The sequence below is a fragment of the Notolepis coatsorum genome, assembly GCF_963971535.1.
Source record: "Notolepis coatsorum genome assembly, chromosome: 1".
Lineage (NCBI taxonomy): Eukaryota > Metazoa > Chordata > Actinopteri > Aulopiformes > Paralepididae > Notolepis > Notolepis coatsorum.
The window spans coordinates 209,622,803-209,766,981 of NC_140165.1; the positions used below are offsets into that span (position 1 = coordinate 209,622,803).

Below are 144,179 nucleotides of genomic sequence, written 5' to 3' on the forward strand. Positions count from 1 at the left end.
TAGTCGTGTTATTCTGCTCTCTCTCTCTCTCTTATTGTTCTCTAGTCCATTGTTATTCGACCATGTCTAACCCTTGTTGTCCTCCTTTACTTCCCTGCTGTCCTACCTGGCTCTTCACCCTGTTCTCTGGCTCTCGATAAGACGTGCTCTGACCCCTGCCTGCGTGACAAACTCTCCTTGCCTTTCCCGGAACGTATGAGGACCTGCACCCGTCTTGATCCCTGCCTGGCTGACTATCCTGTACCCGTGTATCGACTCCTGCCTGAATACCTGACTATTCTCTTATTGTTAAATATACCCAAACCCTGAGGGTTTAAAGGCCCACTTGCAGGTTAAACCCTACTCTTCAATTATGGGTAGTTTACATCATTGGTATCTAATTTCATTATTTTTTCCATTTGACGCCGGAAATTCCACTCAGAAAGGGTTAAAAATGTCCATGCACGAATAACATGTATGGAGCCAATCAAAAAGCTTATCAGACGCTATCAGTGCCGTGACGTCACTGCCGGTAACTTTCCCCTACTTCTGATCCACTACAATGGAGTTTGACGAGTGCAGAAAGCTATTTCCTTGATCCAAATGGACGCCTTACAAGATGCAAATGGGTTTAATCGTCTGAGAGACTTTGATGGACCAGCTACAACTGCATTTTTGGTTGAAACAAGGTAGTTATAAGGTTTTTAATGTCGTAAAAAAAGAACTACATGTACCACTAGGCAGCCTGTATTTCAGTACAGCAGCGCTATTGGTCTGTTAGGCTGTTAGTCGCCTTATCCCCCGACATGGGTCATACCAAGCTGGCTATATGGCTCTGGCTAACGTTAACCCGCTAACGTTAGCATTATGTCTACTGTCGTGAACCATTTTAAATCGGGGCATGTAGAAGAGTTTCGGGAACGTATAAAATGTGCAGGTCCTCTTCTCAGACCTGTGGGGCAAAGCACTGCACGCATCATGCCGGCTAGCAAGCTACACGTCACGGCATGTTGATACGATAGTAGCCCCTTTCATGACTGTGATGCACTCGGTCCCGAAAGGGGCTACCACGATAGCTAACTAACGTTAACGTTACAAGCTCAAACACCTTATAACTACTACTACTGTCGTGTCCATAAGTTCCCTGGCAGAATACTTTGTTTGTGAGGACAAAGGTATACAAAGAGGAGAGAACCATTTTAAATCGGGGCATGTTAGGAGTTTTGAGAATGCTGGCTAGCAAGCTATCTAACTTAGCTACTAACGTTATATACACAATATGTACAACGACACAATGATTTACATTAGTATTTAAAAATATGTTAACGTGGTTGTGGCTTTTACAAATAGGGGTTAGCTTTAGAGATAAATGGCTATGATCACGGAGCACTAGTGTTAGGTGAAACAGATACTAGATTCCTCGGCTAGTAGTAACAAGAAGGCTCCTTGCTTCCTGCCACTACCTGCCTGTGATTCTCAGGCCCCCTGCTGCCCTGTACCTTGCGTGACGTCATCATTAAGATGACACGCTCACGTTATGAACCATGGATTAAAATATGCACGTGCGTGGTGGTTGTGGTTCGGCGGACAAAATGTTTGATAAAAACGCTAAAACTGGGTCAATTTCGATAATTCTTTTTCCCTCTTCATGAAAGTCACTGTTGGTCAAGTCACATTGTTTATTGAACAAAGGAGATCTCCAACCTTCCCGAGCAGTGCCTTGGGGGCCACAACCATGAGCTCTGTCTTTTTGCTGTTGAGTTTCAGTAATTCAAGTCCATCTTTTCAAAAACCACCTGCTTCAAGGACAGCTTCTTCCCTACCGCCATTCGGACCCTGAACTCCCTTGGCCCCCCTATCCCCATTCCGCCCCCACACTAACCAAGCTCCTGACCTGATGGACTAGATTCTTCTGTTTCTTATATTGTGCTGTGTCATGCTGTGCTGTATTTATGTATTTATTGTGTCATGTTGTACTGTATTATGTATCCATTTGTATCTATGTTCCAGTTTCATGTATTGTAGAGCTATTACACTCTGTACCGATCAAGAATACCACCAACCTGGTTGTGTGGCAATAAAGGAATCTTGTATCTTGTACCTTTTGGAAAATTGGCTTATTTGCGTCTTCCCCAGAGTCAGACAAGAAGATAGGTTCCCTTCTCATCTCATCGTATTTGTGCAATACCCGCAGCAAAATAGCTAGCTTACACAATGACTGGAAGTGGATATGGACCATTAGCCTACTGTCAAAAGTTACACCATATGTAAAAATAACAATGTTTTCTTGATGAACAACCGCCGGCTGGGCGCAGTGATAAGCCGCAGCATCCTTAAAGCCCTGTTGTAACTTCTGTCAGCAAAACCAATGTGACCAGAGACCGACAAATCAAATCAAATGTATGTGTAAGGCCCGACAACACACGTTAATGTCCCCGTGGGCCGGACCAGTCATGAAGAAACATCACAATAAATCAAGAACAACACCAAAACACCATAAAGTCAATTTTTTTTTTAATAAATGCAACACTCCCAGACATAACCCATGCGAAGGTAAGGAAAAACTCACTAAAACCTAGCAATAGGAAAAAATGCACCACAGGCAATGTGGAGGAGAGAAACCTTAGAAGGGCCATTCAAGGGGGGGATCTCCCTTCTTAGATGTCGGTGATAGTAGTGTTGCAATAAAACAGGCAGAACAGTTGGTAAGCATGCACTCATATGCGTAATGAAACACAGATAAGTGCATGCAATAGCAACTGAACATTTTGAAAGATAAAAAATAGAGCTGATCTATTTGAGGCAAGGGGGCGGCGCAGAGAGGGTCGCATGCTCCCGGTCATCATCACGGGACGTCCAACACTCCGGTCATCACTACGAGACAGCCGGAATGAATGAATGAATGAAAACTTTATTCAACAGATTGCAGAATGGGTACAATACAGTACGGCTCAATACACACAATTGTTAAGGGGATGCAGACCAGAGAAAGACGTTTGTCTTGTTTACATCAGGGTCCCCCATTTTCATTTCATATTGACATTTAAGACATACTCAACATACATAACATTTATGGCATAGGGACATACAGGTATTTAGTACTGATACATTTGTAACATATACGGTATTCAAATATACAGTACTGTTACTCATAGATCCTGACAGAGTATATACATATTGTTCCTGTTTGCGGACGACTCAGCCCTGCTGGTCTCTGACAAGAACAAATTGCAGGTTGAAAAAACCCTCAGCACGGAACTAGGCAAAATCTGCATATGGCTCGCTGATAACAAACTATCATTACACATGGGCAAAACAGAGTCCATTCTCTTCGGTTCAAATAACAAACTCAGCAAGACCGACGGATTCTCAGTTACAGTGGGTGACAATATTGTCACAAGGAAAGACGAAATTACCTACCTGGGTTCCATCCTAGAGGCAAATCTTTCCTGTGACAAAATGGCATCCAATGTAATAAAAAAAGTCAACCAACGAACTAGATTCTTGTACCGGATCTCCTCTCTGGTAAACAAGAATACCCTGAAGACTCTGGCAGGAGCACTCATTCAAGGGTACTATGACTATTGAAGCATTTTGTATGAAAGTATTCTGTACTTCTGTATGACAACTATTAAAGAACTTGAACTATGCGTGCACCTCATGGTACCAAAGCACCTCAAAGGCGCTTAAAACAAAATTACAAACATCACAAAACAAACTGGTCAGACTACTACTTGACCTGAACCCCAGAACCCACCTCACCCCTGCCCACTTTGCCAACCTAGGATGGCTTAGAGTAGACGACAGAGTACAGCAACTTGCAATGGGCCTGGTCTACAAGATACACTATACGACCGGGGTGCCCATGTACATGTCAAAATACTTCCCAAAGGTCAGTGAATACCACAACCACTACACCAGAGGAAGCTCAACAAATCATGTTAAACCCAGATTCGGCTCAAACAAGGGACTAAACACGTTTCGCAATTATGCCACAACAATGTGGAACGCCCTACCCAAAGCTGTAAAGGAATGTGAATCCCTGCCCACATTCAAAACCGCTCTTAAAGAGCACCTACGGGAGGCTGCAATTCGAAACTGGCCACCGTAAATGCCCAAAACCCCCACCACCTCCTAATAGACAGTCTCCTCCCCACCGCATGTATATATTCCCTCCCCGCCGTATGTATATTTCCCTCCCACCCACCCACCCCCTCCTAATGTACAGTCCCCTCCCCATCATATGTATATACTCTGTCAGGATCTAGGGGTAACAGTACTGTATATTTGAATACCGCTTATGTCACAAATGTATCAGTACTAAATACCTATATGTCCCAATGCCATAAATGTCATGTATGTTGTGTATGTCATAAATGTCTATATGAATTGAAAATGGGGGACCCTGATGGAAACAAGACAAACGTCTTTCTCAGGTCTGCATCCCCTTAACAATTGTATGTATTGAGCCGTACTGTATTGTACCCATTCTGCAATCTGTTAAATAAAGTTTTCATTCATTCATTCATTCATATGATGGGGAGGGGACTGTACATTAGGAGGGGGTGGGTGGGTGGGAGAGAATTGCGAAACGTGTTTAGTCTTTTGTTTGAGCCGAATCTGGGTTTAACATGATTTGTTGAGCTTCCTCTGGTGTTGTGGTCATGGTATTCACTGACCTTTGGGAAGTATTTTGACATGTACATGGGTACCTTAGTCGTATAGTGTATCTTGACCAAGCCCATTGCAAGTTGCTGTACTCTGTCGTCTACTCTAAGCCATCCTAGGTTGTCAAAGTGTGCAGAGGTGGGGTGGGTTCTAGGGGTAAGGTCAAGTAGTAGTCTGACTAGTTTGTTTTGTGATGTTTGTAATCTTGTTTTTAGCGCCTTTGAGGTGCTTTGGTACCATGAGGTGCAAGCATAGTCGTAGTACCCTTGAATGAGTGCTCCTGCCAGAGTCTTCAGGGTATTCTTGTTTACCAGAGAGGAGATCCGGTACAAGAATCTAGTTCGTTGGTTGACTTTTTTTTATTACATTGGATGCCATTTTGTCACAGGAAAGATTAGCCCCTAGGATGGAACCCAGGTAGGTAATTTCATCTTTCCCACTGTAACTGAGAAGCCGTCGGTCTTGCTGAGTTTGTTATTTGAACCGAAGAGAATGGACTCTGTTTTGCCCATGTGTAATGATAGTTTGTTATCAGCGAGCCATATGCAAATTTTGCCTAGTTCCAAGCTGAGGGTTTTTTCAACCTGCAGGGCTGAGTCGTCCGCAAACAGGAACAAGTTGCAGTCACAAGCTGACGACATGTCATTTGCATAAATTAGGAACAGGGAGACAGGGAGACGGGACAGGCGTTAGAGAGTTTACGTGATTGTGATGGGCGGACACAGTCTTCACCTCCCGCTGCCTACGTCGTGTGAAAAACATCCTACAGGATCAGTTCCACCCAGCACACCATATTTTCCAACTGCTGCCCTCTGGTCGAAAGTACAGATCCATCCAGTCCGGTACTAGCAGACTGACCAACAGCCTCTATCCACTGGCTGTCAGGCTGCGCAACGATCAACTTGCCCCCCCCCCCCTCGCACCCCCCATCCCCAACCCCCTTCTGCTCCGATGCTGCTTTTCAAAAGACATCCACTCGCTCCTGTGGATAGCGCTGAATAGACCCTGTACCTGGCTGTACCCCCTCCCCTCGTGGATCCGGTCTTCTTCACATCTCTCTACCGACTACCAGACCGACGCCAACCAGCTCGGCTCCCCCTAGTGTTAGTCCTCCAACGATGCTTTGCACAAAAGTAATGAATGAAACCAATAGTATATCTGCAGAGCCGCAGAGCCCGGAACACTATTCTACAAACGTGTCTAATGTGAAATATATAAGCATGTAAGCAAAACTAGATTTTAGGTCTGTGATGAAAAAGGGCCTCGCGGGAAGGGATTTTTTTTTTTTTGCGAGGCCCCCCTTCCCGCGAGGCCCTGTGCGACCGCACTGCTCGCACACCCCCTGAGGCGGCCCTGCGTAGAACAGTCACTGCAATCTTGGCCAAGACCCCGAGACATCCACCACCTTGGTCAACACTATGAGACAACCATGTTGGTAGTGGGCGGAGATGGAGCAATAAATACATGTAGTGAGCATATGCATACATGGTGACAGTAGAACCCCAGCATATAAGAAAATTGTGAAATTGAGCAATAGATAGAACCACTGCAAACGTATGTATACAGGATGAGATAAAAGACAATAGCTCAGGGCTGCACGCCCCGGGGGGCAGGAGAAACCACACAGAACCGGTCAGGGCAGAGCAGGTAAGGCTCAGCACTACAGGCCAGACAGAAGCAGGCCAGACAGAAGACAGAAAAACAACTGCTAATCATGGATGATTTTGTAAGAGAGGAAGGTAATGATGAATTCTGGACAAACCAAGATCTAGAACCTGATCTATTTGAACCAGAAATGATGGAGGGGGGGTTTCTGGAAGCGGAGCAGGGAGGCTGAGCCAGTTGAACAGGCTGAGGCTGTTATTTCTACATGTGGTAAATGTTACAACATGTAAATAAGTTCGTTTTGGAGTTGTTGGAAAGTGTATTTCGTTACTGTTGATGGTAGGCTAATAGACCTCCATATCCACTTCCAGTCATTGTGTAAGCTAGCTAGCCCTCACCCAACCCACCCAACCCCACCCCACCAACCTCCTCCAATGTACAGTTTCTATGCCAAATGTATATACACTCCTTTTCTGGACACTTTTGTATCACAAACAGTACTGTATTTGCAAATCTGATATGTCATAAATGTATAGATGTAGCAGTACTGTCTATCTGTATGTCATGTATGTCATATATGTTATGATGAATTGAAAATGGGGGACCCTGATGTAAACAAGACGAAAGTCTTTCTCTGGTCTGCATCCCCTTAACAATTGTATGTATTGAGATGTACTGTACTGTACCCATTCTGCAATCTGTTAATAAACTTTTCAATCAATCAATCAAAGCGTGCTGCAGGATCCTCTCTGTACTGCACGCGCAGAGATGAGAGGGGTATCTATCTTTTTATGTGACTCTCTGGAAGACGGCAAATAAGTTTCCCAAAACCCTTAACTCCTTCCCCTTGCCGATCTCCAACCATCCTCTTTTTGGACAGGGTGTTCGGACATTGCAATAGGCTGCACTGTTTCATCATTTTCTTGTTCGGATTCAGACAAAACAGTTTATGAATTGATAGCTTTTCAAGACAGATATTCTTCATTATTTTCACAGTCCCCCTGAACAAAGTCAATGTGCCTCTGATCTGGGACTTTTTGTCGGTGAATGGAAAATCAGGGCTATCATAACCTGAACTCTGCATTATCGTCAGTTTGGTGGCTGGTGCAGAGCCTGTATGACATAATAGTCATCAAGTATAACTGTAGTTATATGAATGTGGGGAAAGCATCATGCTTTTATTCCCTGTCGTGTCATCCCAGGTTTCTGAAGTGAACACACGTCAGTTTATAGCTGAGGGGGCGGAGCCCTGGTCAGTGACAGGTGCATTGGTAAAATTATTTCAGCTGGTGCGCTATTGGCGCATGGAGCAGTCCAATAGGTGAAGCGAGATGCTTTGCCTGTCTTTATATAACTACTTCATAATTTTTCTCAGATACAATCCCGCTTTGTTTCCAAAGCAGGTCAGTTCACCTGGGACCTGCTACTCTGGCAGTATGGACTCTGGCAGTATGGGCTTTTCTGAGAAAAAAAAGAAAAGAAAGTGCTATCTGTATTATGTTACTGCATTAACATTATGGTTACAAAGCTGTTGGCAAAATGATTGATGCTGCTGATGATAATGATATTCAAGTGAATAGTAAAAGCTGAATGGCTTCAGGTGACAGACAGAGAAGTCAGTACCACTCACGCAAAAAATAACTTGAGATGTGGCCTGTGGGAGGTCTTTACACGTAACAATGGGGTCAGGGGAACCTATTATTCTACTATTGTACTATTGTAAGTGCTGGCTTTTCATTCCATAAATTTTTACAACATGCCACACAGCGTTGTTAATTCTCTCACAATCACAGCGGCTCCCGTTGAATCAGTCCGTGTGAGGCTGAAACTCAAAGCCTGAATGGATTTGGATGTGAATTTGCCTCATTCATGTTTGCCGCCATCTCCAAAAGAAAGAAGACTGTGGTGGGAAACCACATTGACTCCCATTTTATGACCACAAGGCTTTTCATTCAAAAACACACTGAGTACTACACTGACACACAAGCATTCTTAATTACTCCCCCCCTCCCCCCACAATCTGAAATGGCAATGTCCTTGGAGATTAAATATGCCCCAGCATAAGCTTTGGCTTGTTTTGATGAGGTGATATATTTCATTGACTTTCAATTTCATTGAAGGTTGGTTGATCAGAGATAATTTAATGAATTAAAAATGATTTAGCTTAATCAATGTCAGAGAGAGAGAGAGAGAGAGAGAGATAAAGCTTTCGGGACCTTCGGAAGGACCCGCTGTTTTACACGGATGCGGGAGTGGGGGACGGAGCGAGCGCTTCCTTCAGGCAGTGCTGCTCTCCCTCGGCCTGCTGTGAGAGAGAGAGAGAGAGAGAGAGAGAGAGAGAGAGAGAGAGAGAGAGAGAGAGAGAGAGAGAGAGAGAGAGAGAGAGACCTATAACAGACAAATATAGCTAAAGAACTAAAATTGTATTAGGATCATCATCAACTATATCCAGTTAATTTGTATAGTGTACAGTGTGGCTACTTAAAAATTATGTATAATGGTTATTAGGAATATATATATATAGAGAGGGAGAGAGAGAGAGAGAGAGAGAGAGAGAGAGAGAGAGAGAGCGAGAGAGAGAGAGAGAGAGAGAGAGAGAGAGAGATAGTGTGTGTATGCAGGAGGGGGCATGTATTGTGGGTGTATGTGTGCATGCGTGTGTGTGTTGGTGCGTGTGTGTGTGTCAGCCCCTCCCACTAAAGTAAAGTCGCTCTGACTTGATGTGAACTGAACGTTTAACTGAGTTAAACAGTTTTGTTCCAGCTAGTTTAGTTTTTATCTTTTGGTGCGTTTTTGGTGGATATAAGGCTGGTATGTATCAACTAGGGTTTCAGGTAACAAACCACACACTGAGTACTACTATGTACTATACACTATACACACTGAGTACTACTATGTACTATATACTATACACACTGAGTACTACTATGTACTATACACACTGAGTACTACTATGTACCTTACACAATAAGTACTACTATGTGATACACACACTGAGTACTATATATGTACTACACTATTGGGTGGAATAAACCTTTAAAACTTCAAGGTCATTGACTCCTCCTAGTTTACGACAAACGATTCATGAAATATTTCAATGGACAATGATGGAAATTAATGAATCAGTTTTTAATGCATAGGTATATCAACGACAATAGGATCATAATGGCATGTTGTAAACAGGTGCCAAAGACCTGTGTAGCATCACCCTCTTGTGGTAAAAATGTGTAACTTCCTACTGAATAATGTATTTCAATGGACAATGATAAAAGGTATTAAAATAAAATACTTGTCGTTGACGGATCGGACAAATATTCCAGAATCCAGCTCCCTGGCCTGCCATCAGCCTATGAGCAACGTTCCAATGTGGTCTGTAGTCTGTACCATGCTTTCTCCACAAACCCAATCCCATTCAGCTCCATTGTATTGGAGTGATCAGGGGCGTCATTTTAGTATGGCAAGGTATGGCACTCGCCATACCTTGGCAAATATTTTTTTTTTTTTTTTTTTTACAATTTTTTTTATGTTGATTTAGAATTCGAATGTCAACATTATGAACGAAGCTTCGAACTATTCGGTACAGCCCTAGCATGTTTTTTTTTTTTTTTTTGGTCTTTTTCCCCCTCCATTTTCCTCAGATTTTCTCCCATCCCAATGTTAGTCGTATGCCAATTCCCAGTCCCTTCCTGGTCGCTGCGCTTTACCCCCCACAGTCAGATCATTTGGGAGAGTGGAGGCTACCACGTGCTTCCTCCGACACACGTCCAGCCAATCACCGCTTCTTTTCACCTGGCAGCGCGGATTCTCATTGAGAGGGCGTAGCGTGTGGGAGGACCACACTATCCCCCTCACGTCCAATCCGCGCTTAGCAGGCGCCCCGACCGAACTGTAGGAGTCGCTGTTTACAACGACCCGGACCCACCCCGCCAGCTTCTCCCACCCTCTGATACAGCCAATTGTATCAGTGCAGACGGCCAGCCAAGCTGGTGACAACCCTGGAGCTGTGAGCTGGATTCGAACAGGCGAACCAAGCTCACAGCTCCGGGGCTGGTGACGAACGCAATCTCCGCTCGACCACCTAACCGCCAGCCCTAGCATGTTTTGATATTGTCAATTATCTCACTTTTACTAGGTGACTTGTACTATGCCACACAAAAAAAGGAAAATGGACATACAGACGTTTTTTAATCAAAGGGCAGCAGAGACAAGTGATACAGGGACACAGTTAAGGTCTTACAATGGCTTAGTGATTATAACAGTGCAGTTCAGCATTCAGTAACCCATAGTTTTTGTGAATGTGTTTTTGATACTACATTCTGTTGAACACCCACCTCAAAATAATAGACAGTTATGATATTACATTTTGCATAATTTGTATGCAAAATATTGTGGTTCCCTGCTTTAGTCTGTTGACACATTTCTATACAAAAAATGCTTGTGTAGTCCTGTGTCATACCTAAATGTCATATAAGTGAATTGTATAGAAACAACTCACCAAAAGTGACTATTGTGCAACTGATTTGACAAAAAAATCTACCAAGGGGGTTTCACCCCCCCTACCCTCCCTAATTGCCATACCTTGGCTTTTACTGAAACGACGCCACTGGGAGTGATGACAGACATCTCTAGCAGATATCTCCAAATTTCAGCTAATTACACCAAAACAATGTGGATGGATAGCACATAGAAGAAAATATGTAGTTTTTTGAGGGGGTGAAAGTTATGAAGTTATGAATCTTTCGTTCTCCACACTCCTACTTTGTACCCTGTGGACAGGCCTCATGTCGACTGCATGACTCTGAGAGAGTGAGTGAGTGGTGTGAGAGAGAGAGTGGTGTGAGAGAGAGACAGAGAGAGAGAGTGTTGTAGAATAATATATTGATTCCCCAACTCTCATGTAAAGACACCCCCTCCCCTTTGTCCCCTATCCTGTGTCCCCCCACCCCCCACCCATTTGACCTATCAAATGGGACCACCTCCCCCCTTTTAACTATATAGGGCTCCTCCCGACAGCATTCCTGGTCTCTACCTGGGTCATTCAGCTGATCACCTGGGGCGAGCCCCTCAGCCATTCTCTCTAACTACTATGTATATTTCTATCTGTCTGGTTAATAAACCTTGTTATTAACTGAACCTCGGTTGACTGAGAACATTCTTCAGGATATCCACAATATCCCACAGTGTGCATGTATGTATGTGTGTGTGTGTGTGTGTGTGTGTGCAACTGCTTGTGTATGCGCGCACACATGTATGTAGATTGTAGAAGACTCAGCTGTGAAAAGTCTTTAATTAGGATTGGATCACTCCTCATATGCAGAGTGTCTGCAGCTACTACCCAGACAGACAGACCTCCTGAGGGACTAGCCAAGCTAAATTAGCGACTGAGAAGCGTTTTTCAAGATGTACCCAACCGCTTGGTTGATTAATCAAAAGGAAAAGGCCTCACATATCTATATTTTAGAGGCTCATATAGCCCAGCTCATCTAGGAACATCTTGTGGGGCGTTCAACTGGAACGTTTTCACATTTGTCAATACGTTAGACTTAAATTGGGTCGGCCTCTGCATTTCATCCGTGAAGAGTTTCATCGAGGTGACGAGTCAACGCAGGCATCGCTAACTTAATGTTTGCAATGAGTCGGTACACTTTATGTTCCGTCTGACGAATGCATCTTGACGCCTCACGCGTATGTCACACACATCCCGCAGGGTAGCTATTTTATAGGCCAGAGCGTCAAAAGCCATCTGCAAAATGACAGGATCATGGGGAACGTGGCGTGTCACAAAGATGTAATGAAGTAGAAAACACAGAGTGACACTGTAATTACAATACTTCTTCCCCGTAAGGAAGCAATATAAGGCATCACAGTCCCAATTTCAGCCATCAACATTACAGCTACTAATCTGTAAAATGGTTCCTTAGTTAGTGTTGCAGATTTTGTTGTAATCTGTGTAAAATGAATAGTGTGATAATTAGGGATGCTCGATATTGGCTTTTTTACCGATACCGATATACCGATATTGTCCAACTCTTAATTTCCGATACCGATATCAACCTATATCAACCGATACCGATATATGCAGGGTTTCCCCACCCAAAAAACGGAATAATTTCAGGTAATTAACATTACATATCTCTTGTCGTGTAATTAACACAACATATGCATACTTTGACAATAAATAAAATAATAATTTGTTCTTACTTGCTTGGCTGGGTAAATAAAGGTTAAATAAATGTAAAAAAATAAAAATATATATATATTATTTTTTAAAAACGATACAGATATTTTCCGATATCACATTTTTATGCCAATATCGGCCGATAAAATCGGACATCCCTAGTGATATTTTAACAGGCATAATGGTGCGTATGGGTTAAGAAAGCCCCTAGCCTAGGTCTTGCTTCCTGTGTGCTGTGACACTTGTGAAGGTTAAAGGTCACTGACGAAGAAAGAAGAGGAGAGGAGACACAGTTGACTGCTTCGCCCCGGAGACTTTAAGATGTTGCTGTTGACTTAAATTAAAGGGGCACTTCACCAAAAAACAATGCTGATTAATTTAGCACATAATCTCACACGCATCCAAAAACTCTGAACAGTTTTGCACACATTAAATTTGTTTGAATATGGCCACCAGTGATGTCATCGGGGACGTTGGATCCTTGTGTTAATTACAGCTCCATGAAATGTTGTGTTAACACAACACAAGGATTCAATGTCCATATTCCATGAATATGCCATATTAACCCTTTCACTACCACACGACAGTAGTAGTGTGGTAGTGAAATGGTTCACCCTTTGTCGTGTGGCAGTGAAAGGGTTAACCTTCTGTATTGTCGCAGTGAAAGGGTTAACCATTTGGTAGTGTGGTAGTGAAAGGGTTCAAAAAAGAAAAAAAGGTCAAAGACAGAATAGCACCATCTCGAGTCCTTGGGGCTACTGACTAAAAAGTGGCTGCTCTCTAACCCCACTACTGACTAACAAGTGGCAGCTCTCTAACCCCACTACTGACTAACAAGTGGCTGCTCTTTAACCCCACTACTGACTAACAAGTGGCTGCTCTCTAACCCCAAAGAGCAACAGGCAAAGCCTCCACATCCCAGCCCACTGAGCTAGAATGCATAGCAGAGGTTTTTTAACACTTTGGCGACCACACTCTTGCGGCGATTTATGCCTCAGAGGACAGAGGTTTGTTTACAAACCGATGTACTTTCTAAGAGCTATATATATAGTGACTTCATAATGGCTTAAAGAAAATAAAAATCCATCGGTTGGTTGTCATTTTATAGCGGCGTGAATATAAGGTTTATCGCGCTTTTCGTCTCGTCTTTTTTCCAGGAAGCTAGATAATAGGCTAAACGTAGGCGCCGTTATATCAAACGCCATTTCTGCTGTATATATACGAATGAAATAAAACAAACTGCGTAGCATCCGGACTATTACAGAGCATCTATGGATGAAATGGGGGCGGCGGGGAATGCCGATTAGTATTATTTATTAGCAATATAGTGTGCGTTCAATCAGCCATGTTCACTGATCGATCACGTTAGGTTTTAAAACAATGTCCAATCCAGCTGTAATTTGGGGGAATAGTATCCTACCGTCAGGCCATGTGATCGCCGGCAGCATTTCTTCATTAAGGCCTCTGCATGCTACAGAAACTTCAAAGCAACTGCAACACAACATCGACAAAGCAACGGTGTTTTAGACACACTGCCTTTATGCTTCTGCAACATCGACGCGCAAAGTTAGTTTAACTAAAGTTAGTTTAGGTTCGTGTTAACTTTAGATAATGTACAAAATAAACGTATTTCCGGTGATTTTAGACATCGCTCTTTTATTTTGAAAACCCCCGACCGGAAGTGTTATAGTGTCTGTTGCTAGCAGCTTAACTTTCTGTGCTTTTCGAGCTAACGTTACCGTAACATCATTAGTTTCCAATGGAGAGGACCTCGGCTCACATGCAGCTCAAACTACCTATTGGAATAAATTAATTGATTGATGTTTAACTTGTCCCTGTGTGTGTCCAGTCATTTCGACTAGCAAACGTTGTATTTAACGTTACCTCAGGACGGATACCATTGTATTTACTTGGTTAGCTATGTAGCTAATGTGGATAGCATTTTGAATAGACCCAATGCTAGCTGGCTGGCTACAGCTTTATTTACTAAATTATGGAGGCTTTTTAATCGTCAAGGTAAGAGAGGATTTGTCATGATCAACTGAAGGCGTATGCTATGGAACAATATGTGCTTGGGTTTTCAGAAAAAGGCGAGCTATGTGACGCTGGCTTCAACAATGGAGGATATTATTCTCTGCGGGACTAATATTATTCTATGACAGCCCCGCCCCCATTCGCTAACCAACCAATCACTGCTACGCAATATCAACGCAACGGTTGTTCAGATTAGATTCTGGGGACATGTACGCAACGTCCAAGCAACACAGTCTACAAGACCCTCTAAAACCGCGCTGAAATCGCGCCGATGTTGTGTTGCAGTTGCTCTGAAGTTTCTGTAGCATGCAGAGGCCTTTAGTCATCGGATTCTGGTAGATCGATATGTCCATTGGCTAATCATAAATCCCATTATTCCAGGCTGAAATATGCGTTCGGTAACGTGATCAAAGATGGAGGGTCTTCGTTTGGAATCGAGGCTCATATGATCCGCCCACAGACTGTATTTTTTTTATTTTTTTTAATCCCCTCAATGATACTGCAGTGGAGCGATGGCGCCCCTAAGCGGATCTGGCCGGTATTGCATGTTTCGAAAATCAAATATGTGGGTAGGTCATGGATCTCGATCACGGACGTTAATAGCGTTATAAATATGGAATAAAACAATAACAACTTGCCACGGCTATATACGTGGCTCTGGTCCACAACGCATGGCACCGAAACCCGTATATATACGTGGACGGTCCACATAGTGTTAAGGTGTAACGCAAAAGTAACCGAATGTGCCACCCATTTCAATAATGGAAGTCAGTGTTTGTGAACATGCACCACTCTCCTAAAACTAGAGGTCAAAAATAAAAATAGAACCATAGAATGTGATGTCAATGGATGCAAATCTGGGGCTGTTCCATAGGGAATTTGTGAGCCCCAATATATTATATTCTTTTATGTGAGCTCGTACACCCAAATGTGGTTGAGAGAGACATAGATAGGGAGAGAAAGGGAGGGAAGGACAGAGAGATAGATAGAGAGAGAGCTCATACTGAGTGCATTCCTCCCTCTTGCTCCATCCTAGAGTTCAATTCTCGTTCCTATCCAGGATGTTCCGTTCTGGCTACATGATTGTTAATGGCCAATGTGCTTCCCTCTTTGTCATGAGCATGCATTATTCAGAGGAGAGAATCTGTATTAACCAGCCACAGAAAAGAACAATAGCCAGTTACTTAGTGGCTGAAGAGCCGTTCATCTGTCTTGTGTTCTCCTGCCTGCTCCTCTGTGCTATACTTATTGTATTTCTTCACAGTGAAGAAAGACTGTGTTTTTAACACGGCGTGATGTTACTATGCATTTGTGTGCTGCGATAGGTAGCCAGTCCATGTGGAAATGGTTTTTGGTTCCTTAAATGTCCATGAAACATTATTGAAGCTCTGAAAATATTTGAAACGTATGTAGTAGGGATGCTCGATATTGGCTTTTTTACCGATACCGATATTCCGATATTGTCCAACTCTTAATTTCCGATACCGATATCAACCGATACCGATATATGCAGGGTTTCCCCCCCCCAAAAAACTAAATAATTTCAGGTAACTAATAATTTCACTGGATATATATATAACAAATATTGTTATTGTTGTTATTTTTTTTAAACCGATACCGATATTTTCCGATATCACATTTTACTGCCGATATCGGCCGATAATATCGGTCGGCCGATAATATCGGACATCCCTAGTATGTAGTTCAATTGGTTGATTCAAATAAAGCATTTAAAATGTGTGAAGACTGATGAACTTACCTTTCTCTGTCTCTCTCACACATGTACACACGGACACACACACCTGTCTTAAGCACCTATTTCAATGCACCATTCAATACATCTATTATATCCGTCATCTTACATTATTCAAATCTGAATCAGCTGTGTGACAGTCAAGGTTCTAAATTTAATGGACCGTGACTAGAATAGCCTTGACGGCAAACGAGCCGTGATTCGGTGGGTTTCTGTGGAACGCCGGCTTCCAAATGAAACACAGTGTTCCAATTTCTGACTCGAGTCTTTTTTACTTTGTGTGGCATAAAATAAATGTGATTACCCTGCGACTTCTGCTGCTGTTCCTGTCGCTGCTTAATGACAGTAACAGTAACAGTCGCCTAATCAGTCCACCGGCTGGAGTGTGTGTGTGTGTGTTTGCATGTGTGTTCAAGACATGTGTGTATGTTTGTTTGTGTGTGCGTGCATGTTTTTCTTGTTTATCTGTGTGTGTGTGTGTGTGTGTGTGTGTGTGTGTGTGTGTGTGTGTGTTGGAACAGAACATGAATCTCATTGCAATCTCCTAATCTACCAAAGATGCTGAGTCAGGCTGTTTATCTCCTGGGTGGTGAGGGACTACTCCTTCTCACCATTGTTAATTCATATGAATTCATTGGGATGTAAAACTGAACAACCCCGGACAGTGGTTTTAGTTACATTTGGGGGTTTAAATGCTGAGACACATGTCCAGCAAATTCAGACATGCAGATTTTTGTCAATCAGGAGTTGAAAGGGGAGCTTTTTTTCTATGACTGTAGTAGATGACTAGCTGGTATAATACATGTAAATGTCAAATGTATGGTATAAGCTGAGGCAGAAAGTCGGCTTCTTGCACAGAAACAAAACTCCTGATTAGCAGGACGATTGTTGAAGCAGTTTTAGATTATGGTAATGTGATTCATAGGAATGCTGTAGCTTCAACCATCAACCCTCTGGACTCGGTCCATCACTCTGTCCTCAGATGTATCACTGGGGACAGATACCACTGTGTCCTTTATGATAAGGTAGGTTGGCCTTCTCTTTCTGACAGGCACAAAAATCATTGGAAATGTTTATTTTTAAAGCTCTTATTGGTAATCTACCTCCTTGTCTCTCAATGTTGAGATACAAGAACTGGCTGGTTCTTAGAGTTCCTGGAGCATGAGTTCTGAACTTGGATGATCAGCCTTTTCAATTGATGCACCCTTGGAATGACCCCTAACTCACCCTAATGTTGGATGTTTTTCCAACGTTTGCTGATCGTTTCCGATCACCGTGTCAACTTGTGACTGTTTTAACGGACTTTGTTGTTTATCAAAGTTTTTATTGTGTTATGAGACTTTGTTTGTTTATTGGTCTTTTCTTGATTGTAAAATTGCAATGAAAGAATTAAATGAAAATAAAAGGTGCTGAGATGGTCTCTAAGTATAGGACACATACATTTCCAGCCTACGCCAAGCCTACCAGTGTTCACTTCATGCCGAGCCATATTTTGTATTGACACACCAGTAAGCTAGCAGAGGGACACTTGTCATGCTAGGTACTGTACATGCAGGCGGATATGGTGTGCAGACAAGACCAAGGAAACTATAAAAGAAGGAAGGGTCATCACATCAGAATACCAGTGTATGCTCTGCTTGGTGCCAGACTTTGGTGCCAGTTCTATTGAAGACTGCATTAAAATTCTAAATATACCAGCTGTGTGAGGAAATATACATCAACCAATAATATCAAACGTTAGCTAGTTAACAATGCAACAAAGTGCAGATGATTCTGATATTCGAGGCAATAACCTGTTTAAATGACTAATCCCATTCAACTCAATTTCAACCAAACTGAAAGTTTGCACACTTGGCACCAATGTTACACAGTGACATAATGACCCTTCCTTATTTTATAGTTTCCTTGGACAAGACATGCATACTGGTGTGCCTATTTTAGTCTGTGCGGATCCTAGCGGACGCCGGTCTGCGCGTGCCATGGCTGGACAACGTAACAGTCAGAAGACTATAATGCCTCCCTCAGACAGGGGCGGTTCTCTCTTTGGTTTAGACTTCGGTTTGAATCCAGCTATGTTTCAGTATGATTTCAAATCGAGGGTCGGAAACGTCTTGCTTTTATCGCCCAGATTTGTTTCCTTTGCTGGCTGTTCCGAACAGAGTTTTTGCCCTGAGCTTTTGTAAGAGACTAGATTCCACAGTAATTGCAGAGAGTAGCTCAGCTCCCCTGTTCATCATGTGCTGCACCGCTAATCTAGTTGTCAGGTAGCATGTGTATAAAGAACATTGTTTTACCTAAAGCCTGGGGTTGAACCAGGGCTTTTGTCACGCTCTAGCTCATGTGCACACACTGCTACTACTTACACTATATACTTTACAACACTGGCTGGCTCTGAATTACACTTCTGTGGACACGCACAGACGCACATGCACGTATACACACACACACACACACACACAAACACACACACACACAAACCGACACACACTCTGCCCAGTATATACCTCAAAAGCCTGTGCCTGCAGAGGGAAATGACTGAGCCATGTGGTAGGCGCAAACACACACACATGCATGCTCTATACACATGCACATGTTCACACATATATACACTATGCACACACACATTTAAATGGTCTATTTACATGTATGTCCATAGAAATACAAGTAAATGCAAGCAAGGGACATACATATTATGCCAGATAACCAAAGACTTTTCAGCTAACTACTGTATGTGCAAGCCCCGCAGTCAAGTTGGTACTGTACAAACACACACACACACGCACACACACACACACGCACACACACACACACACACACACACACACACACACACACAGACTATCCAACAGGAACGTCATGTTATTTTGGCCATATTAGGTTTATTCCCATGAGAACACACAGAATCAGATGACATTCCAGTGAGGGGAGATGATTTTTCTCTAATGACAAAGGTATCATTATGCAAAATGGCATAAATATGATGCTACAATGTCACAGTGAAAATAAACACATTGATCGGACAAGCGTCTGTAGAAATGCAATTTAACATTAAATTAGAGGAAGGTGGGGGGGGGGGGGGGGTGGGGGGGTTGGGTTGAAGTATAAGAAATCTCATTTTTCTATCATTTCAATGAATGAGATTTGCCTTATCAACACATCTTCTGATAATACATCTGTAGAAATCTCTCATTATAATTTGCATGCCTAAAAAAGACCCTGTATTTAGTAGTACTGTATTAAACTTGCTATGACGAAGGGTGGGTGGGGCTGGTTGTATACATGCAAGCTCTAACACCACGTGTCCTCCGAACCAAGAGGGCAAAATAACTGCATCGGCCGCGTCCCTCGAGGGGACAAAGTGTGGGAGTTTAACACAGTGGTGAGACAGACAGGCCTCACACTGGACACTGCAGCAAGCGGGAAGGGCAGCCGGGGCAGTGACATCATACAGGGCTGAGGTGCAGAGCAAACCAAACGTTGTCGGAACGCAGGAGACTTATAATGAGAAAAAGAGAAAGGGGTGAAATAAGGGAATAATTACAAAGACAAATGTCACAGAAAGCTGGGGGTAGATGGTAGATTGTGGAGATAGTGGACATCATATAACCCTGCCATTCTCATTAATTGTTTTAATTTTTATCTGCCGTGATGTTCAGTTGACTAGCACACGTCATCGTTTCACTGATCGCTTTAGTGTTGAGAGACTTAGCGCTGCGCTGCATCCTCTCACCAGGCTCCAATACACTCCAATGGGGCCAGTAATTTAGCCTTCACAAACCATGATAAAAATGGGAAGCTCCCAGTATAATCAGATGTGTCCATATGCTCTACTGAGGACACGGTTGCAAACAGTACCGTGCATTATATCAAACATTATAATGAGTTGCATAGGCTTGGTTCCACGTTACCCAATTACTGTACATGCGTAATTGGCCTGTGAAAGTCATACGCTTTGATACGATGTACAGTTTGTAACCGTTTCCTCAGTAGGACATATGAAGACACATCTGATTATACTGGGAGCCTCCTGTCTTAGACATGTACTTGTGTCATGGCTTCTGAAGGATAAAACAGCGGCACGGTGGTGTAGTGGTTAACACTGTCGCCTCACAGCTAGAAGGTCCAGGGTTCGATTCCCGCTTGGGGATCAGGTTGCCGTGTTGCCAGTTACCCAGGTGGGGTATCTCCCGGGCCTTTCTGTGTGGAGTTTGTATGTTCTCTCCGTGCTCGCAAGGGTTTCCCCTCCTGATAAGATAAACCCAATGGAAAAACATGCAGAACAGGTCGCTGTTGCGTCCCTGACGAAGACGGACAGGAGCACTTGGATTGGTCGCCGGGCGCAGCCCCACACCGCAGCCCGTGTCTGCTCCCGGCTGCCCTTGGGGGGAAGGATGACGGGATGGGTCAAGCGCAGAGAGTAAAATGTCATTGGCGACCAAAAAATTCAATTGCATGTGTGTGTATCTGTGTGTGCCGCCCATCGCATGTGTGTGTCACTGCATGACAATATTGTATGTGTGCAATGAATAAAGACTTCTTCTTCTTCAAAGTCCAGTTTAGTCTTAATCTTAATCTTTTTGGGTGAGGTTGTGCCCCACTGGAGTGCATTGGAGCCCAGTGAGAGGAAGCAGCACAGTGCTAGGTTTCTGAATACAAAAGCAATCGGTGAAATGATGACCTGTGCTAGTCAATGTCATGCCAGACGATGTTTAAATAGTGCCTGGGTCCAGAAAAAGAGACCTTTAAATAGCCTTTTCTTCTATGGACAAAAACATATATCAATGTGGACAAAATTGTCATTGAAAGTGATTTGAATGCTTGGAACAAGAACAAAAATAATCCAACAAAACAAAACAAAAGCACTTGATTAAACTTAAGGAGCAATTGAATTATTCCTTGTAAGCCTTGTAAGTAAAATCAAGTACATCTCCAGTAGTAATAAGAAATATCTGAAACCATCTTGAGCGATCCTTTTGTCCAGGTCTGAAATACATCAACCAATAGCAGTAGGTATAGGTGGCAATAATAAAGTATCTTGTATCTTGTAGCAGTGGGGGTTCGCTCCGGAGTCACCTCTTGCAGGAATTTTGCATCAGTATCAAAAATGAGGTACTGTCTGTTTCCTTTTCGGTCTGCACTCTCTCTCTCTCTCTCTCTCTCTCTCTCTCTCTCTCTCTCTCCATGTGCTAGGAAACAATAACATGCACACAGTAAGATCAAGTGTGACAGTATAACCAAGACAATGATTCTGATGATGAAATAAAAGAAGACAACAAAAGAAACGGATGATGCTACCTGAAAAAAAATAAATAGAAGAAGCGTGGTTTAGAACGCGTCCCTGCCTCTCATCCCGTCTATGTGAAGAAAGAACTAGAGCTTGCCTTCCATGTTGCCTCCAGGAATGGGGGGCTTCCTGCCGCAGAGCAATAACAGCGCTGATAGAGCGATTGGAAATAATAATCCCTAACACATCTTTCACTCGTCGTCATTAATGAAATTAGAGAGCCAGGCAGAAGCTAGCGTGGGGGACATTAGCTGGGAGATGAGGTCGATGCAACACACTCTAAAATGAGGATATTGGAGTATCCGTAATAGGCCTCTGGTCCTCTCTCCTGGCTGCCTGCTTCAGCTCAAGTTTGGTGTATATAACTTGAGCCATTATTAGCAATATGCGGTCGTTTTTCGATTATAAAAAGACAATCCGACCCACCAAGGACCTTTATGTGTACATAATAGTTATATGTGTGTGTACTGTATGTGAACCTGTGTCTACAAAACCAATCTATACTATAGATTGACACTCTAGTAGAGAAGCATTGCATGGGGGGAGAGTAGGGGAAGGGGTTATCTTGGATCTCCAAGCAATGCAATGGAGCAAGCTGGCCACTGACTAAGGTTATGTCCACTATAGTCCAGTCTCTCCTGGCGGGGGGTGAGGGGGGGCTTATAGTCCAGTCTCTCCTGGCTGGGGGGGGGGCGGGGGCGCTTATAGTCCAGTCTCTCCAAGCGGGGGGTGAGGGGGGGCTTATAGTCCAGTCTCTCCTGGCTGGGGGGGGGGGGCGGGGGCGCTTATAGTCCAGTCTCTCCAAGCGGGGGGGGGGGGGGGGGGGGGGGGGGGTGGCTTATCTGGTCAATCAGTCAGTCCATCAGTCAGGGGTTGCTTCTCCAGGTCGGCAGCCGACCCGTGGGTCTCCCCCCTGTCTCCTCCGGTCTCCCCCTCCTCGTCCCGGGTAAGCGGGTCCCGGTCGGAGAGGAAGTCCGGGGGGTCCAGGGTGTACGCTTTTGGTTCGGGAGTGAGCAGGGAGAGCTGTGGCAACAGCGGGCCATCTCGGAGCTTGGCGGCCATGTCCTTGGCGCTGCAGGAGGGCGTGTTGGTCTCGTAGATGTCATGGAAGCTGTTATAGTCCACCTCGTAGAAGCCCTTCTCCAGGGAGAGCACCGGGGTGAAGCGGTACCCCCACAACACCTCCTTGTCCAGGTAGGAGCTCCGCGCCTGGCAGGTCATCCCTGTCAGAGGCATGGGTACAAACCGTCACACACACACACACACACACACACACACACACACACACACACACACATATGTATAGCATGCACACACATACACGTACAAACCACGAACGTCACATACACACACACACACACACATACAACATGCACACACATACACACAAATGTACAAACACACATTAGCAGCATGGACGGACAGGTAAACACACACGCACACACTCACACACACACACACACACACACACACGCACACACACACACACACACACACACACACACACACACACACACACACACACACACACACACACACACACACACACAAAAGAGACAGATGGGAAAGGGTGTAGGGAGAGAGAGAGAGAAATAGTAAATTATTCACAAACAAGGCTGAACTCTTGAGTCAATAACAGCCTGAGGTCCCAGGGTCAGCAAACAGAGACAGACATCTGTGAGAATAAGCTATGAGCAACAAGCCCCGTAGGTCCACATTGTTGCTGCACCAGAGACCCTCTCGCTGTCTCCCAGCGTGACGCACACACCTGCTGTGAATCCCTCTAGGTTAGCTCCGCTGAACTCCAAGGGTAGAGGCTCCTGGCCGCATTATATTCTAGTGTAGTGTTATTGGAGTCTTTTTTTCTATTCTATTTAATTCTTAAATGTGTCTAATCTATTTACAGTTTATTGTCGATTGTGTTTTCAATGGTGTCACTTTGCTGCAAACGTATTGCCCTACTGGGGGGGAATAGAATTGAAATGTCCGCTGCGCCACCCAGCCACATAACTCAAATGTATTTTGACGACGTATGACGATGTATCAGCGCTAAGGGGGCATCATGTCATTCTATCTATTTCCACACAAACCGCTGTGCGCCGGATGGTTTCCTTGGGAACATCCCGCCAGACACCACGTGTCTATTGTGCCGTTATCAATCTGTGATAAGAGGGTTGCCTACATTTATCAATATATATTATTATTTTAATTCCTTGGAATTAGGGCTGCAACGATTCGTCGACCACGTCGACATCATCAACCATGACATTTTGTCGATTTGCATATTCATGATGGACGTATCGTATTGTTACTTGTATGTGCCTTTTGGCAGACGTTCAAAGTCATAACATGCGCAACGTGTGATCTAACTAGTGCGTTAATCACGTTCAAAATATAAATAACTTCTTAAACCACTATTCGTGATTCCGCCTAGAGCCAGGACTCGACAGTGCGTGTTTCGCTCGCATTTGATAACTTCCGTGTTCCGCGTCAACTCCAGCTGGAAGGGAGGGGCTGAGCCCGATACCCCCCCACCTTACATTTGAGAAGCTATGACGGCTCTTCAGCACTGCGTTCTACAGCCCATTCTCTACGTTGAATGATTATGCTCAATGAAGTAGCCAAAAGTTACACTATAAAAACGAACTGGATAGTTGATAATCCATATATATAATTTTTGGCCGGTAATAAATCTCTCTGGTTGGTAGGTTGGTAATCTAAAGCTAAAAAGTTCATTTTGCTCCCTGTTTTTCAGCATTTAGCTCCAGGCATGGATACATTGTATGTAATGATAAACAATGTCATAGTAACGGGAGGGTGTTATATTATTTCAAGATAATAAAGTAGCTATAATGAGTCAATAGATAAAAAGCAGTAATGGCATGTAGATTACTCCCCCTACTCATGTACAGTAGGCATCCACACTACACACCATTTATAGACATAAATAAACTTCATGGCTCATCTCCTACTCTGGGTATTCAGTAGGTGGTGTCAACGAGACAACTACCAATGTGACCTGAGGATAGGGTGTAAAGGTACACGTATCCGTACCGTACCGTACCGAACCGTTTCAGTTTGTACCGTACCGTACCAAACGGCTGTGTAGTGTACCGAACAAATACAACAGTATTGTTAACCACTAACGACCGCCCACCGGGGGCTGTTTTTTTCACAATCTAATATAATTATTATTCTTTAAAAAAAATTTACAAGTCGATTATTAATTTCAATATAGAATATTCGTTGACAGCCCTACAATTACAATTAGTTACACCCAAACTCAAGCCAAACTTTCCCCCACTGTACCGAAAACCGTACCGAACCTTGACTTCAAAACCGAGGTACGTACTGTACCGTGGTTTTTGTGTACCGTTACACCCCTTGAGGATACTAGTAAAACATTTTGAAATATTAAATTGCAAATAGAATCAATTGTTGTTGATTTTTCTGGTAAATGAATCGTTTAAATGAATCGTCTCGACTAATCAATAAAATAATCAACAGATTAATCGATAACAAAATAATCGTTCCCTACTTGGAATCAAGATGCTTGAAGCAAGATTGGAAGCAGCATCTCATTATTGACCAACAAATCATTGTTATCATTCTTCAGATGTTCCTATGGATGCAGCTAGTGCCCTCAAGGTCATATTGATCGGAAATATTCTGTTGACAGAAGTGCACACCGGATGATGCTCACGTTAACAGATGATAAAGACACTGATACCAAATCAATGGATAAATTAAAAAACCCTGGTGTTGCTAGCAATCGACCCTTTTTCCATGTGAGTGAATGCTTGAATAAACACATGTACACGTCTAGGCTACAGCGAGGGGGGACGTATCTGTTGTGATCTACTGCAGAATACAAACAGTTGCTGGAGAACACAGCTCACTTGGTGCGATTGCAATCAGGATTAGATCAGGGTTAGTCATTCATTTGGATGGAAGCCATATGCTATCAATTCCATAGGAAGACAAACGAATAGCTGTAAGCATTTATTTGCCAGTGCAGAATCTGAGAGAACAAACCATGGATGTTCATTAACGATAAGGTAGTGAAGGGTTCTCTAGTGTGAATGCCAGCCAGTACCATTGTTTCCAACGTGTGAAGTTTTAGTAACCTGAATTGTATCATCAAATATATATAACGATCACTTTACAAAACACCATATCTATCACATTCATTAGTCTAGAACAAATTATATTTTCAAGCCCAAAGTCAGGACATAAGTGATTAGTATATAGAAGGTGTATAACAGAAACAAATCAATTATTTCAATATACCTATAATGCAGACAAATAAATTAATCATTGATTAGATTACTTATTGAGAACCTCTACAAATATTCTAGTAGCTTCCTCAAGATGGAGCAATATAGACAGTTTAACCTTGACAATATACACCTTCTGGACCCAAGTTTAGTATCTGTTACAATAACTGGCATGGCTCCAAACTGTTCCCTAGTAGCAACACAATTCTAGTGAAATGGTCTATAAACAATGCAAGCCTGGGTGTGGTTGCAGTGTAGTGTGTGTAGTGTGTATGTCAGTGTACACTGTAAGAAAAAAAGCTGCAAGAAAACGGTAAATGTCTGGCATCAATGGTTGCCAAATACTTACTGTCAAATTACAGTAAAATCAAATTCATACATTTTTTTGATAATCTTTTTTTCCCCTTCTTTTTTTCCCGATTTTTCTCCCATCCCACTGTTAGTCGTTATGCCAATTCCCAACCCCCTTCCTGGTTGTTGCGCACTTTCCCCTACTGTTGGTCTGAGAGGCCGGAGACTGTCACATGCTTTCCTCCGACGCATGTGCAGCCAGCCTGGCCGCGCAGATTCTCACTGGGAGAGTGTAACGTGTGGGAGGCCGCACTACCTCTCTCCAGATCCTACCCTCGCTGAGCAGGCGCCCCGACCGAACTGTAGGGGTCGCTGTCCACAACGCCCAGGACCCACCCGCCAGCTTTCCCCACCCCCTAATACTGCCAATTGTATTAGTGTGAACGGCCAGCCAAGCTGGTGACAACGCCGGGAGCTGGATTCGAACACGCGAACCCAGCGTTGGTGACGAACGCAATCTCCGCTACGCCACCTGACCGCCCCTACAACATTTATTTAATGGTTAATAGTTTGCACCGGGCCAAGCTTAACCAAGCCTGCTAGGTTTTATACCGTGGGCATTTGGAACGGTGTGAATGATGAATTTGGCGTCACAACTTGGCCAACTGCGACTGTGAAGAAGCGATGGAGTGAATGCACAATGCGCACGTACACGTGAAGAACCAACCGACCAACTGACAGAGGACAGCAGTTAGAGAAGATAAAATGAATCTTTATTAATCCCCTCAGGGGTCATGGCAGCACAGGGGAGGGGGGGGAGGGGGGGGGACAGGCAGGGTAATAGAAACAAGGATACTGTATAAATATACCAATACAAGATTAAAAGGTGCGGTAGATAATAAGGAACAAGATAAAATATGATAAAGATAAGATTAAATTGTAATTGTAATATAGATTAAAGATGGGCTCTGTCTGAGACTCTGAGAACCTACTGCAATAACACTATGTTAACTCATTGACTGCCACACTGTTTTCCCATCTTTACTCCCTGGCGCCAGCGTTATTGACCATTTTCACGATGTTTGCGGAATGCGGACCCATCGTATATTCTATATTATAGCTATGGAGACAATAGTATGGCTCATTTAACAGGCACTATTTATAGTCCAACACTGACAAACCAGTTCATTTCTACATACTTTCGTTTGTGCGCTATTCCACGCAAACATCGCCCCGTTTCAAAACAGTCCAGTCTTGTTTTCTAGATCGCGAGATATGACGTGTTATATGCATATGCGTAAATCGTTCGGGTTGCTCGCCTGAAACCTATATTATTTCCAAATCAAAGGTATATACCATATAGATGTGTCTTCACAAAGTCATCAAGGGGGGGAGGGGTCGTTTTACAAAGCTGTGATCGTTACCAAAAGCATGTTTTAGGTTCGGTAAAATAGACCTAAAATAGACCTTAGGTACTCCAAAATGAATAATCCCAGTAGTTCCATCGCGATCGTCATTACCGGTGTGCATTGGGCCTGGTAGAATACAGAAAACAATAGCTTTCAGGCGAGCAAATCCACGACAGATGGCTGTGTACTGCTTCACTTTGAGGGGGAGGGGATTCCTACAGCCAGAGGCACTGAAAGACACCTTAGAGACCTTGTTCAAAAGTAGGCGATACTGTCGGGATTCGATCGTCATTGCAATTTTAACGTAGGCAGCAGTGCCAGGGAGACACAGGCAGGTCCACGTGAGTGTTTAGAATGGGAAAATCAAAAAAAAAGAAAAAGGATCGTTTTTGGCACTCAGCGGTTGGATTTGAAGCACGAGAATTCTCGTGTTTGGCACAGAAAGAGTAAAACATGGGCCTTTTCCAAAAAGGTTTTGCATATCGAGGAATGACAATAACAACTTGAGAGATCGGATATGTAGACACCAACACTGCATAAACTATAGAAGGCCTATACTATACTATACTATACTATACTATACTATACTACTATATTAAATCAGAAATGTAGTAATTTAGTATTTAGTCATTTATTTGTCACATTACAAAATAAAAGCAAGTGCATTTGAGGCATAGTTCTGATTTTAGATTTTAGATTCTGATTTGTAGAGTCCTTTCTCAGCACAATCCATGATGCTCCTCATACTAGCTCCAGATATAGTTAGCCACAAACGAATGCAAAGTCAATGAGATCTCAGTGAGCTTCAGTCAGCTGGAACAGAGTAGAGCTTTTCCCCATTGATTTTGCATTGATTTGTCGCTGACGAACCAGAGTATAATATCACTACTGTACCTGATCTCACCCTCTCGAATACCATATGGTATCCCTTTCTAGTCCATTCAATCTCACCATTGTTCTGTATCGCCCTCCAGGTCCCCTCGAAGACTTTCTAGACGAGCTGGTCGTAATGGGTGACTTACCTGACCCTTCTCAGTCTGCCACAGTGGTCTCTCTCCTACAATGCTGTCATACCTCCCACCGACAAGGCCAGCAGCAACCTGGACCTCGCCTTCTGTGAGTGACTCCAGCATAATTAACACCACGGTAACTCCCCTCCGTGGAGCAGAGTCAGACTACTTCTTTGTATTAATTTCACTAACTGTGAAACTAAACCCCAAACCACCCACTCCAACTCAAACTGTCTCATTCAGATGCAACCTACGCTCCCTGTCCCCTCCACCCTCTCCTCTGAGATCCTGTCACCTCTACCCCTTAGTGAGACCTTCTCTGCTCTCCCTTCAGATACGGCAACCTCCACCCTCCTCTCAGCCCTCTCAACCTCCACCCTCCTCTCAGCCCTCTCAACCTCCACCCTCCTCTCAGCCCTCTCAACCTCCACCCTCCTTTCAGCCCTCTCAACCTCCACCCTCCTCTCAGCCCTCTCAACCTCCACCCTCCTTTCAGCCCTCTCAACCTCCACCCTCCTCTCAGCCCTCTCAACCTCCACCCTCCTTTCAGCCCTCTCAACCTCCACCCTCCTCTCAGCCCTCTCAACCTCCACCCTCCTCTCAGCCCTCTCAACCTCCACCCTCCTCTCAGCCCTCTCAACCTCCACCCTCCTCTCAGCCCTCTCAACCTCCACCCTCCTCTCAGCCCTCTCAACCTCCACCCTCCTCTCAGCCCTCTCAACCTCCACCCTCCTCTCAGCCCTCTCAACCTCCACCCTCCTCTCAGCCCTCTCAACCTCCACCCTCCTCTCAGCCCTCTCAACCTCCACCCTCCTCTCAGCCCTCTCAACCTCCACCCTCCTCTCAGCCCTCTCAACCTCCTTTGACAAGCTCTGTCCTCTCGCGCCAAGCAGCCTGCCAGCCGCTCCACACCCAGACCATGGCTGACAGATGCAGTGAGAGAAGAAAGACAGAGCCTGAGAGCTGCAGAGAGAGGACGTGCAAAAATACCTGTCTCACCGGTAACTAACTATCACTATTTGATGTCATGACCTTTTGTCCGCTTTCTGCAAAAACATTACTACTGCCAAAGCCTCTTTCTTTCACCATAAGATTGCGGCCTTGGCTAAGAAGAACCTCCACCAACTGCATGCTACCATGTCCTCCCTCCTCCTCCCCCCCCTACTATCTCTGCATAGGACTTTCCCACCTTCTTTGAGAAAAAGGTAGACAACATCTGTAAACCCACTCCAAGTTCTGCAGTGCTCATCTTTTCTCCCATTACACAGACGCTGAAGCAGACATGTCAGCTGGACCCGATACCCTCCCCACTCCTCCAGACCATCGTACCAGACATCCTCCCATTCCTGACTGCAACCATTAACTCCTCTCTCAACATCGGGTGTGGTTCCCACCTCTCTAAAACAGGCCAGAGTCACACTGCAAAAAAAACACTGAACCCCACTGTCATAGACAACTATCACCCTGTCTCTCTGGTACCAAACACAACTATTAAGTGGCCTAAGCTACTTGACAAACACAGAACAGGCAATACAAGAGGTTAGTTTCACCCAATATGTCCTGGTCTGGTCTAAGTTCTAAGTTCTGTCTCAGCTTTAAGTTTTATAAACAGGCTGTTCATCTTGACCCTCCTACTGCAACTCACTATAGAAGGTTATGTGACCAGAGACCCCAATGTCTCCCAACACCCCCACCAGCTGTTTATCCCATCGTGCGGCCTGTCTAACCTCCAGAATTAAAGGTTAAGAACATCTGTGACCACCCCAGTATTCAACATGTTCATCATCTCATGCTGTTATCTCTGAAATACAACTAATTTATTGCCCTTTCCATAAACCTCCTTTTCCCCCTCTAGGTCACACATCCCACCCTTCTCGTCAGCGGTTTCTCAACTCACTATATAGATTGGAAGAGAGTAAATTCCCCTAATAAAATTTGGCAGATTTTATATTATTAGATTATATAATATGGATATATAATTTTGGTACACCTCATCCACCACAAAGCAACATTAAAGGTGCTATAGATAACATTCAGCCACTAGGTGTTGCACTAGACCAGGGGTTCCCAAACTTTTCAGGCCGGGGCCCAGAAAATAAGGCGTCAGAGAGCCGCGGCCCAATGCACATCGTCTGGCCTTTTTTTATTTTTTTTTTGTCAGGCGACCGATTTTTTAAGCCAAATATCACTTCAATCCTATTAAGTTAGTTCAAGTTAGTTATTCATTTATATGTGCTATTTATGAGAGGGCTAACTTGTTGCAAAATAATAATGATAATAATAATAGCCTCATTAAAATACTATTGTTGCTTCGGTTGTTTTCAGCGTTTTATGTGCATAATCTGTTATTTAGTTTGAAATGTTCGTTGAAATAAGTAGATTTTTCGTTTTTGTTTATTTATTAAGTTAATATAAAACCATATAGTCACATTTTAGAATACAATATAATAGAATTTTAGAATACAACTAGAAACACTGTCCTGGCCTGCTTCTAAGTTCAGTGGCCTGACAAAAAAAATGTAAATAAAAAAATAAAAAAATTAAAAATTAAAAATTAAAAAAATGTTTTTTTTTAATTTTTTTTTTAAATCATCTCGCGGCCCATCCGTGGCTGCTCGCGGCCCACCTTTGGGTCGCGACCCCGACTTTGGGAACCACTGCACTAGACCAGCATGTAATTTATCCAATCAGGTGCATTCCACATGGGGAAATGGGAAGTAGGGAGGGGATACATGCACGCTACATGTAAACAATTTGTTTTTTTAATTATACATTAACTCATTCAGCGGCAGTCACGATGATAGTCGGGTTAACTCGCCATCGCTTGAGCGCCAATCACGAGTATAGTCGGGTTTTAATCGTAATTTCTTTTATTAGCGATATCCATTCATTTTTATCCATCCAGCCTGATGTTATCATTGGGAATGGGTCTGAGCTCGCAAAAGGGCAAATACCACCGCCTATGCCTTCCAGCTGGTATTGCACTCCACTGGGAATGGTGTCGTTTCTTTTCTGGGACGATCCGAGCCGTGCAGGTAGGGTTTAAATACTCAGACGAGGTAGGCATATACAACGATGGCATGGAACAGTAACCCCGCCCGCCCGTATCATACGGTCGGTAATGTGGTACGGACCTCCACAAGCAGTATTTGGAATGGCGATCAGATAATTGGATTATTTCTTTTGCATTACATCAGATACAAGGTAAGAACACTATATATAAATTTGATCATTGATCTGATATTTATTTCTACCCCGATCGACGCTGTCTCTGTGTGTGTGTGTGTCGCTGTGTGCCGTTGAGTGCAGGAGGCGACTGGGGGAGCCCCGCGGTCCAGAGCTCTTTTCATTCTTGCACGAGGAAGGATAATAATGATGATCTAGCGTTGATTTCAGGAAGATTCGATAATCAGGCGAAAAATGACAACGTGTTTAGTGTATTCCACTAAAGGGCTATTATCGCGTCTTTTCCTGGAATTACTCAGAATCACCTAAACTATATTCATATTCAAAACGGTATAAAACGGAAATGTACCGATGATAAAACAATCCGTTTCGTACATGTTGACTGGAAGCAACTCATTGATAATCGACGGGTGTATTAGACACATAGCTATAATTTAAGATATATTTTAAGCACTAGCAAATCTCGCAGTCCCCCCATTGATTAAAGCGGTGGCGTTCTAGACCTATATCGCACATTAAGCTCCGGCGCAGAATGAGTTAATGAATCAATAATGTTTTGGGGGAAAAGCAATACTTTTATTCTGCATCTTTCTAAAAGCTATGTGGATGTATATAATTATTTTGTATTATAAATAAATAAAGATTAGTCTACATAACAATTTTATCTATAGCACCTTTAAACTCTGAGGCATAACTGATACATTCTTTCTATGTGGCCGGCTATAGTTACATAATATATAGACTATACCAATTGTCATTGGTAGGCTAATTGCTAGTCTCCCACATCACAGAGTTCTGTCACTGTTCTATCTACAGTGTTGAAGCCACTGGCCATGTTTTCCTGAGTCATGTGGATGTTACCATTCAAAAGGCCAGTGGCGGCCGGTACATTCTTCTCCATGAGGGGCACTATACCAAACATTTTGCAAACATGTACCACGCATTGGCGAATATTTAATTAGGTACAACTATCACCATTGCCATCAATCAATATATCACAGTCAGTCAAATGCAGCCACGCTTCCAATATGCCCTACACAATCAGAGAGAGAGTGAGAGAGAGAGAGAGAGAGAGAGAGAGAGAGAGAGAGAGAGAGAGAGAGAGAGAGAGAGAGAGAGAGAGAGAGAGAGAGAGAGAGAGAGAGAGAGATCGCAACTCTCACTTGTTAAGTTGAAACGCAGTGGTCCAGCAGGCAGAAGGGCTTGATAAAGTATATCCACTGTCCAGACTGTGTTGATGTCCATCCATGTCCACTGCATCCATATATAGCTTCTTGTTAGCCTTTGTTGATGTCCATCCATGTCCACTGCATCCATATATAGCTTCTTGTTAGCCTTAGGCAACAAGTACTGTGTGAGTGACGAGCTGTGTCTTTGCCCATTTCCGTGTCGAACAGCCTGCAAACTACCTGGCGTTCCTATCGCCCTGCTCTAAGACAAACTCTAACCTTAACCAACTTTGAAAGAGTGCCTAAGCTTAACCGTCGAAAGAACTTGCCGTCACGCTCTAAGACAAAGTGTGACTGCATCACAACAACACAACAGCTAGCATCGAGTAACTATCTACTAACCAGAAACTGGCATCGGCCAATCAGAGAGAGCGCCTCCGAGAAATGCGGCTACAGAAAAATACTGGCGTCGGCCTATCAGAGAGCGTCTCAGAGAAATGCGGCTACGGAAAATACTGGCGCTGCTTGCTTAGAGATAATAGTTCGCTTTAAAACGTGCCCGGCTTCCATCATAATACACCATATTTCAACGCACAGCGCGTTACGCACTGATTGGCTGCAACGGATACAGCGATGAAACCAGTGCACGGCGTGCACGCCCACTGTAAGCGCTATTGCGTCTAGCCCGAGAGAAATGTGGCTACGGCGAGCCCGAGAGAAATGCGGCTACGGAACGTATTCTCTATAAGACAGTCACTTCCTGTTCATGAAAACAATTATTTATATTTGATATATTAACGTTATATTGTGCATTGGAAACACAAACATACTTAAAATGAGTAAATATTATTCATTTTAAACATGTTTATATTATTTATAGGGCTATAAAAAAAAGAAAAAAAATATTTCTTCTTCTTCTCTCTTTTAACCAGGGTTAACCAGGGAGGGCAGCGCTCTAGCGCCCCCATTGACCAGCCGCCACTGCAAAAGGCCATACACTAAGGTGAGCTTAGTAACACTGTGAGTCCAGCCCGTGTGACAGTAGGCCTGTGGCAACAGCTTGCAGAGGGGTACATCTTTAGTGCACTCGTTGGCATGGTAAACCACCACATGGTTCAGATACAATTCCACATTGGAAATGCAACATTTCCTATTGTGCATTATCAAAGAATATAAATAAATAAACAGACATAAATACTGCTTGTCAGAGTTTGACTCCAAAGTCCATTTTGAGTACTTGAGCAATCAATCATTCCATCCCTACCAAGGATAGTGGCATCAAATTCACTGTATTGGTAAGATAACTGATATATAGTCATCCCTTGTTACTATTCGAATAGTCGTGCCAGTCTCCACATTCGATTTTCATGTCAGAGTTGAATTTTTTTGTTGATATAATTAAAACATATATATATATATTTTTTTTAATATAAAATATTATTATTATTATTTTTTAAGTGAAGCAAACCATTCTTATTTAATTCATTTTTATATTTAGAGGCAGCCTCATTTTCATAGCCTAATTGATCTAAAAGATGCACATGCTACTGTTTCTGTTTGTTCATTAAAACCGGTTGATAGGCCAATGCAATGCTGTTATTATAGGCTACGATGGTGAATGGTGTCATTTTGATTTATCAGCTGAGCTGATCAACGTTCTGAAGGATTATCTGAACTTCAGATTCTGAAGTGCCTATTTATGTGCAATACCCTTTGATTTTAATGATCCATTCTATTAAAAAGAATAACTGATTTTTACTGAAACTGAACATTTTAACTGAATTTAATAAACTGAAACAGAAAATAACATTTTCCAATATTCGGTCTTAAGAACAGTAGACTATTTGAAAACGATGTTGGTCAGTCATGCACATCCCTACTTGTAACAAACAAGGAGCCGTGTCACTCAGTTTGAAAACGTGCCCCGGGGGCCATGTTGGGCATGTGCTTCATGTTTGAATTACAGGCTGGGTCATCCGTCAACATCACAGAGTTTAAATAAAGATAAAGATCCTTGTGAGCGGAATGCACTTCCAAGATCCCATCCTCCCTCATGCCACCTGTCCTCATTATGCATGATTAGGTATCTTGTGTCATTGTTGGTGGGATGCCTACTGGCATACTTGACACCTAAAGACATGATTCGTGGGCTTCATCATTTATCCGACAACAAAGTTGATGACAGACTGTTCTGCGGGTGCCTTGGAAACGGCACAATACAGTAGTCGTCTCTATAAGTAATTCAATGAGAAGCAGGCCGGTGAGACCAGAATGAGGAGCAGGCCGTTGAGACCAGAATGAGGAGCAGGCCGTTGAGACCAGAATGAGAAGCAGGCCGGTGAGACCAGAATGAGAAGCAGGTCGGTGAGACCAGAATGAGGAGCAGGCCGGTGAGACCAGAATGAGAAGCAGGTCGGTGAGACCAGAATGAGAAGCAGGCCGGTGAGACCAGAATGAGAAGCAGGCCGGTGAGACCAGAATGAGAAGCAGGCCGGTGAGACCAGAATGAGAAGCAGGCCGGTGAGACCAGAATGAGAAGCAGGCCGGTGAGACCAGAATGAGAAGCAGGCCGGTGAGACCAGAATGAGAAGCAGGCCGGTGAGACCAGAATGAGGAGCAGGCCGTTGAGACCAGAATGAGAAGCAGGCCGGTGAGACCAGAATGAGAAGCAGGTCGGTGAGACCAGAATGAGGAGCAGGCCGGTGAGACCAGAATGAGGAGCAGGCCGTTGAGACCAGAATGAGAAGCAGGCCGGTGAGACCAGAAGGAGAGTAGACGACAGAGTACAGCAACTTGCAATGGGCCTGGTCTACAAGATACACTACACGACCAAGGTACCCATGTACATGTCAAAATACTTCCCAAAGGTCAGTGAATACCACGACCACAACACCAGAGGGAGCTCCACAAATCATGTTAAACCCAGATTCGGCTCAAATAAGGGACTAAACACGTTTCGCAATTATGCCACATCAATGTGGAACGCCCTACCCAAAGCTGTAAAGGAATGTGGATCACTACCCACTTTCAAAACCTCTCTCAAGGGACACCTACGGGAGACTGCAATTCAACACTGGCCCCTGTAAATATCCTAACCCAACCCCCTCCAATGTACAGTCATTTACCTAGTATGGTTTTGTCAATAGTCCAATGTACAATTTTGTTTGTTTGTACAGTGTCCCCCCCCCCCTCAATGTACAGTTTTGCTTGTATATACAGTGTGCCCCCCCCCCCCCAACCACCTCCAATGTAGATTACCCAGTATGGTTGTCAATATCCCAGTGTACCCAACCCCACCTACCCAACCTCCTCCAATGTACAGTTTCTACGTCAAATGTATATACTCCCTTTTCCTGACTCCTTCTGTATCACAAACAGTACTGTATTTGCAAATCTGGTATGTCATAAATGTATAGATGTAGCAGTACTGACTATCTGTATGTCATGTATGTCATATATGTCCTGATGAATTGAAAATGGGGGACCCTGATGTAAACAAGACGAAAGTCTTTCTCTGGTCTGCATCCCCTTAACAATTGTGTGTATTGAGCTGTACTGTATTGTACCCATTCTGCAATCTGTTAATAAAGTTTTCAATCAATCAATCAAAGAAGCAGGCCGGTGAGACCAGAATGAGAAGCAGGCCGGTGAGACCAGAATGATGAAACGTCGTCTCGATCTTCAGAGGAATCACAACAACAAGGTCATGTTAGCAACACCGATGCCCAGCCATCAGTGGTGGAAAGTGTTTGGTAAGTATTTTTAATCAAGTAATGTACTTAAGTAGCCTGCCAACTTCAATAAGACGTAATCAGAGCAGCATAACTGGACCACATACTTTAACAGAACATTTAATCAGAGCAGCATAACTGGACCACATACTTTAACAGAACATTTAATCAGAGCAGCATAACTGGATAACATACCACTTTAAGTAGAATTTGAATGGACCAGAGTACAAATTTATCTGGGTATTTATATTTTTACTCAAGTAAAGGAAGTGTGTACTTCTTCCACCACTGCCAGCAATACACTTTGATGACTGTGGGCTTTTTGGCAGAGAGGCACCTCGGGGCGCACCATAATATTAAGCGGTTGCTATGATTTAGACTAGAGAAAAAGACAGGTCTTGCTTTACAGAGTAGCCCACTGAGAGTTGCTCGGCTTGGTTGTGTGATTCAAAACAAAATGACCAATGGCCAAGCCGGGCGGTTTTCTCTTTCAAGAGTCCTCATCTCCTCTCCTCCTCTCCTCTACAGCCTCAGTCACTTATCGGGGGCCATCGAGCTTCGAGGAGCCGACGTGTGGAAGAGCGTGTGTCGCTTGTTTCGCATGCGGAGAAACACAACCCACACAACCACATATCATTGTCCATGTGTCCCTCCTGACCCTGAGAAGTCAATGGGGCTAAGGCTAGCATGTTCCCATACCTAATAAGAGGAAAATGAAAAGACAAGTGGCCAGCCCACCAGCACCTCAAGGCCAGGGTTCCCTTGGCTATTTCTAGACAGCTGTGCTGACAAGTGAACCCAGCTGATAGCGCGGAACACTCGTGCTGCCGAGGCCACGGGCTGAATGCCTCCTGCACGTTAGTGGATATAATAACCAGGTTTCAATCTAATAACCACTTCATTAGACTGGCCCATAACAGACAAGATGTCCAATGTTTGTTCACTTTTCTGTCCGGTTGAGACAGGTGGACTAATGAGGGACGGTTAGAAGGAAAAAGGTGAACTAAATAATGCATTTTGTATCGGCTCCACGGCAAACCCTTACACCGTTAAAAAGGGAATTTCATTAAGCATCCCCCTAAGTATTTCCAATCCCGCTCGCTCCACGTTGCCGCCCTGTATTCACAGCTGTGATTGAAAAACAGGGAGCAGGATCTTAAAACGGAGGTGACAAAATCATAATACAAATGTTTGGGTTGCCTTAAAATTGTGGGACACAGAGAGAATAATTAAGAGAGACTTTGAGAGACCTTCATACTGTGGCTGTAGGCCGGCAGAGATTTAGATTCATCTTCATCTATTAATGTTGCGGTGACAAAGACAAGGTCAGGATGTTCTTTGCCGAGATAAATCATGGGCTCGTTTTATATCTTGTCGGTTCCGTGGTTTGGTGTGCCGATATGCTGTCGCTGATTTTCAGAAGTCTGACTCACTGCCTTTCAGAGAGAACTACCGTGCGATTTGTCAGCGGTGGGAGGAATTGATGGCGGCCCATTACGGTGAAAACGACTCCATTCCACTGCAGAGTTGTCAATTTCTCCATTCCTTGAGTCTTTGTCTTGATGTAGTGGCGAATAAGACACAGGCATATTCAATTCAGCACCTTATAGATCATGTTCTCTGCTCTGGGAGTGTTCACATAGCCCGTATGACATACAATTCTTGCTGTGGGGTTAAGAAATGCCCATGCAGCAAGATTTCTTACAAGAAAATGTATGGGATTTACTGTGGATAGGGAGCTGTCTTTGCTATGCTTGCTATCTAGAGGAAACATATGACAAAAGAAATTAATGAAAAAGGCCCAAGACATCCACCGCATGGCAATCCTCAGAGCATTGATTATTCCCCTATTCATCTTAAGAGCACTGCCGATTTGTGGAGTGGACATTAATTACAATCTTGGTGCCACAGTGGTGGACCTGGCCTGAAATGACGCAAACAAAACATAGCTGACAAATTTGCTTCGAATTTGCGAGTAACGATCTCGGATGAAATTGCACGGCAGGTCATTTGGATGTCGCGTGGTGCGACCTTAGAATAGGGCCAGCGGTCATTACCTGTGAATAATGCCTCTAAAATGAGCCACTCATTATCCAGTGGAGGTGCTTGCTAGAGGCTGCAATCCAGCCCTGAGAGTTGTGGTTCCCCACGTCTTCTAGTAGTCGATATCACGCTGACTTATGATCCAGCCTGATCCATGTGTCAGATGCGGTACTTGTTTGGAATTTACACAAAGTCCACAAAATCGATATCATTAGCAAAGAGCAGACGCACATGTCCACGCCTGTGCCTAATGACCTGCTCTCTCCCAGATGAATATCATCTAATGTGAAAAGGTTGAAAGCTGCAATTCCCCCAGGAGAGGAGAGAGAGGCTCCTCTTGTGAATTCCTGGGAGAAAACCCCCCTGTGATTGGATCAATATGTCTCTTTAGGGTAATGATATCGGGGACAGGAAGTGGGGGATGTGTTCATTGCTCAGCGGTCACTCAGCGGCAGTGTGACACTGTAAGCCCAGCATGCCACTATGCCTCTGGCGAGGCGGAAGGCGATGAGATTTAATGCCTGAGTCGAGCGCCCAATGGTGTGAGCAGGGAGCATGGTGACTGCTGCTTTGAAGGGGTGAAAAAAAGTATATATATATAATAATAATAATCAAAACAAATAGAGCAGAAATGTTTAGATGCATGAAAAGAAAAAAGCATTGGGGGGGGGGGGGGTTGGCTGTAATTCCTGCCTTTCCAACACAGGCTATCAGAAATGTGAACGGACAATTATGTGTTGATGGAGCTACTCTCCTAATTATGCTGTGTGTCTTATTTATTCCAATTCGTGGGTGAGAAAATACGATGACATCCAGTAAAGTGGCACATGCATAATGCATTGTATTCAAATGTGCCGTATAATAATCTGACCTCGACCCAGGGCCGGGGGAACAAGGAGGCTTGGGTATAATTTGGGGCAGCACCCTGCAGGAAAGGTATTAGGACCGAAAATAAGCAGTTGCCTATGGAGAATCAAGCTGTAAACATGTCTTTATTCCCCATGTTACGGCGATAAACAAGCAGATCAATATTCCATAGAAGGCTCTCTGTGCCTAACTGGAGCAGTAGCTGGGGATCTCATGAATGAAATCAATTTGAAACTCCCTTAGATGTTGGCGGGGGGGGGGTCTTGTTAGTCATGTAACATAAGATAAGATAAGATGGATTTTTATTTATCCCCGTGGGGAGATTCGGGCATCAAAGCAGCAACAGGAGAGTGAGAGGAAGGGTACAAGCAGGGTAATGAGCATAAAATATAAGAATACAAAATACACAAATAAATAAAGATATGGATATAGGTCTGATCGGCACTGGGTGTCTGCTCTTTACTCTTTGTGTAAGTCAACCCCAGGTAAAAAAAATAATATATATAACCTATGTCTACCCTGTATACAATACTCCATACTACGTTTTAGTCTACCGTGGTATAAATTAACAGATGAAACAGATTATCAATAAATATAAATGTACATAATACAAATGTATGTGAGCCCTTGTGCAAAGTGCACCAGAGTCCGTGCAGTAGGGTTCAGTAGTTCTACATCAGTTCTAATAGTGTGAAACAACCCCCACCCCCACTTCTATTTCATTTTTAAATGTTGAGAAAAGACGACTCGACAGTCTTTACTTCCTGGCTTAATCGTAGTCTTGAGGGATAAAAAATAAATCTGTTTTTGTGAGGAACCTTCCAGATGATGGTTGGCTGTGCCTGGTACAGTACTAAGATTAGCCCACAGCACTCTTTTCATCACTGCTCAGCCTCTTTACCCAAAACACAGACCGGCATAGTGGGTGATACGGTTTATTTGTTTTGGAACAAACACGGTCAAGTAAAAGACCTGCGATGCAGCAACAGCAGAAGATATGTGGGCTGCAGTATATATTAAGAAACGTTTGCCTTAAGTGTTTAGATGCTAGAACGCAGAGTGCTGTTCCCTGTTATTGTGGAGATCATCTCAAATATGATATTAAAATGTTCAAATTAAGAGTCAGGACAAAATAATAAATCCCCCATTTTCGTGTGAAAGGTACTGTGACATCTTTTGTAGAGAAGAACTTGTAATGATGTAAACAGATTTGTAGTGATGTGACTCATAGAGAGAGAGAGAGAGAGAGAGAGAGAGAGAGAGAGAGAGAGAGAGAGAGAGAGAGAGAGAGAAAATACCTGTAGATCTCCTATCCCTTCCTCTCCTCATCTTCCTACCATTGCGTCTGCCTCCATCCACTCCACCGTGCATGTGTCTGACTGGCATCGTGGCCTCTCCCTCCTCCTCTCTCTTTGCATCCCTTCCTTCATTCATCTACTGGTATTGATCGCCCGCTACCGCAATCCATTCCTCTCACCTTCTATCAATCCATCTCTTCTATACCGTACCCCCTTCCATTCCTCTTCCTCCATTCATTCATCCATTTCTCTGTTCCCCTTCCTCTATCCATCCATCTCTCTTTCTCTACCTCCCACCCTTAACCAATCCCCCGTCTCCGTCCCTCCTGTCGTACCTGTGGCCTCCACCATGCCCTCGAGGATGACCACGATCTCGAACTCCTCCTTGTCCATCTGCGCCTGTGACATCTCCCAGAAGGGGCTCTTCTCGTTGATCTCGTGGGAGATGATGAGCGGCGACACCAGGAAGAGCCGGTCGTCCCCCGTGTCAAAGCCGATGTTGATGTCCGTCTGGTTGAGGGGAATGAACTCCCCTTCCTTGGTCTGCTGCGAGCGGATCAGCTTGGCGCGGATCGACGCCTCCACGATGTGGGAGTTCCTCAGGTCCCCCACGCGGAACATCAGGCACATCCTGTTGTCTCGCACCGAGATGACCGCCTTGTGCGAGAACATGAGCGTCTCGGCGCGGTTCTTGGGCTGGGAGATCTTGACGAACATGCAGCCCACCATCATGGCGTTGACGATGGAGCCCAGGATGGCCTGCACCAGCAGCAGGATGATGCCCTCGGGACACTTCTCCGTGATGACGCGGTACCCGTAGCCAATGGTGGTCTCCGTCTCGATGGAGAACAGGAAGGCCGAGACGAAGCTGTTGAGGTTCTCCACGCAGGGGGTCCAGCCCTCCTCGTCGGCGTGCACCAGGTCCCCGCGGATCAGCGCGATGAGCCACCACAGCAGGCCGAAGAACAGCCAGTTGACCACGTAGACCAGGGTGAAGATGAAGAGGCTGAGGCGCCAGCGGAGGTCCACCAGCGTGGTGAACAGGTCGCTGAGGTAGCGGTAGGTCTCCTGCACATTGCCGTGGTGAACGTTGCACTTGCCGTCCTTCTGCACGTATCGCTGGCGCGGTTTCTTGACGGGGTCGGCGATCAGGTGAGTGCGCTCTGTTGAGATCTGAGCCTCCCGCAAGTGCTTTGGAAGCTTCTTCACCTGGAGAGAGAGGTAGAGAGAGAGAGAGAGAGAAGAGAGAGAGGGGGCAAGAGAGAAAGAGGGCAAGAAAGAGAGAGGGGGCAAGAGAGAGAGGGGGCAAGAGAGAGAGAGGACAAGAGAGAGAGGGCAGGAGAGAGGGGGCAAGAGATAGAGAGGACAAGAGAGAGTGCAAGAGAGAGGACAAGAGAGAGAGAAATGGAGAGGGAGAAAGAGAGAAAGAGCGAGACAGAGAGAGAGAAAGCAAGAAAGAAAAAACGAGAGAAAGAGAGACAAAGGGAGAGCAAAAGAGAGTTAGGAGAAACTGTTGAGAAGAGAAGCAGAGAGTATTCTGTAATTTACAGTGGTGAAAACTTGTTGTCTTCATTATAGCTTCTATGTGCTCGACGAAATACATTTGCAACCTTTTTAAGTAATTGTCTTTGACCTTTAAAAGTCATCATGCTATGACCATAAATATGGACGACGGCACCTCAGATCTACATCAGTGGAGAGGAGACAGTGGGCCGCATGGCTGGGACCAAATGAAATTAAGGGCTCTGATAGTCACTGCTCTGTACTACTGCTACAAAATGACATTGAGTTAGAGAGAGACAGGATGGGGACTGAAAGAGAGAAGGAGAAAGGAGACAGAGAGAGAGAGAGGGAGAGAGAGATAGAGAGAGAGAAAGGGAGAGAAAGAGAGAGAGCGAGTGAAAAAAAGGAGAAGACTAAGTACACATAGGTCTTGGCCCCGCTCCAGCCAGGCGATCTGTCTCCACAGCTGTATCCTAAGTAATCATGTCCCTGGCCCTCTGCCCCCCTCCTAGTGCCTCTGTCTCCCCCTAGTCCCCTTGCCTCTCTCTTAGTCACCATGCCCCCCTCCTAGTGCCTCTGTCTCCCCCTAGTCCCCTTGCCTCTCTCTTAGTCACCATGCCCCCCTCCTAGTGCCTCTGTCTCCCCCTAGTCCCCTTGCCTCTCTCTTAGTCACCATGCCTCCCTCCTAGTGCCTCTGTCTCCCCCTAGTCCCCTTGCCTCTCTCTTAGTCACCATGCCCCCCTCCTAGTGCCTCTGTCTCCCCATAGTCCCCTTGCCTCTCTCTTAGTCACCATGCCTCCCTCCTAGTGCCTCTGTCTCCCCCTAGTCCCCTTGCCTCTCTCTTAGTCACCATGCCCCCCTCCTAGTGCCTCTGTCTCCCCATAGTCCCCTTGCCTCTCTCTTAGTCACCATGCCCCCCTCCTAGTGCCTCTGTCTCCCCATAGTCCCCTTGCCTCTCTCTTAGTCACCATGCCTCCCTCCTAGTGCCTCTGTCTCCCCCTAGTCCCCTTGCCTCTCTCTTAGTCACCATGCCTCCCTCCTAGTGCCTCTGTCTCCCCCTAGTCCCCTTGCCTCTCTCTTAGTCACCATGCCTCCCTCCTAGTGCCTCTGTCTCCCCCTAGTCCCCTTGCCTCTCTCTTAGTCACCATGCCTCCCTCCTAGTGCCTCTGTCTCCCCCTAGTCCCCTTGCCTCTCTCTTAGTCACCATGCCCCCCTCCTAGTGCCTCTGTCTCCCCCTAGTCCCCTTGCCTCTCTCTTAGTCACCATGCCCCCCTCCTAGTGCCTCTGTCTCCCCCTAGTCCCCTTGCCTCTCTCTTAGTCACCATGCCTCCCTCCTAGTGCCTCTGTCTCCCCCTAGTCCCCTTGCCTCTCTCTTAGTCACCATGCCTCCCTCCTAGTGCCCCTCCCAGTCTCCCTGCCTCCTACCTAGTCCCTCCGCCTCCCTCCTAGTCCCCCTGCTTCCCTCCTGGTTCCCTTGCCTCTAGTCCCTCTGCCTCCCCCCCAGTCCACACACGCACACACACACACACGCACACACACACTAGGGCTGTCTTAAATACTTCAAAGCTTTGTTCGATGGGCATGGGATTCGAATATGAAAATAAAATTTGATTATTAAAAAATATATAATAAATAAAAATAATATGATTATTTATTATTATTTTTATTTTTGTATGCAAAATCAACTCTGCTTCTCTTTGTTAACTACAACAAGCAATGCTGTTTGTTATTTAAGATGAGGTCGGACTCGGCACTGACAGATTTGTGTTCATTGTGCTGCTTTTATAAAGCCTCAAATGACAAATGAATATTTCATGAAAGCAAAGTGTTTTGTTTGTCTAAGATTTAAAAAGGTTTAAACTTTACAGCACTGAGAACGTTGAACAAAGTGCTGTACAAGTCCCACAACATAAAAAAAATATATAATAACAATAAAAAAAAAAAACGTATCCCGAAGCTTCGAATTAAAATCGAATCTCGGCCCCGAAGCTTCGAATTCCATTTTATTTTTTCGAAGGTCAGCCCTAACACACACACACAGTGCACCCATGCACACGCACGCACGCACGCACGCACACACACACACACACACACACACACACACAGCCTGCCTACAACCTGCCCTCTACACAGGACAAGGATACATTGCAGCACATTGACACCCACCATCCCAATCCAAGCTGCTAATTGAAATGTGGTATTGTGTTGAATCAGGAGAGCAGCCTGTGCGTCCTCTGACTCTCTGGGTGCTAATCGCACACCTGTGATCCATCTCCCTAGAGTGATGGTCTAGGAAGAAGCTTGGTCTTATTGCTCCTATTGCTTGTACATTTGAAAAGGTTCTCACAGACTATAGGCCCTTTTGACAGAAGACAGTGTGTGTGTGTGTGTGTGTGTGTGTGTGTGTGTGTGTGTGTGTGTGTGTGTGTGTGTGTGTGTGTGTGTGTGTGTGTGTGTGTGTGTGTGTGTGTGTGTGTGTGTGTGTGTGTGTGTGTGTGTGTGTGTGTGTGTGTGTGTGTGTGTGTGTGTGTGTGTGTGTGTGCGTGTGTGTGTGTGTATGTGTGTGTGTGAGTGAGATTTTTGGCTGGTGAAAATGCCGAGTGGCTACTAGTGACTTTGGAAAACCACTAGCCACAGTGGCTGGTGAGCCAAAAAGTTAATGTCAAGCCCTGGCTGTAACTAATAACATTAATAATGAGTCAGTTGGCACTGGTACACCTGAATGAGCCATGTGTGAGCCAGCATGCACACACAGCACCAGGGCTCTGGCACTGGTACACCTGAATGAGCCATGTGTGAGCCAGCATGCACACACAGCACCAGGGCTCTGGCACTGGTACACCTGAATGGAGCGGAGCCAATATTAAGGTTATTAGTTACTGTTGTAGTGTTTACACATTCATGACACATCAACATGTCAGCTGTGGAAAGAGTCTATTGGAAAATAATGTACAAGGCTCAGTCATAGTCCAGACATACTATACATGGACCAGTCCACTGGGATCCGCGTGGACTAAAACGATGTAATAGTGGTCGTACCTAGCATTACAAGTACAATATGGCTTGGCATATTGGTGGATCAAAGAGCTGTGACCTGTCAGTAGGGTTGAAACGTCTGGTTTTATAGATACAGGTGTATTCATAGCACAGTGAGCGGATTCTGCACCTCATCCTTGGAAACAAAATAATAAAATATGTCACACAAGGCATTGATTGGATGTGAGTGTCACCCATCAGCCAGGTACTCTCTTTCACCGCCGTCCTGTGTACAAGCACATTAGCCGAGGACAGTGTGGATCAAATTTGCTGGTATCGATGCATATTGATCACTGTATATATAGAGCTTTGACAATGAGGAAGTGAAAGACAATAGTCATTGACCAGTTAGCGACTCAATGACAGTGGATTGACTAAACGGCACCGGTCTCCGCCGCCGTTCAGAGAGCTTAGGGGAAAGAGGATCAAAGTAGAGGCAATGCCACGTTATCCCCTCTTTCTTTTCCTAATACTATACAAAAAGCGTTTTATTGTTTTTATTTTTTTTATCTACTTTTTCTCCCATTTTTCTATTTGTCTCCCATCCCAATTTCGTATCGTCCAATGCTACCCTCCCCTGTCTCGAACGCTGTTAGGCCATGCCTCCCACAGGCCGGCTGCAATGTGGACGAAGCCTTGCATCACGTGTCCCCTCCGGTACACGAGGAGCCGTCGCATCTTTTCACCTGCACAGCGCGATCTCTCAGCGGCGAGGGTCTGCGTGGGAGGGTCACGCCGCCCCCGCCGCTTCCTGATTCTGCTGCGCAGGCGCACCAACTGACCTGTAGGAGTCGCTGTCCACAATGTCCGATCCCCACCCACCAGCTTCCCACCCCTAACACCGCCAATTGCGTTAGTATGAACGACCAGCCAAGCTGGTAGCAATGCCGAGAGCTGGGCTCGAACCCAGCATCTCCTGCATTAGTGGCGAGCGCCTTGCCCACTGCACCACTTAGCCGCCCCTCTTGTTTTTATTGTTAACTGTTAATCTAAACTGGCCAAGAATAGACCAAGTTGTCTAAATGTGTAGTCAGTTAAAGAAGAGGCTAATTGAGTGATAGATAGAGCTGTCTCAGACAGTGCAGGCCGGTCGTTGGTCTTTGTTGTCAGCGTGGTCCCCAGGGCTAATACTCCATGAGCAAATTAATTAGTTCTCGCTGTGTGGTGGTGGCAGGTAGTGCCAGGCCTTTTTTCTCTCCTCTTCCTCTCAGTTGGCTTGCCTGACCACACTTGGTTAGAGGGAATACAATCAATCGGCCTGACAATCAAGACAAATAACCATTGCGATTCTACAATCCATTATTGGGACGTGGGTGTGCAGTGTCTTTTGCAAAGGGCTCTTCACCATTCTCCCCTCTCTATCTCCACTGCAAAGTAAGCCACCGATTTGTCCAAACATTTCCAAAAGAAACAGCTGGAATCTCTCCCAGTCCATCTCTAAGACCTGAACTACAATGGTGTCATCGGTTCTTTCTTGTTTAGCTCATTTATATGCTTCTGTTTCACTGCCACTAATGTTACTATTCCTATAAGCATGATCTTCAGTTTTTTGATGTATTCATCATTCCATCTTTTTGATAATCGTGATGTTTTTCTCCCTCCCTCCCTCCCTCCCTCCCTCCCTCCCTCCCTCCCTCCCTCCCTCCCTCCCTCCCTCCCTCCCTCCCTCATCACTCCAGCATCCCTCACTCTCTCTCCCTCTCTTTCTCTCTCTCCAACATGCCTTTGCCACTGATCATATCCACTGGCTCAGTGGCATAGCCAGAAATCTGATCGTAGGTACTGTAGGCCCACAAAAAGGAGCTGTACCAACATATTGTACAATGGTCTCTGCAACGCCCATGTTATCTGCATCTGTGGGCTGCTGGCGTTTGTGAAATGGACTGCCAGTCAAAGATCTGACATATCAAGTGAAGAATGTAAGGCCATGTCCAGACGAAAACGATTTTGATCTTTTTCGTTTTTCATTTCGTTTTCATTTAAAAAAAGTTTTCTGTAAATACGAAATCGTTTCAAGAAATAAGTGCGTGCCACAAATGTACAAAATAAATGTCTTTCCTGTTTTAGACGTTGCTCTTTTGTTTTGAAACCCCCCGACCGGAAGTGTTATCGTTGTTTGTTGCTAGCAGAATAACTTGTGTCGTCCGGTTCTGTGCTTTTGAGCTAACGTAACGCTAGTTTCCAGAGGAGAATAAGAGGAGAGAGAGAGACTGCGGCTTACATGCCCAAAATGCAGCTACAGCCTACAGGCAATCAATGATGAGGAGGATTTTAATCGGCAGGAGAGAGAGAACGTGTCAAAGCCGTATATAATATGGTGCACGCAGCTCAAACTACCTGTTATATTAAATGAATTGATTGATGTTTACTTGTCCCTGTGTCCAGTCCTTTCGACTAGCAAAACATTGTCTGTATTTAACGTTACCTCAGGATACCACTGTCTTATTGTAGCAAAAGTTGTCTGTATTTAACGTTACCTCAGGATACCACTGTCTATTGTATTTAGTTGGTTAGCTATTTAGCTAATGTTGATAGCATTGAATAGCATCAACACTAGCTGGCTGGCTACAGCTCAACACCAGCCATGGGAATACTATTTACTAAATTATGGAGGATTTTTAATCATCAAGGTAAGAGAGGATTTGTCATGATCAACTGAAGGCGTATGCTATGGAACAGTATGTGCTTGGCTACTACTTGGGTTTTCAGAAAAAGGCCCGCTATGTGACTCTAATCTCTAGCTAGTATCGTGTATTTCATCACAGTAGCCTCCCGGTGTTTAATAAACCCTTCTAGTTAGGACATATCTGGACATATAAGACATATATGTATCATGTTTATTTTTTGTTGGCTGGGTTTGCACATGCGGATTAAGGGAGATGTAAATCTGCTGTCGACGGTGGTAGTACAGGCGCAGTACATTTAGCTGTAAAAGCCTGATCAAGCTCAATAGCTTCTGTAACACAAACGCAACTACTCTATACAATGCCATTGTTGTTGTGATGTTGGCTGAGTTTGCACATGCGGGTTAAGGGAGAGGTGGGCTATCGTGTCATCGGTTCAGGAAAAGAGGAGTATCGCTTGTAAAGACGGCGACGCAAGGGGAGCGTCTTCAGATTTGCCCACTCTGGGAGCCGGTTTCAGAAAATAGCATCTTTAGGCTCCCAGAACGCAGTTCCGTGTGGATGAAAGGTGCATAGCCTACGATCAAATACTTTGACTGATACGACCGAAATTGGTTTAGTCTGGACATGACCTAAGACTATTGTTTTGTTTTTATTGGTCACTGAACTGCCAAGCCTTAACAATCTCTCCACTTTGCCATTCATTTCACACTCAACAATTTCATTGGGTAGATGACAGAAAATAAAGATGCCTATATTGTCAGTCTCAACACATCCAGGCTGGTGATGCTACCTCACAGCACAACTGATGTACGACAAAAAATGTGTGAAGTTTGGTGCAAAGCGGCCAAACTATTCAAAAGTAATACATGCACAAGCTGTTGAGTTCATGTTTTTAGTTTTGTGAGAATAGCGACGCCAAGACCTATGACTAAAACGAGGCGGCACGGTGGTGTAGTGGTTAACACTGTCGTCTCACAGCAAGAAGTTCCAGGGTTCGATTCCCGCTTGGGGACCAGGTTTCCGCGATGCCAGTTACCCAGGTGGGGGATCTCCCAGGCATTTCTGTGTGGAGTTTGCATGTTCTCCCTGTGCTCGCAAGGGTTTCCCCCCCGATAAGATAAACCCAATGGAAAAACATGCACAACAACAGATCGCTAACGCTGTGGCGTCCTTGACGATGACGGACAGGAGCACTTGGATTGGTCCCCGGGGCACGGCTCACGTTGATGCCCAATCTGCTCCCGGCTGCCCATGGGGGGAAGGACGACGGGATGGGTTAGGCGCAGAGACTCTATCGCATCAGCGACTGAGGAAAAGACAATGCATGTGTGTGTGTGTGTATCCCGGTGTGTGTGTGCCGCTCCAATTGCATGTCCAGTTCGTAACCCTAAAGAGGTCCTGCATTATTATTATAAATACTTCACAGGGCTCCTCGCTATACTAGGACAAATACATTTTTTGAAGAAAGAAAGAAGAAGTATCACTCTTCACAAGCCATTTATCCAAAATTCAATGGGCCCTGGTGAGCAGCCAAAAGTGAGTGTAGTCTTTTGAAGGAAGAGACTCAGGGCTTTCGAATTTCGAAAAACGACTTCTGGATTAACTTTTTTATTTCTCTTATTTTTTGGGATTATCTCCCACAAACCTGAATGTTATTGCCATAAAACAGAACGCAGTTAGTTGAAAAGAAGAAAAATGGTGGAGAAATTTACATTATAAAAAAGATGGCAGAATTCAGTACTATATCTACAAAACCTTCCCTTTATTAATTTGCTTAGATTTTTCAGGTCTGGTACATTTTAGCATGGTGTTATTCACAGTCAAAGATAATTTTTTATTTATTTCTTTTTTATATAATTGATATTCTTCTTTGGTTCATTACAATTTACTCAAGCCTAGTAATAGACACAATATTTCTTTTTTTATCTACTTTTTCTCCCCCTTTTTCTGTATTTTTCTCCCATCCCAATTTAGTCGTTATACCAATTCCCTTCCTGGTCGTTGCGCGCACTTTCCCCCCACTTGCCGGTCTAGGGAGGGTTGATAGATACTATCACATGTCTCCTCCGATACATGTGGAGTCAGCCAGACTGGATTCGATACCAGTGTCTCTGCGGTGTTAGGCAGGCGCTTAGTCCGCTGTGCTACCCAGCCGCGCCAGACACAATATTTCTGACACTGGGAATACATTCCCTGAGATCCATAGATGTCCCTAGATTCAGATACCAAGAACATGCAAAATGGACCATTAAAAGAAATTCTGTAAATGTTTATTCTACGTCCTTATGGAATGAGTGACATTAAAAAAAAAAAAAAAAAAAAAAAAAAAAATATATATATATATATATATATATATATATATATATATATATATATATATATATATATATATATATATATTAGTGCTGTCAATAGATAATTTTTTTGTACTAATTCGTCTCACAATTTTCTGTAATTAATCTAGATAAAAAATAGCATTTTTCTACTTAAAGGGGAACTATTTTACTATTTCTTTCACTATTTGGGCACTTTTACACAATTCCTGTGAGTCTATGGAACACCTCTGTAATATATATATTTTTTGTATTCATTGTTTTGTATTTCTAATCAAGTCCTCAAAAACAGCATTTTTCTACCTCAAGATCTCGAGCTGTTTTGAGCCTGGGCTCCAACCACTGTGTGGCTGCGCCGCCTCTTGAACATTAACATGCAGCAGTGACTATATGACATCACATATAGGCACATTTTCAAACGACTCAGTTCAGTGAGGGTGAATATTGTGAGAGGAGAATTGGAAGAATGCGCCAATATGAGAATTTTGAGACATAGATCATATTAATATAAGTTCACATAGCTAGGAAACAATGCTAAACACTCAAAAAGGCCATTTATAAGATAGTTCCCCTTTAAGACCGAAGCTTGTAACATTTACATTTACATTTAGTCATTTAGCTGACGCTTTTATCCAAAGCGACTTACAAGTTCTGTACGACAGGTCATCAGGAAGGGTACAACTCTATCAGCTGAGTAACAATATTCATCAAAGTGTTGCGTGTTACAGTGTAGGTTAGTTTATGAGGACAAGTGCATGACACTAAGGTTAGTTAGGGTTAGATTTTTTTTATTTTTATTTTTTTTATTTCAGATAATTAACACTTTCTGCGCCAAAAACGAGGTACAACGGGTTTCAAGTTCATGCGAATTCTGCCAGATCTCGGCGTACAACGTTATTTTGATCATATTTCATATTTTCGCCATGGTATTCATATTTCCCTCACGGAGGCTGGTCTGATGCTGTGGGACTCGGCACAACTCTGCAACGCTTCAATACTGCCACCTGGTGGATGATCGGCGAGTTGCCAAACCGGAAATGCCGGTTGGATATCGGTGCGTCTCCTAAATATGTCCGGCCACTCGCTTAGCGTTGCGGGACTCAAGACACACGTCCATGTGTAGCGATCGCTGCCATAACTCAATAATCGACATGATTTGGGCTGTTATTATTATTATACAAACCGGAAATGGATCGCCTCGATCCCCATCAAATAACTGGGATCTTTTTGCTCCAGTGTCATCGCCCAACGGTAAGAGGAGGCTGACGTTACTTTCAGCCTGTTTGTTTATTATTATCCATACAAACTGCTCTGATCTATATATCACCCATACTACATGAAGCATTTAACGACAATCACGGAATTATAAACGACCCCCCCCCCCCCCGTTCACCCGCGCATGATCAGTCATAACGTTTAGGACCATGTACAGTTGAAATTTTTTATATAGCGTGGATCGGTATCAAACGGCATTTGATAATCTATATATGCATTTATGCCTATATCTCACGTTCTAGGAATTACTGCAGAAAACGATAAAAACATATTTATATTCTAGACAGTATTTTTGTATGAATGTGTGAATGAAAAAGTAAAACGTTCCTACATCCTGAACGATAGATAATCGATGTTGAATGGGCCATAGTAATGTAAATTTAGCAATACAATTAAAAAAGTTATAGCCCTGCAAAGAAGGTAAACATCTCCATAGGTGGAGAATTATCCAGCGCCCTTCCTACAGAGATATTATTATTATTATCATTATTATAGGGGCACTTATTATACAAGTATTATTTATCATCTGGTGCCACCTAGTGGGCACTTACTGCAACTGTGGGACGCCAGGGGACTGAGATGTGGACAGGTGAGACTGAATCAGCGTCTGTGTGACGCACTATTTAAGAGACACTCTTGACCATAGGCTGTAAGGTGAAAAGCCCTGTGGGCGAACTCTGACTGGCCAACGGTACGTTGCATTGTATGCGCCGCTAATATCCACATTTATCCTTTGATTCATATATCTAGTTACTAATTGATGCCGTTTATTTCCTTTCCTTTGTATAGGTAAATAATCTGACTACTGACCGATGCTAAATGCTACTGACTGTATCGACTCTGCTGGCTAAGTGCTACTACTACTGGCTAAATGCTACTACTGCTGGCTAACTGCTAAACAAGTACTACTATCTACAGACTTAAGCTGCTACCAGCTACCAGCTAACCGCTTGCTTGATTGACCACCTGGTGATGATGGCATGACAGTTATCCAAATAACGGAATGTTTGGACATGGAGTCCCAATAAATGAACATTCTTGCAAAGTCCGAATTGTTTCTTTTGGTTCAATTTATAAGTTGTTCGCCTACACCCTTCCAATGGGGACATTTAGTTGACTCATTGACTGAGACCGCTAGATAATTGGACAATAGGCTTAGACTGGTGGCAGTGATCATACATTGATGGATAGAAGCATTTTAATGCTTTAAATAATTTAAATTCATCTCCAAAGTTAAAGCATTAATTTTGACAGCCCTAAAGAATATATAATATTTTTTTTTAATGGATGGAAGAGCCACACATTGATGGGCAAAGAGCCACATGCAGCTTGCGAGCCGCGGGTTGGTCACCCTAGGGCTGGGCGATAAAACGATAACGATAACTATCGCAATGAATTATTTCCTCGAAATAAACATGAAACATGGTCGCAAAGTTTCGATATATCGATTTTCCAAGCTTGGCTCCGTTCAGCCTCGGCTCAGCACACTCACTAACAACAACCAACCTTACGTGATGACGTGCTACGCACAACAGCTAACAACCAATCAGTGAAGGAGATGGCCGAGATCGACGGAGAGTGACCCGAAAGGAGACCCAGAGCGGTAGGACTCACTCAACAACAAGGCTTGCTAGGCTAATTAGCTTGCACGGCGTTGTTTTATATATTTACGTGCCGAGTATGTGTGTGTGGTGAATTCTGAGGCCACGTTTATAGTAGTGGGGGTATACAGTGGTAGTCGTTTCAATATATTGTGGCGGAAGAGAGTATTTTAGTGTGATATTTAGCACATTGTCATGGAATACACCGCGTAGAAGCAACAGGCTGGCTAGGTTAACTAGCTTGCACGGCACTGTTTTATATATTTACGTGCCGAGTATGTGTGTGTTTTGAATTCTGAGGCCACGTTTATAGTAGTGGGGGTATACAGTGGTAGTTGTTTCAATATATTGTGGCGGAAGAGAGTATTTTAGTGTGATATTTAGCACATTGTCATGGAATACACCGCGTAGAAGCAACAGGCTGGCTAGGTTAACTAGCTTGCACGGCACTGTTTTATATATTTACGTGCCGAGTATGTGTGTGTTTTGAATTCTGAGGCCACGTTTATAATAGTGTGGGAGTGGACGTCGTTTCAATATATTGTGGCGGAAGAGAGTATTTTAGTGTCATATTTATTGTCATGAGATACTCCGCTTGTCGGCTAACTGCTAACGTGCGAGGACTGATGACGACATCAACTCGACTTGAGACATTCGCAGCAGCATATTAGAAGTTAATTAAACTTGACAGACATTATATCGACGATAATTATCGATATCGAATTATATGAAAATAATTTTATAATTTTATCGCGATAATGTTTTTGGTCATATCGCCCAGCCCTAGGTCACCCCTGATCTATATCCTTATACAAAGCACTAAATGGAACAGGACCAAGCATCGACAATTCTCTTGTCAACTATGTGCCCCCAAGAACATTACGATCATCTACTACTGGGTTATTGAAGGTTCCCAACCACAGCCAAAAGAAAATCGGGAACGCAACCATTGCGAATTATGCAACAAAGCTATGTAACTCCCTACCTATGGACATTAGGGAGGCTAGATCACTGAATAGATTTCCAAAAGTAAGCTAAAACGGTACCTCTTCACCGTAGCCTTCTAATACACTCTGCTGCTTGGACTCATTGCATCCAGACTGTGATTGTTTTACTGTAGATGATGTGGCAGACCGGCTGGAGTGGTAATAGAAGGCCCGCTATGTATCGGCCAAGGTACTGGGGCATATGCCCATATTAGGAGATCCGAGGAGACTCCTGGCAGAGCAGAGCCCCAATGCAGCGCACCTGTGGCAGACGTGCACGGGACAGGTGAGTGCAATCAAAGCCCAATCAAGAGGCATAGAAAATGGAGACAGAGACCGATAATCTTTGGAGTAGCTGAGGCGAAACCTGTATGGAAAGAGAGGACATGAAAGAGAAAAGAGAGAGCAAGAAGAGGAGGAATTGCATTCTTACATTTTTTTATTTGAATTTTTTGCATTCATCTAAAAATGTGTGGACCTTATGGTGTTCTTGTTCTGTTCTTGACTTATTGTTATGTTTTCTTCTTTACTTATTTAAAGAAGACCTGTACGGCCCATGGGGACATTAACGTGTGTTGTCGGGCCTTATAAATAAATTTGATTTGATTTGATTTGATTTAGGAAGATTATTGTCTGTGTGACCAATGCTGTGTTTACCTGCTTTTGGAAGGAGGACCCTGCTGTGTGCTATAACCCCCGATCGTCTGAGAACCTGCATGTGTATCGACCCCTGCTTGCCTGACATCTCTTCTCCCGGATCAGCCCCCACCCGTATGAGAACCGCTCTCTGTGTATCGAACCCCGCTAACGGACCAAGACAATTCTCTTGTATTACGGACTGGCTGACGATCTCACTAATGTCTCCATTTTGCCTAAACAGCAATAATACTGCTGTTAAACTTGCTTCTGCCTTGTGCCGTGTGCATTTTGTTAATTCAGCTCAAAACACCCCAGAGTCTGTCACAATGAGAAGTATTTTATGGCACTGCACTATTGCACTATTGTATGCAAATGTAGGTAAATTATAGCTATTTCATTGCACTGATTTTATTCTGTCTATTTTATACTCATTTTATGTCTGCATTGTATGCATTGCTTTGTATGCAAAATATGTCTTGTGTCTACATCACTGCTGTGAAACACTTTGGGCTGCAATTCTTAAAAGGTGCTATACAAATAGTTTATTATTATTATTATCTCTGTAAATAATAAATGTAAAGATGTTGGTTTGGTTTCTATGTGTTACACAGCAAGTGAGGAGTAGAGAAAAAATATATTTGCATAAAAAAAACTAAAAACTAAAAGGACAAAAATCCAATATAGCAGACTTCATAGGCCAAATTGCAAATGTGTTGCCTATGAGGAGCTGGATCCTTTGTGACTGTATGACAAATGGGTCAGGAGATACACTCATTTGAACATTGAGTCATTGGTCTCATAGTGGCACCAAAATCAATAGGCGTCTTTATCTAGGGGTCATGAATGTTCACAGAGAATTGTATGGCAATCCATCCATAACTTTTCAGTTTGGCCTGATGGTGGCGCTAGATGAAAAGTCATGGGGTCACCAAATCAATTTCTTCTTCTTGGGGTCATAAATATGCACTTCAAATTAGACAGAATTTTTTTTTAGATATCTTGTGAATAGATAGACAGGCAGACAGATAACGGGAGTGAAAGTGCTAGCCTACAGCACTAGCTGGTCGATCCAACTTTGACCCCACGTTGGCTTCTTTATTATTAGTTTATAAAATGACGCCCTTTGATTGGGCGGACCTTAGTCCCAAGTGGGTGGGGCGAGTGTAGTGACTGTGGAGTTTACCTGGCCGGGTGTGACTCCTATCTCCATGTCGTGGTCCATGTGGACTCGAGAGTCTCCTGCCATCCTCAGCTGAAGCGCAGCACCTGCAGGGAAAACAATCCAGTCAGTTAATCAGAATCAAGAGTCACCTTTCCTTCACCTATCGCTGCAAAAACCTTCTATTCATCTCTAATGTGGCTGTGACGTCCAGCTCCAGTTCCAACCCTGCCTCCCCCTCCCCCTGGCCTAGTCTCTCCTCTTGTGTTTCCAACCAGGTGTCATCATGTGTCTCCCACATGCATTCCTGTCTCCCAGTCCTACACCAGCTATTCGTCATCTGTCTGCACCCCCAGCTGTTGTCTATGAGCCATTTCTCCCCTGTGTATTTATGTTCCATCGCCCCATTGTCAGTCAGTGTTTGTTCGCCAGTCTGTTAGCCGCTACTCATTAGTAGTTAATCTGTCTGTCTGTTAGAGGAGCCAGTTAGCTTTCTCCCAGTCTGACTACCTGTACCTGCCTGCTACTGGTCATTAAATACACCCATTGTTGGGTTTCCTCATCCACTGTTTCCCATGTCTACTGCCTGCACTTGGGTCCACATTCCTGCCTGGTTGTTACAGTACAAACAAGCCATGTTGAACCCAGCGGACATAGCCCAGCAACTCCCTCCACGCAGCTATCCAAGCCCAAGGTACCACCACTGGTTGTCATGAGCAGCTCATCGAAGATGTCATGATAGACCTCCAGCTCATCGACACCCCTCCATTTGCCACCCAGCCATCACACAGCCCACCTACTCCCTGAGAGCCCCGCTTACTATCTGGGAAGCTGCCGTGCCTTTCTCTCCCAGTGCTCCTCTGTGTTTGAGTTGCAACCCTCCACGTTGGCCACCGACCGCTCCAGCATCACCTACCTCATCACTCTGCTATCCAGTAAGGCCCTAGCCTGGGTGAAGGCGGTGTTGGAGCAACAGTCAGTTCCCTTTTGTTTGTTGCAAAAGTTTTTTAGCGTTTTTGACCACACCATCTCTGGAAGGGAGGCATCGAAGAGGCTCTTGAATCTATGCTAGCGTCACCGCAGTGTGGCGGACTATTCCATTGAGTTCGGTAGCCTGGCAGCCGAGAGCGGCTGGAATGAAGAGTACCTGTTCTATGTTTTCCAGCATGATCTGTTAATTAAAGATGAACTCGTCTCCAGAGAATTGCCTGATGACTTGAATGCACTCATCGCTCTTGCCATTAGGATTGACAGCCATCTCCGTGAGCGCAGGAGAGAGTGGGGCTCTCATGCTGCGTTCAGCAGTCACTGCCACAGTCCGACACATCCCGACCGGAGCCGAGGGGGCGGAGCTCTCGTCAGGAGGAGCTAATGCAGTTGAATGGGACTAGGCTGCTTCCTACGGAACGTCAGTGGAGAACTGCACAGATAAATGGCAAGCCTGGCAACTTAATTTCTACCAGCTTATTAGAATAGGGTCACTAATAGGAGAGGGAATACTGGTGACTCAATCCAATTCTATTCACCCATCCTCTGTCCTACTTCCCTGTTACTCCCTTCTAGAAAGCCTGGACTCATCCTCTGCAGGCCTTTGTGGACGATTCATTCATCAATTCAGGTCCTGGTGCGTTGGCTGGGCATTACCACCGTGCCCATGGAGTTCCCTCTTGACCTCAGTGTCTCCAGTAATCATGAACATCCAATTCTACCTATTGATGACTGCTGTCATCCTGAGTCAGCTCAGAAAACACAACCCTCAACTAGACCACAGGAGTTAATTCTGCAATTCATCAGCATTGTATCAAGTCCGCCATTGTTATGCCCCCCCAATGGCCCCATCTGTTCTCCTTCTGACCCGGGTGAGTTGCCTGACCCGTCTACAGTTCCCTCTGTGATCTGGATGTTCAGAGGTGTTCAGTGCCACATTGTTGCCCCCCTCACCATTTGGACTCATCAATGCTCCTGCTGTGTTCCAGGCCCATCAAATTCCCAGCAAAAGCATGTTCAGCGCGTGAAGCAAGTTCTCCGTTGGTTGCTTTTTGTGGAAGCAGAGAAGTGTGATTTCAGTCACGTACACATGGACCCAGCCAAAGTCAAAGCAGTGGTGGGACTGGCCCATCCCTTCATCTCTGAAAGAACTGCAGCGGATCTTAGGATTTGCTTATTTCTATTGGTGCTTCATCATCAGCAACTACAGCTCCAAAGTGGCACATTTGACTGCCTTCACCTCACAATCCTCATCTGAACCTGAAGCTAGGGATGGGTGGTACAAATTTTTCCTCAGATCGATTGCATGGTGTACTCAATTGTGATTGATCACTCGTGGAAGAAAATACATTTTCAGAACACATCTTGAAAAGCATGGCAGTAGCAATAACAATGCACAACAGGACAATGCCTCATTACGGCTGAGTTTTCTATGCAGCTCGGGCCGTAAAAATCCATAGCCAGTGACAAAATGTTGGGGAGACCTTATCAGGGAACCAAGTGTGGCTTGTCAACTTGCAGCTGTCGTAAAGATATCAAGAAAAAAACTCTGAATCAGGTGCCTTTTTTCCATTCTCCCTTTCGTTCTCCTCTCCAAAAATTATTACAAATATTTCAGGGGCTCTAAACAGGATCAGAACCCCAAAAATATATACACATGCAAAATGTGGAAAATAAATAAATAACTAAAAATAGAGTTTCCTCTTAACCGCGATTACTCACGCCCGTCTCTCCTCTCACCCGACCCGTCTCTCCTCTCACCCTGACCCGTCTCTCCTCTCACCCTGACCCGTCTCTCCTCTCACCCTGACCCGTCTCTCCTCTCACCCTGACCTGTCTCTCCTCTCACCCTGACCCGTCTCTCCTCTCACCCTGACCTGTCTCTCCTCTCACCCGACCCGTCTCTCCTCTCACCCGACCTGTCTCTCCTCTCACCCTGACCTGTCTCTCCTCTCACCCTGACCCGTCTCTCCTCTCACCCCGACCCGTCTCTCCTCTCACCCTGACCTGTCTCTCCTCTCACCCTGACCTGTCTCTCCTCTCACCCCGACCCGTCTCTCCTCTCACCCTGACCTGTCTCTCCTCTCACCCTGACCTGTCTCTCCTCTCACCCTGACCTGTCTCTCCTCTCACCCCGACCTGTCTCTCCTCTCACCCTGCCCCGTCTCTCCTCTCACCCGACCTGTCTCTCCTCTCACCCTGACCCGTCTCTCCTCTCACCCTGCCCCGTCTCTCCTCTCACCCTGACCTGTCTCTCCTCTCACCCTGACCTGTCTCTCCTCTCATCCTGACCGGTCTCGCCTCTCACTCTGACCTGTCTCTCCTCTCACCCTGACCTGTCTCTCCTCTCATCCTGACCTGTCTCTCCTCTCACCCTGACCTGTCTCTCCTCTCACCCGACCCGTCTCTCCTCTCACCCGACCCGTCTCTCCTCTCACCCTGACCTGTCTCTCCTCTCACCCTGACCTGTCTCTCCTCTCACCCTGACCCGTCTCTCCTCTCACCCGACCCGTCTCTCCTCTCACCCCGACCTGTCTCTCCTCTCACCCTGACCCGTCTCTCCTCTCACCCGACCCGTCTCTCCTCTCACCCTGACCTGTCTCTCCTCTCACCCTGACCTGTCTCTCCTCTCACCCTGACCCGTCTCTCCTCTCACCCTGACCTGTCTCTCCTCTCACCCTGACCTGTCTCTCCTCTCACCCTGACCTGTCTCTCCTCTCACCCTGCCCCGTCTCTCCTCTCACCCTGACCTGTCTCTCCTCTCACCCTGACCTGTCTCTCCTCTCACCCGACCCGTCTCTCCTCTCACCCTGACCTGTCTCTCCTCTCATCCTGACCTGTCTCTCCTCTCACCCTGACCTGTCTCTCCTCTCACCCGACCCGTCTCTCCTCTCACCCCGACCTGTCTCTCCTCTCACCCTGACCCGTCTCTCCTCTCACCCTGACCTGTCTCTCCTCTCACCCTGACCTGTCTCTCCTCTCACCCTGACCTGTCTCTCCTCTCACCCTGCCCCGTCTCTCCTCTCACCCTGACCTGTCTCTCCTCTCACCCTGACCCGTCTCTCCTCTCACCCTGCCCCGTCTCTCCTCTCACCCTGACCTGTCTCTCCTCTCATCCTGACCCGTCTCTCCTCTCACCCTGACCTGTCTCTCCTCTCACCCTGACCTGTCTCTCCTCTCACCCGACCCGTCTCTCCTCTCACCCTGACCTGTCTCTCCTCTCATCCTGACCCGTCTCTCCTCTCACCCTGACCTGTCTCTCCTCTCATCCTGACCCGTCTCTCCTCTCACCCTGACCTGTCTCTCCTCTCACCCTGACCTGTCTCTCCTCTCATCCTGACCCGTCTCTCCTCTCATCCCGGTTCAGGCTGACCCGTCTCTCCTCTCATCTCGGTTCAGCCTGACCCGTCTCTCCTCTCATCCCGGATCAGCCTGACCCGTCTCTCCTCTCATCCCGGTTCAGGCTGACCCGTCTCTCCTCTCATCCCGGATCAGCCTGACCCGTCTCTCCTCTCATCTCGGTTCAGCCTGACCCGTCTCTCCTCTCATCCCGGTTCAGCCTGACCCGTCTCTCCTCTCATCTCGGTTCAGCCTGACCCGTCTCTCCTCTCATCCCGGATCAGCCTGACCCGTCTCTCCTCTCATCTCGGTTCAGCCTGACCCGTCTCTCCTCTCATCCCGGATCAGCCTGACCCGTCTCTCCTCTCATCTCGGTTCAGCCTGACCCGTCTCTCCTCTCATCCCGGATCAGCCTGACCCGTCTCTCCTCTCATCTCGGTTCAGCCTGACCCGTCTCTCCCCTTCCTTGTCCCTTCTGATGTGGGGGTAGGGGCCGTCCTGTCTCCGTGCTCGTCCAAAAACCAGAAGACCCAGCCATGTGCCTTTTTCTGTCGCCGCCCGTCTCCAGCAGAGAAGAATTACTACATCGGTAGTTACTGGCTGTCAAGTTGGCCTTGGAGGAGTGGAGACACTATTCCCCGTACCTGGTTCAACTAAGTCGATCAAGAGTCCCATTATCCAGATTCAATTAACCCGATGTTTGAAGCCGGGATTTTCCTGTTCCTCGAAGGTGGATTCAGTCTCGTTAACTCGAACCAGACTTGAGACCCAGGATAAGTGCGCGCGGCCGCTTCAGTTGAAAAGCCAGCACGTATCGATAGCAGAAATCCTGATTTTCTAACGGCATTGATTGATTAATTGATTTAAAACTTTATTAACAGATTGCAGTACGGTTCAATAGCCTCGCCGACAAGTTAAATGCATAATCTATAGGCTAATTTTAAGTCCCTCATTACCCCAATCAATCAGATTATATTTCTTTAAACTTGCCTGCTGGCAGTAGGTTTATGCATTGGATAATCAAATGAGATCTTGCTAGCGAAAATAATTAGTTCAACTGTTTCAGAATAAGGATACGGCTCTCTTATCCATTGATTGATGTATGGTGGATATTTTACTAATCTGCACTGTGGTGTGACGGTTTGTGCTTTTGACTTTCATGCAGACGGCCCGTGTTCGAATCCCCCTCCTTCTAGTCTTTTTCTTCTTTTTGCAATGTAAATACTTTGGTGCACGTTTAGAGCTATATAAAGAATGACATCCTCAATGCATGTAGATTTATAATATTTTAACTTAAAACTAGGCTACTTTTGCGTATAATCATTAATATTATATTCCAAAAAAATTATAATGGAAACGCGGGGTTTCGAACTCGGGCCGTCGGGTTGACAGGTTTGAGCACTAGCCGTTGGACCACTGTGCCATACGGGATATATCCATTGTTTATCCATCAATGGACAAAGACCTGTGTTTCGAATATTTTTCTTTTGAATGAAGTTTTATCTCTTTATTCTCAAATGCATTAATGTGACGTCAACGGCTCATTCAATTTCTCAAATCCGTCAAACAGCGCATCTCATCAGACATTTTAATCCCAGTTACAATATCACACAAAAACCACAATCCACGCATAGACACTTCAATTTTATGCTTGAATGAAACACAATCCGGGCGCTTCGTTAAGCAAATCTACAGCGGAGAATATATGAAACTAATCAGAGCCAAACGGCCGATAGGTTTCATTCATTAAAAATATCCCCGCGGGATTCACATTTGCAATGCGCCTGCAGCGTGTATCGCACTCCGAGCGCCGTATATGACGTGCATTATTTTATTTAGGACAAAGTAAATCTATAGGCTGAATATGATTTATTATCAGCATTTAGTTCTATTATTTTATTATACATTTCAAAAGCCCCCTCTAGGAAAACGAAGCACAGAAACATAATTCAGAATGGTATAAATGGGATCTCTAGACTGTGAGAATCATTTCAGGAAGCGAGCTGTCATTTATTTGCGGGGGCGTGGCCATGGTTCATCCGGCTAACTGAAGTTAACCCTGCTCTCGACCAGGCTCAAACTTTTTGATCTGTTGTCATGGTGATTTGGACAATCGAGCGTCGGGGAACAGAAAGGTCCGGCTTAAGTCAGGCTATACTGGAAATTATCCGGCTAACTCAGTTAGCCAGGTACGGGGAACGGAGCCCAGGGCTCAAAATGAACAGTGTCCCAATGTCCAAGAGCCATAAAAATAATTACTTTCGACATATTTGTCATTTGGGACCCTTCAGGGACAATAAGAGTAAAGCCTATTGTTGGTGAACCTGCAGTCTGCTGACGTTAAGCAGACTTACATTGAGAGCTGGTCATACAACATTAAAAAACGAAGTGACATTTTTACTTTTCTTCATCACTGACACTCATATACTGTACATGATGCCAGTTCAAAGTTTGTGCAGCAGTAGAGTAACGTTAATGACCCGTGGACCTGACCAACAGAGACAGCTGAATAAGACACTGCAGGATGGGCCAATTTACTACAGTACGCTAATTATTTGATAGCTATAGGATTGCCAATGTTTGCTATAAGGGCTGCATTTGCTAATGTAGTAGATAGCCTGAGAGAGGGAAAGAGAGGGAGAGAGCATGTCCGGTGAAGATGGCCTTGCACAAACGTATTAGTTCTATTGTGTTTGATCGCTTAGATTGGCTATTTAGCTTGTAACCGAGCCTGTCAACAAACACAGCTGGCTCTAACACTGTATTGGAATCTGGTCAACAAGCACATAGTCTAACTAAATTAGGACTGGCCCAAACTATTTAGATATTTTAACTTTTCTATTTCGGAAGCCATCGGTTATACAGTTTCCTTTTTTTCTTCATTAGGCCGAATTCATTGCCTAATACAATTTAGCTTTAAAAAAAATTTGGGATGGTGGTGAAAAAAGTAATTTTCCAGCCTTGGACACTGGTTGGGGGGGTGGAGCATCCGTTCATGGTTTGGATGGATAATAAAGACCTAGCCTACATCCAGACAGCAAACCGGCTGAATTCACCCCAAACCAGGACTGGGCCCTGTTTTTTGTCCTCTATTGTCCTGGTTCCAAAGATACCAAGCTCTTGCCAGTTCTGTGTAGCTGAGCATGAGCATGTTTCAGAAACTGGTTCTGTTGGCTGCCTGTTTGTCCCTAAAGAGGCCCACTCCCAGGTTTTGTAAAGGGGCCATTCCTCTAACCCCACCTGTCACCCTGGCATCAGCCGCACCTTGGCTTTCCTGCACCAGTGTTTATGGTGACCCACCATGATGAAGCACACATGCTCCTTTGTCTCCGCCTGCTCCACCTGTGCCCAGAATAAGTCCCCTCGGCATGCCCCCTCTGGTCTCCTTCAGCCCCTGCCTGTCCCTCACAACCGGTTCTCCAAGTCTGCTCATTTAATCCTCCAGCCCAAACTGCCTTCAGCCAAGGAAACAGCCCAGTTCATGGTTCAGCATGTGTTCAGGCTCCATGGTCTCCCCACAGACATCGTCTCAGATCGGGACCTCCCAGTTCTGGAGGGCCTTCTGTTCACTCATTGGTTCCTCTGTCAGCCTGTCATCCGGTTTCCAACTCCAGATCAACGGCCAGTCTGAGTGAGTTGGTATGGAATACGCCCACAGGAGTTTGTTTGGTGCCGTCATTGGACCTAGAGGAAAGTACGCTCCACCCTGCTTCGCACGGCTTCCAGGTACCGGTGCCGTGCTCCTGCTTTGCGTGCTCCACCTCCCTGCGTCATCGAGGGCTCTGACATCTACACCGCCAGGAGGCTGCTGGACGTTTGCCGTCATGGTCCGGAGGAACAGTGCTGGTTTCCTGCCAGGGACATCTTGGACCCCACAACTGACTTCCACCAATGTCATCCTGGTGGGACATCAGGGGGGGAAGGGGGGGGTTGCTGTCATGACAGTGACGTCCAGCTCCAGTTCTAACCCTGTCTCCCTCTAGTCTCTCCTCGTGTTTCAGATGTCATCCTGTGTCTCCCACATGCATTCCTGTCTCCCAGTCCTACACCAGCTGTTCGTCATCTGTCATGACCCCCAGCGGTCTATTAGTAATTTCTCCCCTAGGTATTTATGTCCCATCGCCCCATTGTCAGTCAGTGTTTGTTCATCAGTCTTTGTGTCTGTCCGTTAGCCGCTACTTATTAGTAGTTAATCTGTCTGTCTGCTTCCTCCCAGTATGGCTACCTGTACCTGCCTGCTACCTGTCATTAAATACACCCCTTGTCCACAAAATATTCTTTTGTCTTTCTTTTTCAAGTTTGAGGGTCTCATAGTCCTGAGGATGAGGTTTTCACTCGACAGCAGTGCTATACATTATAGGATTTATTTAGTAACTTCCAAATTTTTATATTTAGACATTTCCAATGTAGAAAATATCCCAATGACGGATTATCTTTTCTTCTGTTATGAAAAATATGTCTGGTGTACAAAGAAAGTGCAGAAAAAAAGAAAGAAAAGATCATCCATACAAAGTCATTATCATTAATAATCCTTACAGACAATAATAAAAACAATCTAGTGGCAACTCATGAATGAACGAACAAACAAATGGTAAATGGACTGCATTTATATAGTGTTTTTATCCAAATCGCTTTACAATTAGTTCCGCATACTTTACCCATTCACTCACACATTCACACACCGACGGTGGAGGCAACCATGCAAGTTGCCAACCTGCTCATCGGGAGCAGTTAGGGGTTAAGTGTCTTGCTCAAGGACACTTCGACACGCTGCCCGGGAGGAGCAGGAATTTAACTGGGAACCGATTACCAGGCGACTGCTCTACCTCCCGAGTCACTGTCGCCCCCATTTACAAATTAATGAATTAAAACAGGGACGGACCTAGCACATTTGGTGCCCTAGGCAAGCTTCACCCTTGCCCCTGCATATATTGATTACAAACAAAATATATGTAAAAATATTGGTTGCAGATAGAAGGGGGTGCAAAAAAACGTTTAGCTGGGCACAGTTCTTGGCGCCCCCCTCTGGGTGGCGCTCTAGGCAACCGCCTATGTTGTCTATAGGAAGCTCCACCCCTGAATGAACAAACTAACGAGCAAGTGAACAAGCAAACAAGTGAGTCACATAGCCTTCCCTCACACCCCACATCATCTTGGTTCGTCAGACAAAATGAATATTATGTTTCTGTGCCGTCAATGTAGTGTATGCATATGTATATCAATGGATATGGTGAGCTCACACGTCCATTATTTTCTATGCATTATATACGTAAAATGCTTCAACGAGATCAATAAGTCAATAGTTGTCAGCTGTTGGGGCTCACTAAAAGCAAGGGAAATCTGAGCCAGAACAAGCCTTTAAAGGTCAACTCCTGTATTATTAATAATAAACAACAGGGTCATTTGTTTACATTTGTATTTCTGGTAACACTTTATAATAACACTCAGTTATAATACCTTTATAAGGTATTTGTAGATAATGAACTAATCATGAACAAATCATTTATATACATTCGTAAATTATTATTAAATCATTTATAACTATATTTGTATAACATTTACAGATTAGTTTTACATTATTTATAACTCATTATCAACATTGTTTGTACTTGATTTGTTCATCATTAAATAATGTTGTTTAATGTGTAGTAACACATTTGTAGATGCTTTGAAAAATGGATATGAAAAAATGACTATACTGTATCTCCATTTATTTTTCATGTTCAAGAAATGATTTGTTAAGACATTCATAAAACATCTATAAATCATTTGCAGATGCTATTGTGTGCCCTAATATGAAGTGAAGCCTATTCATCATTAACAAATGTCTAATACAGTTAATTATTTGTTAACTTTTTCATCACCTGTTACAAATGTTGTAGACAGCTTTCGGATACACCCTTCTTTGTGACATCAAACAGTGACAGAATTAGGACTAAAGATAAATGCAATTTTATTAACATATAAAATACATGTGCATGACATTATAGTGTAACATGGGGGGGCACTAGGACCCAGGAGTACCCTGGCCAGGTATTGAATAGTATCTAGAGGAAGTCTCACGCGAGTGAGACTTGACGTCACGTGTGTTGCCGTCTGTTTGAATGGAAGCACGATACATGCAGAACAAAGTTATCCGTGCTGCTGCGCCTGCCCCACGCCACGCTTTTAATAAGGTTGAGCAGGTTAAACACCTTTTTTGTTGGTAAATCTATTCCATCATTTCCGACCTACAAACAACTCTTATATGTTGTGTAGACGCTCTTGATGTAGTGGGCGCTAACGTTACATTTGTTCCTAATGTGTGCTCAGTGCTCAGTATATTGCGGTATGTGATGATGACACGACACACAAGAGTAATAATTATTTATAATAGACTTCCTCTCTAGATACTCTTCAATACCTGGCCAGGGTACTCCTGGGTCCTAGTGCCCCCCCATGTTACACTATATGTCATGCACATGTATTTAATATGTTAATAAAATTGCATTATCTATAGTCCTAATTCTGTCACTGTTTGATGTCACAAAGAAGGGTGTATCTGAAAGCTGTCTACAACATTTGTAACAGGTGATGAAAAAGTTAACAAATAATTAACTGTATTAGACATTTGTTAATGATGAATAGGCTTCACTTCAGATTAGGGCACACAATAGCATCTGCAAATGATTTATAGATGTTTTATGAATGTCTTAACAAATCATTTGTTGAACATGAACAAATAAATGGAGGTACAGTATAGTCGTTTTTTCATATCCATTTTTCAAAGCGTCTACAAATGTGTTACTACACATTAAACAACATTATTTAATGATGAACAAATCAAGTACAAACAATGTTGATAATGAGTTATAAATAATTTGTAAATGTTATACAAATATAGTTATAAATGATTTAATAATAATTTACGAATGTATATAAATGATTTGTTCATGATTAGTTCATTATCTACAAATACCTTATAAAGGTCTTATAACTGAGTGTTATTATAAAGTGTTACCGTATTTCTTGTAGTCTAACATGACATGGGGTGCCTTCATCAAACTGTTTGTATGGGAAACTGTTTGTATACCTGAGGAACTGTTTGGAATGTTAATCCACAGAAAGATTATTGTGAATGAACAGTCCATGCCACTATCTGCAGCTGAGCTTTAAATCACAAAGAAATTTAAATAATTTACCAACTGGGACAACTATGTATTTTAATTTGAATATGATTATATAACGTATTATAAAAATAACAATTAATCACTAAGGCAGTGCCTTATGTTCACTGCTTCCTGGTTCTAGCCTGACTTACATGATGTTTAACCATTCATTTTAACACGTCATATCTCCTAGGGCAACTAACACATGCACAAATAAATAAATAAATAAATAAATAAATAAAACCACCATGACAAAGAGGCACCATTTTGACTGCCAGAGAGAGAAGTATTGTGAGGGATTAGCTAGCATGTCCACCTGGGAGATAGCCCAGAGCACACTGTTTACTAATTAGTCTGTAGAATGAAGCTGCCTCAGCTGCACGGTTTTACCTTTGTCATTCCCCCAAAGAGGGGGCACATCAGTGACAGTTGCCTTGACTGTACCACACACACACACGCACGCACACACACACACACACACACACACACACACGCACGCACGCACACACACACACACACACACACACACACACACACACGCACCGCGCGCGCGCACGCACGCACGCACGCACGCACACACACACACACACACACACACACACACACACACACACACACACACACACACACACACACACACACACACACAATATAAATGTTGTTACCTTGTCATGCTTTAAAACAAACAAGGATAATTATTGCTTTCTGAAATCAATTACGAATTGTGAGCTCAGAATATGTTTGAGAAATGTTCTTTAAACATCACAGATAATCCCAAATACTAATTTGGTGCTTTTATTGATTATCTCCAAAGGTCATTGAATCTATAAAGAGAGATACTTCTTTCTTCGTTGCGTGACATCCTTCCTTTTTAAGGGTTGTTTTTAGCCTCCGTTTGAATGACTGCGCCGCGTAACGTAATGACAAGACCACATAACTGATCTGATTTTAATGCCAAGAGTATTTCTGTGCACTTTGCGTTTGTGCTGGAACTGGTATTTTTAAACATCAATTACGAGAGGCTCAAACCAACAGGAGAGGAAGAAAATAAACACTTTGAATGGTTTCTGGCTTTAATAACAGTCCGGGCTGTGTTTTTTATTTGAGGGGGGTGGGGATGTTGATAAGACCCTAAATTTAGCAGAGATTTTACAAAAGGCATCTTCTAAGCAACGATAAGAGGCTATTAATTTATATACAGCGACTGGTTAGTGTTTGAAAAATCAACCACTTTGATTCGAAAACCCACTAACACACGTTGCAAGCATTCAAAGGAGCAGGACCACGTTCAGATTTGTGTCTGAGCTCAACAAATATGTGACTTTCCTTCCACCGCCACTCTGTCCTCTGACATTACTCTGTTTGATCGCTTCCACGCAAAGGAGGCTTCAACGGAAGGGGAGGTGGGTGCGCAATGAAGGAGGTCTCGAGAAGGTGAGGGGACACGTCAAACGCGGAGAATCCACACAGGGATACAGTGTTGACATTGATGGCCCAAAGCAAAGGGCAGAGAGTGACATGACTGGCATCTGAGCGAGAGAGGGGGGGGGGGAGACGAGACGGGAGAGAGATGCAGCTACATACACACAGCTTCCTCTATGAATACATTAAAGGTGCCAGGAGGTCCTGCTTTACGAGTCAGTTTAGGTTCTCATGCATTAAACATGCAACACGGGAGGATTTGCGCACACCCAACTTGTGTGTGTGTGTGTGTGTGTGTGTGTGTGTGTGTGTGTGTGTGTTTAGCTTTGATTGTGACTGTTCTTCCCAGCAGAAAGGCTCACTCAAATAAGAGGTGTGCGAACATGAATTCCGGGCTGGAGTGTTTTATCTTAAGAGGGTAACAAGCCTTTATCTTGTAGCTGGGGGAGAGAGTGGCAGGATGCTTTAGGTGAATGGTGTCTGGGTGCTGATAACACCAGCAGCACTCATCTGGTGTGTTTGTGGAGCGGGGGTGATGCTGGTAGAACCAAGAACACTGGAGCTGCCCCGGGGAGATCTATGCAGTACAAAACCTCTCCCTATTCTGCTGACGCCGCGTGTCGTAAAAAAAAACAGTATTCTGAGAGCAAACGCAGCGAAATGTGTTGATTCTCGCTGTAACGTGTGCTTCCGCGTGCCCTGGGTTTTCCGCAGAATAACCTATGGTTCTTTCCACATTGCTCTTTGGAGATCTTTTTAATTGTCTCCATTAACTTCTGAAAATGAATGTAGTGAGCAGCGTGCGGCACTCCGAGAGGTGAGAGCTGGCTGTGAGCCGGGCAGAGAGCGGGTTTGTATCGATACTAATTACTGCTCCAATAACACGGCCGGGAGAGTTAAACCTTCCTGTAGTCGGCCAGGGGGAGGCTGGCTCAACAGATTACCACCCTGAATCATTTCTCTCTCTCTCTCTCTCTCTCTCTCTCTCTCTCTCTCTCTCTCTCTCTCTCTCTCTCTCTCTCTCTCTCTCAGTTTCTCTCTCCCTTTCTTTCGTTCTCAGTCTCTTTCTCTATGAGAAAAAAAAATTGATCAACAAGATGCGTTTAATTCCCTAGATAACCTTTTCATTTTCATATATTCGGGGTAATCAAATACTATTTTATTTGTCCCAGGTTGAGGCAAGGAAATCAGAGTCTGGGAAATAAACATGGAGATGTTGCCAGAATGTGCAGTATGTTTTCCCGTCGGTGTGAAGCTGGATATCTCTAGAGCGGCATTGCAGGCTCTACAGTCCATAGTGAGTGATGGGTTGCACGCGGAAAACGTGAAATTGCAAGCTCTGCAGTAACCCTTGGTTTGAAATAGGAATTTGACTATTAGTGGGACTGGGAACTCAACTCATCCATAGATTTCGAGGTCAGCGCAGAAAAAATACAATTCTGTGGTGCGGAGTGAACAGGTCTGACACGGTGGAGAGAGAGAGCGAGAGCGAGATAGAGAGAGAGATAGATAGAGAGAGAGAGTGTGAGTGAGTGAGAGCAAGAAAGAGTGGTGAGTGTGAGTAAGACAGAGAGAGAGAGAGAGAGAGAGAGATAGAGATAGAGAGAAAGAGAAAGAGAGAGAGAGCCTTGAAGAGACTACATCCATGCAAACGGTGCATAAGATGGATATCTGAACTAGTGGAATAATCGTTCCAGTTCCTCTGTCATCACCACAGCGCGGCCTACTAGACATCTCTCTGCTTCCCTTCTTTCGGTTGTTCCCCCTCCTGGAGTCACGGTTACTGGGCCTGTCCTGTCACGAGTGTCCCAGTGCTATATTGGCCCATAGAATAGCGCTGCTTCATTCCTATCGCTGCTCACTTATGACACTTTGAGGTCGGTCAGGGCTAAATGACTAAAAATGTCCGCAAAGCCTGCGGATGTCAGCCAGTTTGGCACTGGGCCCAGCACCCCCCCCCCCCCCCCCCCTCCGCCCACCCACCCACAATAAAAAGCAAACGACTGCTTCCCCTCCACTCCCCCACCGTGCCTGATAATGACAAACCTTGGGTGTGTATATATCCACTACTCTGTTTACACCCCCTCCCCCGCGCCGCATAGATCACCTTCTCGGGAAGGACATTGCTGCACTGAGACGTCCCGCTCACACGGGAGACAATTAGCTTAATGAAATGGCAACGTTCAACCTCTCTTCCTCTCCTTTCCCTCTCACACTCTCTCTCTCTCTCTAGCTGTCTCCACATTTCCGTCTCCCTCTCTCTCTCTCTGTTTCTACCTGTGCCCGTCTCTCTCTCTCTCTCGCTCGCTCGCTCTCCCCTCTCTCTCTCTCACGCACAACACCATTCCCCACGTGCGGAAAAAAAAGTAGTCGCTCGAGCCAAGAATAGCTGTCGTCTCTTGATTGTTTCAAATCTCGTCCTGTCACACCCCTGCACTGAGGACGGGTGTACTGAAAAAAGAATTACGCCACCACTCTATATGGCTGCTAAGTGGGGCTAAGATGGGCTGAGAACCCGATGCCTGCTGCAGCCTAAAAACACCCTCTCCAAACAAACTGGCCACAGGCTTTTGTACCGGTGGTGTATCTGGGAGGAGGGTGATGGAATGGTGGTATCGGTGGTGATGGAGACGACTGTTACAATTCCAAGACCGTATTACGAATAAGTGGCGGCAGCGTGAGGTGAATCTAAAAGAACAGGAATGAGATTAAAGCAACGGCACACTGCAGTGTCCGTTAGGAATCGTATCAGCGATGTACCTTTCTGTGTTTGACATCTTTGCATTGTGTGAGCTTAGGTTCCGAGGAGACGTACCATCTGTCCCAAACCGCAATGGCTTCCTGTTATTGTATGCAGCCCAGAGTAGAGTATCGTGTGCTGGAGATAAGGGACCAGCCCCTTGCATACAGTATGCCTGCTTTAAGGGGTCACTGTGGTTATCTTGTTTTTATATCTTATTTCTGATAAGACGTGTCTATTGAGTTTCCCCTGTTGATTTATTACCTAATGTGTACGTTCCATAAATATTATGTATATACTACTACTATGCACTCAACACTGCAGCACCCAAGTTTCAACACTGTTTGATGAACATTGTTACTCAGCTGTAAGAGTTGTATGTTCCTGCTGACTTGTCGTACAGAACTTGTAAGTCGCTTTGGGTAAAAGCGTCAGATAAATGACAAAATGTAAATGTAAATATACGCTGTGTACTCATTCAGAATATTTCAGAACAACCTTGTGACTCTGTGTCACTTTGTTCTCAGAGCTCACGATTGCTTTTGGGTGAACCGTTCATTGATGAGCTGCTGCCACTGGTCTGTCACAACTACTATATCCAAATCAGAACAGTGTCCATTGTATTTAACCTCTTAAGCATCAGACGATTGCATACCCAAAGTAATTTGCGATTATTATACTTTATACTTATAGCACATGCATGAGTCTGGAAAAATCACACTGAGTGCTAATGAAATAGATTAACAGAGGTTTGAACACACTGAAGTAAAAGTTTTGTGTACTCACATTTATTTTTACTGGTTGCCAGATGCCTGTTTTTAAGCTCCAGCTGAGAGGTAGGAGCTGGAAAACATAATGGTTCCAGCGCCCATCTCGGATCGCTTTCAGAGCAGACGCTCCTTGGCTACAACGGTGGTCAATCACTTTCGCCATCAGACTGGTCAGTTCAGGACCGCTCACAACCGTACGTGGTCACTCGTCCGAACGGCTTGTCAAATGACGCTCACCGGATGTTTCGTCTTGTAACTTGAGAATGGAATCACGCAATAGGTTGAGTGTGGTGGCGATCGAAAGGCTGCAAATTCAACTTTCCAACAATGTATTGGTTGATCGGGGAAAACGCAGCCCGGAGCCGACAGACGAGAGCAAAGTGCTGGACGTGCGCGCGAGTGCGTGACAGCCCGCCGTCGGGCCGTCTGATGCTTAAGAGGTTAACGAAGCCTCGTGGAGCCTGGCCAAGGTTACACTTCCACATGGAATGAATGGGACGGTGCCTCCCGTGCCATCATCGTTGTTGGAGCTAGGTGGTGGTATGGTGGTATTAGTGGTAAGTGGAATTAGTGGTAAGTGAAAGGAGTGTGGAGGTATTAGTGGTGGTCTAGGTGTGAGGAGCGTGGAGGTATTAGTGGTGGTCTAGGTGAGAGGAGCGTGGTGGTTAAGGAGAGGACAGGCTCTCAGACACCCTGTTCCTCTTTTAACAGGGATCTCGTCAGCCTCTTGGGCATAACAAAAAATATTGTTTGGTAGGGAATTTATTTTATTTTATTTTTTTCCCACGGCGACGATAGGGAATTTCTTTATTTAATTAAAATGTTCACAACAACATGGATGCATGTACTCTGCCAGCATGTTTAATATCCATAATACTAAAGGTTTGACTAAGATTTGTATGAAATTTTATTGTAAAAAAAATTAATAAAAAAATTCAGATTTTTTGTATATACCGTACTTTTCGGACTATAAGCCGCTGCTTTTTCCCCCATTTTTCGACCCTGCGGCTTATATAACGATGCGGCTTATATGTGACTTGACGTGACCAAACCCGAAAATGTAAAAATCTAAATATAGCTTTTTTGACTGCATTGAAATGTTATTTATCTGTTCCCTTATTTGCTAAACTTAATACAACTTGTAAATGAGTTAATTCTTGTTATTTGTCCGACAGTATTGTGTCCCAATGCTAATTACATATGGTAATTAAACATTAAAATACCTGCGGCTTATAGTCCAGTGCGGCTTATATATGTACACATCATTCAATTTAGCTGCTGCGGCTTATATTCAGGTGCGGCTTATAGTGCGAAAAGTACGGGTATATATATATTTTTTAAACTCATAAAATAAATTGGGTCGCACCTAAATCGGCAGGGTCGGTCGGCAACTGGAACCAAACCATTATTTTTGTTAGGCCTTATCGTGATTCGCAGCCCGGAGCGCAGGTTCTCTCTGCCACCACTCTCTCCCAGCAGGACAGAGGGACGAGAACAAGAACAAAGTGGAGAGGAGTGAGAAGAGTCTAGAGGAATAGAAAAGAAGATGTAAGGAGAGGAGAGGAGGAAAGGAGATGTAAGGCGAGGAGATGTGAGATGAGGAAAGGAGAGGTCAGTAGAGGAAATGTGAGGAGGGGAGAGGTGAGTAGAGGAGAGGCGAGGAGAGGAGAGGAGAGGAGAGGAGAGGAGAGGAGAGGAGAGGAGAGGAGAGGAGAGGGGAGAGGAGAGGTGAGGAGAGGAGAGGAGAGGAGAGGAGATGAGAGGAGAGGGGAGGAGGAGAGAGGGAAGGACAGGAGAGTAGAGAGGAGAGTATAGGAGAGGAGAGAAGAGGGGAGGAAAGGGGAAGAGAGAGGAGAGGGGAGTAGAGGAGAGGAGAGTATAGGAGAGAGGAGTGTAGAGGAAAGTAGAGCAAGAGATAGAGGGCATGGGAGAGGAAAGTAAAGAGGAGAGGAGGGCAGAGGAAAGAAGAGGTGAGGAGAGGAAAGGAGTGGGTAGGAGAGGAGAGGCAGGGAGCGTGTGGCGCATGCTGGAAGAGCCAAATGTCAAACTGTCCTAATTAGGATTCCATGGCTCTTAGCTGTGTCCCTGTCCCTTTGAGGAGCCCCCTTCCCCCGCAGCCACAGTACACCAAACCACAAACAGCCATGGTGTTATTTTTTAGGCCATGGCTTTTATTAAACATATGTTTTTTTCCCTCCGTGGTAATGTTCTGTGACTGCTAGAGTCATGCTTCCCTGGGGTGATGGATGCTCACGCTCCACGGATGCTTACGTAAACAAAAACAAAAAAATTAATACAAATAAAAATACCTCCAGATGTAGTTAAGTCATCAACGTGCTCTCCCTCCTCCTCCCCTTTCTCTTATTTTCTCCCCAATATAGTCGTTGTGCCAATTCCCCTGTGTGTACCGCGGGTCCACTCGTTGCACTGCCTTACTGTCGGTCTGAGGAAGGTGTAGACTACCATGTGTCTCCTCCGATATGTGGAGTTCACCTGGCAACGAGGAGTTTGCACTGGGAGGAGGTTCACATTATCTCCCTGCTGAAGTGGGAGTCGTTATGGCAACGACCAGGATTCAGACCCCCGCCGGCTCGATCCCGGGTCTCTGCGCTGGTGGGCGATTGCTTTTACCTCTACGCTACACAGACCACTCACTACATCTTAATGACACTCACTTGAACCTCTGAATCTTGAGGAATCTTATTGTGACGTTGAGAGAAAGTGCGGTCACGCCACGCAGGATTTTGTCCACTAATAGATTAATCGATTTGATCCACAAACGTGTTGTTTCCCACATGGACTCATGCAGAAGGACCTCTTTAAATCTAGCGCTTACCAGAGATGTGATCGTTTGTTCGTTTTTTTTTTTTTTGGGGGGGGGGGGGGGAAATATTATTACAAAAAAACATTAAAAAGGAGGTCTGATCGACTAATGAAGTCAACTAAAAGACCAAATGGACTGATTAATCAGCGACTCGAGGGGAAAGCCTGGAGCAGAATAGGCCTCGCAAGCCCCAGTGACACAGTCAAACTGACCTGACCTGAATGCTTATCAGCTGGATAATAGACATCAACGCATCTCCACTATCTTCCACCGACTGCGCTTCACGAGACCCTGACGACCCCCTCCCTTATTAAAATAACTTTAGATAAAAGAGCCCTGTAGCCCGGTGGCTAAGCCAGGAGCCAACATACATAAAGCCTCAGTGTCTTTTTTTCCTTTCTATTTTTACATAACCGATAAGCATGCAGGCTATAATGAAGGTTCTCTTTCAGACTCTGTGACAGCCAATTAACCTGAGCATGGAATACATCCCCATTATGCGCATGTGAAGGGCTTTACGGGGCAGGAATCAAACGAGCACACAAACCAGACAGACCCGCGCAGAGGTTTCAGGTGCGCTGCCGCAGCCACACAGTGCTCGCCCCTCTTATCTATGCGGTGGAAATTAGTCATGCGCGCGAGCGAGTTAGTGTTTCGTTACACGTGCACTTGCGTATACAGTATATATGCGTGTGTGTCTGTCTGCATGTATGCGATTTGTACCTGTGTTCGTACGGGCCGTGTAGGTTGCGTTAGAGGACGCAGCGTTGATTCCAGAAGCAATGACCTTTGGCAGCCTATAACAAAATGGTAACGGTGTGTTTGCACTGACAGACAGCAGTACCGCGCTCCATGTATCAATTTTATGTGCGACAGATTGGTCAGTGAAATACACACGAGGTGAGCACGTCGCCACGCGCAATGAGCTGGGTTATAGTCGCACGTTGGCCCTAAATCAGTGGCATAAACACTGGAGATGACATTTTTAAATACAGCAAACCACGCCGGGCCTTGGATTTTCAATGGTCCGGGATTTACGAGGGGGGGGGGGGGGGGGGCAAGATGGCACTCTGAAATGCGTTCTACTTATCTGCTTCACGCAATTAGGAAACCCGTGTTTGCGGATTGTTTTCCAACACAGCTCTGTGCGTTTCAATCATACGGCAGGCTTACATTCTAAAGGTGGATCAGCACAGACTAATAGGCTATATTAGAATATATATTTTGATTACGGTAACCTATTCAACAGCACTGCAAGTAAATATGGGCCAATGCACGTAGGCGTATCCACAGTTGACAGTTGATAGATTAAAACGTATATAGATTTTCTTTTTTTTCCCTCACACACACATGAACACACAAATTCCAGGGGACTTAATACAAAGAATCATTCACACTCAGTTAAGCTCTTTGAACAGAGCGAGGATCTGCTTTTAAAATGTAGCTCTGCCCACCTACCCTAGAGACAAACTGTCTTGACTAAATAAACCGCTCCAATTAATAATTCACACCACAATCTCATGGTTCCTTCGATTCTGTACTACTGTGTGCAAAACCCCCATGCAGTTTGTCCACCTGTGTGTGTGTTGAGTAGGGATGACCCGAATGCTTCACAGCTTTGAAGCTGCAATCGTTGCCATGGTAATCAACGCCAAAATCCGTATTCATTATTTATTTCTTTACCCCTCCAAAAAAAAAAAATTAGGTAATATCTTAGTGAAATAATAACCCAACGTTATTCATCATGAATCAACATTCATCAGTTCTTCTCAAACAAGGATATTTAGAACTTTCAGAAAACCTATATGTACCTATTTATCTCTCGTCTACCTGTGAAACTTGATGAGGCTATATTGTTTGTCCCATATGTCATTGTGCCTCGTTGTCCGTGCGTGATATCTCACTTAGGCAGAGTGTACAGAGTGTAGGCTACCCTGCTGCAGTGTCCTCATTAACCGTTTGAATCCTTCCCCTTCAACCATATTGACAGGCCTCTTCTCTTGAGCAATGCATGAGACTACAGCATCAGTTATGGCTCACTTTCTGTTATCGGCAATGGGCTTTATCATCATAGAGTCCGTTTTTTTGTGAGACGTCGGTGGTTGATGTGGATAAAACATGCGTTTCCGGTTGATGCATCAAATAAAAGAAGGAACTGGAGGACTTTTTAAAAAGACAGGTCAAGGACGAATTCTGGTCCTCCTGAGTGGTGGAGACGAAATGCGGACCGTTATCCGTCGCTGGAGACTGTAGCCAAGTGCTTGCTTTGCATCCCTGCAACTTCAACCCCGTTCGGAGTGCATTTTTTTTTCAAAAGCTGGCTTCATAAGCAAAATGAGAAATTCTCTGTTGACAAAGAATGTGGACACATTGGTCCTTCTGTCACACAACCTAAAGCACTGAGCCTCATATCATTCAAACCTCCATGTACTGTAGGCCTATGCTAGTTTGTGTTATGGTATTCCTCTGCTCTGAGACAGTACATAAGTATTAGTGAACATTTGCAATTCTCTCCCAAATCCCAAAACTAGACAATGAATAGACCTGTCTCAAACCCTGCCCCTTTTCTTGATCCTCCAATCACAACTGTCGCTTACCTCGGACAAACTTGGTTTGTCCGAGGTAAGCGACAGTTGTGATTGGAGGATCAAGAAAAGAGGGCAGGGTTTGAGACAGGTCCATTGGGACCGATTTTATAGAGGACACATGAATTCATAGCTACAGTTTCTGTTTCAGAACTGAGACCACTACTATAGAATAAAGCTCATTTGGATATAAAGAAAAAAGAAAAGCAGTCTCCCATTCATTGCCAACAGAGCAGCTCCAGTCTTCATACTTGATGACATCACGCGTTTGCTTTGGGTGAGAGGAGCTCATGTTCACAAATATTGGTTGAACTGCCATGGAAATAACATATTCAAATGTCCAATTTGAGTGGTGTTCCCCTTTAAGGCTTTGACCACAGAAGCTATTCATGTGTAATTCATGTTTTCACTTTGGATATGGTTGTTTATTTAGTTTGATCAATCCACACCACACACAAGTGTGAAGGCACAATTGTATTATTTGTTGCTTTTTCATGTGTATTTATTGTACTTTTATTAAACCTAAAATTTCAAAAACCTTTCTTTTTGCTGATGTTAATCCCAACCCAAGGCAACACAATTTCGTTAATTATTTCATGTAAATGTCTACACTGACAAGGGCCTTGTTTTTATTTTCACTTTGATTATGTCTGTACAAAGAGGCTATTTTGTTAAATTTATTTTGTGGATTAGCCTACTGCTGTACATTTTCTTATTAAATATATTTTATTTCTTGGCTATTTCTTTTTCATTATGCCTATGAGCAGTTAAATTTGTATAGACTAAGGCTGTACTTTATTACATTTGATTATTCATTTGAATTGTATAGCCAATTCAATGTCAATGAAGAGGAAAAACCCTGAAGTCCGATTTTGCCTTTGTCTCTCAATAGTAGACTAGTCACTTCTTTTCACCTGACAGCGAGGAGTTTCACTGGGAGAGAGTAACATGCACAGAGGTTCACGCCATCTCCCCCAGATCCCCTCCCTGCTGAACAGGCACCCCGACCGACCAGTAGGAGTCACTATCTCCCCCAGATCCCCTCCCTGCTGAGTCACTATCTCCCCCAGATCCCCTCCCTGCTGAACAGGCACCCTGACCGACCAGTAGGAGTCACTATATCCCCCAGATCCCCTCCCTGCTGAGTCACTATCTCCCCCAGATCCCCTCCCTGCTGAACAGGTGCCCCGACCGACCAGTAGGAGTCACTATCTCCCCCAGATCCCCTCCCTGCTGAACAGACCAGTAGGAGTCACTATCTCCCCCAGATCCCCTCCCTGCTGAACAGACCAGTAGGAGTCACTATCTCCCCCAGATCCCCTCCCTGCTGAACAGACCAGTAGGAGTCACTATCTCCCCCAGATCCCCTCCCTGCTGAACAGACCAGTAGGAGTCACTATCTCCCCCAGATCCCCTCCCTGCTGAACAGACCAGTAGGAGTCACTATCTCCCCCAGATCCCCTCCCTGCTGAACAGACCAGTAGGAGTCACTATCTCCCCCAGATCCCCTCCCTGCTGAACAGACCAGTAGGAGTCACTATCTCCCCCAGATCCCCTCCCTGCTGAACAGGTGCCCCGACCGACCAGTAAGAGTCACAATGACCAGGACTCATATCTCACTGGCTTCCAACACTGACTGTTCACAGGGACGACTGACCAAGCCAGAGGTACCGCTGACACAGGGATTTGAACCCCCAGGTCTCTGTGGTGGTAGGCGAGTGCTTAGACCTCTACACTACCCAGACGCCCCCCCTGGATATTTAATGAGAATTGGTATTGGTTGACAGTGTGGAGAAGATGATGAGGCGAGAACAGTCCTAGTGTGGAGATGAGGAGGTGAGAGACTCTAGTAATGGTGTTAATAAGGTCAAAGGTCGATCCATCCAAAGCAATTACATCTCTGCAAGTCATGCCCCCCCCCCCCCCCCCCCATCCCCCCCCCATCCCCCCCTGCAACCGTCAAAGAGCCATCCGCTGTTTGACCTGCTGTGGATTAGGGTCACGGTGGAGTGAAAGGAATCCATGTAGCCCGAAGCACCGCATATAATCAGGCTTTTGTTGTGAGCAAATTACCTGACATCTTTTTTGGGGAGAGACTCTATCCAGGCCGCTTGGAATGCGATGAAATGTATCTGTGGTCATAATGAGAGAACAGACGGTTCACTAGAGCTCTGCGACATCCTGCCCCTGTAAGTAGCTCAGTGACCCTTAGTTATTCCTCCACATTGTGCTAAAGTAACGATCGGCACGCTTACGCGGGTATCGAACACTTGCACGACCGCCTTGACATTCCCTGCAGGGGGAATATCCTGAGGGTAGGAGAAATTAAACACAGCCTGCTGGATGTGGCCACTAAAGCCCATTGCATTGTCATCAAAGTTTTACAGCGACAACTCTCCGGGATGCGCGTTCTGCAGAGTGCACTCAAGCAAACATCAGACAACATCGGAGCCCAACAGCCCTGACCCCCGACACAGGGAGAGAGAGCTCCAAGGGGAATCAATACAAATGATTTGCTCTCTCAACGTTTTTTTTTGTGTGTCGTCTCCAATATTCCAGTAAAAAAGGTAGAGGTAAACAGCTAGTTATCTCATCCCCTCCTTTCCTGTATCTATACAGTACATGTTATGTGTGAAAAGCAATCACGCTGTTCAGCCCCTGTAGTATATACAACCAAAATCCCTTCCTCCACACACACACACACACACACACACACACACACACACACACACGCACACACAGGCATGCATGCACACACATACACACAGGCACGCATGCACACACACACACACACACACGCACTCACTGTTGTGGGTTTGCTGCTGCTGCCTCGCTCGTAAAACTCCTGCATTGCACTACTAGGAGAACTCGACAGTCCTCTCGTACATCAGCGCTGCAAACAAAGGTACGCAAGTAAACCCAGGCGGCGGCAGCCTGACAAGCTTTTCTCTGCTTGCGTCAGAAAGAGAGAAAAAAATCCATTGCTTTTTGATTAGCCTGCCCCCGCCGTGAGAGCAGAGACACGCATGGAGATGAGCTATCACTGCAGTGACAGCAGTGATGTAGGAGAGAGGAACAAGCCAGGCACACTATATGATGGGAATGGGATAAAGGTCTCAGCTGATAAGAGGAAATCCTGGCAGTTTCCTCCACTGCTTTCCCTTCTCCTTGTTCTCTCTCTCTATCTCTCTCCCTCCCTCTCTCTATCTCTCTCTCTCTCTCTCTCTCTCTCTCTCTCTCTCTCTCTCTCTCGGTGCACAAAATCATAGTTTATAGTCTCTCCCTTCACATACGCACTTTGATCTGGGCAGTGCGCTCGATGAGGGGCAGGGGCGGGGGTTGTAGATGTGCCATGAAATGCGTAATAATGTAACAACGGTAGGCAAGCGTTCAAGACCAAATCCAGAGGATGCAGCGTGGAAAGGGAACCGTAGCAACCTCACAGCACATCCCCCGCCATCCCTCATGTTATTAGCTCTCCCTCTGTTCCTCTCTCTCTCTCTCTCTCTCTGTCTCCCGCGCTTTCCCGTGTCTGTGGTGCATGGGGCGCTTACCTTCAGGTCCCCACAGGAGTAGCTGGCAGGCTTCCGTCGAGGCATCTCACAGCTGTCGTTCTCCCCAGGACTCCACACTCCTTCCCTGGCTTTGTTCAGACGACAGTCCTCCTGCCCGCCACCCAGCTCCTCTGCTCCTCGCAGCTCACTACTCCTGTGTGTGAGAGTCTGGCTGCCTCTGTGCGCGTTGCGTGTGTGTGTGTGTGTGTGTGTGTGTGTGAGAGAGAGAGAGAGAGAGAGAGAGACAGAGAGAGAGAGAGAGAGAGAGAGAGAGAGAGAGAGAGAGAGAGAGAGAGAGAGCGCTTGTGAATGAGTGTTTCCTCTCCTGACCCCCCCCCACCCCTCCTGCTCATCTATCACTTCCACACAGAGCTGTCTCTCAGGATTTGTCCTTTATATATTTGCGCATGTTAGTGTTGTAGTGAATGTGTGTGTGTGTCTGTGTGAGCATGTGTGTATATATATGTGTGTGTGTGTGTGTGTGTGTGTGTGTGTGTGTGTGTGCCTACCACATGGCTCAGTCATCTGCCTCTGCAGACACATGCATTTGAGGTATATGCTGGGCAGAGAAAAGTACAGTGTGTGTGAGAGAGAGAGAGAGAGAGAGAGAGAGAGAGAGAGAGAGAGAGAGAGAGAGAGAGAGAGAGAGAGAGAGACCTTTGTTACTCAGCTGATAGAGTTGTGTCTTATAGATCTTGTAAGTCGCTTTGGATAAAAGCGTCAGCTAAATGACTAAATGTAAATTAGAAAGAGAGATAGAGAGAGAGAGAGAGAGAGAGAGAGAGAGAGAGAGAGAGAGAGAGAGAGAGAGAGAGAGAGAGAGAGAGAGAGAGAGAGAGAGAGAGAGAGAGAGAGAGAGAGAAGGGGGGAGAGAGAGATACGAGTACTGTATAATCAATTATTCTAAAACCGCAGTTGAAGAAAAAGGCCCTAAGGATTTAAGGGAGATGTACATTCAAAAAGAGACAGTGAGAAAGAGAGAGAGAGAGGGGGAGAGAGAGGAGATAGAGAGAGAGAGAGAGGGGATCAGTGAGTGAGAGAGATAGAGGGAGAGCAGAAGTAGAAGAGAGTAGAAGTGATATAGAGGGAGCAAGATAGAGGGGGGATAACAGAATGAGGAGGCAGAGAGGTGCAGGTGCAGAGAGACGGCAGGGGGAGGGGAAGAGAAATACAGAGTGAGGCGATGGACAAGAGAAGTTTAAACCAGTGTTCTCCCTCAGCAAGGTCATTAGATGATCTATCAGCACACATCTCTCCTGTCCAACTCCAGTAGGAGGCAGAGGAGTACACGAGGGATGACAACAACATAGAAACAGAGCTAGTATAGAATAGAAACAGAGCTGGTATAGAATAGAAACAGAGGTAGTATAGAATAGAAACAGAGGTATTATAGAATAGAAACAGAGGTAGTATAGAATAGAAACAGAGGTAGTATAGAATAGAAACAGAGGTAGTGTATAATAGAAACAGAGCTAGTATAGAATAGAAACAGAACTAGTATAGAATAGAAACAGAGGTAGTATAGAATAGAAACAGAGCTAGTATATAATAGAAACAGAGCTAGTATAGAATTAAACAGAGCTAGTATAGAATAGAAACAGAAGTAGTATAGAATAGGAACAGAGGTAGTATAGAATAGACACAGAGTTAGTATATAATAGAAACAGAGCTAGTATAGAATAGAAACAGGGTAGTATAGAATAGAAACAGAACTAGTATAGAATAGAAACAGAGCTAGTATAGAATAGAAACAGAGGTAGTATAGCATAGAAACAGAACTAGTATAGAATAGAAACAGAGGTAGTATAGAATAGAAACAGAGCTAGTATATAATAGAAACAGAGCTAGTATAGAATAGAAACAGAGGTAGTATAGAATAGAAACAGAACTAGTATAGAATAGAAACAGAGCTAGTATAGAATAGAAACAGAGGTAGTATAGCATAGAAACAGAACTAGTATAGAATAGAAACAGAGGTAGTATAGAATAGGAACAGAACTAGTATAGAATAGAAACAGAGCTAGTATAGAATAGAAACAGAGCTAATATAGAATAGAAACATAGGTAGTATAGAATAGAAACAGAGCTAGTATAGAATAGGAACAGAGCTAGTATAGAATATAAAAAGAGGTAGTATATAATAGAAACAGAGCTAGTATAGAATAGAAACAGAACTAGTATAGAATAGAAACAGAACTAGTATAGAATAGAAACAGAGCTAGTATAGAATAGAAACAGAGGTAGTATAGAATAGAAACAGAACTAGTATAGAATATAAACAGAGGTAGTATAGAATAGAAACAGAGCTAGTATATCATAGAAACAGAGCTAGTATATAATAGAAACAGAGCTAGTATAGAATAGGAACAGAGGTAGTATAGAATAGAAACAGATGTAGTATAGAATAGAAACAGAGGTAGTATAAAATAGGAACAGAGGTAGTATAGAATAGAAACAGAGCTAGTATAGGATAGAAACAGAGGTAGTATATAATAGAAACAGAGCTAGTATAGAATAGGAACAGAGGTAGTATAGAATAGAAACAGAGCTAGTATAGAATAGGAACAGAGGTAGTATAGAATAGGAACAGAGGTAGTATAGAATAGAAACAGAGGTAGTATAGAATAGGAACAGAGGTAGTATAGAATAGGAACAGAGGTAGTATAGAATAGGAACAGAGGTAGTATATAATAGAAACAGAGCTAGTATAGAATAGGAACAGAGGTAGTATAGAATAGAAACAGAGCTAGTATAGAATAGAAACAGAGCTAGTATAGAATAGGAACAGAGGTAGTATAGAATAAAAACAGAGGTAGTATAGAATAGAAACAGAGGTAGTATAAAATAGGAACATAGGTAGTATAGAATAGAAACAGAGCTAGTATAGAATAGAAACAGAGGTAGTATAAAATAGGAACATAGGTAGTATAGAATAGAAACAGAGCTAGTATAGAATAGAAACAGAGGTAGTATAGAATAGGAACAGAGGTAGTATAGAATAGAAACAGAGGTAGTATAGAATAGGAACAGAGGTAGTATATAATAGAAACAGAGGTAGTATAGAATAGAAACAGAGGTAGTATAGAATAGAAACAGAACTAGTATAGAATAGAAACAGAGGTAGTATAAAATAGGAACATAGGTAGTATAGAATAGAAACAGAGCTAGTATAGAATAGAAACAGAGGTAGTATAGAATAGAAACAGAGGTAGTATAGAATAGAAACAGAGCTAGTATAGAATAGAAACAGAGCTAGTATAGAATAGAAACAGAGCTAGTATAGAATAAAACAGAGCGAAACAGAACTAGTATAGAATAGAAACAGAGGTAGTATAGAAACAGAGCTAGTATAGAATAGAAACAGAGGTAGTATAGAATAGAAACAGAGCTAGTATAGAATAGAAACAGAGTTAGTATAGAATAGAAACAGAGCTAGTATAGAATAGAAACAGAGGTAGTATAGAATAGAAACAGAACTAGTATATAATAGAAACAGAGGTAGTATAGAATAGAAACAGAGGTAGTATAGAATAGAAACAGAACTAGTATATAATAGAAACAGAGGTAGTATAGAATAGAAACAGAACTAGTATAGAATAGAAACAGAGGTAGTATAGAATAGAAACAGAGCTAGTATAGAATAGAAACAGAGGTAGTATAGAATAGAACCAGAGCTAGTATAGAATAGAAACAGAGGTAGTATAGAATAGGAACAGAGGTAGTATAGAATAGAAACAGAGCTAGTATAGAATAGAAACAGAGCTAGTATAGAATAGAAACAGAGGTAGTATAGAATAGAAACAGAGGTAGTATAGAATAGACACAGAGCTAGTATAGAATAGAAACAGATGTAGTATAGAATAGAAACAGAACTAGTATAGAATAGAAACAGAGGTAGTATAGAATAGAAACAGAGCTAGTATATAATAGAAACAGAGCTAGTATATAATAGAAACAGAGCTAGTATAGAATAGAAACAGGGCTAGAAACAGAGGTAGTATAGAATAGAAACAGAGGTAGTATAGAATAGAAACAGAGGTAGTATAGAATAGAAACAGAGCTAGTATATCATAGAAACAGAGCTAGTATATAATAGAAACAGAGCTAGTATAGAATAGGAACAGAGGTAGTATAGAATAGAAACAGATGTAGTATAGAATAGAAACAGAGGTAGTATAAAATAGGAACAGAGGTAGTATAGAATAGAAACAGAGCTAGTATAGGATAGAAACAGAGGTAGTATATAATAGAAACAGAGCTAGTATAGAATAGGAACAGAGGTAGTATAGAATAGAAACAGAGGTAGTATAGAATAGAAACAGAGGTAGTATAGAATAGGAACAGAGGTAGTATAGAATAGAAACAGAGGTAGTATAGAATAGAAACAGAGGTAGTATAGAATAGAAACAGAGGTAGTATAGAATAGAAACAGAGGTAGTATAGAATAGAAACAGAGCTAGTATAGAATAGAAACAGAGCTAGTATAGAATAAAAACAGAGCGAAACAGAACTAGTATAGAATAGAAACAGAGGTAGTATAGAATAGAAACAGAGGTAGTATAGAAACAGAGGTAGTATAGAATAGAAACAGAGGTAGTATAGAATAGAAACAGAGCTAGTATAGAATAGAAACAGAGTTAGTATAGAATAGAAACAGAGCTAGTATAGAATAGAAACAGAGGTAGTATAGAATAGAAACAGAACTAGTATATAATAGAAACAGAGGTAGTATAGAATAGAAACAGAGGTAGTATAGAATAGAAACATAGGTAGTATAGGATAGAAACAGAGCTAGTATAGAATAGAAACATAGGTAGTATAGAATAGAAACAGAGGTAGTATAGAATAGAAACAGAACTAGTATATATAATAGAAACAGAGGTAGTATAGAATAGAAACAGAGCTAGTATAGAATAGAAACAGAGGTAGTATAGAATAGAAACATAGGTAGTATAGAATAGAAACAGAGGTAGTATAGAATAGAAACAGAACTAGTATATATAATAGAAACAGAGCTAGTATAGAATAGAAACAGAGGTAGTATAGAATAGAAACAGAGGTAGTATAGAATAGAAACAGAGGTAGTATAGGATAGAAACAGAGCTAGTATAGGAGTGGCAGGAGGAGAGAAGTGGCAGGGGGAGGTGAGGTACAGGATTCTGTGGAGGAGGGACAGAGAAAGAGAGAGAGGGTAGAGAGGCAGGCAGGCCCCGCTGTGACGTTCCTATAGGTAGACAGCCTATGAGATGTCTTCACGCACTTCCTGCATTGAGTAGGGAGGTGATTTATGACTCTGCAGGCCCTTTTGTTACAGCATGGCCCCCCCACCAAGCCGCAAGGGCAGAGAGGGAGATGGATGGGAGATATGGGACACGGCTCGGCTTCCTCTCTTCCCGGGCCGTGATCCCGCTCAGATTATTATGGAACGTCAAAGAGTTAGAGTGTAATAATGAGAGCCTAGGGATGAGGTTGAGTTAGGAGTTCTGGGCTCATATTCAGAACACCCCCCCCCCCCTCTCTCTCTCTCTCTCTCTCTCTCTCTCTCTCTCTCTCTCCCTCTCTCCCAGAGTAATACGGCCGATCTAGTCAGTGACCTGGATGTCACTGAAAGGAGGAGCAAACAGATCTTTAATCGGCGCTCCTGCTCGGATGCTGTGTGGACGTGGATGACAGTCGTGTGTCGGCCCTTCGTGCCTCCCTGGGTTCACATCCGGGTGTAGGGTAGGTAATAATGTCCCCTAAATGTTATTGATCCGAGCTGAGTCCCCCTCTACCTTATTGCTTCCTCTCCTTTGTCCTGTGGAGAAAATCCATTCACAGGACCACCGTCTTACAAATACTGTACATAAAGCTTCTCGACACATTCGTTATTGGAAGTGCTACAGAGGAAATGGGGAATTCTGTTTGGACCAATTAGCATAATGTCATGGGACATGCCTAACACATTGTAATGTAATAGGCTCTTCACCGCCGCTTTAACCCTCCGAAGTGTGCGATCAGACCGGCGTGATTAGAACTCGGAGATCTCCACATTAGAACCAGACGGGTGCGTCCCCTGAGCGGGACACGATCTCAATCCACCTTTTGACCACGCGCCTAATCCGAGCCGGTGAGGAGTAGTTCATGTTTTCAGTTTCATGAGGATAACACCACCATAAGGCAAGATGACATACAGTAGATGACAAGATGACTCAGAACGTCACAGGCCTCCTTGCAAGGCAAACGTATTTGTCAGGTTTGGTGGAAATCGGACAGTGCATTGATTGATTGATTGAAACTTTTATTAACAGATTGCAGAATGGGTACAATACAGTGCGGAAGTGCATCAGAGTGGCTAACATTAGCTGATAGCTAATCCATTTCGTTCTCTTATCATCTAGGACTCTAGGTCGTCCTCGGACGGGCCCTCCATCGGTGCTTCCAGTTATCACGATCCTCCATGCATCCGGCTAGCTCGCCGGTACTACTAGTATGTCCACATATGTTAGTGTGGGACGTCCTCATGATCGATGCCCATGTGTTGGCTCCCACAGCACAAGTTTGCTGGCTGGCAGCTCATGGTGTCTCTGGCAGTGACCTGCCAGCCTCATTTTCATGACTGCTATTTTCTCGCTCACCCTTAGCGCCGTTCAGGGCCCTCCATGCAAGTGTCTTCCTCACTTTAAGGTCTTGCTCGGACGAGTTGACCCACAAGCCCAGGTATTTGAAATCATTGACTTCCTTTAGAGCAGTGCCTCCTGTTGTTATTAGAGGTGGATGGTCCGGGAGGATGTTATAGGTTATGACCTCGGTTTTCTTGGCATTTAGCCTAAGGCCATTCTTGGCGCACTCCGTCTCCACTCTACACAGGAGTTCCTGTGCCTGCTCTACGTGGTCAGAGAGCAGGCTGATGTCGTCCGCGTAGTCCAGGTCTGTTAGGACTACGGCGGGTGTCGTCTCGATCTCCTACAGTAGGTGTTATTGTGGGGCCAAGTTCCTGCTCCCGTCCACTGATGACCTTCCTGAGCGCATAGTCTAGGCCTATGACGAAGAGGAAGGGGACAAGGGTGTCCCCTTGCATCACCCCAGCCAGGATGTTGTGAGGGAAATAAACCTGATTGTAGATAGTCAAAGATAGACTTGATAAACACAGGTTTATTACAGTGGCAAGATGACCCAACAAGGACAGTGGCCTCCTGTCCCCAGGTGAACCCCTAGATTCCACTGAGACGTCACTCTTTATAGACCTGGGTGTTCTAGGTAGAACAGAATCTTCTCAGTGTGACTTAATATTCATCAATTCAGGCATTTCCATACCAATTACACTGTGCAGTATGTTCTGTACTCACTACGGAGCTTTGCTATTCTGGTGGTCTTCTTACATCAGATTGAAAAAGACATTGTATTTGCTGTATGTAAAACGGTTCAAATATACACAAACAGGGGGTACTGTGAACATAAAAGGAATTACATTATCTAAATAATTTATTATAATTAATAGGGAGGACAAGCTGTCGTTATTAGTGTGCTCTCTTGCACACGATGCCTCAGTCCAAACAGACAGTTGGATGTGTCCAGGCCTCATTTCAAAGGTTGTAGCAAATAGTCTTGAAAAAGAAGATGCCGCACACTGTTCTCGCTCGGTGCCAAAACAATGTATTGATTGATTGATTGAAAATTGTATTAACAGATTGCAGAATGGGTACAATACAGTTCGGCTCAATACACACAATTGTTAAGGGGATGCAGACCAGAGAAAGACCTTCGTCTTGTTTACATTAGGGTCCCCCATTTTCAATTCATAACATATATGACATACACGACATTAGGGCTGGGCGATAAAACGATAACGATAACTATCGCGATAAATTATTTCCTCGAAATAAACATGAAACGTGGTCGCAAAGTTTCGATATATCGATTTTCCAAGCTTGGCTCCGTTCAGCCTCGGCTCAACACACTCACTAACAACAACCAGCGTTACGTGATGACGTACTTACGCACAACAGCTAACAACCAATCAGTGAAGGAGATGGCCGAGACCCGGAAGGAGGTAGGACTCACTCACTCAACAACAAGGCTTGCTAGGCTAATTAGCTTGCACGGCATTGTTTTATATATTTACGTGCCGAGTATGTGTGTGTTTTGAATTCTGAGGCCACGTTTATGGTAGTGTGGGATATACAGTGGACGCCGTTTCAATATATTGTGGCGGAAGAGAGTATTTTAGTGTCCTATTTAGCACATTGTCATGGAATACTCCGCTTAGAACCAACAGGCTGGCTAGGATAACTAGCTTGCACGGCACTGTTTTATATATTTACGTGCCGAGTATGTGTGTGTTTTGAATTCTGAGGCCACGTTTATGGTAGTGTGGGATATACAGTGGACGTCGTTTCAATATATTGTGGCGGAAGAGAGTATTTTAGTGTCATATTTATTGTCATGAGATACTCCGCTTGTCGGCTAACGTGCGCAGACTGATGACGACATCAACTCGACTTGAGACATTCGCAGCAGCATAAGAAGTTAATTAAACTTGATGGACATTATATCGACGATAATTATCGATATCGAATTATATGAAAATAATTTTATAATTTTATCGCGATAACATTTTTGGTCATATCGCCCAGCCCTACATGACATACAGATACAGTACTGTTACATCCAAACAATTATGACATACAAGATATACAAATATACAGTACTGTTTATTTACAGACAGAGTATCTAAAAGAGAATATATACATTTGAGGGGGAGGAAACTGTACATTGGGGGGGGGGGTTGGACATTTACCGGAGCCAGTTTCGAATTGCGACCTCCCGTAGGTGCTTTTTTAGAGCGGTTTCATACACTCTATAGGCAAAGTTCAGGTGGACGGAAAAGTTGATTAAAGTGTCATTATGTCTAATGCAGATGGACAGGTGAATACCTCTTTGTTAAAAGGCTGGAACACGCTAGGGGAGTGGAAGAGCTAATTCTCAACGAGAGGTGTCAAATCCCCTCTGCATTTCCTCGTATAGTATTCCGCTACCTCCCCTGGCAGTCCATTGCTCCCTCCCTCCCTGCGTTCCCTCAACCTCGTCCCAGGCTTCATTAGTCCTGATTGATCCTCTTGTCAGACCACATGACACCTCAATGAACTGAAATCTTACTAGCGGCCAGGAACAAGAAGGAGCTAGCGTGGAAATCACAGTGTGTGCCAAGGACTCCTCTCAAAATAAACTCACCAGGGAAGAGAAAACAAGGGTGTGAAGGAGGGGGGGGGGGGGGGTTGCAACAGTGAAGTCTTAAGAGATTGTCTTCCCTTAACAAATGCAAAGTCACGTCTAATCAGCCATGAATTGTACAGCAGTACAGCTCAAGCGTTTCTGATTCGCTATGTAATGAGGTGCAGTATACATGTTCTGTGTCAATATTATAAAATATTGAACCGCAGTAACAAGTGACCATTTTGTAATAAGGAAAGAGCTGAGAGTTGAGACATGCTAATACAATCACTGATGTGCAGACTTTTTCAGGGACATGTGCCAAAAAATATAAAAAGGGCACTTCTGTAAAAACACTACGAGTTCCTTACTACATAGCGGGGTACAGCCTATGGGAGAAAGGCTCCAGATTAGGCCTCAAGATTCAAGATTCAAACGGTTTATTTATCACATACATACCAGGGCATACAGTGAAATGCGGTTGGCCATGCTCGCTTCGATTGTGCAAGAATACAATAGTAAATAATAGAAAATAGTAATCAAATAAGTAGAATAAACATGATACAATAGACATGTTAATAGATCCTGAGATAATTGCAATACAATGTTGAACCACTACTTAAAGGCACTGGGTCCTATGTGCACTACTATACAATATACAGTTTTTACTTCTATGTCCCTATGCTATACTTGCTATTACTAACTATACTATGCAATAATCACAAGTTATTTTCTTAAAGTGTCCTTTTTTCCCCTTCCTTTAAAGTGTGCTTGTGTGTGGAGAGATCAGTGTTCAGTGTTCTGATGGCCTGAGGGAAGAAGCTGAGCCTTAGTCTATCTGTTCTTGCTGCGTATATGCGGAGGCGCTTGCCTGACCGCAGCAGTTTGAACAGGCTGTTGTTGGGGTGGTGAGGGTCTTTCATTATTCTGCAGGCTCTGGATTTGCACCTCCTGTTGTATAAGTCCTGCAGGGGTGGTAGTGAGCGCACCACTCTCTGTAGGGCCTTCCTGCCCTGGGCCGTGCTGTTTCCAAACCAGGCAGTGATGTTCCCAGTCAGAATGCTCTCTACAGCCCCGGAATATAAGGAGTGGAGTATCTTCCCTGATACTCTGAACTTCCTTAATTGTCTCAGGTGGCAGAGGCGCTGTTTCGCCTTTTTTACCACAGTGTCTATGTGAGTTGTCCTCTGTGATGTGGACTTCCAGGTACTTAAAACTGCTCACCCTGTCTACGATAGCCCCATTTATCCACAGTGGCTTGTGTGTCCCCTGCTGTATTCTCCTAAAATCCACAATCAGCTCCTTGGTTTTACCAATGTTCAGGAGTAGGCTGTTATCAACCTCGTGCCAGTACATCAACCTCCTCCCGGTAGGCCTTCTCGTCATTGTTAGAGATCAGCCCCACCACCACTGTGTCGTCCGCAAACTTCACTATGGAGTTGGAGCTGAACCTGGCCACTCAAGTCATGTGTGTACAGTGACTACATAGGGATACGGGTACAGCCTATGGAAGAGGGGCTCCATATTATATAGGGGTACAGACAGTGTTGCGTTCCTCATGGGACCAAAGTTTTGTGAGCAGAAGCGCGTGCACGCACACACACGGATGTGCACGGCACGCGCATGCACACAGGAATGCGCTGCACTCGCCAACTCGCTAAGTACCCACTTGGCTACTTTGCATATCAATAGCGCCGGTCGTCAGGTGTGTTAAATACGTTCTCAGATACATTCACACAGAACTTGTGAATGAAATGTGTTACATTCCATTCGTAGAGGCAATTAGGCACTGTCTTTAGTCTGTGCTTAAGCGAGGGAACATTTATGCGCATGCGCGGGAGCGCGCGCACGTGCCCGGGAGCGCGCGTGCACGTGGCATCATTAGCGTGCGTGCAACCAGTGTTGATATGAGGAACGCAACACTGGGTACAGACTATGGGAGAGGGGCTCCATCCTTCACTCTGTCATCTTTCTCTCCCATTACAGAAGCTGAGACCCTGACACTGGTAACGTCGAACCGTCCGACTACATGCCAGCTGGATCAGATACCCTCCCCACTCCTCAAGACCATAGCACCAGACATCATCCCATTCCGAACTAGGGTGACCAAATCCGTATGATCCAAATGCAGGACAGCATGTCGATTTTGCGGGACATTTGTTGAAATTGCAGGACAGTAATGAATACATATGCAAGAATCATGTTTACATAATGTATTCATAATTTTGATCAAAATATAAGCATTTAATGTATACTGTACACACAATATTGTTGCTCTTAATTGCTTATTATACTCATAATTATATAGAAGACCATACCATGCAATCCAACATGCTGTTAAATAACCTACCGACAGCGATGGTACTGACTCCTAGAGTTTCCCGAGTCATATGGCTATAGTTAAGACGTTATGTACCCTGTGATCTCTATTGTAATGTGATACTGAAGTGCATACATTGTCTACACTGGCTTCCTTGATGCTAAACCGGTCCAGAACGCGTCTATGCCTTCTACAACGCTGTTCGGTTTCCGCGTTGCCGTTTTGAGCTCTGATTGGCCGAGCGCGCGCATGAGCCGTGCCGCGGCCCTCAGCCGTGCTGCGATAAGGCTTTCGCCAGCGGGGAGAGGGGCGCCGCGAGCGGCATCGCTGCGCTCATCAACGACCCTCCGTGCTCCGGCTTTCAACAGCGGGGAGAGTATTATGGGGCTTATGCCGCAAAGCAGTAACACAACAGTGAACACATAGTTAAGTACGACTGACAGATGCATTGCAACTATGTGTGTTACTGCTTCGCGGCATAAGCCCCATAATACTCTCCCCGCTGTTGAAAGCCGGAGCACGGAGGGTCGTTGATGAGCGCAGCGATGCCGCTCGCGGCGCCCCTCTCCCCGCTGGCGAAAGCCTTATCGCAGGACGGCTGAGGGCCGCGGCGCGGCTCATGCGCATGCGAGCGCTCGGCCAATCAGAGCGCAAAACGGCAACGCGGAAACCGAACAGCGTTGTAGAAGGCATAGACGCGTCCAGAACACTACAAAGTTAACATTCTTCATTCAATGACAATCTGACCAAATTGTACAATTATTAAAATTATATTTTTTATACTTTCTTATCATATATACATTTGATTATTTTTTACTTAAATTAACATGTTAAATGTAAATATATCACAGGATGCATATAATAACATGAGTAGCATGAGTAGGCCTACAAAGAGTGTTATCCTGCATACGTGAAATACATACATAAACAAATTAAAACAGCAGTGAACAATAGGAAACAACTATAAAAAGATTTGCCTATGGGGAACAGTAGGCAAAAAAATGGCTGTAACACTAGAAATGTGCCTTCGCATTGTGCCTCCAAACACTATAAATGCGCCTCCAAGGTTTCAGCACCTTGGAGAGCACCATAATGCACGTACAGGTAGTTAGTGTTTGAGGAATCTATATTTATTACTGGACCATGCAGCTTCAAGTAGAGCCTTCTGACCAAGAGCATATTTATAAAAATCTTGACATGTTAGAGAGAAATTCGCTTTGACTTGGATCTCACTCTTCAGTTACATCAATGTCGACATTCAGCCTCACCTGCATGATGCGCGCTAGGGCTGTCCCCGACTAAGGATTTAGATGGTCGACTAGGATTGGCCAAAATTTGCCGTTAGTCGACTATTGGTCGACAAAAAAAACAAAAAAAATATATATAATATTTTTAATATATATATATATATATATATATATATTTTTTTTTATCATTCCATTTGGGCTGTGGGGGGTGCTTAATGTCTGAAGGAGTCGACTGAAGGCTTCTTGTCCTCTGCAAAAGCATGCAATTGGTCCACTGATGGATACATCTTGATATTTGTCTAGTCTAGTGTGTTCATTAGATGGGTGAAATCCTCTTTCAGTGCCTCTGTGCCTGTTTTCGTAGGCAGTTAGCCTCTGGTATGCGTGCCATTAGCGTTAGCCACGCTTCTAGGCCTCTTTTCTTTTGGAAAGAATGATAATTTTTTTTTAAATTATATTCGACTAAGAGGTTGGCCAGTCGACTACGGCTCCTTTCGACCGATTAGTCGACTAATCGATTAATAGGGGTCAGCCCTAATGCACGCAGTTGTGAATGATGTGGGCCAGACAGTTTGCCTTCACAATGCTGTCGTGGTCGTCGTGAAGCTTTCTGTACACATATTTGTGTTTTCCATAGTTAACACTAGCATTATCCGCCGCATATGCAGATATGCGGTCTAAGCCCAGACCATTTTGACGAAGCCTGCAGTGCTCGTCATTAGTCCAAGCTCGGGAGTCCAATAGCACACGGCGAGTGGGAAGAGTTTGGTCGTCCCGTGATTATTAGATGCATCAGATGCGATGAAATAGAATGGCACTGGTAGGCCTAGGCCTAGGCATAACATAAACAGCTTGTGCCAGGTGCTATGTATAGTATATGCGCTCGCGCTGGTTAGACTAGGCTATGTAACGTACAGTACTTGCGGCACATTAGTGCATGGTTGGGGATTAATGAGAGGACAAAAACAATAATGATTCATATATTTTAAATTGTTTATTGAAATGCGGGACACTTATTGAAATGCGGGACATTTTTATTCTGTTGCGGCATGCGGGACAGAGGGCTAAATTGCGGGACTGTCCCGCACAAATCGGGACGTTTGGTCACCCTATTCCGAACTGCAACCATCAACTCCTCCCTCAACTCCGTGGTGGTCCCCACCTCCCTAAAACAAGCCAGAGTCACACAGCTAATAAAAAACCAACCATGAACCCCACCATCATAAGCAACTATCGTCCTGTCTCTCTTCTCTCCTTCCTTTCTAACACACTTGAACGTGCTGTATCCAACCAACTTACTGCTTATCTCTTACAGAATGACCTCCTATAGACCCTAATCAGTCAGGCTTCAGGACTGGCCACTCCACAGAAACAGCCCTCATTGCGGTCACAGAGGCACTTCACTTAGCAAAAGCAAAAGGCCTCTCCTCTGTCCTGATTCTCCTAGAGCTATCAGCCTTTGACACAGTCAACCATCAGATCCTCCTCGCGTCCCTCGCAGGAATGGGAGTGGCTGGCTCTGCGCTGACATGGCTGACATCATACCTCAATGACCGCTCCTACCAAGTGTCATGGAGAGGGACCCTGTCGGCCACCCGACCCCTGCGGACGGGTGTCCCCCAGGGCTCGGTCCTAGGACCCCTTCTCTTCTCCCTCTACACTAAATCTCTGGGTAACGTCTCATGCCTTCTCGTATCATTGCTATGCCGATTCCTCTCCTTCCCTCCCTCAGATATCCACGTCTCTGAGCGGATCTCTGCCTGTCTGTCCGACATCTCCGCCTGGATGATGACCAACCACCTCAAACTGAACCTAAGCAAAACAGAATTGCTCCACCTGCCAGCCAAATCCTCCCCCCTGACTGACCTTTCCATCACAGTCGAGAATGCAGCTGTGACCGCGTCCCTGACCGCCAAGAACCTTGGTGTTGTCCGCGACGACCAGTTGAACTTCTCCGCTCACATCGCAGCGACAACCAGAACCTGCAGATTCCTCCTGAGCAACGTCAGAAGGATCCGCCCCTTCCTGACAAAAGAAGCCACCCAACTCCTCGTCCAATCAACAGTCATCTCCCATCTCAACTACTGCAATGCACTGCTTGCTGGCCTTCCGGCCACTGCCACCAAGCCTCTTCAACTCATTCAGAACGCAGCGGCCCGCCTGATCTCAAACCTACCAAAGTCAGCCCATGTCACCGCACTTCTTAGGGACCTACACTGGCTCCCCATTGCCGCACAAATCCGCTTCAAGGCCCTCGACCTGGGATACCGTGCGGCAAAGGGAGCCGCTCCCGCCTACCGTCGGTCAATGGTCTCTAACTACACACCCTCAAGACTAGGGATGGGTACCGAATTCGGTACTTTTAAAGGTACCTACCGAAACATGTCGGTACTACCGAGTATCGATTCATCTGAGATCCAACGGTGCCTACTTTCGGTTATGAGAACGGAAAAAAAAGTCAGATGACGTCACGTTTTTACCGCACGTTAATGTCAACGGCACAATACATGTTTTCAAACTCTCTTTGGGTGTTTGCAATTCGTGGGGAGTATACTTGTCTCTGATATCTTGGTACAGTGGGCAGGTTGTTGTGTCTCTGATATCTTGGTACAGTGGGCAGGTTGTTGTGTCTCTTATATCTTGGTACAGTGGGCAGGTTGTTGTGTCTCTGATATCTTGGTACAGTGGGCAGGTTGTTGTGTCTCTGATATCTTGGTACAGTGGGCAGGTAGTTGTGTCTCTGATATCTTGGTACAGTGGGCAGGTACATTTTAGCTCAGTTTTCCACCTCTGCTCTTGCTCTCTGCTATTATCTCCAAACTTCCACTCCTCGAAACTTTATTTTATTATGTGCTCGCGCTGCCGCGGTGGGTTTTCTTTTTAGCGGTCGGCTTACTCCTTCCATATAGTTTCACATATTCGTAACTTATTTAACGTTATTAATTAAGCTAACGTTAGCTAATCATCGGACATAACGTTAGCTCCGTAGGCTAAGAGTAGACAGAAGAAATACAGACTATGGGAGGGGCTCCATACTACATAGGGGTACAGACTATGAGAGGGGCTCCATACTACATAGGGGTACAGACTATGAGAGGGGCTCCATACTACATAGGGGTACAGACTATGAGAGGGGCTCCATACTACATAGGGGTACAGACTATGAGAGGGGCTCCATACTACATAGGGGTACAGACTATGAGAGGGGCTCCATACTACATAGGGGTACAGACTATGAGGGGCTCCATACTACATTAGGGGTACAGACTATGAGAGGGGCTCCATACTACATAGGGGTACAGACTATGAGAGGGGCTCCATACTACATAGGGGTACAGACTATGAGAGGGGCTCCATACTACATAGGGGTACAGACTATGAGAGGGGCTCCATACTACATTAGGGGTACAGCCTATGAGAGGGGCTCCATACTACATAGGGGTACAGACTATGAGAGGGGCTCCATACTACATTAGGGGTACAGACTATGGGAGAGAGGTTCCATATTATATAGGGGTACAGACTATGAGAGGGGCTCCATACTACATTAGGGGTACAGCCTATGAGAGGGGCTCCATACTACATAGGGGTACAGACTATGAGAGGGGCTCCATACTACATAGGGGTACAGACTATGAGAGGGGCTCCATACTACATTAGGGGTACAGACTATGGGAGAGGGGCTCCATACTACATAGGGGTACAGACTATGGGAGGGGCTCCATACTACATAGGGGTACAGACTATGAGAGGGGCTCCATACTACATAGGGGTACAGACTATGAGAGGGGCTCCATACTACATTAGGGGTACAGACTATGAGAGGGGCTCCATACTACATAGGGGTACAGACTATGAGAGGGGCTCCATACTACATTAGGGGTACAGCCTATGAGAGGGGCTCCATACTACATAGGGGTACAGCCTATGAGAGGGGCTCCATACTACATTAGGGGTACAGACTATGAGAGGGGCTCCATACTACATTAGGGGTACAGCCTATGAGAGGGGATCCATACTACATTAGGGGTACAGACTATGGGGGAGTGGGACTGGTCCCTATGAGAGTTCCTCATAAAGTACAAAGAAGCACTTTTCAGGACTCTCTTGCAAGAAATGGATGCCAGCAGCGTCTGGTGCAACACTGTATTTATATTTTTCAATCTGAAAAAAGCCCCCCCCCCCCCTCTCTGTTCACTCCAATGGATAACATGACAAGGTGGGAGGCATGGAGTGAGGTGTGTTCAGCAAACAAAAACTATAAAATATTCATCAGTCTAGCTGAGCTGGAGAACATTTATCTTCAACAAATGAAACGACATCAACAAATTAGTCACGTAGATCCATCTGGAAAATGAAAGTTGAGCGAATGGAAAGGGGTTCACATTTGGGCCATCTGTGGACAACATAACCAGGTTACGCAATAACACAAGGAAACTTAACTTCAGGGAATGAGAAAATGTATTAGTGTATAAATTATGAATTATCTCAGTGTGTGTTTAGGATACCTACTGTGGCATACTTCTTCTATGTGAATACATAATTCATCCAGGTTTTCTCAAGCTACTATAATGTGTTCTTATCCTATGGTCCAGAATAGGTTATCATCCTCAGTGGTGATATTCTTAAAATAAATCATGTAGGCAATATAAATGTTAAAATTCCATAACTATTTAACATTTCTTGAGGGAACTTCAAGCTCAAACCTTTGCTAATACTAGAATGTGTGATAGATCTGAGCTGCACAACCATAGAGCTATATAACCGGAATTACTAGTCATTGAAGATCTCTTCATTTCCAACTAGGAAATAGTAAACCAGAAATTGCCTCGGGCTGCGTGGGTTTCCCAAAAGCATCTTAGCTCAAACATGAGCTTTGTTTAAGTAAATTATAAAATAAATAATGGTAATCTGAGTGCAAAGATGCTTTTGGGGAACAGAAAGGCAGAGAAGAGCAGCATATTGTACAGTGAGAGCAGGGGGTGTGAGAAGCAACAATACAGCCCAGACGTAGTGACACTATGTGGAGGAAACAAGTACAGCAGTAAATAATTGAACAGCCGCATTGACTGGCGCTCTGTGTTTGTAAGAATTAGAGCAGGTTAGCCAGAGAGAGGCAACGTGGGGATGCTCAGAGCAATTACATTACAAATCTCTCAGACAACCTTTTTAGAATCTTCGGAAGAATCCTGGGATCTTAGGTCCTGTTATATTAAAGGTGTGCTATAGATAAAAATTTTATGAGTAATCGTTAAAAAAGAAAAGAAAAGGGGAAAAAAAGAATACATACACAGAGCTTTTGGAAAGGTGCAGAATAAAAGTATTGCCCCCCCCCCCCCCCCCCCCCAAAAATTATGAATGAATTCATCAGTAAAAGAAATGTTGGTGGGTGCAAAATGAATGTTGTTGTTTACATGCATGTATCCCCTCCCTACCTCCCATTTCCCCACGTGGAAGGCACCCGATTGGATAAATTACGTGCTGGTGCTGCTCTAGTGCGACATCTAGTGGCTGATTGTAATCTAAGATAAGATAAGATATTCCTTTATTCAGCAGAAATAGAATATTTAAGCCTGTCCTAAGACGGGAGACCTTTTTGAAGCCTATAGTCAGTGTCTTCACACCTGATAAAAAACCAAACATCTGAACCCAACTGTCACAATAATTGGCCAAATTGACAGAAGTATTGACAGAAGTATTTGAGGTAGTTTAGCACAGTTGGTTTCCTTTGGTGGTACGTACGTTGGTGGCCAACAGCTGATTTAACATGACCAGAGTTCTCTCTGTAGAAACAACCAACTTACACTTTCACCACCCCACCCCATACATGCCGGTGTCCATTTGTTTCTTAGTTTCCCAAAGAATGTGTTGTTATCATTGTTATCTAGCTAGCCTGCAGCTAGTGGTAGGGAAACTGAGGAGAAATGTAGCCCTAGTCCAAATTTCCTGCCACAATATGACAAGTGTCAGTGAATAAATATAACCAGGGATAATGCCAGTTTGTCCTGAGTTTCCCTTCAATTGACAATCACAACTGTTACTTATCAGAGCAGAGGGTAGGTCAATTCCAGTTGATTTTAGTCAAATGTAGGCTATATCAAGTAAATTCAATCAATCAATTCAATTGATCAATCTTTTTCACTTTAATGTTGCTATATTTTACTTAGAAAGTACTATAATTATCTGAGCAGCACAATAGCTTGCTATGATGCCCCTAGCTCATGGAATTAACTCTAACAGTCCTTAACTCCTTTGATATTTTCCCTCTGATCCCCGCTCTAAATCATCATCCGGATCATTCTAGCCATCCCTGGCTCGTTTGTATAATGTTTGAATTGCAATGCCGATCGACTATCACCAGGTGGCGGTATCATCCGTGTCTGAACTGCAATGGCTTGGGGTTGATACACAGCCTCACTTCCCACCCCCCTTGGTAGTGGCCCCTCCTCCTGCTGGAACAGAAATTCACATTGATCCCCTCGAAATTCCGTTGCCTAAGCGTATTTGACCATCGAAACGTGTATATCCACTGGTAATCACGATGGCGATGCAATCACTTGGAATTATTCTTCTTGGAATACCTTCTGGCTAAGGTAAGGTACATTCTATGTCTATTTTACCAAATCTGAAACGTGTTTTTCTAACGATCACAGTTCTGTGTTTCACCGGACAAAAAACATGCTCGGCAAACACGATCACAGTTTTGAGTTAAAACGACCCCCCGCCCTCCCCCTTGATTATTTTGTGAAGGTACATATATATGTAGAAGGGTGGATTATCCCTACTTCATGAGAGTGGATATGAACTGTCACCAGGTAGTGGGAGCACAGCAGATCTGGGTCCGGCTGAGCCCCCGACTGTAGTGTAAGAGTATTAGAATTGGGATTTAGCAGAGGGATGGATGGGGCCTAGGGTTTACTAACCTAGGGGTTCTACGCTGGTCCTTCTTGCCCTCCCGGACGACCGTAGTATTTCCTCAAACACCCGCACTCCCCTTAATACGTCCCACACCCTCTCACACCCGGTGGCAGTGATGGTAAATAATATAATTTCTCCCCAAAGCAGTACCTTTCCTTGTTGACTGGTGAAGACCTGTACAGAGCACCTGCCCCAATTGCACATAGACCGTAGGGAAGAAGGGGTTAAGCAGTAATACGCATTCACAGTAATTGACACACACACAATGATCCCGTTTCTACGCCTCTCCTTTTATATAAAGCGGGCATGCATTCAATACACGGCACAATGCATGGCACTTGGATCTTACACTCCACGGTAATGAAACAGGTCCCCGTAAGGGTTAATATTCTTTTCATTCACCCGTAGGGAGAGAGAGGGTAGTGGCGAGCTCCGCAAGCTATTCAATGGGAAAAATTATCACTATACCTTAGTGCTGTCTGCACAACTTAATCACACAACACATGTAACCAGAAAATTAAGTGGGCCCACAGTTGAAACAAAAAGCCTATCTAAGCCGGCATTACCCAAAACAACAAACGTTGGGGCGCCCCTAGTCACTGCTGCACGTGCCGTCGTGCCAGCTCAAAGAATTTATTCTCTTCGCCCTTAGAGGGCATGCTCTCGAAAAGGAGAATGTTCGCCGATAATGTTCCAGAGCACTTGGAGCGCTAACAGTACCTGGTGTGAGTGTACCAACCGAGTGCTGGCCTGCTTCCGCAACAAATGTCTGTGACGCGAGGTGGCCGTCGAACGGTCCTGTGGTTGTCACCTGTGATAGCAAGGGGCTGGCTGGGCTGACGTTAGGCAGGCGAATAGCTGGACTGGGTGCGGTCCAGCGACGTCTCCGCTGCGGTGTCCGCTGCGGAGCTGGGAGACGGTGGAGCGACGCGTGAGCTAACTGGGCTAACAGGCCTATACTTGAAGCTAAGCTGTGGTCAGTGCGACCCCCTAGTCTTTCGCCTATACATTCCTAAACGCAACGCGTGGAATATCCACAGTACAGTCCGGCAGTCGAACGTCTTCTTCTTGGTTCAAACGTACTTTAAGCACTATACTGGGAAGCTAAACTTTCGCATACAACGTTACTATCCCACTCCGTGGCAGGACTCGTATTTCGCGTGTCTTTATTATCAGGAGCTCTTGGTCCACACGTCTGCTTGCTTCAATGGAAAAACGACGAAGAGGTCGTCTCGCTGTATGAGCTCCTCCTTCAGCCAGGCTCTTCCTCACCTGTTGTCACCAGCCCAACGTCGCACCAGCTCCCCCTGGCGACAGTCCAGCGCCATGCCCCACTACTAAATGTCAATATTAGGATATGGAGAATCAAGACGGGTCAGCGAGTTACACAGCATTATCACGAAAACAGTTAGAGCACAATGAATACAGTTAGACACATTGAATTACGGTTGGACATATTCACGTGTCTACATATACATGTCATATACCTTTGATTTGGGAGTATTTGGGGTTTCAGGGGATCAACCAGAACGGTTTGGGCTTATTGCACATAACATGTTTTGTCTCGCAATCTATGAAAAAATACTGGATTTTCTTGGAAATGCGCGATGTTTAGCGTGTAATAAACTACAAACTACATTGTGTAGTTTAAGGGAGGGAGTTATACGCGAAGGTTGTGTTCATGGAACACAGTCCTGTACGACTCTCGGTGGGAGGGGGGAATAGGGGATTTTTATTTGTATATATATGTTTTTAAGCTCGGCTCTCAACGGGACCTCAATAATTGGATGTACATCTATTGTAGCTTCGCACTCCAGAAGCATTACCAACAACTACACAACAACATGTATAGATTATGGCTAGTTTGAATATAATGATCTGGAACACTGGTGGAATAAATAAACAACACAAACGCAAAAGCGTGCTCACACTGATGAAAAAAGAACAGGTGGACGTGGCTCTGCTAAGCGAAACGCACATTTTAGAGAAAGACATAGATTCGTTAGCGGACAACACATATCATAACATTAGTCACTCATCCTTTGGAACGAGAACTCTGGGAGTAGCCATAGTCGTTAGACAGAAGTTGAACATTGAATTGAAGGGAGTATGGTCTGATGCAGATGGTCGGATAACTATAGCTAAGATTTTACACAAGAACAGGAAAATAGCGCTGGTAGCGGTATACGCCCCAAATGTATACGAAGTTAATTTCTTCACTACACTTACCAGAGTAATGTTAGACCTTCCCGAATACTCATTTATAATTGGTGCGGATTTTAATGCCATTTGGAATCCAAGGATGGACAAATCAAACCCCTCCTTTTCCAACGAACAAAAAAATTCATCTAATGCATTAAAGGATTGGTCGAAGATTACAGGTGTAAATGACTTATGGCGATCACTTAACCCCACGACCCGGAAGTACTCCTGTCGATCTGCGAGACATAACACATTATCCAGAATAGATTACATTTTTACATCCCCGAGACTATTTGATAACTACGATGTGGAAATGATACCCAATGCATTATCAGATCACTGTTATTTACTCCTAAAAGGAACATTTGGCATACTATCAACTAGGGCTGGGCGATAAAACGATAACGATAACTATCGCGATAAATTATTTCCTCGAAATAAACATGAAACGTGGTCGCAAAGTTTCGATATATCGATTTTCCAAGCTTGGCTCCGTTCAGCCTCGGCTCAGCACACTCACTCACAACAACCAGCGTTACGTGATGACGTGCTTACGCACAACAGCTAACAACCAATCAGTGAAGGAGATGGCCGAGACCCGGAAGGAGGTAGGACGTGACTCGCGTAACAACAAGGCTTGCTAGGCTAATTAGCTTGCACGCCGTTGTTTTATATATTTACGTGCCGAGTATGTGTGTGTTTTGAATTCTGAGGCCACGTTTATGGTAGTGTGGGATATACAGTGGACGTCGTTTCAATATATTGTGGCGGAAGAGAGTATTTTAGTGTCATATTTAGCACATTGTCATGGAATCCACCGCTTAGAACCAACAGGCTGGCTAGGATAACTAGCTTGCACGGCACTGTTTTATATATTTACGTGCCGAGTATGTGTGTGTTTTGAATTCTGAGGCCACGTTTATGGTAGTGTGGGATATCCAGTGGACGTCGTTTCAATATATTGTGGCGGAAGAGAGTATTTTAGTGTCATATTTATTGTCATGAGATACTCCGCTTGTCGGCTAACGTGCGCAGACTGATGACGACATCAACTCGACTTGAGACATTCGCAGCAGCATAAGAAGTTAATTAAACTTGACGGACATTATATCGACGATAATTATCGATATCGAATTATATGAAAATAATTTTATAATTTTATCGCGATAACGTTTTTGGTCATATCGCCCAGCCCTACTATCAACCCGAGCCCCAAGATGGCGATTTAACACGATGCTGCTCAATAACAAGGAATTCATTACACAAATCAAAGAAGCTCTTACGGTATTCCTTCGGATGAATGCGAATACGGTGCAGGACCCCAGAATATTATGGATGACGACAAAGGGAATGATCAAGGATTTCACTGATAGCTTTTCCTCCCAAATACGCAAGAATCAATGCTCAAAACTAGCTGAACTGGAAACGCTTTACTCAACATTATTTAATTCTTTACAATACAACAACTCGGTTCGACTGGAAAATCAATTCAATATACTAAAAAAAGAGATTAACGCCATATACAGACAACAATCTGAAATGCAAATACGTAGCACAAGACAACAGCAGTACTCCCAAGGTTCCAAACCAAGTCACCTATTAGCTATGCGATTAAGAGTCAACGCAAAATTTGCAGATATAACTACCATTAGAGCACAACAAGGACTTGTTACAGAACCCAAAGAAATAAATACGACATTCAAAGAATTCTACTCCAACTTATACAAATCAGATACGACCTTCGATCAAAACAAAATGGACACATATCTTAATCAAATTAACCTCCCTAAACTTTCAGAGGATGACGCTAAACAGTTAGAAACACCGATCACACTAGATGAACTTAGGGAGGCCATATCTGAAATGCAAAGTGGTAGGGCTCCTGGAAGAGACGGTATCCCACCAGAAATGTACCTCTCTTGTTGGGACATAATTGGACCCTTATTACTAAATATGATTTTATACTCAGTCAAGGAGGGGAACTTCCATAAGAATGACAATATTGCACTCATAACAGTCCTCCTTAAAAAAGACAAAGACCCCACCGAGTGCGGTAGTTATAGACCTTTAAGCCTCCTCGGAACCGATATCAAATTGTACTCTAAGGTATTAGCCATCAGACTACAAAAGCATATGACGTCTTTAATTCATCCGGACCAAACTGGCTTCATAAGAGGCCGCTTGATCACTGATAACATAAGACGATTACTACACGTACTAGATGCTAACAAGGAAGACAACACACCTAAGGCGATACTGTCCCTGGATGCAATGAAAGCTTTTGACAGGTTGGAATGGTCGTATCTATGGGCAGTATTAGAAAGGATGGGGTTAGGAAAAGGATTAATTGATATGATTAATCTACCGTTTGCTACCGTTACCCCCTCCAAAGGGTTACTGGAAAGAATTACACTCCTCCACATACAAATTTATTTGGAATAACAAACCACCACGTATAAAAAGATCCACCGCACAGAGAAACAAAGCAGACGGAGGTATGGCATTTCCAGATTTCTACCACTACTTTAAGGCGTACACTTTAAGACCACTAACAACATGGTTTGATCCCCAAGCATTAGTATCCTGGAGAAATTTAGAAGAAAATATAGTAGCTCCACATAGGCTGAAGGGCATAGTATACACCAAATTATCAATTAAGCAATGCGAAGGGAAATTTGGCCCCATAATCACTCATGCGATCCGGATATGGCGTGAAACACAAAAAAAATATTCTACCCCACATAAATGGCATAATCATACTCCCTCAATGCACTCTTGATTGGAAAACAAAGGCATACACTCATTAGGAGACGTTTTCAACAAACAGGGTTTTTGTAGTTTCAATGAAATACGCAAAAAAAATTATCTCACCAAGTCCACATATTATTTTTACGCACAGTTATTGGCATGTTTGAAGGCTCACGGTGTTCCATTAAGGATACCAATTGTACACCACAGATACCACAATTTTTTCTATGAAAGAGAGACATCAAGAGGTTTTGTTTCAGATTTTTATCATCAATTACTAACGGCCTCGTATGAAACCCTCCATCTAGACTCAGTCTGGAGGAGGGATATACCAGACCTGGGGACAGACTTTGACTGGCAAGAGGCCTGGGCAAATGTACGACTTGCATCAAGGAACCCGGACCATCAACAAATCAATCTTAACTATATTCACAGGACATACTTAACTCCTATAAGACTGAACAAAATGGGTCTTAAACAAGACTCCAAATGCTCCCTATGTACAAATGGGGACGAAGGGACATTTATGCACATGTACTGGGACTGCCCACCAGTTAAGATATTTTGGAAAGAAGTGACCCAGCAATTATCAAATCTCTTAACTCTGGATATACCTGTACACCCCTCTGTATTACTGCTGAATGATGTCTTTGAACATGCAGTACCTCCACAGCTAAAGAGATTGGTTTTATCCGGTATCACAGTGGCTAAAAAGCTGATAGCATCACAATGGTTTCAACCGGAAAAAATTTGCCGGAAGGTCTGGACTCTTACATATCTCGATGTGATTTATCAAGAAATATCTACAGCAAGAATTTTGGGTCTCAATGAATCCAAAATGACAAAGTGGTTAGAAGTGGTGGAGAGAATAAAAGCTAGCATATAATGGTAGTGTCTGGTTAGGAACAAGTTATAATGGTTGGATTATCCAATGGGGGGTCCGGGAGGGGGGGGTACGAGCTAGAGCATATGTGTGTAGGTTTTTCGATAACAGGTATTAGGGGTATATCCTGTATAAGACATTTGACTAAATGGTCATTTCATTGGATATGCACTGTAATTAATGCTTGTATATCTTATCGTGTGTTGTCATGTTTGTTTATATGTTTGTTTAAAAAATAATAAAAAAAGAAAATATAAAAAAAAAGAAAAAAAAACTACATTGTGTAGAAACAAACGATTTTTCCCATGTTGCCCTACAAGTAATGTCTGTCAAAATTAGCCACACCAGCTGGGCTAGATCCACAAAGAATGGATTGCATGGAGCAAGTTGCACCCTTACTTACAATTCATTATGAATTGAAAATGGGGGACCCTGATGTAAACAAGACGAAAGTCTTTCTCTGGTCTGCATCCCCTTAACACTTGTGTGTATTGAGCCGTACTGTATTGTACCCATTCTGCAATCTGTTAATAAAACTTTCATTCAATCAATCAATCTGCATGGTGATTGATTGAATGAAAATGTTATTAACAGATTGCAGAATGGGTACAATTTCTGTATGTACACTCAATGTGACTTTCAAGTTTAAATAAAGGTTTGAAATTAAATTATACTATCAAATGTATTGTTTGCATGACATGTTTGAATTACAAACATGAACTTGAATGCTATGCCAAAGAAAAAGGTAGCTAGCTAGCTAACATATCTAACAAGCTAACACAACAGATAATGCTAGCAATGTTGGCAGAAACATCTCAAAGGGACACTAACCGTATCCTTCTCACTTCCTGTAAAGAGTCAGGTGAGCTATGGGCAACAAGGTGCAGGAGACTAGAGCAGGTGTTCTACATTATCATACTACATTCTCTACTATATTGATATTTTGCTGACCTGTAGATCCAGTGCAAAACAAGGTTGTACCAGACACAGTGATGCTCACAGTGTTAATGATAGTGCCTGTATGAAACTCCCGGCCACTTAGGAGACAGGAAGTGTTCCGTTTTCATCCCATTGCCACAGCTTTTGATGTGTTATTCATCCCAAGGGAAATTTGGCACTACAAATCGCTCACAGTAAACAGTAAACATTTGGGTAGACAAAAACAAAACTCACGAATAAGAATAAAAAATAAGTCTACGAATAAAATACAAGAACAATTCCAGTATATATATATATATATATTTCTTTATCGATAGTTGGCATCAGTGTATTGATATAATATCAGCACACAAAATATTGTGATAGAAGGCTGTGTTGATTTCCCCTAACCACCCCTATAGGCTACCCAGTTCAAATGCGAGTCAATTATCTGCTTCACTCCCTTTGTCAGAGTGAGGGTTGACTCCAGGAACCCTGGGGCCTCCCTGCGCCACTGGAGAGATACAAGCAAGCTGTGTGAGATCCTATGTGTGATTTATCTGCGAAGTTTGTTGAGGGCCACCTTCTCCTCTGCGCAGTAAACAAACATTTCCAAAGGGAGCTGCTGTCAGGGCTACAGCTCCTATGGTTCATACCAGCGTGGTGAAAACCTGTACGCTGTGAGAAGTCCTCCTCAGGCATAGCGATTGTGAACGCTGCTGCTGTGTACTGACCCTAAGAATTGCATTTGAGGAGCTTGGGAACACTAGTTTACAGTCACCTCCTCTAGCAGTATTGGCTATAAATGTAATCTGCAGGGAGGCACTGTCAGGGCCTGACCATGAACCCCAGCAAACCACAAGATTTGTTTTTGTGAGTTGAGCCTAGTGGGACATGGGGACGGTGTTCTGGAGTGAGACTGCAGGTGAATAGGCTTGAAGGATCAGGATGTCCACCTTTTATGCTTGTTTTAAAATCGAAATGAGCCCCCTTAGATTGCATGGAGAATCAGTGTTCATGCTTTGTGGTGAAAAAAACATACAATGTGTGGCCTGTCCCCAACTAAAGATTTGTATAGTCGACCCCTCCGAATGCAAAAAATTAAATAAATTGTTTTTGTTTTATCATTTTTATTTGGGCTGTGGGGGGTGCTTAATGTCTGAAGGAGTCGACTGAAGGCTTCTTGTCCTCTGCGAAAGCATGCAATTGGTCCACTGATACATCTTGATATTTGTCTAGTCTAGTGTGTTCATTAGACCAGGGGTTCCCAAAGTGGGGGTCGTGAGCCGCCGCGGGGGGGTCGCCAGATGATTACATTTTTTTATGCAGTCAGGCCACTGAACTTAGAAGCAGGCCAGGCCAGTGTTTCTAGTTGCAGCAGCGCAATAGTTAGATAACCTAGGTGGGGAACAACCAGGAGATCACTGCAACTCACACAAGTTGGAGAACTATCTCTCTCTCTTGCTCTCACACACACACAAAGGGAGCCGCATGTGATTGGTGGAGGCGGGACCCTTACAAAAAACTGTTGTTGCTAATCATTGACACATGCTAGCCTGTAATAATCCCCCCCAGAAAAATCTACTTTGCATTTGATATATTGCAAATATATGCCATCACACACACTGGCATTTAATTGGTTAGAATTATAAAATGAATATGTGGTGTTATGATCAGGGCTAGTTGAATAAAATATTGTATTCTTTTCAATCTGACATTACAAAAAAACAGAAAATCCATCAAAATCAGTGTTACATATGCTAGCCTGTTTTTTTTAACAATAATTTGTGATGCCATCACAAACACTGGCATTTAAAGGGTACAAATTAAAAGAATCCTGCACCAGAATGCAGGAAATTGAGTCTTTGTAACAAAATGTCCTGGTGGGGGACCCCCAGACCCCCTGCTTAAAAAGTGGCCTGACTGGGGCTATATTTTGCACTATATTTCCTGGCCTGAATGATTTCCCCAGTCCGGCCCTGTTTAAAAGCCTCCCATGCTTATTAGTGTGTGAGCGTTTGAGCACATGTGCTCCTAAATGAAAAAATTTAGGAGCACACAAAGAAATTTAGGAGCACCCAAAAATATTTAGGAGCACAGTGAAAATATTTCAAGTAACAGAGTTTATTTATTTTTTCAAAAATAAATGTATATTTGTACTGTGCGTGTATGTGTGTAAATTAGCTCTTGCTACAACCCTGCATGTTTACATTTTGTATTTTGTACTTGATGTTCATTAACATGTGCTGTCCCTATCAAATAAACTATCAAATCAAACTACTGCTACAAAAGTAACAGTCACTTAACTTTAGCTTTTGCCCCTTTTATGCATACAATGCCTATGTTTTGGCTGTGTTGCTCTTCTAGAAAAATAATCCTTTCAGGGTTGCCTATTGAAATACTGTACACCTCCAGTACAGAAACATTGTTTATGAGTTTGCTTGTCAGGTAGACCATTGATTGACAGTCGAGTCTGCCAATTACATCACACCGCTTGCACTCCGGCCGTCCGGCGCTGCAGCTGGACCCTATTGCCCATCTCTGCTGTTGATAACGCTAGCCAAGTTAGCTGTACACACATACACAGTGGGCCAGTTACTTTGGTGTAGGGGTGTAACAATGCATCGATCCTAAGGGGAAAATTCAACTGCATCGATTTGAAAATGTTAGAATCGATTATCGCAATTTGAATGTGTACACAGTGTTATGTTGTTATCATGTCCATTACAGTCTTGAATTGAGTGAAACACAACGACATACGCTACTGCATCAACGTTATGATTAACAAAGCAAGGCATTCGTTTTGTTGCATTAACGTTATATTACTATTGCTTTGCTAAATCTAGGTGTTCTAAAATCTATTGCTATTGGTAAGACTATAATAAGTTAGTGTCGGAAAACGCTTGCATATCGCAATCAGAGCCCTGATCGCAATGGCCGATTTGCAGGAAGTAAACAAGCCAAATGAGAGCTTCCGATTGGTCATTTGCTTTATTTCCCATGAAACCAGTCGCGTCACTCTACTGTGATTGGACCGTTGGCTTGAGTGCAATGTGGAACTTGTAGTTTTTTAACGATTCTCAGCGGAGAAATAAAAAGAACGACTCAGGCTGTAATCTGCACTTGCACGCCGTGCGAGTAATTGATTTTTCAGGTTCGCACACACATATTTTTAGGGGCATATGCGAGCAATATGGTTGCACTGTAGAGCCCTGTCATGTACTGTTGGGTGCAACGTGATAATAAACCACGCCGTTTAGTGAAGAAACCATGTCTCATGAACATATTATTGTCGCCCCATAGCTGACTCTGTCAACAGGTTATGGGCCCAGATCACGCAGGGGCGAAATAATAAGGGTAGCAAGTTTAGCTGAAAGTATAGGCTAGGTTAGCACCGGGAGCACCGCGTGGCTAAGGCTAGGCTAACGGGAGCTAAAGCTACGCCTACCATCAAAAGAGCAACATGGACCCCAACACGATGATCCTGCGCGTCAAGAGGAAGTGGGGCACCGACGCGCTGCTGCTGGCGTGCAAGCGGACCCGCCCGGAGAGCAGCGCGCAGAGCCCCGGTGAGACGGAGCCTGCTGAGCCCAATGGAGACGAGGTGGAGAACTCCGTCTTCAAACTCGTGGCGACCAAAAGAAGGAGCAAATGGCCCTCGTTCAACGGAAGAGCAGAGGACTATGAGTTCTGGGAAGAGCGAAAGTTGTGCTGCATGCACGGTGTGGGACTGAAGACAACGATCTTGACGGCCCCCACGGGAGAAGTAACGGCGGCCGCGCGAGCCCTGGACAACAAGCATAATGCAGATGCATACTGTGAGTTAGCACCACTGCTAGACAACACAAGCTTGGGGCTGATATTCCGCGACACTAAGGACAAAGGCCGGGAGAGCATGAAAGTGTTGAGAGAACATTATATCGGACAGGGAAGACCCCGAATCGTATCCCTCTACATAACACTAACAGCACTGAAGAAGGGGCACACCGAGACTGTGACCGAATACGCCATCAGAGCTGAGCAGATCATTACGGCGCTTAAGAGTGCAGGAGAAGCACCAAGCGATGGACTAATGATGGCGATGGTTATGAGAGGATTACCGGAGCTGTACAAACCGTTCACGCTACTGGTAACACACGGTTCAGCGGACATGTCGCTGGGAGAGTTCAAGGCCAAGTTGCGAAATTTTGAGGCCTCAGAAGAAAGATACCCACCCAGCCGCCGCAGAGGCGGGAGAGAGGGTGCTGAAGGTCCGGGCGACGCCGAGAGAGAAGACCAGGCCCACGACGGAGCTGGCGTGTTGGCGATGCGGAGAAAAAGGGCATCGGAAAGATAACTGCACAAAGACTGTTTGGTGTAGCTCCACGGGGCACACAGACAAAGTGTGCAGAAAGAAACGCAACCAGAGCGCACGGTACGCGCATGGACAAGATGACGGACGTGAGACGAGTCGAGACAACGCCCGGAGAGTAGCGGGACAAGAGGACTTCATCTTCGGGGCGCAGACAGCGTACGTCACCCAGCCAATGCAGCTGCAGCAGGCCCAAAGGAAGGGACTGATCGTGGACACAGGTGCGTCGTCCCACGTCATCAACGACAGGAATCGATTCAAGAACTTTGACAACACCTTCGACCCGGAGAGACACAGCATGGAGCTGGCAGACGGGAAGCGCACCTATGGGTTGGCGCAAGGGAGAGGAGACGCACAGGTATGCCTCATAGACAGTGAGGGGCGCCGGTATACAGTGACGTTAAAGAACGCTGTCTACATACCCTCGTTCCCACAAGAACTATTCTCTGTAAAATCTGCTACTGCAAACGGTGCCAAAGTGTTCTTCAATGAAGGTAAAGATGTTCTTGTAGAGCCTAACGGTACGCGATTTAACATAGAGGTGTACAAGAGAATGTATTATCTACAAACAGAGTGTAATGACAACGACAAGTGTAATAATAATGATATGTGTAATGTGACAGTCAGTCACGATATTCAGACATGGCATGAGATCATGGGTCATTGTAATTACGAGGATTTACTGAAACTGCAAGCAGTAACAGAAGGCATGCACATTAAAGGTGAAAAGCGTAGACCTGACAAGGAATGTGTAGTGTGCATAAAGGGGAAGTTCACTCAATCGAGAAACAGAAATCTCACAGAAAAAGTAAAGGTACCACTTGCGCTAGTTAACACAGATCTAGCCGGTCCAGTAAGCAACGAGTCCATAGGTGGCTTTAGATATGTACAGTCTTTTACAGATGTGTGTACAGGGGCAGTGTTTGTTTACTTTCTCAAAGCAAAGAGTGACACACTCCAGACGTAGCCCCTTATGGCAACATAAGATGCTTGAGGTCCGACAACGGTGAGCTACCACCACCAGGCCAGCCCCAGGCTATCTGCTACCAGCCACCACCTCCACCAGGCCAGCCCCAGGCTACCAGCTACCAACCACCACCACCAGGCCAGCCCCAGGCTACCAGCTACCAGCCACCACCACCAGGCCAGCCCCAGGCTACCAGCTACCAGCCACCATCACCAGGCTACCAGCTACCATCACCAGGCCAGCCTCAGGATACCAGCTACCAGCCACCTCCACCAGGCCAGCCCCAGACTACCAGCCACCAGGCCAGTCCCAGGATACCAGCTACCAGCCACCAGGCCGGCCCCAGACTCAGGGCTCGAGACTAACGATGTCCCGCCGTCCCGGGGACGATCAAAGATTGATTTGGGACGAACAGAAATCTTTGCTGGGACGCATCCGGGACGGAGAGGATTTTTTTTTCACAGGAAATGTCAATTGGACGACTGTCAGTGCGCGCATATATTGCTGTCAAATGGTTAATGTCTCGTGCTGACTAAGTTCACTGAAGTCTAAACGTAGCGTGATTTGCCAAATCCAATGACTATCTCCGCCTCCCAACGCAGCAATACGCTCATCCAGCATCAAGTTACTTCCTACCCACCTCTCCTCCGGTACAGTACTGCAGCTACATGCTAGCTAACCTAGCTCATGTTAGCATCGTCACTGAACCACCTCGCGTACACAATTAATGACATGTTGCGGACAGCCATATCGGTGACAATGTTTAGCTTTTAGTGCCAAATGATAAGAGTCTGAGGCGGAGTCTCAAAAGAGAATGTTGAATATTTATTGTGCAAAAATCACAACATCCTCTCCAACGGAGCCTTGTAGCCGAGTAGGGTATATCTGCAGAGCCACTTGGTAACGAGTGCAACACCGTGTAATGTCCGTGTGGATCGTTGGAGTAGGGTATATCTGCAGTGCTGCAGCCCCATACTCAGTGTATAGATTTGTATTAGTATCATAATCAATCACCTGTTGTTGAATAAATACCATTACTTTCTAGTTATTACTAAAAAACAGTATATATAAAACAGTAGCTGTATAAAAAAAAAGTATAATTTATATAATTTAATTAAAAAAAATAAAAAAAATAAATGTATGCACTGGTATTTTTGGGACGGTTACATTCACTTTGGGACGGTTAAAATTGTATTTCGGGACGGTTCTGGGACGGTGGTGAAAAAAGTTAGTCTGGAGCCCTGCCCAGACTACCAGCCACCAGGCCAGACCCAGGCTACCAGCTACCAGCCCAGCCCCTGGCTACCAGCTACCAGCCACCACAACCAGGCCAGCCCCAGGCTACCAGCTACCAGCCACCACCACTAGGCCAGGCCCCAGGCTACCAGCCACCAGGCCAGACCCAGGATACCAGCTACCAGCAGTAGCCCTCTACTGCTTCCATCCATCTGTTCTGAGCCCTGCATAACTCTAGCCCTAAACTCTTCAATCAAGGTACCTACTCCCCTGAGCCCCTTTTTTGGTCTGTGACAATGAAATTATTTGTGTACTTGCTCTGCTTGCTAATCCACTGTGACTATGGGGAAGTTTGGAGGAGTACAGCTAGCGAGTCAGGCTATATGATGCCTACTCTTCTTGACTCTTCGCATGACAATCATTCTCTCATTAATGGTTTATCTCTTGGGCAACCACCGTCTCAACATCTCCCTAACCCGCTCAGCTATGCAAGCTTTGCAAGCTGGAGACGGCTTCTCAGCCTCACTGTTTTAAAAAGCTCTCTCTCATACACGGCCACTCATTCTGACACCACGGCCATCAAGATAAATCTCCCGCTTTCTTTGACGAGAAAGAGATTTTTAGTTCTTCTTCTGCTTTTAATTTCTGGGAATGTACAACCAAATCCCGGCCCAGTGTTGGACAGCAGTCCCCCTGCGGATTTTAAATATTCTTCTACCCCCGAGATGCTGGATTCCTCAGTGACAGCCGACGCGTTTCTTAAACTTGCTAATGCAACCGCAGAGAAAGGTCTGCACTTTGTCCATCTCAACGTGAGAAGCTTACTCAGCAAAATGGATGAAATCCGCTCTCTCGTTACCGCGACAAATCCTAATTTGTTTTGCTGCTCGGAGACATGGCTCGATAATTCCATCGACAGCTCCGAAATTGGTATAAACAATTATTCACTTGTGAGAAGAGATCGAAACAGAAACGGCGGCAGAGTCTGCGCTTACATCCGCTCAGACATTAACTATGAGCTTAGATCGGTCTCTACTGATGAAATCGAATCCCTGTTCTTTGACATTTACCAGCCCCATTCCAAGCCAATTCTATTTGGAATTTGCTACAGACCCCCAGTCTCGAACTCTTTTTATGAGAGCCTTGAGGCTGTATTGTCAACTTGGGGAGGGGAGGAGAAAGAATGTATATTAATGGGCGATTTTAATACTGATGTCACAAATCCCTCTGTTCCAACCCACAAAGCTTATACCAATTTCTGTAAACAGTTCAGTCTGAAGCAATTGATCTCAGAGCACACTCGGGTAACTGATGTATCCAAGTCTACTATTGATTTAATCCTAGTTACAGACAAAGTGAACATCCCCAGGAGTGGGGTCATAGAGTATGGGATCAATGACCACTATCTCATTTATAGATCGAGGAAGGTGCAGAGAAAGGTTTTTACTGGTCATAAAACTATCTTTGCCAGATCCCTCAAGAATTACTCAGGGGACATTCTGAGGGCCCAGCTAGAGCAAGTGAACTGGTCTCAAGTTCTCAGGGCCAATGAGGTAGACCAAGCACTTTTAAATCTCTGTTCTTGAAGGTTATAAACTCTGTAGCCCCCCTTAGACAAACCAGAGTGAAGCAGCGATCAGACCCATGGTTTGACCACACCATAGGTGATAGTATCAAACGGAGGGACTCTGCCCTAGCCAAGTTTAACCGTTCTCACGATAAGGCTGACTTTGATCACTTCAAAAAACTCAGGAACCAGACTCAGGAAATGATCAGGACAGCTAAGAGAGAATACTTTGCAGAAACCATCAAGGAGAACAGCAATGACCCAACTAAACTGTGGAAAACCCTCAAGCAGCTAGGCTGTGGGGGCGATGCCAACCAAAGGACTACTGAGTCCAACATAGGCCTGTCCACAGACAAGGGAATGGAGTTTGATAAAAAAAGAATGTAGCCACAATCTTTAACACTTTGAGTGCCACGCCGGGTTTTCCTTTTTACCCCCTTGATGCCACGGTCCACTTCAATGTTAACGTTAATACCGCCTAATCTATGTTTTAAATTATGGCTATGTGTCTAATCTGCCCGTCGCTTATCAAAGACTACTTTTCCAGTCAGTGCTGTCAAGGCAGATTGGTTTTTTATCGCTTCATTTCTGTTTCAGAGCATTTAGAAAAGCACCCGTTTTGAGATAAAAAACAGTTCATTCTGGACCATTCTATGATAATCGTCTTTTACTGGAATATTCCAGAACGTTGATATTCGTCTGCCTATTTATGAATCGTTTTCAAATAAACGCTAGATGATCAATATTATATGTGCACGCAAGCACATTCGGGCCGCGCACGGATAATCGCTGTGTTCATTTCCTCTAGGACTTTTACAGTGAAACCGAAAGAGCCCATTTCACAAAACAGCCTATATCTTCATCAAAATTAGTCTGATTATCCTAACACTGATAACATAGATTCCTTACCTGACATCAGATGGTATCCAACTGGTATATTCCAATTCCTGATCACCATTCGAAAAAATAAGTGTATGGATCCAACGTGATACAGTAGTACACATGATTCCGCGGGGCTGAGAGGCTCCAGAATGAACTGTGGTAACCCCCGCTGGATCAGTGGACTGGAAAATGTGGAGTACCGGATTTTTTTCCCCATCCATTTTCATTGAGTCCATTCCAAAATCCCTTATGTCATCTGGGAGACGATAGGGGGCGCTTTTTTCCACATATGATCGCCGACGGCGCTCGGGTATACTCGGGTAGGCTCGCGTCATGCAATATGATTTCAGATCGCTAAAAAAAAAAAAAAAAAAAAATCAGAGACATCTCGTGAGTGGCTTTCAACATAACTATCGGAAACCCGAGATATCTCGTGTGTGGCAGTGAAAGTGTTAATAACTTCTTTACATCGGTAGCAGGTAAGCTTGTCTCTAACCTACCTCCCAAGACAGAGCAGTTTGGTGATGACTTTGTTTCCAACTACTATAGCCAACGAGGGGTTAAGGCAAACTCTTTCTCTTTAAGCAAGGTGTCAGTAGTCAAAGTGGCTGCGATGCTGGGTGAGCTCAAAATCAAGAAGGCCACAGGTGTAGATGGCATCAGTGCCAGGTTTCTGAGGGATGCAGCCGGAGTTATAGCTCCACCAGTAACCCATATTATTAACCTCTCCCTGAACCTAGGCAAGGTACCCACCGACTTCAAGAATGCCAAAGTCATCCCTATATATAAAAAAGCAAATCTGACCCCAGCAATTATAGACCAGTCTCAATTTTAAGTGTGTTATCCAAAGTCCTAGAGAAGATAGTCCATGAACAAGTCCAGGAATATGCAAGCAGCCATGACCTCCTGTACGACCTCCAATCCGGCTTTAGGAAGTCTTACTCTACTGAAACATGTCTCCTTTATCTTACAGACAGTATCAGGAGGGAGATAGATTCAGGTAAGCTGTGTTGGCTAGTTCTTCTAGACCTACAGAAGGCTTTCGACACAGTGAACCATGACATACTGCTCTCCAAGCTTAAGGCCTTGGGTATGTCTGAGACAGTGGTCAGATGGTTCTCTTCCTACCTTGCTGATAGGGTGCAGCGGGTTGAGGTCAGTGGCACTATGTCAGAGTCATTGTATGTGGGGTCCCACAAGGAAGCGTGCTAGGACCTCTCCTTTTTTTACTGTACATAAATGACATGTCAGCAGCATGCTCATGTAACTTGTTTTTATTTGCAGACGACTCAGCCCTGCTAGTCTCACACAAGGATCAGAACACACTAGAACAGATGCTAGGTGAAGAACTTGCAGGGGTCAGCAGGTGGCTTTCGGACAGGCTTTCTCTTCACCTAGGTAAGACAAAGGCAGTACTATTAGCCTCCAAGCCCAAGCTCAGGAAAGCACGGGAGTTTAATATCCAGCTAGGAGCTGTAACCCTAAAACAGCAAAAAAAAAAGCGAAGTATCTAGGCTGTATGATAGACGGGAGCCTAGATGGGGAGGCTATGGCCTCCCAAGTACTGGGCAAAGTCAACGCCCGCACCAGGTACCTAGCTAGGAAAGCCAACCTCCTTGGCAGAGATAGCATCAGGCTACTAGCAAATAGCCTAGTACTCTGCCACTTTGACTATGGTAGCGTATCGTGGTTCGAGGGCCTGACAGTGAACATAAAAAAGAAGCTTCAGGTTTCCCAAAATAAGCTAGTAAGGGTGGTAATGGGTCTTGGCCCTCGCACCCACATAGGGAGGAGTCACTTCCAGGAGCTAAACTGGCTTCCTGTGGAGGCCAGAGTTACCCAGCTCAGACTGAACATAGTGCACAATATTATAAACCAAAGGTCCCCTAGATACCTCCAGAACTACTTCACCCCGGTCAACAAATCCCACAACCACAGAACTAGAGCAAGCATAGCAAACCTGCTTCTTTCCGATCCAAACTGGGCCAATGCTCCCTTACTTTCTCTGGAGCCCAGGATTGGAACAAGCTGCCTATCCCCATCAAGCAGAGCTTGAGCCTCCACAGCTTCAAGAAAAGCGTCAGGAAGTGGCTCATGGACAGAATAGAAGAATAGTTTGAATGGGTTTCCAATCAGTTTTTAGTTATTGTGGGGTATACAATTTTAGCGATAGGTTAGTCTTATAATGTTTTAAATGTATGAGTGTTGTGTTATTGTCGTGTTTTTGTTGTGGCCTAACAGCCCTGGGACCATGACGGAAATAAGGGTTTTACTCTTTCTCATGTTATCCTTTGGATCCTTGTTGTGTGTTTTTAATCCATCAATAAAATAAAATAAAATCAATCACTGTTGAGAAGGAACAAGATAAGACACGAGACGTCATGTCGATACTCCCCACACCAGAACGGAGTGGCAGAGAGGGAAGGACGTACTCTTTTCGAAATGGCTAGGTGTAAGCTAATAGCTGGTAACTTACCTAAGAGCCTATGGCATTATGCGGTACAAGAAGCCGCTTACACCAGAAACAGGTGCTTTAATAAGCACACAGGCACCACCCCGTATACAGCACTTACAGGAAATAAATGTAATCTAGCTAGAATGCACAAATTTGGATCAGTGTGTTATGCTTACCAGCAGGACAGAGGGAAGCTCGAGTCCAGATGTGAAAAAGGACTCTTTGTAGGACACGACAAAGGAAGCCCCGCTTTCCTAGTCTATTATCCCGGTAAAGGGAAAGTGCAGAAACACAGGCTAGTCAAATTTGTCACAAAGACAACATGTGAGAACGAGACACAGACAGAGGAGCCAGAGCTGGACTCCAGAGTAAGGTGTGAAGAAACAGAGACACCTCAGCCTAGTGTACTTAGCACAGTCGTGCAGACAGACAGTCAGCAACCCCCAGAGGACGATGACGAGGAGCACCCAAGGGTGACGTCACGTGCCCCATGCAGTGGGAGGTATCCCTCACGGGAACACAAACCCCCAAAGTATCTGACAGACTATGCCCGGAGAGAAAGTGACGAGGATAACAGTACACTTACCAGCATTGATTACTGCTACAGAGTAGTAAGTGGAGTACCTCAGACCTTTAAAGAGGCCATAGTGTCCCCTGAATCAAGTAAATGGGAGAGAGCAATGGTTCTCAAACTTTTTACACCAAGTACCACCTGAGAACGTAGCTGGCTCTCCAAGTACCACCACATGACCGGCGTTAAAATACAGTCTATTCAGCTATGCACAGTTCACGCAGGAGGCAAATGTATTCCTAATACCATTATTTATTGTTAACTTTTGTCAGACACAGCCACAATGTACAAAGGGATAGCACTAGAACTAGCAAACGCTTCCACACAACTCATACAATGCAAGGGGCATTGAGAACATAATAACTAACATTCTCACATAGCAAGTGAGAAAATTAAGAACTGTATTTCAGCAAATGTACTTAATTCTCTCTCTATCTCTCTCTCAATCTCTCTCTCTCTCACTCTCTCTCTCTCTCTCTCTCTCTCTCACACAGCAAGCAATTGTCCGTCATTCTCTCTCACACTCAAACACACACACACACACACACACACACACACACACACACACACACACACACACACACACACACACACACACACAATTATTTTGTTACAAAAACTTAATTTCCTGCATTCTGGTGCAGGGATTTTTGAATTTTTACCATTTAAATGCCAGTGTTTGTGATGGGCATCACAAATTATTGTAAAAAAGAAAAGAAAACACATATTCAATACATTTTTGAATGTTTACCCTTTAAATGCCAGTTTGTGTGATGGCATCACAAATTATTGTTAAAAAAAACACACAAAAAGTAAAATATTTACAATATATCAAATGCAAAGTACATTTTTTTCTGGGGGGGATTATTACAGGCTAGGCATGTGTCAATGATTAGCAGCAACACATATTTTGATGGATTTTTTGTAATGTCAGATTTAACACCAACTATTTTCAGAAAAGTGGGAGTATTTCATTTTTTATCTGACATTACAAGAAATCTAAAAATAAATGGTTATGATCAGGGCTGAAGTTGAATTAAAGATGTATGACTGTTTAGACTGCATTACTCTCTGTCACAGTGATCTCCTGGTTGTTCCCCACTTAGATTATCTAACTATTGCGCTGCCGCAACCAGAAACACTGGCCTGGCCTGCTTCTAAGTTCAGTGGCCTGACTGCAAAAAAAAAAAAAAAATTTTTTTTTTTTTTTTTTAGCTTTTTTGGTAATGTTTTCAAGTACCACCAGCAGTACCGCCAAGTACCACTAGTGGTACGCGTACCACAGTTTGAGAACCACTGCCCTAGAGGACAACCACACCTTTACTCTAACCAAGTTCCCAGAGGGCAGACAGACAGTGGGAGGGAAATGGGTGTACTCAATCAAGGAGGGTATTGAAGGCCACGACAAGTACAAAGCCAGATTCGTAGCTAGATGTTTAAATACAGAAGGAGGGTGGCTACATGTTTAAATACAGAAGGAGGATACTCCATGTTTAAATACAGAAGGAGTGGATTCCATGTTTAAATACAGAAGTGGATGATTTAATCATCGAAGGAGAAAACACTAGAAACCTTGAACAGGTGAAAAGTATGCTCTCCACCAGATTCAAAATGAAAGACCTTGGTAGGTTAAAACATTTTCTAGGCATGGACTTCGAACAGTCTGCCAGTTGTGTAAAAATATCCCAGAAGAGATATGTGGAAAAGATCCTGAAACGTTTTGACATGCAAGAATGTAGAACAAGGGAAACACCATGTGATCAAAAGCTAGACTACCAAGAGGATACTCAGAAATTGACTGATGTAAAAATGTACAGAGAAGCTGTAGGTAGTGTAACTGAGGGGTACAATTCCCTGACTGTATTGAATAAGTATGGTATCATTAAACCACTACTGAGTTATGTACATTACTACTGGCCATACAGTACACAGGTATATGAGATGAACACTCCCACAATGACACGGCTTCACAAGAAATACTGTTTAGAATATTTATTATTATAGCAACGGTAGGTTACAGAATGATAATTATTAATTGCGCTTGTAAGGTGAAGAATGTGCATGAATAGGTCAAGAGCGTAAGTCCATGAGCATATTACGCAGGAGATAATTAATACCACCTGTATCATAAGAATTATATATATAGTACACTAGTAGGTTAGCTGGAGATACTAAGGGGTTCCTCCGGTTGTAAGCCAGCAGGGGAGAAGAATGTTCGAATGCAAAAGTCTGGATCAACGGGGGATCAATAAGCTCCAGCTATGGGAGGCGGTACATTACTCCCTTGATCGGCAGACGAAAGCAGCAGCTATAATCCAAGTATGCGTGCAGCATGGATGGAAGCCAGCCAGCCTCTCCTAGAGACGGGCTCGAGTGGTGCTCCTCACGGGTAAATCCCACACAGCAGTGGGTGTAGACGATTCTCCGCTCCAACAGCCACAGGACCAAAGCAATAATCCAGCCGGAAAGGGCTCTGCATTCACCGGTGTAGATTCTCCGGTGCACGGTACTTCACATGTTGAGACAAGCCTTGGCGGTGACTTTGAACTAGACATTGGGGGTATGGCCGTGGCGCCTAGGGGATCGCTTCCAATAGGAGAACGAATATTATGGTCTGTCCTGTACCAGGTAAAGGGATATTCCGTGTATATGTACAAAGAATATACAAGGGATATCAAACGATATACAAATAGTATACATGGGATCTCAAGCAATAAATATATATATTCGGTTTAATCTGACCCTTTGTAACAGCCGCCTCCTAATTAGTCTGCACCTAATTAGATAAGCAGAGACAGATTAACCGCCTTGTCCACTACTCAATGTCCGTTGTGAGGAGTAGGGCAATTCACAAAGTCAGTGGGTCATGGTCGTCATTAGGAGAGTCGGGGAGCCTTGGCAACTCTATCAGCCTCGCCACGGGTCGGGTGTATGTCCGCCCCTGGACGAGCACTTCTGCCGCTCTGACCTTTCCGTCGGCACCAGTGATCACTTTGCTTACGCGGCCGGCCGGCCACGCAGCTCGGGGTAGTGACTGGTCTATGATCACGACGACTGTGTCCACTTTTAAGTTGTCCCCGTCCTTGACCCGCTTCTGACGGGCTGGAAGGGATGGTAGGGGGGTTAGGAGGAAGCGGGCCTGAGACTGCTTTGATCTGTGCTTGGCTGCGCCTCCACCTCCTCCGTCTGTTTCTCTTGTTTGCTCTGTACCCCGTCTGAGGAGGGGCCCATCAAGGAGTCGCTTGGGGTGCTGGGTTCGAGGTCAGCTACGTCTGGAGCGCAGCTGAGGGGGGTGGAGTTCCGAACTCCCTCTTGTGCCCACGGTTCTCTCACAGGCCTCTCGCTTAATGTCAATAGCCTCTCAACGGGCTGTACGGGAGAGTGGCCGGTGTCGCTCACCTTTGTGTGTAGGCAGCGTGTAGACGTGGGTTGACTGTCAAGTCCGTAGAGGGGGCCCTGGAGCGTCCACCCCAGTCGGGTCTGAACCGCGACTGGGCATCCTTTGGGTCCGATGTGGGCCGCCTCAATTGGGAGAATGAGGTCCGCGTGGTCGGAGCCGATGAGCAGGGTCGGTGTGGCGCCGTCGATAAGCGGTATAGGTAGTTGACGTAGGTGCACATACTTCGCCATCAGCTGTGGGATGGGGTAGGTGTACTGGGACAGGCCTATGTCGTGGCTGGTGAAGACGTTGGTAATACTATACTGCTTCTCGGGCTGGTCCACCGCTGCTATCTTGAAGGAGACCTTTTCACCCTTTATGGTCTTCTGGTCCCTTCTGATGGTGCGTATTGTCATGGTACCTTTGGCACCCCGCAGGCCCAACTGGGCTGCGGCGGAAGCGAGGAGGAGAGTCTTTTCAGACCCATCGTCCAGGACGGCGTAAGTGTCCAGGACCTTGTCCTCGTAGCTCAGGAGCACTCTGACCACTTTGATGAGCACTCCGGGGGGTCCCGCTATGCTGGTCAATGTGGAGCACTCCTGTTGGTCGGTTGCCTTGTATCGTCTGTGGTGGTGCCGACTCGCGGTCGTCCGAGTAGCACCGTGACTCCCAGTGTCTGCTGTAGCAGTCGGGACACCAGGGGGCGGTCTGGTGGGTCTTCGGTACTGGTGCCACCGCCTCGGCCTGGTACATTACCGCAACGGGCCCACTTTGTTATCCTGGCGGAGGCCTGTTGATGTCATGCAGGACCTCCAAGTGGGCACCGCCGCACCTGCTACACTTCTTCTTCAAGCGGCACTCAGCTGCCATGTGGCTGCGCGCGCAGCGGAAGCAGCGGCGGTGGTCTTTGATCCACTGACTCACCTCGTCCGTGGTCAGCTTCCCGAAAGTGTCGCATTGATACAGCCGATGTTCCCCTTCACAGTACTGGCATTCAATCTTCCACTCCTCTTTCGTCGAGGGGGCGTTGTGGTTCTTGTGCTGCGGTACTGATTCGGCTTGGTGCATAACGGTCACCGACCGGCGGTTATCATTTGATCCCCGAGGTCCTGGTCTTGGGCTTGGTCCACTCCATACGAACGTGTCCAGTCGTAAGCTGCTGACTTCTCTCGCGAGGAAGTCAGATAAGTCTAGGAGGGATGCCTCTGGGCCGTTGGGGTTGCGGTGGTCTCTCTGCCGCCGAAAACGCTCTTGTCGGGCGGGAGGGAGCTTCTCTAATATTCTCTCTACATTAGAGTTGGCGTACAGTTCGTATATCCCCTTTTTCTTTTGGGACCCCAGCATCCCTACCAGGGACTGTACCTTGATAGAGAGGTCATCCAATGCTCTGTTGTCTCTGGCTGGGGGGAGACGGTCAATGTCTCTTATCTCTTGTATCACGTAGTCCCATATGCGTCCATAACGTTGGTTGAGGGCTACTAGAGCCGCGGTGTATGGGGTACTTGAGTTGGAATATGCCAGCGCTATATTATGCGCTCTGGGCACCTTCAGGTGCTTGAGTAGGATAGCATATTTGTACGTCTCGTCTGGGACGTCAGACAGCATAGTCTCTAAGCACATCCGTAGCTCTGTGTACTGTGCTCTGTTCTCGTGTGTGAAGTCCGGGAACGTCGGTGTGCCAAGGTACGATGCCATGGATGGCTGGCACATCGGTGAGCGTTGGGGGAGAGGCCTCCTGGGCGAGTCTCCCCGTACGTGTCGTCGTGGGCTGGTACTTGGTGGGTACCGAAGCCCGGGTACCCAGGTGCTGTTCCTCGGTGCTCTTCCTCTTCCTCTGCTAGGTCCTGGAGTCTTCTGTTCAGTCTCTCGGCGTGGTCCGGTTCTTCCCGGTTGCTGGGTCTCGTATGGACCGGCCGGGGAGGGGGTTCGGAGACGTGGACAGGATCCTCCTGTTGGCGGGGTCCCGGGTCGCTTGGTCGGGTAGGGGAATGCGTCCTAGACCCTTGTCGTGATGATCTCCGGGAGCTCCGTGCGGAGAGAGGGGGTGTCGCCATGGCAATCAATTTATCCATCATCTGCGCCTGCAGCCGGTCGCGCTCTGCCTCATAGGGCTTGCGCTTGGAGTTGCGCGTGAAGGCGCTCTCGTTGGTCTGCAGCTTGTTCGCGCTCGCTCGTCTGTTGCGCTTGAAGTCGATCGCGTTCCGTGGAGGCTGCCAGGGTGGCGATGAATGCCTGCGCCAGCATCTTGTCCGCTTCGCTGGGGGAAGACACCGACGGAGGTGATCGGCTTCTGGCAGTGCTCGTTGGAGATCTGTTCTCTGGGCGCGCCTCGAGGTCCGTCTCCTGGGCGCGCTTCTCTTCTGGTAGTGGGTCGGGTTCTGTCCCTGGAGCGCTTTCTTTATCCTGGAGCTCTCCGGGGACCGTCCCGTTGACGTCGTGGGGTATAGTCATGTCATGTCCCTCCTGGTCCCCCCCGTGAGCCTGGTCAGTTACGTTAGAACCCACTGGGGTCTCTACTGGCAGGGTCGTCTGGTCGGTAGGATTTGACATGCTTTGACTATCCGCTTTATTTATTTTATCCGTATTTAACTTCTTTATAAAGCTAGGTAGTAGACTGGCAGCGTAGTCCTCTAGGTAAGAAGGTGGCTGCCGTCTGCGCGTCGGGCGATCTAGCTTAGGAGAACCGTTTGTGGAGTGTTCACCGCTGGCCATGTCAATATTAATATTATATTAATATTACGCTAATTACCCTCCGGCTCGAAGGACCAATTGTAACTGAGGGGTACAATTCCCTGACTGTATTGAATAAGTATGGTATCATTAAACCACTACTGAGTTATGTACATTACTACTGGCCATACAGTACACAGGTATATGAGATGAACACTCCCACAATGACACGGCTTCACAAGAAATACTGTTTAGAATATTTATTATTATAGCAACGGTAGGTTACAGAATGATAATTATGAATTGCGCTTGTAAGGCGAAGAATGTGCATGAATAGGTCAAGAGCGTAAGTCCATGAGCATATTACGCAGGAGATAATTAATACCACCTGTATCATAAGAATTATATATATAGTACACTAGTAGGTTAGCTGGAGATACTAAGGGGTTCCTCCGGTTGTAAGCCAGCAGGGGAGAAGAATGTTCGAATGCAAAAGTCTGGATCAACGGGGGATCAATAAGCTCCAGCTACGGGAGGCGGTACATTACTCCCTTGATCGGCAGACGAAAGCAGCAGCTATAATCCAAGTATGCGTGCAGCATGGATGGAAGCCAGCCAGCCTCTCCTAGAGATGGGCTCGAGTGGTGCTCCTCACGGGTAAATCCCACACAGCAGTGGGTGTAGACGATTCTCCGCTCCAACAGCCACAGGACCAAAGCAATAATCCAGCCGGAAAGGGCTCTGCATTCACCGGTGTAGATTCTCCGGTGCACGGTACTTCACATTAACTAGGTCGAACTTGACGTTATTCCACCAAGCTCTGACACTTTTACTGTCATATTCGCACGCGGTTATAAGTGCTCTATTTAGATGCACGGTTGCTCACTTCACTTGGTCGTTGACTCGTGATGAAGGCTTTACTAGTAAGGGACGAACGATACATTGAACGAACGTATTAGGATAAGACAAGACTACTGCTGTATCCACCTGCGACGTATTTATACGTACGGTGAATAATCTAGTGCCAACCTTATTTCTGTCTCGTATTCCTGCGCAAACCTGGGCATGTTGAGACAAGCCTTGGCGGTGACTTTGAACTAGACATTGGGGGGTATGGCCGTGGCGCCTAGGGGATCGCTTCCAATAGGAGAACGAATATTATGGTCTGTCCTGTACCAGGTAAAGGGATATTCCGTGTATATGTACAAAGAATATACAAGGGATATCAAACGATATACAAATAGTATACATGGGATCTCAAGCAATAAATATATATATTCGGTTTAATCTGACCCTTTGTAACAGGTAGCCTTATTTATTTGACAACATGTACTCGCCCTGACCTATGTTTTGTAGTGAGTAAATTGTCACAGCATTTTGCTGACCCCACAGTGGAGCACTAGATTACAGCAAAACATGTTTTTCGTTATCTCAAAGGTACAGCAGATAAACAGCTTTGTTTCAGAAAGAGCAGCGAGGGCTTAGGGCTTAAAGCCTACAGTGATGCAGATTGGGCGGCAGACACCACAGACAGAAGAAGTACCACATGGTAGTGTGTGAGTTTGAACACAAACAGCTCACTGGTTTCGTGGAAAACAAAGAAGCAGCCCACAGTGGCACTATCAACTTGTGAAGCCGAATACATGGCTCTAGCTATGACAATACAGGAATGTATTTATCTAGCACAACTGCTCGAAGGAATGGATACCTATGTATACAAGAAAACTGTTGTTTATGAAGACAACCAGGGAACCATTGCAATTGCGAGAAACCCTGTGTGCCAAGAGAGGTGTAAACATGTGGATATAAAATATAATTTCATCAGATCTGTCATCAGGGAAGAAAGAATGACACTGATTTATTGTCCAACAGACGACATGGTAGCAGACGCTATGACGAAGCCTGTTTCCAAACTGAAATTGAGAAGATTAGCAGAGGTGTCAGGATCTGAAGGATCTGAACTTTCTGGACAGTCCTCTGGCGCCCCCGGGTGGTCTGTTTGCGGTGCTACAGGCCGCCGCCTTTCGTATGGACTTTTGTGTACACATATTGTCAAGTCTGTTGTCTGTCTTGCTCCCTGTGTATCTCCCATTAGTCCAGATGTTCTAGTCTCCCTTGTATTCCCTGTGTTGTTCTGTTACAATGTTTATTCCTGCCTGTTAGTTCAGTGTCTAGTCTCCTTCCCTTGTATTCATGTGTCCTGCCTGTCAGCCCCCAGCTGTTCCTTGTTGTCTAATTAGTACCTGTATATATTCTCCCCGCCCCTGTCTTCCAGTGTTGCGTCATTGTTTGTTGTTTTCCCGTCAGTACCCTTCCGTACTGTGTGTATCTCCGTATCTCCTGTGTCAGTACCTTCCCGTATTTGTAGTCCATGTTTTCCAGCATTTCTGAGGTTTGTTTTCCCCTGTAACGTGTGCCTTTTGAATATGCTCAAGTAAAGCTATTATTATTATCGGAACGTCGACTCGTTGCCTCGTCTCTCTTACTCCACATTGTCCCGCAATTGAATTCTACACTCCTCTCCTAAACTTGGATCCTCACAGTATGACGCGACCTAACCAGGATTCAGCGGACAACGGGAGAGACCAAGCGAGCGACTTGCTGCTGACCATGCAGCACTTCTTCGAGGGAGGTTTCCTCGCTTCATCCTCGTTTGAAAGGATGCGGCTGCACGCGCTGCTCACCTGCGCAAGTGGGACTTGCAGCTCGGAGCAGGCTCCCCTGCTTGTGGAACATGAACGGCAGCTGGGACTGATTATTCGGGCGCTCTGGTCCCCTGCTCCCAGCGAAGCCACGGCTACCAGTACGTCCTCCTCCACAAGTAAGGCCTCTACTGCCACCGCAGATGTTAGCGTTGGTCCCGCGGCCTTCACTGCCCAGGCTATTAGCCCAGCCGTTAGCCTAGCTTCCAGAGCTAGTAACGCTAGTCCCTGCTCCGTTAACGCTGTCCAGGCAACTAGCACAGCCGTTAGCCTTGCTTCCCCCGCTAGTACTGCTAACCCCGGCTCCGTTAACACAGTCCATGCTACTAGCATAGCCGTTAGCCTAGCTCCCCCAGCTAGCACGGCTAACCCCGGCTCCATCAACACAGTCCACGCTACTAGCATAGCCGTTAGCCTAGCTCCCACAGCTAGTACTGCTAGCTCTCGCTCTGTTAACACTGCCCAGACAGCCAGCTCAGGCCCTATAGCTAACAAAGCCTCTGATGCTGGGACCGCCCCGTCGGCCGGCAAGGCCCCTGTGGTTAGCTTAGCCCCTGTAGCCAATGTAGCTTTGGCAGCTACCCCCTTAGCTCTCTTAGCTAACACTGCCCAGGCAGCTAGCACAAGCCCAGTAGCTAGTAGGGATGGGTACCTTTCACATTTAAACCGATACCGGTACCGGTACCTGTGAATCGATACCGGTACCCAACGGTACCTTTTTTCAGTACTTTAGTCTCAAGAAATTAAATTTACCTACCTCAGTCGCCCCCCCCCGGCTCCTGTTTCCCGTGTCCTCGTCCCCAGTTTTTTCCGGGGTTTCGGCCCTTCGCCCTGCCTGTTCCGGGTCGGTATCGGTGGTCGTCTGGGAGCCTCCCCTTCGGGGGGGGGGGGTCCTGTCAGGATCTGAAGGATCTGAACTTTCTGGACAGTCCTCTGGCGCCCCCGGGTGGTCTGTTCGCGGTGCTACAGGCAGCCGCCTTTCGTATGGACTTTTGTGTACACATATTGTCAAGTCTGTTGTCTGTCTTGCTCCCTGTGTATCTCCCATTAGTCCAGATGTTCTAGTCTCCCTTGTATTCCCTGTGTTGTTCTGTTACAATGTTTATTCCTGCCTGTTAGTTCAGTGTCTAGTCTCCTTCCCTTGTATTCATGTGTCCTCCCTGTCAGCCCCCAGCTGTTCCTTGTTGTCTAATTAGTACCTGTATATATTCTCCCCGCCCCTGTCTTCCAGTGTCGCGTCATTGTTTGTTGATTTCCCATCAGTACCCTTCCATACTGTGTGTATCTCCGTATCTCCTGTGTCAGTACCTTCCCGTATTTGTAGTCCATGTTTCCACGTGTGCCTTTTGACTATGCTCAAGTAAAGCTATTATTATTATCGGAACGTCGACTCGTTGCCTCGTCTCTCTTACTCCACATTGTCCCGCGATTGAATTCTACACTCCTCTCCTAAACTCGGATCCTCACAAGAGGTTATGTTTGGTGTGTAAATATTGCCTGTTATGTAGTATTGACGGCCATATTCTTTTTGATGCTCTGAACTGTATTATTTTCTTTGAAAGATGTTTTTGTACAGTATATAAGACAACCGTAAGTTGACATGAAAAAAAAATTAAAATTAAAAAAATAACGGTATCTCACTTGAATCGATACTCGGTAGTACCGACTTGTTTCGGTTCGGTACCTCAAAAGTACCGAATTCGGTACCCATCCCTAGTAGCTAGTCCTGCCCCTGTAGCAGTTTGCATAGGCCCAGCGGCCCTCACTACACAGGCAGCTAGCACTAGCCCAGTAGCTAGTTCAGCCCCTGTAGCCATTGCAGCTTCGGCAGCTATCCCCTTAGCTCTCTCTGCCCCCACAGCCAAGTCAAGGGTTCCTTCTGTTCGGAGGCTCAGTGTAGGCTCGTTCTCTACCACTTGCTTACTCCCTCCTGCTACTGCTAGCGAGGCTTCTGCAACTGGCAGAACCTTTGGTGATAGAGCAGCCTCTGCAGTAGCTACCTACCTAGCTGTCCTCGTGTGCACAGGCCCTATAGCTAACGTAGCCTCAGATGCTGGGAGCGCCCCTTCGGCCGGCATGGCCTCCGTGGTTAGCACAGCCCCTGCCACTAGTGTAGCCTCGGTAGCTACCGCCTCTGTCCAGTCCGCTAGAGCCCCGCCTGCTAGCGTAGCACGCACTGCTAGCAAGTCTCAAGAGGCTAGCAAAGCTAAGAAGACTAGCATAGCCCTTCCCGCTAGGGTAACTCCTACTGCTAGCACCTTAGCCCCTCCCGCTAGCGTAGCTTCTACAGCTAGCACCTTAGCCCTTCCTGCTAGTATAGCATCTACAGCTAGCACCATAGCCCTCTCTGCTAGTATAGCGTCCCCTACTGGTCCCGTAGCCCCCCTCGGGGACGGGTTTCATGAGGCACATTCCCTCCTACAAGAATTCATGGGCAATTATTCTCCGGCCTGCAGTCTGGAGGAACGAAAGAACGCTTATCGCCTGGTGTTCTCCATGATGAAGCGGAGTCCTGAAAGAGCATGCGAACTCCGGGTACTGGCCGGGAACATGTTTAGGGTGCTCTTCCAGGACCCCAGCTCCCCAGCCGACTGCTAAGCTGCTAACCCTGGTAAGGCCTCCACCACCAGCATGGCCTCTACTGTTAGCATAGCTGCTACTAGTTCAGTCCCTACTGCTAGCATAGCTTCCACAGCTAGCACGGCCTTCTCTGCTGGTGAAGCCTCTACCGCCAGCGTGGCCCCGGTTGTTAGCACTGCTACTGCCAGCACCATAGCCCCGTCTGCTAGCGTAGCTCCTACTGCTAACAAGTCACGGAGAGCTAGAAAGTCTCACCTGCTAGGGTACCTGCTGCTAGCACCCCAGCCCTGCCTGCTAGCCCCACTGTGTGTGTAGCGCATTCAGCTAGCATGGTCTCCATGGCTATCCCAGCCCCTACTGCTAGTACCATTCCTACTGCTAGCGTAGCTTCGTCAACTAGCCTGTTTCCCACTGCTAGGACTGACCCTTCAGCTAGTAAGGTCAGTTTCCCTAGAGCCGCCCTGTCGGCTAATCTCTTGGCTTCCACAGCTAGTCCAGCCCTGTCTGCTAGCTTAGCCCCTGCAGCGAACCAGGCCTCAACAGCTAGTACAGCCCCGTCTGATAGCTTAGCCTCTGCAGCTAACCAGGCTTCCACAGCTAGTCCAGCCCTGTTTGCTAGCCTAGCCCCTGCTAGCTTACTCCAGATCGCCCATGTAACCTCTGTAGCTGGCGCCTTAGCTCTTCCTGCTAGCATACCCTCTACAGCTAGCACATCCCCCACTGCTAGCAGACTCTCTGCAGCCAGTACTGCTCCTGCACTTAGCATAGCCCCTGCTAGCTTACTCCAGATTGCCTATGTAGCCTCTACCACCAAGGTCAGTCTCCCCGCTGCTAGGACTGCCTCTTCAGCTAGCAAGGTCAGTTTCCCTGGAGCCGCCCCGTCGGCTAACCCCACAGTCTCGTCCGCTAGAGCCCCTGCTGCTAGCACCTCAGTCTCGTCCGCTAGAGCCCCTGCTGCTAGCACCTCAGTCTCGTCCGCTAGAGCCCCTGCTGCTAGCGTTTCGGTCCCGTCTGCTAGGGTTCCTATGTCTAGTCCCTCAGTTCCGCACGCTAGAGTTCCTACTGCTAGCGCTTTAGCCCCGCCGGCTGGTGTAGCAGCTAGCATGGGCCCTGCAGCTAGCATTTCCCAGGTAGCCAACCCAGTCTCTACTGCCAGTTTAGCCCCTGTTAGGGCAGCTCTAGCTGCCCCTGTTCCTCCTCCGGCTCCCGGGGAGACCCCGACGTCTGGTCCGGGTCGTGCCCCTGCTCCTGTCACCGGGGAGTCTCCTGCCTCCGGCTCGTCGTCTGGTCCCGGCTCGTCGTCTGGTCCTGGCTCCTCGTCTGGTCCAGCCCTGCGCCGTGGTCTACGCCGTGGGGTCTGCACCGAGGTCAATCTGCACCTGGAGAGTCGTCTGATCCAGCCCTGTGCCGTGGTCTAGGCCGTGGTCAACGCCGAGGTCTGCACCAAGGTCGATCTGCACCTGGAGAGTCGTCTGGTCCAGCCCTGTGCCGTGGTCTACGCCGTGGTCGACGCCGTGGTCAACGCCGAGGTCTGCAACGAGGTCGATCTGCACCTGGAGAGTCGTCTGGTCCAGCCCTGCGACGTGGTCGACGCCGTGGTCAACGCCGTGGTCTGCACCGAGGTCGACACCGTGGTCAACGCCGAGGTCTGCGCCGAGGTCTACGCCAGGAGGGTCCCCCATCCGGGGTCCTGCGCCCGGTCCCAAGACCTCCACCTGGAGTGGCTCCCGTCCGGGGTCCTGCTCTGGGGTCGTCGTCTCCGCCCTTCATCTCCGGGTCCCCTGGTTCGGTCCCGGGGTCTGCTCCTGGGGGGGTCCCCGTCCGGGGTCCTGTTCTGGAGTTGTCGCCCTCGCCCCTTTGTTTTCCGGGCCTCCTCACCGGGCCCCTGTCCCAGTGCCCGGCCTCCGCCGTTGGGCTCCTGTCCCCGTCTCCAGCCCCCCTCTCCGGGCCTCTGTCCCTGTCTCCAGCCCCCCTCTCCGGGCCTCTGTCCCTGTCTCCAGCCCCCCTCACCGGGCCCCTATCCCCGTCTCCAGCCCCCCTCGCCGGGTCCCTGTCCCCGTCTCCGCCCCCCTCACCGGGTCCCTGTCCCCGTCTCCAGCCCCCCTCTCCGGGCCTCTGTCCCTGTCTCCGGCCTCCCTCTCCGGGCCTCTGTCCCTGTCTCTAGCCCGCCTCTCCGGGCCTCTGTCTCTGTCCCCCTCTCCGGGGCCCCTGGTTCCGTGCCCTGTGCGCCCTTCTTCGGGCTCCCCTCTGGTCCTGTTCCCCGGTCCCCCTGCTGCTGGGCCCCTCCTGGGTTCTTTTTTCCGCCCCCCCCCGGCTCCTGTTTCCCGTGTCCTCGTCCCCAGTTTTTTCCGGGGTTTCGGCCCTTCGCCCTGCCTGTTCCGGGTCGGTATCGGTGGTCGTCTGGGAGCCTCCCCTTCGGGGGGGGGGGGTCCTGTCAGGATCTGAAGGATCTGAACTTTCTGGACAGTCCTCTGGCGCCCCCGGGTGGTCTGTTCGCGGTGCTACAGGCAGCCGCCTTTCGTATGGACTTTTGTGTACACATATTGTCAAGTCTGTTGTCTGTCTTGCTCCCTGTGTATCTCCCATTAGTCCAGATGTTCTAGTCTCCCTTGTATTCCCTGTGTTGTTCTGTTACAATGTTTATTCCTGCCTGTTAGTTCAGTGTCTAGTCTCCTTCCCTTGTATTCATGTGTCCTCCCTGTCAGCCCCCAGCTGTTCCTTGTTGTCTAATTAGTACCTGTATATATTCTCCCCGCCCCTGTCTTCCAGTGTCGCGTCATTGTTTGTTGATTTCCCATCAGTACCCTTCCATACTGTGTGTATCTCCGTATCTCCTGTGTCAGTACCTTCCCGTATTTGTAGTCCATGTTTCCACGTGTGCCTTTTGACTATGCTCAAGTAAAGCTATTATTATTATCGGAACGTCGACTCGTTGCCTCGTCTCTCTTACTCCACATTGTCCCGCGATTGAATTCTACACTCCTCTCCTAAACTCGGATCCTCACAAGAGGTTATGTTTGGTGTGTAAATATTGCCTGTTATGTAGTATTGACGGCCATATTCTTTTTGATGCTCTGAACTGTATTATTTTCTTTGAAAGATGTTTTTGTACAGTATATAAGACAACCGTAAGTTTGTACAGTATATAAGACAACCGTAAGTGGGAGTGTTAAAGTTATGTGATGTATACGATTGCATGTAACTGTCTAACTGTTTCCACTCCCCCTCTGTCTCTTCCTCCATCGCTCTCACAAGAGAAGGACTCTCATGTACTGTTGGGTGCAACGTGATAATAAACCACGCCGTTTAATGGCTAAGTGAAGAAACCATGTCTCATGAACATATTATTGTCGCCCCATAGCTGACTCTGTCAACACTTTTTGTTTTTTACCTCCTATAATAGTGGGGGTTGCGGCTCTCTGACACCCGTTTTCTTAGGCTGTTAGCCTGGCTGGTATGCGCGTCATTAGCGTTAGCCATGCTTCTAGGCCTCTTTGCTTTTGATCTACTTTTTTCTCCCTGTCTCGAACGTTGTTAGGCCATGCCTCCCACAAGCCGGCTGCAATGTGGACTAAGCATTACATCACGTGTCCCCTCCGGTACTCGAGGAAGCAGCAGTCGCATCTTTCCACCTGAACAGCGCGATCTCTCAGCGTCAGGGGTCTGCGTTTGGAGGGCACACCGCCCCCGTCGCTTCCTGATTCTGCTGCGCAGGCGCACCAACCGACCTGTAGGAGTCGCTGTCCACAGCGTCCGATCCCCACCCATCAGCTTCCCACCCCCTAATACTGCCAATTGTATTAGTATGAACGACCAGCCAAGCTGATAGCAATGCGGAGAACTGGGCTCGAACCCAGCGTATCCTGCATTGGTGGTGAGCTCCTTGCCCACTGCACCACCTAGCCGCTCCAGCCTCTTTGCTTTTGGAAAGAATGATACAAAATATATATATTATACTTTATTATCTATATATTTTTTGCATTAGACTAAGAGGTTGGCAGTCGACTATGGCTCCTTTCGATCGATTAATCGACTATTCGACTAGTCGAGGTCAGCCCTAGTACCTATATTGTAATTATGCGCTATCTCTAGAGGCGAACTTCACCACAGAAGGGAAATAAAACACTTTGAAGGTAAACACAAAATAATGAAGTAGCTATAAAAGTAGTGAGGAGGGGGCCTGTGATTGGAAATTACATTTTTGTAGATATCTGCCGTGAAAATTAAGTGATACCGTGTAGCCGTGTTCACGACAGAAGATGCAATGAAAATACTTTATAATCACTCAAGGGGCAGAAGAGATGTTTTCAGGAACTCAATGTCTCCTAGGCATCTAGTGTCACATTGCGTAAAAAAAGAAGAAGATTAAATTGGCACTCAAAGCACATATGCCGCTGACTGCACCCTGGCAGAATAGGGGATGAGAAAGTGAGGCGAGGAGGGGAATTGATTTTAAGCTTTGAAGAGGTGCTCAGATCTAATTTAAGTCTTTCCTTTCACTTCGCATGTAATTACTTTCCTCACACCAGATGGCTGCTTAATCATGCTGAAGCCTTTTTAAGGAGTGGATATGCCAAATGTGGACAAGGGCTACTGTAGGTAATGTGAGGAGAAGGGGGGGATACAACTTGATCTGCCTGTGACCTTGGAAGTCTCAAACTTGCACTTAAGTGCCAAGGGATGGTCTTAGAAGTTAAAGGAACACGTCAACATTGTGGGGAAATCACTTGCTGTCTTCTTCAGAGTCAGACAAGAAGATAGATAACAATTTCCTCTCTGTGCATTCATTAGAAAGCTATCCGGCTGCAAGCTAGCTTAGCTTAGCACACGGACCGTATCCGCTTCCATTCATTTGTGCAAAGGTAGACTAGCTTGCAGGAGGATAGCTTTCTACTGAACGCACAGAGTAGGGCTGACCTTCGAAGCTTTTTTTGGCAATCGAAGCTTCGGGGCCGAGCTTCGATTTTAATTCGAAGCTTTGAGAAAAAATATATATATATATATTAAGTATAATTTTTTATTTTTATTTTTATCTTATGTTGTGGGACTTGTACAGCACTTTGGTAAACTTTGTTGTTTTTAAATGTGCTCTATAAATAAAGTGGATTGGATTAATTAATTAAGTAGCCCCTTTCGTGACTGTGACGCAGCCAACAAGGTTTCACTCAACTGCGCTGCCTGGGTGCAGTGGGGCTGCTCTCACAGCCAATGACATGACATTACATAATTATGTTGCAACCTTCGTCTATCAAGCAAACAATTATATTATATTTCATTTATAATTTATAATTATATCAGACAATGCACCTACAAAAGCAGATGATTACAATTAAATTAGCCAACTTGGTAACACATTACAGTCATAGCAGCATAGGCATAGCCTTATTAATGTTTTGTGTGGCGTCGCCGTCGTGTACAACGATACTTACGTTTTTTAGGTGATTTGACAAAGTTGTTGTAGAGTTGTGATATGCCATTTTCTTCTGGCATATCTGGCACTCTGCTTTTGGGCATTGTCTTTGCATATTTTAAAGTGTAGTTCAAGTTTCAAGTTTCTTTAATAGTTGTCATACAGAAGTACAGAATACTTTCATACAAAATGCTTCTTACTGTTACGCTCCAGAGACTGTGCTAGACCACACGTCTGATGACTTCTTCGTCGACATGTCTGCTGCACATGTCCTTGTTGTTTTCAACACAGATAATCTCCACGTGCTTGTTGTAGAGAGGTGGAGTCGAGGCGCCGCTTACTTTTGTTTCATTGCAATGGAGGCAGGAAGGCGCCGCTTACTTTCGTTTCATTGGAATGGAGGCGCAAGATTTTGGAGGTGAAAAAAGAAAAGAAAAAAAAAACGTTTATTTTTTTATAAACTTCTATTTATTTTTTAATGGTCGAAGCTCGTGCCATCGAACGAAGCTTCGAAGCTTCGAAGTATTTAAGACCGCCCTAGCACAGAGAGGAAATTGGTAAGCGCATTTCCCATAATGTCGGCATGTTCCTTTCTACTAAGACCATCTCTTGGCACATTCGTTTTCCCTTAAGATCTCTGCCCCTGGAACCACAAGTAGCCTACCCCTTCTTGATCAAATCCTGTCCCCTGATGTCTCCGCTTTCCAACTGTCTCGATGAAGCAAAGGATACTAAGGGAAGTGGACTGCCCACTCCTTTATAAAGGAGTTGAAACCAAGGTATATCATGCCAGTTAGGATACCTTGTGTATACTGCACCTGTGTATACTATACACTTTACTTACTCATAGTATACATTCAGATTATACATTCAGTTTATTTTTCTACTGTACTATAATTGTATTGCCTGTATTTATGTATTCTACTATTACCATGCCCATACCTGTACATCCCCTCCCCCATGCTGCTATGATGTCTGAATTTCCCCAAGGGGATCAATAAAGGAGTAACGTATCTTATCTTAAACCAAACGTGCAGTGATTGACACAATCACACAGTATAAAGATGATTTAAAACAAACATGCACTGATTGACACAATCATACAGTATGAAGAGGATTCAAATCCTGATGCACTGCACAGTAGTCATGCATGCTGATGTTACAGCCCAGCGTAACGCATCCAATTATGTCCGGATGCTCATCTTCTAGTTGATAGGATGTGAAGAATTACAGAGTCCCCGTGGGTCCACTTGCAGAGTGCTTGTGGGTCTGCTATGGCCCAGCGAAACACGCCTGATCCACCTGTAATTTGTGTCAATGGAAAATAACTAGAATGCGTTAGACTTGGACCGGAAAATCCCTGACCCACCCTGTGGCCTGGTTTCACATCAGTGGTCTTATTCAAGCCTGCCAGCTAAGGCCTTACTGCTAAGGCTCCTATTTATATGTATAACCCCATTCGCCCCCAAAGACTTCAATGCTGGATGTGCAGATCCTAAAATCATTATAATAACAAAAGCTTGGATGCCTCAATCCCTGCATTTCTCTGACAAAAGGTCTTGCATTAATGCGTTTATGCAATGTGCAAATAACTCTTTTGAGGAGGCGTAGGCCTTATCTCTGTTTGTGTTATCACAAGCAGCAAATGCTTGTGATAATAGCTGGGGTTTGCCGTGTCAGACAATGCTTGGCATTTGACAGTGGACCATTTGGACCCTAGAGAGAGAGACTGATGGATGTAGAATATGAATGCTCGGCAACATGATGACTCAACACAACTGACTGCCACCTCTAGGGAAGAAAAAAAAAGAAAAGTGGAACTATTCAGAGCAAACCAAGCAAAGCATACTACCCTATATGAACCTAAACGCTGAAACTAAGCAAAGCATACTAGCCTATATGAACCTAAACGCTGAAACCAAGCAAAGCATACTAGCCTATTATGAACTTATATGCTGAACGTTGAAAAAACGTAAAGCATACTATTACTAGCCTATATGAACCTAAATGCTGAACATTGAAACAAAGCGAGAGACGCAAAATCGCTTGTGTCCCAGAGTAGGAAAATAATGAAATGTTTTAAATGTTACTTTTTATTTTTTTTTATTTTTTACATTTAAGTCCTTTGCCTTACACTTGAGGCTCAATTTCACAATTTGTTTTGACCAGTGAAGTTTGAATAAATTCTGTCCTGTGGAATAACAGAATGACATGGTTTGTGACTGAAAAACCTCCACACTGCTCTAAAATAAGATTTGGCAGCACCCTTCAGTTGGGTGATATGGAGACAAGACGTTCTTTCTGCTCAACTCAGACAAACCACATTATCGCCAGTGGAATGGCAGATAAAGAAGTTCCATGAAGCCTGAGGAAAAGTCAGACTCCTAAAACCAGCCACTTTCAGCATGGACTACTAACAAATACATTATATTCATTCATACCAAAGACCATATAGTATTGTCTGGTTACAACTCACTGTGATTCTCAAGGAAACAATTAAGAAGATCAAAGACTGTGAATTTGTATTCATGTAAATATCTGATTAATTACTGTACTTGTCAGAGAGTATGCAATGCTTAGTGTCTGCCGTCAATCCAGAAATCCCCATTGTTTTTATTGTTAGTTCTGGTCCTGATAATAATGGTAAAAACAAGACAAATCCAGAGAGGAAGTCAACTAACTGGTGCCTCTTATTCTCATATTATTTCCCCTTATTGACTCAATTATGTAAGGGATAATTAAGTTTGCCATGTAATAAGCGGGATAATGTATAGCTATACTCGATCATTGTCGCAAAATAATTGACCGACACAGAGTTTAAAATACAGAGGCGCCTCGCCAAGGTGTTTTAAACGTCAGTGAAGGTCAATTATTTTGCGACAATGATCGAGTATAGCTATACATTATCCTGCTTATTACATGGCTAACTTACTAACAATATACCTAATTCATTTTACATCAACAAGACGAGATAAAATGCAGACGCAGTTCTGTTCTGTCGCTCCCGCTGTCATCGTCACACACACTCCGCTGTCAGTGCAGCCGGCAGGTGTGTCTGATTGGCTGCACTGATGCAGTGTGTCAGTGGGCTTGATTGCGAACAGCTGAGCACAGCGGTCATTATTGTTCGGCAGAGGTCCGTTATCGAGTAATAACGGACCTCTGATGAGCGCTATTGACCAATCACAAGCAAGCATGTAATAAGTAAGGGATAATGTATAGCTACGAGGTCATTGTCGCAAAATAATTGACCGACAGAGTTTAAAATACCGAGGCGCCTCGCCGAGGTGTTTTAAACGTCAGTGAAGGTCAATTATTTTGCGACAATGATCGAGTATAGCTATACATTATCCCACTTATTACATGGCTAACTTACTAACAATATACCTAATTAATTTTACATCGACTCGCAACACTGGTTCTTCTGGGCTTCTGGCTCCGCTCGTCGCTCCGCCCCCTGTCATCGCCGGCAGCTTCGCCGGCGGCAGCACTGATGTCAGTGGGCTTGATTGCGAACAGCTGCGCAGAGCGGTCATTATTGTGGGCTTGATTGCGAACAGCTGCGCACAGCGGTCATTATTGTGTGATAATTGACCGCTGCTAGGGGTAACGGAGCGCTATTGACCAATCACAAGCAAGCATTTCGGCGAATGTGAAAACGCCATGTAATAAATTATATTAATTGACCCCCTCTATTTCTTTCTAGCCTGTTCTGTAAATAAGAACGGAAAATTAGCTGTTCACTTCATGATGTCTGTGCAGCCATGTTTATTCACTGTATCCATGGACAACAACAATGCATGCAGCCATTAAAGGGGCAGTTCACCCCTTTTCCCCCTGAGTGCTATCTATCCATCCAAATCGTTTTGGTGTGATTCACTTAGTTTTGGAGATATCACTCCATTACAATGGAGCTGAATGGCAAAATGCAAATCTTCATAGAGGAATTATTTTCTACCAAAGTACACCCCCGGCCCATTCATTATTATGGGGGGTGTAGTTCAGTGGAAAGGTGTCGCAGGTTGACAGGGCCCTGCTTTATAAGACAAGTACATTTTTCCAATGAACTATGTGGAATTACTCTGGCAATGAACTGTGTGGATTTACTCTGTGGTACTATATATTCTTCCACCCCAGGATATGTGCTGAGATACCTTGAGACACAGACTGTGAATTGGCTGAGGTGAACAGCTGTAGAGAATGTGAACTAATTGAAGGGGGAAGACATTTTCCCTGGGGAGTGAGTCAGTGACTGGGCATGTTACTGGGCCTGCCTCTCTTTCCTCTGCTGTTCTCCTGGCTGCAGGTGGCAGAGACTCACTAATAACGTTTGGCTGTTTGACCACCGGATTCTAAAATAGACACTTCCCATCATTTAGTGCTTGTGTGAATTTAATTTGTATAATAAAGCCATTCCTGTTCATACTTTCTATCTGTTGTGTCTGTATCTCTGTTTGAGAAGCTACTACCCCAGTCGATTCAGGTCGAGATGTGACAATAGTTCCTACTTGAAACTACTCACAACAAGGTCTGTGGATTATCCTGTGGAGTAACCGGGTCATTATTTCTGGAAAAATACATTGCAACACATTCAGAATAATGTATTATTTGGTGCGTTGTGCGCCACAAACTGAGTGCCATTCAGCTCCATTGTATTGGAGTGACGGCAGACATCTTCACGGCAGATATCTACAAAACTAGACGAATCACACAGAAACTAATGTGGGGATATGTTTGAAATATGTGAACTGCTCCTTTAAGGTGTTCTTAAAGTAACTAGACTACTTATCACTGTGGTGATAATTATATCACATTTCATTTAATCTATATTTGAACTCGAAAGGCAACAGAGGTTACCCTCATTTAGTGTACATACAAAGTTAAGCAAAAAAAGGCATATAAAATCACACAGCATATACTGTACAATCATAACAATTAGACAAGTAGGGATAACAATGAATTAAAACATGTACAACTTGATTGACAAAGGTTAGAGATCAAGGTTCTAAACGCTGCAACCGAGGGGAGAATCTCAAGCTTTAAGGACTGTTGGGAGTTCATTCCATGAGATAGAGGGGCATCATAGCAAAATGCAGATTTACCCTGTCCTCTTTGTCAACCAACCTTCTCATAAAGGACACAGTAATGAGTGTTGTATCTCATTCCATGAGCTAGGGGCATCATAGCAAAATGCAGATTTACCATTCCAATAATGATGTAGTACAGAGGTGTCCAACCCGCGGCTCTTTGCCCGTCAATGTGCGGCTCCTCCATCCACAAAATAATTTAATAATAATAATAATATATATATTTTTTTTCTTCTTCTCAATGCATTCATTCCATTAGAACGTTTCTCTCTCTCTATTTTCGCTGTGCATTTCTTCCCTCCCATTTTTTGTTTATTGCAGATTTGTCATTTGTTACGGTGTTAATTGTTTTATTTGAATGAACACATAAAGGTAAAGATTATTTGGTGATGTCACTCCCGTCATACAACCTGTAGGGGAGCCTGTTATGCCTTGCTCATCCATTACAAACTTGGACTTGAACCCAGCAACACCTTCATTCAACAACGCTTAATTCGTTCATATCGCCCTTTTACAGGTAAGAATGAAGATGATATGGTTATGCACCTAATCAGATTTAGCTCAAATGAACATGCTAAATATCTCTGAAGAGTAATTTTAGCGAGTGAATTTAGTTAGTCAAAACGTTGTGTGTTGGTCCGGTTGTAGCATGCTTGCTAACTTGGGTCACACTGATTTATTTTTCAAATGTAGCCAAGAGTAAATACCCTAACCCCAAAACAGCAGTCAAAGAGTAAATTTTCAGCACTACGTTTGTTTACCAATGGTTTTAAGTGTTATTAGCGAAATATGAGTATATAAATATCTTGGCGCATCCCAGGGGAAACCTGATGAATTAGACACGAGGAAAGGACGCCTTCTTAAAATTACACTACTCAGCTCACGCCAGCCGATTTGGAGGCTGGAGCTGCTTGACGTGAAAATATTTTTTTTAACGTTCTTTTTGTGATTATATCTCATGGGCAGGGACCGAAACTAAAGCCCGCCGCCCGCCAGGGGCGGTCTGTTTTTACCTTTGGCGCATGACACTTAGAGGGCTGCCCGCCGTGTGGCGTGTAGACGTGTAGTTCATAGCGATACTCTTGTGCGAGTACAGATTATAGCCGCTCGTCTTTTTTTTCTCCGCTGCGAGATCGTTAAAAAACTACAAGTCCCACATCGCACTCAAGTCAACGATCCAATCACAGTAGAGTGACGTGACTGGTTTCATGAGAAAAAAAGCAAATGACCAATCGGAAGCTATCATTTGGCTTGTTTACTTCCATCTGCTCTAGTCTATATCGGACCTCCAAGAGCTAACGTTACTGTTTAAACAATGACCCAGTCAACTATTCACTTTTAGTTTAATACATGACGAGGCATTGTCTAACGGTATCTAGCTGGCTAGCTACTGATAGCTGCTGATATCAACAAATGTTCCAGCAATAGTCTACTCGAGTGCATAATACCTCCGTTCCCTCATTAGCTAGCTTAGCTAGCTCACGTTGATCCATCTTTCCCAGTAAACTAAATTGTCTTAACGTTATCTACCGGGCTAGCAGTAGCTACAGATAGCTCCTGATATCAATGTCTTATAACATTGATTGAATGCGTATTCTAGCTGAGGGCATGTTGAATGTGATTTGACAAAAGAACGGTAACGTTATAAATAGGTCCAGCTGCATCGCCGGAGAATCCTTGCATGCTGAATGTAGGGTCTAGCTGAATATAGGGTCTAGCTGCAGGGCCGGAGAATCCTTGCTGGAGCTGGAGGCTACTCAAGTATACACACAGACAGTGGAGCTGTTTGCAGATAGCAAGCATTTTGACTTATTGCGTGGTGGCGATGTCTCGCAGATAATACAACTACAAGTATGATTATATAATATATATTTTATTTAAAAAAAAATTATATAAAATATATATATATTTTTTTTTAATCAAAAAAATTTTGGCAGGTAAGAAATATGCTTGGCGGGTAGACTCTTCCCATCTACCCGCCACTGGCCGGTGAGTCAAAAAGTTAATTTCGCTCCCTGCTCATGGGTCTACAAACCTGAAAGTTATTGCCATAAAATAAAACGTAGTTTGTTTCTTTACCTTTGTGAACGTCTAGAAAAAAAACGCGTTGCAATCTGATGAAAAATGGCATAGCAACGGACATTATAAAAAAGTAACTGTACTTACAGTAGATTTCATTCACGTTCTTTGCTGCCCTGTGACAGGCCCCTGGTGGTACTAAATCCAGATTGAACTCTTGCCATTGGAAAGATGAGATTTGGCCCGATCCATAGATGTATGACTTGGCCATAATATGGTCATTTATAGGCCTGATATTCAATATTAATATTTAAAATTGCATGTGTCTGGATGGCAAAATTCAGTACTGAATATACAAAAAACCCTGTAAATCATCTGCCCTTTATTCATTTATTGTTTTCTACCCTGAAACTTGTGAAATCCAAGCACAGATCTCTTTTCACTGACACACATGTGAAGGAACTGCTTCGAGTGGCCACAACTGAATACAAGCCGAATCCGAAGAGGATTGTGGCAAGCAAGGAGTGCCAGAAGTCCCACTGAGGAGTGACAGGTAAGACAAAAA

At 45.0% G+C, this 144,179-nt stretch overlaps 1 protein-coding gene across 1 annotated transcript; it reads right to left on the reverse strand.

The window, feature by feature from the left end:
- Window positions 1-22,347: 22,347 nt before the first annotated feature.
- On the reverse strand, window positions 22,348-81,448 carry kcnj5 (potassium inwardly rectifying channel subfamily J member 5; the record flags this gene model as incomplete). The annotated part of the gene is made up of 4 exons (XM_084328107.1): window positions 81,311-81,448; window positions 55,966-56,048; window positions 41,118-41,991; window positions 22,348-22,724 (listed from the first exon to the last, which is right to left on the reverse strand). The coding sequence occupies exons 2-4, from the start codon at window positions 56,026-56,028 to the stop codon at window positions 22,348-22,350; spliced, it is 1,314 nt and encodes a 437-aa protein (XP_084184233.1). The 5' UTR covers window positions 56,029-56,048; window positions 81,311-81,448.
- Window positions 81,449-144,179: the final 62,731 nt, after the last annotated feature.